General features: G+C 37.7%; 3 protein-coding genes and 1 pseudogene across 8 annotated transcripts; all 4 read right to left on the bottom strand.

Moving 5' to 3' along the window:
- Nucleotides 1–463: 463 nt before the first annotated feature.
- On the bottom strand, nt 464–22,464 carry LOC120296915 (cytochrome P450 2C5-like). Of its 3 annotated transcripts, XM_039318965.1 has the most exons (11): nt 20,990–22,464; nt 12,758–12,821; nt 11,707–11,919; nt 11,038–11,200; nt 9,722–9,871; nt 8,203–8,363; nt 6,979–7,149; nt 6,218–6,359; nt 1,886–2,073; nt 1,165–1,306; nt 464–1,057 (listed from the first exon to the last, which is right to left on the bottom strand). In XM_039318965.1, exons 3-11 carry the CDS (start codon nt 11,878–11,880, stop codon nt 855–857), a joined length of 1,494 nt encoding a protein of 497 aa, XP_039174899.1. In that variant the 5' UTR covers nt 11,881–11,919; nt 12,758–12,821; nt 20,990–22,464; the 3' UTR covers nt 464–854. The 3 variants fall into 3 exon arrangements, with proteins under 3 accessions (XP_039174899.1, XP_039174897.1, XP_039174898.1); XM_039318963.1 differs by lacking the exon at nt 12,758–12,821; XM_039318964.1 differs by lacking the exon at nt 12,758–12,821 and having other exon boundaries at nt 11,086–11,200.
- A 17,139-nt stretch (nt 22,465–39,603) lies between these two features.
- On the bottom strand, nt 39,604–61,170 carry LOC120296912 (cytochrome P450 2C5-like). 2 transcript variants are annotated; one of them, XM_039318959.1, is made up of 12 exons: nt 59,483–61,169; nt 53,640–53,707; nt 51,674–51,741; nt 50,621–50,833; nt 49,950–50,112; nt 48,637–48,786; nt 47,117–47,277; nt 45,893–46,063; nt 45,152–45,293; nt 40,810–40,997; nt 40,078–40,219; nt 39,604–39,970 (listed from the first exon to the last, which is right to left on the bottom strand). In XM_039318959.1, the coding sequence occupies exons 4-12, from the start codon at nt 50,792–50,794 to the stop codon at nt 39,768–39,770; spliced, it is 1,494 nt and encodes a 497-aa protein (XP_039174893.1). In that variant the 5' UTR covers nt 50,795–50,833; nt 51,674–51,741; nt 53,640–53,707; nt 59,483–61,169; the 3' UTR covers nt 39,604–39,767. The 2 variants fall into 2 exon arrangements, with proteins under 2 accessions (XP_039174893.1, XP_039174892.1); XM_039318958.1 differs by lacking the exons at nt 51,674–51,741; nt 53,640–53,707 and having other exon boundaries at nt 59,483–61,170.
- A 5,499-nt stretch (nt 61,171–66,669) lies between these two features.
- On the bottom strand, nt 66,670–88,364 carry LOC120296913 (cytochrome P450 2C5-like). 3 transcript variants are annotated; one of them, XM_039318960.1, is made up of 10 exons: nt 87,114–88,364; nt 78,015–78,227; nt 77,344–77,506; nt 76,009–76,158; nt 74,424–74,584; nt 73,213–73,383; nt 72,452–72,593; nt 68,123–68,310; nt 67,391–67,532; nt 66,670–67,283 (listed from the first exon to the last, which is right to left on the bottom strand). In XM_039318960.1, the coding sequence occupies exons 1-10, from the start codon at nt 87,138–87,140 to the stop codon at nt 67,081–67,083; spliced, it is 1,560 nt and encodes a 519-aa protein (XP_039174894.1). In that variant the 5' UTR covers nt 87,141–88,364; the 3' UTR covers nt 66,670–67,080. The 3 variants fall into 3 exon arrangements, with proteins under 3 accessions (XP_039174894.1, XP_039174895.1, XP_039174896.1); XM_039318961.1 differs by having other exon boundaries at nt 77,392–77,506; XM_039318962.1 differs by lacking the exon at nt 87,114–88,364 and adding an exon at nt 79,070–79,118.
- A 12,427-nt stretch (nt 88,365–100,791) lies between these two features.
- LOC120296914 lies at nt 100,792–120,959 on the bottom strand (annotated as a pseudogene).
- Between the last annotated feature and the right edge of the window lie 18,345 nt (nt 120,960–139,304).

Below are 139,304 nucleotides of genomic sequence, written 5' to 3'. Positions count from 1 at the left end.
TTCCTGTTCATGAATATTCCAACAGATTTCACCATGGCAATGGAATGAATGTGATGTTCTCCAAAACTAGTTATGTTACAACTGCCACAAGACAAAAATTAGTGTCTAGTCCCTGGTATACATTGGGTGTAGTGATTTGGGACAAGTCCATGGTTGCCATGATGGCCATAAACTCCTGGACTATCTTAGACTCATGGCTACCAGATGTGAAGTTGAAATATCCATGAACCAACAGTCTCAGGGTCTCTATTATCAACTCAACAACAGATCCAGAAGCTCAAGCAGACATGATGCCAATCAACAGGAAATATACCAGCAGCAACCAGCAGAGTCCAAATTCAAATAAAGGATCTCACATCCAGTTGGCATCACTGGCCTCCAAATCCACAATATAACTTGCAGATGACAACTGCCAATAGGAGGTTCTTCTTAATTTCCCCATAAAATGTTATCAGAAAAGAGGTAAGAGTAATTATTTTTATTTCCCATAAAAAGTGTTCTCCACAATCATTGTATTTGTATTCCACATCAGTTTCAAGATTGCCTTTAAAAGTAATAACTATTCGGTATGCTTTATTTGAGTATTTACTATCATAGGTCAGCCAATCCAATTCCTAGCCTTAAAAGGAGCAATTTGTAGGATAGAACATGTGCCATGAAGGAAGAAAAGTGGGAAGGGGGAAATGGAGGGACAGGAGGGGGGAAGGAAGGAAGGAAGGAAGGAAGGAAGGATGGAGAAAGAAAAAAGAAAGAAAAGAAAAGAAAGAAAGAAAGAAAGAAAGAAAGAAAGAAAGAAAGAAAGAAAGAAAGAGAGTTGTCACTTATCATGATCTTGACTCCTTTCCTTGTCTTAATTATTGAACACAAGTGTCCACTGAACGATTAACAGCTCGTATAAGGAGCGATTGATTCTTATTTTGGGATATCATAAACAGAGACATTATATCCATGTCTTTGGTGTCCCCATCCAGAGAGAAGGTGAAGTTCTGGAGCAAAGTGCTGAAGAACAGGAAGACCTCCATCTTAGCCAGAGCCTCTCCTGGACAGGCCCTCTTCCCTGAAATTGCAAACAAGAAAACAAAGCTTATTCAAAGCTGATTAAAGAATAACATGGATCAGGCATGCATATGAATTGGTAATACTATCTGTCCCAGAGGACTGTACCTGCTGAGAATGGCATGAAAGCATCTCTTTTCCTGAACTGGCCCTTTTCATTCAAAAAATGATCTGGGTTGAACTTCTCTGGAGTCTCCCAGTGGAGAAGATCACGGTGTACTGAGGAGAGGACTGGCACAACAGCCATGTACTAGAAGAAGGAGGTAAAGAAACAGATGACATTAATTGGTGCTACTTCATCCAGAGAATAAAGAGCCTCACTTGTGTCAAATAAAATAGGCCAGCAGGGAGCAATCTGCAAACATTCTGAAATGCAATGAAGGGAGAGAGATTTGGTTTAATTAATTAATTTATTAAATTTGTATCCAGAATGACTCTAGGCAATTCACAATGCCATAAATAATACATATTAATTCATACTTATTCAAACTGCCTTGAATATGAAGGATCTTTGACTATATAACAGTGAGTGCTTTTTTGTAAAAAACAAAAAGGTGGTGGAACTCACACAGGTCATACAACCTGCCTTGCCTATCCTACAAGGTTTACCTTTGTAGTTGAAAAAAACCCTTCAGTTTTTAGTGTATCTAAAAGACTGGGATTTTATTCAAGGTAAGTTAATAATATTAATGTTACCATGCACAAATCCGTTGAAAAAGGGTGCTGGAAATCCATTCTAGTGTGTTCTATGACCAAAAAAGCCCTCATAACAATCATCTATTTTTTTTCCTCTGCAGAATATCTTTATCAGTAATTATTATTGCCACACCTTGGGAATGTTGTAACCATGGAACTTTACATCACAAGTTGTTGCCCGTGGAAAGTTTTCAAGGCTCTCAGGCCCATAACGTTGAACCTCATGGACCACAGCATTTGTGAAAGGCATATTCAACCGGTCTTCCATGCTTGGAGTGCGATTTGTACCCACTACCTCATCAATCTCTTGTTGAACCTTAGCTGTGAGAAAAATATATTGAGATGAAATTAACAATCTTTTCCTGTATTGTACTGAGCACCTTCAGTCAGCTACCACTTGAATAGAAACATGTTTTCCAAAGCACGTTCAGAGAAGATACTTCCAGTCAGGAAAATGGCTCTTCCTCAAAGTCATTTCTCAGTGGAGACCATTTCAATTTTTCTAGTGCAAGAAGACTATGTTATGGTTGAAATTATGAAAGCTGGTGATCACAGCTTACACAAGATACTAGCAAAGCTGTACTTGAGTTAGTAATAGTAATAGTAATAGTAGTAAAGTTGGAAGGGACCTTGGAGGTCATCTAGTCCAACCCCCTGCTCAGGCAGGAAACCCTACACCATTTCGGACAAATGGCTGTCCAGTCTCTTCTTAAAAACTTCCAGTGTTGGAGCATTTACTGCTTCTGGAGGCAGGCTGTTCCACTGATTAATTGTTCTCACTGTCAGGAAGTTTCTCCTTAGTTCTAGGTTGCTTCTCTCCTTGATTAGTTTCCACCCGTTGCTTCTTGTCCTGCCTTCAGGTGCTTTGGAAAATAGCTTAATTCCCTCTTCTTTATGGCAGCCCCTGAGATATTGGAATACTGCTATCATGTCCCCCCTTGTCCTTCTCTTCGTTAAACTAGACATACCCAATTCTCGCAACCGTTCCTTATATGTTTTAGCCTCCAGTCCCCTAATCATCTTTGTTGCTCTTCTCTGTACTCTTTCTAGAGTCTCAACATCTTTTTTACATCGTGGTGACCAAAACTGGATGCAGTATTCCAAGTGTGGCCTTACCAAGGCATTGAAGAGTGGTATTAATACTTCACGTGATCTTGATTCTATCCCTCTGTTAATGCAGCCTAGCACTGTGTTGGCCTTTTTGGCAGCTGCAGCACACTGCTGGCTCATATTTAGGTGATTGTCTACTAGGACTCCGAGGTCCCTCTCACAGTTACTACTATTGAGCATGGTGCCACCTATGCTGTACTTGTGCATTTGGTTTTTCTTGCCTAAATGTAGAACCTTGCTTTTTTCACCATTGAATTTCATTTTGTTAGTTAGTGCCCAGTGTTCAAGTCTGTCCAGATCCTTCTTTATATTAAGCCTGTCTTCTGGAGTGTTGGCTATTCCTGCCACCTTGGTGTGATGAGTTCCCCATCTATCCCTTCATCCAAATCATTGATGAAGATGTTGAAGAGCACTGGGCCCAGAGCAGAGCCCTGGGGCATCCCACTACACACTTCCCTCCATATAGAGGCAGTTCCATTGAGGACGACTCGCTGAATACGGCCGGTCAGCCAGCTACGGATCCATCTGGTGGTGATTCTGTCTACCCCACATTTTTCTATCTTATCAAGTAGTAGGTTGTGATCTATTTTATCAAATGCCTTACTGAAGTCCAAGTAAATTATGTCCACAGCATTCCTCTGATCCACTAATTTTGTCACTTGGTCAAAGAATGCAATAGGATTTGTCTGGCATGATCTATTTTTGACAAACCCATGTTGGCTTTTAGTAATGACTTTGTTTGCCTCTAGGTGTTCGTTGATTCGTTGTTTGATTATCTTTTCCAGGATCTTCCCAGGTATTGAGGTCAGGCTGATAGGTCTGTAATTTCCTGGATTCATTTTTTTCCCCTGTTTTGAGGATGGGAACTACATCAGCTCTTTTCCAGTCCTCTGGTAGTTACCCTGTGTTCCAGGATCTTTGAAAAATATAGTTCAGTGGTTCCAATATCACATCTGCCAGTTCCTTGAGAACTCTGGGGTGTAATCCATCTGGTCTTGAGTTGCCTCAGAAAAGAAAAAATAACCGATGAATGGAAAAATGCTGAAGTGATTCTTATACACAGGAAAAGGGCCCAATATGATTTAAAGAACTATTGCCCAATAAGCCTCCTTTCCCACAATGACAAGGTTTTCACCAAGATAATAGCAAAAAGAATATTGAGAACATTAAATGATGCACAGCTAAAGGAGCATGCAGGGTTCAGAAGTGGTTACAGCACAATAGATCACATCCAAGTTGTTCATCAAGTCATTGAAAGGTACAACAAATACACCATGCCTCTGTGCATGGCTTTCATTGACTACAATTTCATTGACTACAACTCCAGCAAGCAATAATTAGGGCATTGCTCAACCAAGGCATAGATACTTCTTACATAAACATACTACAATCAATATATGAAAACCAATGGCAGCAATTTGCCTTAATGATCTTAAAGTGGAAATCAACATAGAACAAGGTGTACGACAAGACAATACAATATCCCTATTCTTTTCTCAGTCTGCCTTTAAGAAGTATTTTGCAAACTAGACTGGGCAAAAAATGGAATAAAAATCACTGGCGCTTATTTAAATCACTTAAGATTTGCAAATGATATTGTTCTCTTCTCCCAAGATCCAGAAGAGCTACAAATAGACATATGAGAGCTGCACAAAGCAGGAGAACCATTTGGCTTAAAAATAAACCTGAAAAAGAGCCAGGTTATGTTTAATAAATTCACCAAAGAAAGAAAAAAAATATATTTGAAGAAGAACTAGATATAGTAGACCACTGCATATACTTTGGCCAATGGATGTCAATGGAAGGTGATACAATAAAGGAAATTGATCGACACGTTAAATGTGGTTGGTAGGCACTCAGCAAGCTAAGTATAATTTTTAAGAACAACTTCCCCCTATGCCTGAAGAGAAAAAGTTTTTGATCAGTGTGTACTACCTGCTCTAACATATGCCAGTGAAACATGAACACTAACCTCACAATCGATACAAAAGCTACAAGTGGCATAAAGAGCCATAGAAAGATACATGCTCAGCATTACAAGACAAGATAGAAAGACCTGCATGTGGATTAGAGTACAAACGAAAGTATATGATATCTTCAAGAAGAGTAAAAGAACTGAAATGGAAATAGGCCAGTCACATAGCAAGAAGAACTGATGGCAGGAGGACCAAGGCAGTCATAGAATGAATCCCACTCGATAAAAAGTGTCCACGAAACAGACCTAAAACAAGATGGATCGACAACATCAGCAAGTTTTGTGGGCCCAATTGGCAGGACTGTATGGGTCTTTGACTATAATAAACTTGAACTTGAACTTCATCACGCAATGGATAGAGAATGGTAAAAATGATGATGAGAATGAATATTATGTGCCAGCAGAGTACAAACAATTTATTCCCTCAAAAACCTCAAGGTTCATTTCCAAAGAAAGAATGCTTCAGGATACAGCTGCCAGTCAATTTTGCGGGGGTATTGTAGATTAAGATTTATAATATTGTCACTGCTTATAGCAGTATGGTTCAAATGTTAAGGATGATATCTTGAGTTAAAAGGATGTGGGTTTATACTGATACAAAAATGATTCTTAAGAAAAGCTATACCATATTAAATTAATCATTCATACTAGGACTCCTTAAAGCAAGTACTCAATTAATTAATTGATCTGCCTTAAGGCTGTATGAAGGAAAAGACTGCTGCTGTTAAAGCGTTCAATCACATCTTGCCTCTTCATGATCTAATGCAGTGGTCCCCAACCTCTCTGGCTCCATGGACCGACAGCAGTAGTGGCGGCAGGAGGGAGGGTTTGGTTTTGCATGTGCAACTTAACTCCCATGCATGCTCAAATGAAGCCTCAAGAACTCGCCTCCTGCTTGCATGGCCTGATTCCCAACAATTCTGGTCCAAGGAGACAGGATTGGGGACCCTTGATCGAGTGGATATTATTTTACTAGAACTGTCTTTGTGTAATCTCAGGATTCGATGGAAGCCCTATTGTTCCAAGGGCATGTTATTTAAACTGGGAAATAAACAAAACAAAACATTCTGTAAGAAGATCTTGGCAAACACTTCCCAAAACCTGCCAGGACAACTGCAGAAATACAGCTGCAATGAGTTTACTTTACTCAACAGCATCCTTACTTTATTTTTTTCCAGGATTATTAATGGAAGTCCTAAAGCAGGGGTCTTCAAACCTGGTCCTTTTATGATTTGTGGACGTCAGCTCCCAGAATTCCTCAGCTAGAGTGCTTGGCTGAGGAATTCTGGGAGTTGAAGTCCACAAGTCACAAAAGGGCCATGTTTGAAGAGCCCTGCCCTAAAGTGTTGACACCTTTATATATTTTGGTTATTTCTGTACCTTGAATGTGTGGCAATTTAGCCATTGCTAGGAGGCTGCGTAGCAAAGTTTGGCTTGTGGTTATTGTCCCAGCAGTAAAGAGAGCAAGCACAGTAATCACAAGATCTTCAAGAGTGTAGATTCCCTCAGATGAGTTCTGCTCCTGAAAAAAAAATAGAAAGGGAAACAGAAGGATGAAAATGGGATTGATTTAAAGTAATTTATGAAACTCTTCATAGTGTTTCTTTCAGTTAAAGGAAACTTAACTGACTAACTTTAGAATATATAGGAGAATTTTTCAATTGTAAAGCATTTATGCAATCACCATTTGATGCAGAGAGGAAACAATTTGCCTGTCTGACCTACCTATCAAATATTTACCACAAGAAATTACGAGAATTAAAGGTTGTTATTTAGAGCTGGACAAAAGCAACTCTTAAGCTGTATGGTGGGAAAACTGGATTAGATCTGAGCATAGAAGCTTGAATGTTACATCTGAGAGACTAATTCTAATAGAAATTGCTCCTGCAAGATGAATTATTATCTTTATATCACCTATTAAGAGTGTAGAAGAGGTGTAAATTAGCATGTAAAGCAAATGTCTATACTTATTCATTTTTAATTATGTCGGGCATAGGAGTACATGTTAATAAATGGCAAATTGAAGTAATAAAAAGGGGGATAAATATTTTCATATTCTTTCATACAAGATGAACTAGTTTCATCTTAGATACATATTGGAGATATTTAGACAGTTATGCAGAGATGGTATCTATGCCTACCTTCTCCATTCTGTGAAGGAAGCAATCAATATAGTCACGCAGGTTCTGGGGATCCAATGTCTTCTTGTGCAATTCCACTTTCTCACGGATATAATCATAGACTTTTTCAGTCTCAGACTCGATATGTCGTCCCAAAAAGTATTCCATTGTTTTTGGAAAAGTATTGTACACCTGTTGCAGAGTTGATGTTAAACAGTATATGTTTTTAGACCATAATGGTGAAGGCTTAATGCCCCAAATATTCAGAGATTAGCTTTTAGTCTGATATTGTTAATTATCAAACCTCAGCTAGGTGCCAAAACCAAGGAGACAAGTTCCACAAGAATTTCAGTAAGCTATCTTTAATTTTAGTGTTGAGTAAATACAGTGTCTTAGGAACGACTGCATGGTAGGAATTTTTATTTATAATAAGTTGGTTAAAAAGGAATCTCTTTGACAAGCCTTTTCCCCAGATCTTTCCTCACCTAGCCTGAGTTCCCTGCAGGATATATTCTGTCAAGCCTCACCCCAGCTATCCCATGAAGGGATAATGATGAAAATGATGACAGTTCTTGAAGCAGGGAGGAAAGAGGGACATAAGAATAGGGGAAATGTCTAAAAATGCCATGAGAAGAAGAGAGGTGCCTGTGCATAATTTGATATGATGATTATCAAATTATATATAGTTAAATATGTAGCATTGTACTTTTAAAAACTATTATAATAATATACCTTTCAGTTTGATCACAATATTGATATTCCTCTTATATCACAAACCTAATAGCTCAGGGGATAATGCTATTGTCATTTCTTAGAACAACATGGAAATAAGTTTGAGAATTAAAGTTAAATTTTCAGTCAAGGGATGAAAAAATTAAGTGAAACATTACAATTAGGAGGAATCAGCCCCTCCAGTGAAATTCCATGTTTGGCTCTCCCTGACTAATTAAGAAATGGGCAAGTCCGAGAAATAAGCAGGTCAGGGCCCTCAGCAGTTACGAGAGAATGAAATGATCCCGTGGGAAATAAGCCCAGCCAGGAAAGAAGGTTTGCTGAGAACCAATTTATATTTTGATGGCTCAGTCTTGTTGCATGTCTGGATTTGACTTCTCCTGCTTATCTACAGTAATCTCTACATCTACAGCAATCTCCACATCCCTTATTTGGATATTCAAACACACAGAGAGGCCCACTAGTAAAAATGAGTGTTTATAGCAGGAAGAGCATCAGAGAGGAAAAACATACCAGTCCTAGGAAACCAGTCAGAAATCTTGCTTGAGACTCCACAATCTGCTGGTTCTCTATGAAGGTTTGATCATTGTAATCAAATCGATTGCCAAAGACAACTGCACAGATCACATTAGAAACAGCACTTGCCAAATTTCTTCTTGGGTCAAAAGGCTGCCCTGCAACAAAGGCCACAGACATTTATGGGAGGGATCAAAGAATGGGGATTTTCCCTTCCACAATTCTCGACACAGAACTTCAACAAAAAAAATAGTTTGGGTCAAAGAAGTTATTCAAAAATTTTATTGGTATTTTTAAATAAAAAATATTAAATAGAAGAACCTAGATGTAATTAAATGAAAACACAAACCTTATAATCCCTAGAGGTTTTTTTGAAAACCTTCTTGCTGTCTTCTGTCAAGAATTGTTTTCTCACTCCTTTCTCTGCCCTTTTGTGCTCATGGTGGATTTTTCCCTCCCTGTCCCTTCCCTTAGAAGTTTCTATTTCCAGTTTTCACTCTCCTGACTGTCTCTCCCTCCACCTTCTAATTTCTTTCTTCTTTCTTTTTTAAAATATAATCCTATTATTTCATTTCTTTCCCCTTCTGATTCCAGAGATTTGTGCATTCATGATTATATTCAAAAGAGGCACAAATCTTTAGAGGAATACTATTTATGACTATATGTTTTCCTTTCTAGTTTTAGATTACCTATGTCATTCATCCATAACTTCTTTTTCTGGCTCTTGAATTTGCCTGATATATAATCATGTTCAAATAAATTGTTTAAAGAGTTTTTTTGGGCTTCTTTTCCCAGTTTTAACTGAGCACTCTATTCCCTCAGCACTGTCTCCTTCTAATCTATCCAGCTCTTTTTTGAAATAATAATAATAATAATAATAATAATAATAATAATAATAATAATAATATTCCATTCACATTTTTTTTCTATTCATTTTTTTAAATCGCCTTCCAGAAAAGACTTGTCCATGGAACATGATTTTCCAAGATGCTACATCTCCTGGAAAAAAAATAAATTTATATCTGTCAAGCACCAGGCAAATCAGGCGATCCAGGCAGTTGAAATGGGTATAAAGATTTATTGTAAGCTTAAGCTCTCTACAAGAATCTGAACTAATAATGGCCAAAGGAAATTAGCTGGATGTAGATCTCTTGTGGGCATGAAGGGACTCATGACTGATGATTTGTTTGATCCCTCCCTTGGGATCAGCCTGGTCATTTCCTACAATAGCCTTAATTCAAATCCACGCCACCTCACAGATCTCCATCACTCATGCAGTTGATTCTTATCCATATTTTCCTTACCTCATTTATTTTACACGCATATATATACCTATCTAAGTTTTTCTTTATTTTGTGCACTTAAGCACAGATGATTTGAGTTTCAGTTTAGAATCTAGTTTTCCTGTAACTTCACATAAAACAACAAACCCTTTCCAGTTTCATATTTTAAAAGATAATAGTCTTCCTGATATGATTCTTCTGTGGGAGAACAGGTCTCAGTTTCTTTAGATGACCTTTTGTGGCAGCCATTTCCTCCACCAGACAAAGAGCTTCCTCCTGCACCCTCTCAGACATTCTTTTCTTCCCCATCCCAAAATCTCGCAAGGTGGACAGTGTGAACCGTCGCAGCTCCCTCCATTTCTTCTCATCATTTGTAGATATTCCTGAAACAAAAGACACCAAAAGGATCATGATGTTGGTCAATTCTCAGCTTTTGTGGAAGAGCATGTTTCGATATAATATTTCAGGCACTTTTCTTTTTCAAATCTTTGTTTCAATCATAGGTGAAAGAGGCTACTACACTGCAATAAATTATGCATCAGAGAAATGTCCTTCCTCACATTTAAAGTAAACAAGGCTTGATGTTTGAAATACCAGTGAAGCAAACGTCACAGTTGCCATCTTTCCATTCTTGACTGCTGTCATAAGTGTGTTATAGATAGAAAGAAATCCCTACACTAGACATGGAACTCTATACTGAGATGCCGTTTTCAGTAAGCAGAAGAAAATTGGAGTCATTTTGAGTTGTGGATTTTATTTTATTATTATTATTTGCTGTAGAGGCTTTATTGACAAAAATAAATCACTTCCAATTATGTATGTACTAGCTTGCTTGATTGTGTGCTAACAAGTTACTCTCAACTCTTAGCTACCTTTAGATTTCCTCCAACACAATCTATCCCTAACCTAATTCTTCAGGACTTGTAAGGGTACATTTGTCATCATTTTAACTGAGTTCATTGACGTTGCAGATGGCCCTCCTTTTCCTTTTATCTTTCTCACCATTATACCCTCCTCTAGGGAGCGAGACCTTTGAACCATACTGTATGTCTGAAGAATGATAATTTCAGTCTGGTCATTTATGCATTCAATGGAAACTCTGACCTGATTTGCTCAATGAGCTATTTGTTTCTTATTTTTGGATGTCCACAATATTCTCAGAGATTTTGTCCAACATCAAAACCATATTCTTTCAATATTCTTTCTCTCCTGTTTATTCAAAGTCCAAATTGTCAAAGTATCCTCTTTGAAGAACATTTTGTCTGCCTTCCCAAAGGACCAGTTTAAAGGTGAGATTACTTTTTTTTTTTTTTTTGAATGTAAGGAACAACCAGAACAGATTTCAGAAGTGATCAGTGGAAGCGAAAGGGTGAAAAAAAGGTGTTCCTCCCTCTTCAAAAAACATGACCAGATCAACCTCTTTACAAAACTTCATTTCAAGTGAAACTTTCATAACTATCAATAATATTAAGAGCATTAAAATAATTTAAAATTACTTATAGAAAATTAAAAAGAGCTACAACGAATAAAGAAATAAAAGCGAATCAACCTTTATTTTGGAACACTCGTCTGTGAAAGGCCGTATTAGTTCGCCTACCAAATTCTTCTGCTTGATTTATCAAAGCATCTTTTACCACCTCATATCCACAAAGAGCAACCATTGGTTTTGATCCAATCCAGATAGTAAATATAGGTCCATACTTCTCTGTAAGCTAAAGGTAAAATTAGATGAAAACCCAGTTAATTAAACGATAAAGCATTTTTTGGTGAAATTATTCTAAAGCATGCTTGAAATATTTCTTAAATTCATAACAGAAATCATGTTGAATCTAACCTTTAATAATTCTTAGTATCTACAGGGTACATTAATTTGATTGGATAAATTGCATGTACTGTATCTCCTAGCTGGTGAGATGATGGGAATGAGATAATCACAATTTTGACTGTATAATACATTTCTGCAAGTAATCTGGTACTACAAAATATATGATAGCAAGTTTTGCTTGTAACCACATATTTTAATGAACTTTGTAACCTCCATTGTGTGTTTATCAGACTGTAACTAGGTGACTTTAAATTAAAATTCCTACTGAAGATGCACAAGAGCCCCTAATAAAATTGGACTCTTATAAAAGAAAATCAAACTCCTTAAACTAGGAAAATGTGGATATAACTTTCCAAATAATCACCTGAAAAAGCAAAGAAGTACAATAGTTACCTTTTTATAGGATTTTTTTAGAGGTAGTACATCTTGCTGAAAGAGGTTCCCCAGAATAGGCCATGGAGTAGGTCCAGGGGGCAGCTGCCCTTTTTTCTTGTACATTTGGAAAGATGAGAAAAGGGTGAAAAGTATACAGAGAAGAAGCAGAACTCCTGCCCATGTCAGCTCCATCCTCTCCTCAGTTGTTTTCCTCTTCAAAAATCCAAAAAGCTGTTTAAAGGAGACAACGTTGAAAGAAGGAGACCAATTGAATCCCCAATCACATCTAAATTCTTCACTTCCTCTAACCTTTACATACCTCCTTATTTACATTCAGCTCAAATTATTCTTTCACCTCTATTAGTATAGGAGAGTTACTTATCAACATTCTTATCTTTGGACTGTGGACCACTTTGGCTAAATCCTTAAATAAACAACTCATTTTAAGCACTCTCTCTTATTTGCTGACCATACAATAACTTGTGAAAGAGTAATTAACTTTTGCTACTGAACCCTGTGAAACTTACGTTTTTCTTTTTCTTTCACTGAGTTGTCACAGCCCTGAATTCAATATTATGATCATAAGTAAGTACAATGTTGTCATGACCTTTAACTGGGCAAAATGGTGCATCATGGGGCAATATTTTTTGTGAATGAAGGTGAATATACATGTCCCGGGATAACGTCACCTGTAGTCACATTCAATGTTTGCATGAGCCCATATTGTAATTGTTATGTCCTGGGCCTGCTGAGTGACTCAGCAGGTGTAGGAAGCTGCAGAGAGGCCCGGGCAGACCACATGAATGCCTGGGACCATACAGGCTGTCTCCAGCCTATTGCGCATGCGCAAGGTGGGAGAAATATGTTACATTGATTGGTTGACACTGTCCCTGAAAAGGGTTATAAAAGGAATCTGTGCCATTTTGTTTTGGTTCTGTTGGTGATTAAATAAAGAGAAGACTGTTGATACTCCTGCCTCATCTCAATGCCTTTACGATTGAAACAGAACAGTAATGACGGCCAAAAAGACTTTGTTACCTGTAATTGATCTGGCCACAGTGGCACATACCTTGATTCAAGGTTGACTCAGCCTTCCATCCTTCCGAGGTCGGTAAAATGAGGATCCAATCAATCTGTTTATTACAGCCATAAGGCCAGACATAATCAAAATATAACAATAGTGACAATTTTACTTCCATATTTATAGAATATAAAACCATCAAACAATCAATGTAATATAATCTGAAATTCTCAAAATAAAGCATCATATTAATTTTTTTCAGACCTTGATAACGGTGCGACGTATTGTGCAAATAGTGGCACAAAATTGGCCAACCTGAATTGATATTTTCGGATCCTTATCCAAAAGTAGCAACTTTAGATAAAATTCATATCCCCTTCCTGGAAACTTCTTCAATATTGGATATATAAGAATCTGTCTAGAGTATTTATATAAAGAACAATGAAGCAGCTTATGGCTTAGGGTTTCTATGGAGCCATCACCACATGGACACAACGAAGGTGCATAGGAATGCCCTTAAACCGTCCAAAAAGGACTGCCGAGGGCAACACATACAGCCCTGGCTAAGGTGAAAGCTTTACGAAATTTCAAAATTGTAATGGAAAATAGATAAGACGCTGGGGAGAATCCTTCTGGAAGCAAGTGACAAATATTGGAATGTGCCACCTTACTTAAGTTTGTTTGGAGATCAATATCCCAGATACATTGATTCAAGGCAGTTCTAGCATTATCAAATCCTAATGAACACAGACTTTCCATAGAGAAGCCCAGCGATTTAATTTTATCTAGTGCTTTTTTTTCCCACGACAATTTAAAATGACCTATAAATACTAACGGGGCTAACCCTACAGCCATCAAAATTAACTTTAGCCAAAAGGTAATAAGAAAGAACCATGCTCTAGCTTCCAATGAAACTAAACCTATTTCCACCTGTAGGATGGCATTTTTAACACTTTTAGGTACCATCAGTATGGCTCTAATAAACTTATGTTGAATAATTTCAATAGCATTAAGCTTTGCAAATGAACATATTTGCGAGCCATAGAGGAGCTGAGGGAATGCCTTAGCTTGGAAAACCTTACAAGCTGCCGGGATGTAGTAAGCTCCTTTAGAACAGCGGTTCTCAACCTGTGGGTTGTGACCCCACTTGGGGTCAAACGACCATTTCACGGGGGTCGCCAAACAACACAGTCCGCCATTTTTCCCCCTTTTCCTTAGCTGTGCTACTCCCTTTTATTCTATTGGCTTTGGAAAGCCAATAGAATAGACTCTCTTGAATAGAGTCTAATTCTATTGGCTTTCCAAAGCCAATAGGAATTGTCCAGGCTGTCTCTGCCCTGCTGAGCCCACCAAAAGTTCCATTCTGCAAACGGTGCTGCAAGTTGTCTGCAGCAAAGGCGAGCTGTCTGGAAGTTTCCACCTCTCCCTGCTGAGCAACTACTAAAAATGTAAGTAAAAGAGGGCCAAGGGTGAGAGGTGCGTGGGGCCCGGCGGGTGTCTAACCTCCCTTGGGCTGGGCCAGCTAGTGGCCCAGCCGGTGGTCTCCCTGCGCTGTCGCTGCCCCTTGCCAGCTATGCCTCGGCCAGTGCAGGGGGCGGCACCATGCATGCGCAGCACTCCCAGGCAGGGAAAGTCCTTGACTTACGACCAGTTGGGTAGTCCTCGACTTACGACTGTTTGGGGGTCACGGCATTAAAAAGGTTGAGAACCACTGCTTTAGAATGATAAAATTTTATGATAGCTGATGAGGTGCGCTGTGCAACACTTGCCAGATAAAGAAAATGAATATGCCAGGATAGGGAGTCATGGAACTGCTCTCCAAGATATTTATAGGTACTCACCTGTTCAATTGGAGTCCCATCAGTTTGTTATTTATGGATCTTATGATGGTAAGAGGCAAATAGTAAAACTTTAGTTTTTTCAAAATTTATTAATATTTTGTATTCTATGCAAAATAAAGCTAATGCCCTAAGTGCTTTTCTCATTCCCACCTGAGAAGTGGACAAAATAAGTATATCATCGGCATACAATAGTGCTGGAATTGCACAATCAGCCAAGATAGGTGGATGATGGGCTGGAGCAGCAAGCACTTTCATTCTTGGATTTAGGTACAATTTTAAAAATTGGGGAGCTAATATGCAACCTTGCCTTACACCTCTGTAAGTTGGGACTGCTTTAGATGAATGTCCCCAGGGGGAACATCTGATTTTTAGAGAGGTATTTGAATAGAGTGACTGAATGAGAACCAACAGCCTTTTATCAATCGTGGAATGTCTTAGACTACACCACAATCTCTCCCTTGGTATTACATCAAAAGCTGATTTAAAATCAACAAAAGTTGCATAAAGAGAACCATGAGAGGGAGTAGAATATTTTTCAGCCAAAGGTGCAAAATTAGACAATGATCCAGTGTTGAACGTTCCTCCCTATTACAATGGCCTGATTCCAATCGGTGGAAAATGTCCTATGTTATTAATATGAGTGAATAGGATGGCTAAAACTGGGGCCCACCAATCTTTATTTTTCCTTATTAATTCTGGAGGGATAAAATTCCCTCCAGATGCGTTACCTGATTTCAACTGGGCAATAAACTCTTTGACCTCAGCTATGGATACTGGAGGCCAATCCAGGAAGTCATTACAAGGGGGGATCACTTCTGAAATTACAGCAGGAATCCGCTTAAAGATGTTTTTAAAATGATCCTCCCATTTGTCAGCAGATATTTGTGAAATAGGGCCAAAACTTCTATTTGTAAAAGACTGATTTATTAAATGCTAGAACAAAGTAGAATTTTTGAGCTTTGCTGCTGAAATTAGATTACTCCAATTTTCTTTTATAGCCTGTTGTTTCTTTATCTTTAAGAGATCTTTATAATTTTTTTGTGGTCTTGAGTAATTTAGAAGCATTCACCAAATTTTCCTGGCGAAAGGAAATTATTGCATTTAAGAGAGCTTTTTTTTTTGCTTTAATGCAATCACTATCATACCAAGATTTAGATCTTTTACGCACATGCACAAATAAGTTGTTGTAAATCTTGTCGGGGGGGGGGGTTGGAGATTAGTGGTAATTGATTGATACAACGAAAATGCTTGTTCATATGAATCAGATGACCAAATCTGAACATGCATATGAAGAAGGGGCTCTGAGGTCAACATTTAGCCATAGTTTTGGCCAGTTCTTGAGACCATTTAATTTTTACTTGCCCCTTTATTGTAATATCGATGGGCAATGTGCCACTTCTAATAATTCAAAATTTGTCTTAGCCTTAAATGTACAGATTAATGGAAAGTGGTCACTATCAAGGCGCGTTCCAATATAAAAGTAAACTATATGCTGTACAAAGTTCCGAGAGATCATAATATAATCCGGTATACTGGCTCCCTTAGGACCCCAGAATATGAACTCTCTGTTTAAATCACCTCTAACAGAGCCATTAAATAAAACCAAATCTAAACTATCCACAAATTGAGCCAGACGAAATCCTGCACTATTACATTTTTGATCTTTACATTGTCTGGCTGCTATGAGACCTACATCAATTTTAGAGGGCACTGGCCACTTAAAATATGTTTGTAGGGAAGCATCAGATTTGCCAATGCTTGCATTAAAATCCCCAGCTATTAATATAATTGAGTTTGGGTAATGCCATGATAGCAAATTTACATAGGGATCAAACTGATCCCACAGTTTGTTTGTTTCTCTATGCCCACGAAATGGAGGGAAATAGGCATTAACCAATAATGCAGTGCAAGATTTGAATCTAAGTAAAAGGGCTAACGCCATATTTGAGCAAGACTCAAGCATAGATACTGAAACACTGAGTTTAACAGATACCATAGACCTGATGGTCCTTTTTTATGCATTCAGAGTAAAGGGAATATAACCAAAATTGTGTCATTCTCGTTTGTTGATTAGGGCTAGTTTCCAGAGGTCTGGTAGGCGGGAGGTGTCTTCACATTTATTCATGTTGTGGGGGTGTTTTTCTATTTTGATGGCTTTCATAATTATTCTCTTGTTGTGGTGTTCAGTTTTGGAGATTAGTTTGGTTCTTTCAAAATCAATTTCATGTCCTGTAGCTTTAAGGTGATGGAAGAGGGAGGAAGTTTTTTCTTCTTTTCTGGCTGCATTCTTGTGTTCTGTGATGCATGCATTTATTCTCCTATTAGTTTGTCCAATGTATGTGGCTGGGCAGATTTTGCATGGTATTTCATAGACTCCTTGGTTTTCTAGCTGGATTATGTCTTTGGGGTTTCTTAAGATGTTGGCTATTTTTTGGTTGGTGCTGAAGGCTGTCTTGATATTGTGTTTGTGGAGAATTTTGCTGATTTTATCTGTGGTGCCTTTGATGCAGGGGAGGAGGGCGGGAGAAAACCCAAATAACCAAAGACCTACATATATAGTAGGCAAAGAATCTTTCTTCCAATATTGTCCAACCAATAACCTTGCCGCCGTAATAAGATTCAACATTAAAATAGTTTCTTTAACATCACAATCTACAATAATACCTAACAAGAATAATTGTGGTGAAAACTTTATCTTTCTATTAAAAATCTTCTGAATGTTCCACCAAATCTTAATCCAAAAGGCTTTTATGTTTTTACACGTCCACCAAATGTGGTAATAAGTTGCATCCAAGCATCCACATCTCCAACACTTAGACTGTAAATTAGGATACATAATATCCTAATTTACAGCAAAAATATCCTAAGTTTGCAAACTTTTGATTGTTGAAGTATTCTAGAATGTTGTGATTTAATGTGTGTCTCTTGGAGACAAATTATATCCATTTTTAGCTTTTGTAGTCTATGAAATATTTTACTCCTTTTTGATGGGGAGTTAAGACCATTTATATTTATTGAAAGAATTCTAATTTCCTCCATAGTTTCAGTTGTGTCAAGATCTCAATTTTCTAGAAGGGCTTATCTGCCTCTGATCTTTAGGCCTCACATCTTCCTCTGATTGAAACTTTTTAGGCGCTTCTTTCTCTGTTTGTTTCAATGTTCCTGCAGTCGTTTCCTCTGGTTTGTTAAGTTCTGCCTCACCTCTCTCCAAGATTATTAAAAAAGTCCTTTGTTGATCCTTCTGGGATCAACCATCTGAAGTTCAGTCCTTTACTGATCAATTTCCTCGTTAAGAATTGGTATTCTCTTCGAGCTTCTCTAATTCTTCTTGGGATCTGTTTGAGAACTATGAAATCTTTATCTTTGTATTTCAGAGTTTGGTCCCTCATAGTCTCAGGATCTCATCCCATACTGCTCTTTTGCTGAATCTAATATGAACTTCCCTAGGCACTCTATTTCTTCTTGCATAATTTGAATTCACTCTATAGACTTGATCAACTTCTCTTTTGATTTGATCCCTTTCCATTCTGAGCAAGTCCGCCAATAACTCAGTCATCAATAGTAACAAGTTGTCATCACTCTCTTCTACCACATTTTGGAATCTTAGAAAGTATGATGCACGTTCAAACTCCATCCTTGCCATATTTTCTTCCAGCTCCGCATTAGATTGCACCAATCTTTGATTTTCATCTTGGAGAGCCTCTAATTTCTTGTCTACTACTACTGACTTGTCTTCAATATTTTGCATTCGTTGACTTCCACTGGCAATGGCAGCTTTCTTCAGCTGTCCGCCCTGGGATGTGTCAAAGCCAGCTGAGACAGCAAGCAACAGCTGTCTCGCGGCTTGGAAACTCTCTCCCCGGGTGAAGGGGAGGAGGTGAGCTTTCCTCAGATAGTGGTAGAGCTCCCTGAGGCCCCAAGGTTTTCTTTTTTGGTGGTCAGAGGGTGAGCTCCCAAGGAGTCTGGGGTGTTCTCCACATTCCAGGATGCCTTTGCCCTGATTTTTCTAGGGCAAAGCTAGATGCTGCTTCCATATCTGCACTTAAAATGAACTTGTGAGTAAATTTTAAAGCAGACAGAGCTGACCAGGAGAGACTAAAACGGAGATTATTTCGGACTTTAATTCTGGAAAAGAACTTATCTTCTCCTTCTTTTAATTAAGAGTGGTGAAAAATGGCGCTGAGATGTTGATTCATTGAGTGAAAGGACTGGAACTTCTACTTGGAACAATGTAACAGATTTTGCATTTGTATAAATTGCAAGAATCTTCTTTTTTTCTTTTAAGGGGGCTTTTGTCTTTTTTCCCCTTCTCCTTTTTTCTTTTTTTTTGGGGGGGGGGTATTTGTTGATTTTATAAGATTTTAGCAGACTTTTTATAAGTGGTCTTAAAAATAAAATGGCTTCAAAGCGTCTTGAAGCTTCTGTTGCTTCTAAAGCCTCAATCTTCCTGGTAATGCAGACAGCTCAGCAAGCTAAGTCTAAGTTTCCACCATCTTCTCCATTGTCTCCAGCATCTATACTTAAAGATTTACAGGATGCCTTGGAAAAAAAGGCACGACAGGTTAAAGAAGAGATGGAGATTTTTATTGAAAATAAATTCATGAAATTGACAGAGGACATAGCGTTTGCGTTTCAAAAGTTTGTTGGTCACATAGATCTGCTGGATGAGCATATTGATGATGTTGTGGAAAATTTTGAAAAACTGGAAGATCGAATTGACAAAGTGGAAAATAATGTGGAAACAATACAGGATGAAGTTACTATGTTACAATACAAAAACATGGAATTTGCTTTAAGAATAAGGGGAATGAAGGAAAATATTCAAGAGGATTTGAGACAAGTCGTGGTAAAAGATATAGCTCTTATTTTGGGGGCTGAGCCTGAAGAAATACTGAGAGTGACGGAAAAAGTTTTTAGGGTTAATTCTAGCGTTGCGAGACAAAGGAATTTGCCACAAGATGTGGTTATCTATTTTTCTAGGAGAGTGGTTCTCAACCTGTGGGTCGGGACCCCATTTGGGGTCGAACGACCATTTCATGGGGGTCGCTAAAAAACGCAGTCTGCCATTTTTTCCCCCTTTTCCTTAGCTATGCTACTCCCTTTTATTCTATTGGCTTTTGAAAACCAATAAGTGCAACATATTTTTCCCGCCTTGTGCATGTGCAATAGGCTGGAGACAGCCTGTCTGGCCCAGGCAGCCTCATGGTCTGCCTGGGACTCTCTGCACCTGTTGTGTCAATCACAGCCCAGGACATAACAAAAGTGGTTTCCATTCTTTTAATCAGGAGACAGATTAGCTGTTTAAGAGACTTCAATTGATTGAGGCTATAACTGACCTGGGTGATTTGCAAACTCATAATCTGGTAAATCGCCAAGCTTGGGCCTCTGCCCTGCTACTACAGAGCCCAGGAAATCTCAGGTGGAGGAAATATATACCACAGCTTACTAGAACCTGAAGTGTTTGCCATAATTCCACACATTTCTTTTTCCCTGTTGGTAAAGTGCCTGTGAATAGTTTAATGCCAAAATTCAAAGATATATTAAAAAAGTGAATTTACAAGTGAGGGATGAAAAAGTTCCTAAATGTAATTGAATACTTTGCCACAGGTAGTTCTTTAGTGTTATTAGGATTAATTACGTAATCATGCAATGTAAGATGAAGGAGCCCTGGTGGCGCAGTGGTTAAAGTGCAGTATTGCACTATAGCCTACAGTTGAACCTGATGGGGCTCAAGGCTGAATCAATCTTTCATCCTTCCAAGGTCGGTAAAATGAGGACGCAGATTGGTGGGGCAATATACAAATAATGCTCTACATTGTAAGCCACCCAGAGAGTGTTGTAAAGCACTATGGGCCGTATAAAAGCCTAAATGCTATTGCTATGAAGCTGCCAGGCTGATTTTTACTGCCCTAAAAAGACAAATCAGGAGAGGTTTGCATAATTGTAGCCATGCATGGAACTCCCATGTGGAAAACCTTGTCCCAGAAAGTAGGTTCCTATACTGTAATTGGACTATTTGAATTCGCCTATACCCTAAGGCAGCAATGCTGGCTGTGGAATTCTGGGAGTTGAAGTCCACATGCCTTAAAATTGTCAAGGTTGAGAAACACTGCCCTAAGGCAAGACTTGGACTGTCCCTTATTTGAGCTGCAAAGACATTTAATACTTTCCCATTTCTTAATAATTTCCCAGAAGGAGATTCTGCAGAGCTGGAAGGGTATATAAGAATGTTTTTTTTTCTTGTTTCAAATAGAGTCTAACTATCCATTGAGGCTCTATTAAATATTGCTGAACCTTGTTTCCACCATCCCTTTCACCCTTATTAGAGGCCATATTAAGGACAAAGTTGAAACCCAGTAAACATGCTTTCATGACCCAGTTAGGATTTTTAAAGGTAAAACACACAGGTAAAATGTAAAAAAAAAAAAAAATCACACACCTTAAAGTTTTTCTCACTGGCCTGCATGGAGTCTACAATGCTGGAATGTTTTTTGTGCCAGGCAGATGATGGGATTACTGACAGAGCCTGAAATGCAAATTTGTCTTGGAGGCAGCACAGTGGATTAGGCAATAACAGCTGAGAAAGCAAAAATGTCCTTTTTCCTAGGGCTAAGAGAGAATGTCATCAGACTGGCTTTCATGGCTAAAGTAAGGCTTGAACCCCCATTCTTTTACTTTCTAGTCTGGTGCCTTAAGCTCTAAACCAAACTGGCCCTTTTATAAAAGCTTGCTTTTTCCTTGATTCCAAGGAAAAGGAAAACAGATTTAGTATACACATTTTAGCAATAACTTCTCACCCCTTGCAATACTAAGGATTCCAAATGCATTATTAATGATAAATCCAAGGCCTTTTTCTTTACAAAACAATATTTTCTTTCCTTTTTCTTTACAAAACAATATTTCACTATAATCCATTCAGATGTTTGTTGATCCTCATTACAAATTACTTCATTACATCTGTTGGCATAATGTGTTTCTTCCAATAACTTCTCACCCCTTGCAATACTAAGGATTCCAAATGCATTATTAATGATAAATCCAAGGCCTTTTTCTTTACAAAACAATATTTTCTTTCCTTTTTCTTTACAAAACAATATTTCACTATAATCCATTCAGATGTTTGTTGATCCTCATTACAAATTACTTCATTACATCTGTTGGCATAATGTGTTTCTTCCAATAACTTCTCACCCCTTGCAATACTAAGGATTCCAAATGCATTATTAATGATAAATCCAAGGCCTTTTTCTTTACAAAACAATATTTTCTTTCCTTTTTCTTTACAAAACAATATTTCACTATAATCCATTCAGATGTTTGTTGATCCTCATTACAAATTACTTCATTACATCTGTTGGCATAATGTGTTTCTTCCAACATAGTCCCCATACAGTTTCTGGTGCAGTTCCTCAAAGATATCTCTGAATGCCATTATAAATTGCTTGTCTTTTGTCTCCAATATCAAAAATATTTTTTTCTTTTCCACAAATTTATATTTATTTTTTAAAATAATTCCAGAGTCTTAATAATCAAAATCCAATATTCCAATGTTTTCTTACCCCTTAATCTTTTTAAAACGTTCTGTATACAAAACCTTGTCTTGCTTTTTGCTGTTTATTTTAAATTCTTAAAATTATAAAAATAGATATTAATTTTCTTTTCTTTTTTAAAAACAAGTTTTATTAGTTTTTTCTTTTTACAGACAAGTCCTTAAGAATCAACGTGGTGGCAGGGTAATCAATTGTCCAAAAGCAAAGTCATACTTATATAGTTCAAATTAAATCATTAGAAACCCCCTCTCTATTCCCTCAGATAATATATTATATTCAAATTAATGTATTTCAATACAACTAAGTCAATCAAAACAATAATAATAATAATAATAATAATAGTAAAGTTGGAAGGGACCTTGGAGGTCATCTAGTCAAACCCCTGCTCCCAATGATCAATAACATTTCATCTAAATAAGTCCAAATCCTGTGTTCACCTTTATTATTACAATTGCTATATTCCATTTTGCTACTATAAATACATAATTAACACATTTAAGATAGAAAAATATGGGGTAGACAGAATCACCACCAGATGGATCCATAGCTGGCTGACCGGCCATACTCAGCGAGTGGTCCTCAATGGAACTGCATCTATATGGAGGGAAGTGTGTAGTGGGGTGCCCCAGGGCTCTGTTCTGGGCCCAGTACTCTTCAACATCTTCATCAACGATTTGGATGAAGGGATAGATGGGGAACTCATCAAATTTGCAGACGACACCAAGCTGGCAGGAATAGCCAACACTCCAGAAGACAGGCTTAAGATACAGAAGGATCTGGACAGACTTGAAAACTGGGCACTAACTAACAAAATGAAATTCAATGGTGAAAAAAGCAAGGTTCTACATTTAGGCAAGAAAAACCAAATGCACAAGTACAGCATAGGTGGCACCATGCTCAATAGTAGTAACTGTGAGAGGGACCTCGGAATCCTAGTAGACAATCACCTAAATATGAGCCAGCAGTGTGCTGCAGCTGCCAAAACGACTAACACAGTGCTAGGCTGCATTAACAGAGGGATAGAATCAAGATCACGTGAAGTATTAATACCACTCTTCAATTCCTTGGTAAGGCCACACTTGGAATACTGCATCCAGTTTTGGTCACCACGATGTAAAAAAGATGTTGAGACTCTAGAAAGAGTACAGAAAAGAGCAACAAAGATGATTAGGGGACCGGAGGCTAAAACATATAAGGAACGGTTGCTAGAATTGGGTATGTCTAGTTTAACGAAGAGAAGGACAAGGGGGGACATGATAGCAGTATTCCAATATCTCAGGGGCTGCCATAAAGAAGATGGAATTAAGCTATTTTCCAAAGCACCTGAAGGCAGGACAAGAAGCAACGGGTTGAAACTAATCAAGGAGAGAAGCAACCTAGAACTAAGGAGAAACTTCCTGACAGTGAGAACAATTAATCAGTGGAACAGCCTGCCTCCAGAAGCAGTAAATGCTCCAACACTGGAAGTTTTTAAGAAGAGACTGGACAGCCATTTGTCCGAAATGGTGTAGGGTTTCCTGCCTGAGCAGGGGGTTGGACTAGATGACCTCCAAGCTCCCTTCCAACTTTACTACTATTACATATTACACTTCAGGTGTCTCTCCATTCCCCTTTTCCTTGACGTAATCAATAATCATTTATTAATATCATTTCTTCTTTTTTCTTATTTTTCTTCCATTACAAAATAACTATCTCTAATAATATTTCTAATAATAGTCTTGATTTATATGAAAAATGCACATAGACGTAAACAGACTCAGAAACGCAAAGAGTTGGAAGATGAGATTAAATGTAAGGAAAAGGTTTTAATATCAAACCTAATGGATAATAACTTAAAGGTTTCTATAACTCTGCTTAAGGAGCAATTTAATATGTTAATAGCAGATCAGATTGCAACTAATTTGAGGTATATGAAATATAATACATTTTGCAATGCAAATAAACCTGGTAGATGGTTGGCTTACCAATTACAAAAGAAACAGAAATCAAGGACTATAGAGAAAATAACTTATAAAGGTAAAGAAGTGTATCAATAAAATTTGATTAAAAAGACTTTTTTAGATTTTTATTCAAAGTTATATGCTAGTGAAAGTATACAAATTTTAGATATAGAAAAATATTTACAGGAAGCACACTTTTCTAGATTTACGTTTGATCAACGTGATGGGATTAATGGTTTAATTACTTCTGAAGAGATTATTTTTGCAATTAAACAATTGAAGGTTGGTAAGACTCCAGGTACTGATGGATTAACAGCAATTTATTATAAGATGCTATCTGAAGAAATGATAGAACCATTAAAGGAACTTTTTAATGATATTTGTTGGGAGCAGAGCTACCTCCATCTTGGAGAAGGGCTTTTATATCATTGATTCCAAAGGAAGACCAGGATCTGTCCCAACCTAGAAATTATAGGCCTATATCTCTTTTAAATACAGATTATAAGATTTTTGCAAAGATATTGGCAAATAGATTAATGCGGGTCTTGAAACAATTGATTCATACTGACCAATCTGGATTTATAATGGGAAGATATATGAAATATAATGTAAGACAAATTGTTAATTTAATAGAGTATTTGGATAAGAACAACCAAATTCCTGCTGCTTTTATATTTATAGATGCTGAAAAAGCTTTTGATCAATTAGATTGGAAATTTTTATTGAAAGTCGTAGAGGAAGTGAACTTTGGAGATAAATTTTTGTGTGCTCTCAAGGCCATATATCAGCAACAATCTGCACAAATTATAATTAATGGGGGACTAACGGATGTTTTTTAAAATAGAAAAGGGTATAAGACAGGATTGTCCCTTATCCCCTTTGTTATTTGTATTAACAATGGAGATTTTACTTATTAAAATTCGAGATTCATCTAAATTAAAAGGAATAAAAATAAGTAAGAATGATTATAGGCTGAGAGCTTTTGCTGATGATTTGGTTGTGATATTATCCCATCCAACAGATTCGGTCAGAGACTTGGTTGAAATTTTAACGCAATATGGACAGGTCTCTGGTTTTAAGGTGAATAAGAATAAAACTAAAATATTATTGAAAAATATGTCTATGAAGGGAAAGGATATTATAGTTAAAGCAACAGGTTTTGAAGTAGTTAACAAGGTTAAGTATTTAGGAGTATATATCACAACATCTAATGGGAAGTTGTATAAGAATAATTATGAATACTTATGGATAAAAGTACAAAAAGATTTAAATGATTGGAAAAAATTACAATTATTGTTGTTGGGGAGAATTTCAGTAGTAAAAATGAATGTTCTACCAAAGTTTCTTTTTCTGTTTCAGATGATACCTATTTTAAAAAAAGATGCTAATTTGGATGAGTGGCAGAAGGGTATCAATAAATTTATTTCGGGTGGGAAGAAACCAAGGGTAAAGTTCAAGATTTTACAAGACACTCGAGAAAGAGGTGGACTTAAAGCAACTAATTTGAAATTATATTATGATGCAGCCACTTTAACTTTGGTAAGTGATTGGCTTAATTTAACAAATAAACATATTCTTCCTCTTGAAGGTTGGGATTTATTATATGGCTGGCATGCATATTTAATTTTCGATAAGAAAGTAGATTTGGTTTTTAAGTTGCATATTTTAAGAAATGCCTTACTTCGAATCCGGAAGAAGTATTATTATAAGTTAAATTATAAAATCCCCTTTATGGATTACTGCCTTGTCGTGGCGAAGGGGCTTGTGTAACTGAATGAAGCTATAAGCTATGCCGTGCAGGGCCACCCAAGACGGATAGGTCATAGCAGAGAGTTCTGACAAAATGTGATCCACTGGAGAAGGAAATGGCAAACCACTCCAGTATCTTTGCCATGAAAACCCCATGGACAGTACTAAAAGGCAAAAAGATATGACGCTGGAAGATGAACCCCTCAGGTTGGAAGGTGTCCAATATGCTACCGGGGAAGAGCAGAGGGCTAGTACTAGTAGCGCCAGAAAGAATGAAGTGACTGGGCCAAAGCCGAAAGGACGCTCAGCTGTGGATATATCTGGTGGTGAAAGGAAAGTTCTCCATAGGAACCTGGAATGTAAGATCCAAGACTGAACATCGACATCTTAGGAATCAGTGAACTAAAATGGACAGGAATGGGTGAATTTAACTCAGATGACCATCAAGTATACTACTGTGGGCAAGAATCCCTCAGAAGAAATGGAGTAGGCTTCATAATCAATAAAAGAATAGGAAAAGCAATACTGGGATACAATCCCCAAAAATGACAAAATGATCTCAGTTCGAATCCAAGGCAAACTATTCAATATCACAATAATCCAAATCTATGCCTCAACCACTTGTGCTGAAGAGGATGAAATTGACCGGTTCTATGAAGCCCTATAGCACCTTATAGAATTAACACCAAAAAATGATGTCCTTATCATCATGGGGGATTGGAATGCTAAGGTAGGAAGCCAAAAGATAACCGGAATAACAGGCAAGTTTGGCCTTGGAGTACAAAATGAAGCAGGGCACAGGCTGATAGAATTTTGTCAAGAGAATACGATGGTCATAACAAACACTCTTTTCCAACAACCCAAGAGACTGCTCTACACATGGACATCACCAGACGGTCAACATAGAAATCAGATTGACTATGTGCTCTGCAGCCAAAGATGGAGAAGCTCTATACAGTCAGTAAAAACAAGACCAGGAGCTGACTGTGGCTCAGATCATGAGCTTCTCGTTGCAAAATTTAGGCTTAAATTGAAAAAGTAGGGAAAAGCACTGGGCCACTCAGGTATGAACTAAATCATATTCCTGATGAATATACAGTAGAGGTGACAAATAGATTTAAGGAATTAGATCTGATAGACAGCGTGCCTGAAGAACGATGGATGGAATTTCGCAACATTGTACAAGAGGTAGCAACTAAAACCATCCCAAAGAAAAAGAAAAGCAAGAAAGCAAAATGGCTGTCTGAGGAAGCGTTGCAAATAGCTGAGGAAAGAAGAGAAGCGAAAGGCAAGGGAGAAAGAGAAAGATACACCCAATTGAATGCAGAATTCCAGAGAATAGCTAGAAGAGATAAGAATGCCTTCTTAAATGAACAGTGCAAAGAAATAGAAAAAAACAACAGAATAGGGAGGACCAGAGATCTCTTCAAGAAAATTGGAGATATGAAGGGAATGTTTCATGCAAAGATGGGCATGATAAAGGACCAAAATGTTAGGGACCTAACAGAGGCAGAAGAGATGGCAAAACTACACAGAAGAACTATACAAGAATGAGCTTAACGTCCCAGATAACCACAATGAGATGGTCACTGACCTTGAACCAGACATCCTAGAATGTGAAGTGAAATGCGCCTTAGAAAATCTGAGCAACAACAAAGCTAGTGGAGGTGACAGTATTCCAGCTGAGCTATTCAAAATTTTAAAAGACGATGCAGTAAAAGTGCTGCACTCAATTTGCCAGCAAATTTGGAAAACTCAACAGTGGCCAGAGGATTGGAAAAGGTCAGTTTACATTCCAATTCCAAAGAAAGACAATGCCAAAGAATGTTCAAACTATCGCACCATTGCATTCATTTCACATACTAGTAAATTTATGCTTCAAATCCTATAAGCTAGACTCCAGCAGTATGTAGATCGAGAACTACCAGAAGTACAGGCAGGATTTCGAAGAGGCAGAGGAACTAGAGATCAAATTGCCAACATACGCTGGATCATGGAGAAAGCTAGGGAGTTCCAGAAAAACATCTACTTCTGCTTCATTGACTATGCTAAAGCCTTTGATTGTGTGGATCACAACAAATTGTGGCAAGTTCTTAAAGAGATGGGAGTACCAGACCATCTCATTTGTCTCTTGAGAAACTTATATGCGGGTCAAGAAGCAACAGTGAGAACTGGACATGGAACCACTGATTGGTTCAAAATTGGAAAAGGAGTCCGGCAAGGCTGTATACTGTCGCCCTGCCTATTTAACTTATATGCAGAGCACATCATGAGAAAGGCAGGGCTAGATGAATCAAAAGTTGGAATTAAGATTGCCGGGAGAAATATCAACAACCTAAGATATGCAGATGATACCACGCTAATGGCAGAAAGTGAAGAGGAACTAAAGAGCCTCTTGATGCGGGTGAAGAAGGAGAGTGCAAAAGTTGGCTTGAAACTCAACATTAAGAAAACCAAAATCATGGCATCCGGCCCTCTCAATTCCTGGCAAATAGATGGGGAAGAAATGGAGGTAGTGACAGATTTTATTTTTCTGGGCTCCAAGATCACCTCAGATGGGGACTGCAGCCAAGAAATTAAAAGACGCTTGCTCCTCGGGAGGAAAGCTATGGCAAATCTAGACAGCATACTAAAAAGCAGAGACATCACCCTGCCAACAAAAGTGCGTATAGTCCAGGCCATGGTTTTCCCAGTTGCAATGTATGGCTGTGAAAGTTGGACCATAAGAAAGGCTGAGCGCCAAAGAATTGAAGCCTTTGAACTATGGTGCTGGAGAAGACTCCTGCGAGTCCCTTGGACTGCAAGGCGTTCAAACCGGTCAGTCCTTGAAGAGATCAACCCCGACTGCTCTTTAGAAGGCCAGATCCTGAAGTTGAAACTCAAATACTTTGGCCACCTAATGAGAAGGAAGGACTCACTGGAGAAGGGCCTAATGCTGGGAAAGATTGAGGGCAATAGAAGAAGGGGACGACAGAGAATGAGATGGCTGGATGGAGTCACTGAAGCAGTAGGTGTGAACTTAAATGGACTCCAGAAAATGGTAGAGGACAGGAAGACCTGGAGGAACGTTGTCCATGGGGTCGCGATGGGTCGGACACGACTTCGCAATTAACAACAACAACAAAATTATAAAATACCTATTTGTGGGATTCCTGGACAAGCAATTCAGGGGTTTTCCAAGGGGGTGACTTTTGATAATATTTCGTATAAAGAATTACTTATTTGGTTGGGTACTGATTGGCAGTTAAACTCTTTAGATTTGTTAAGGCAAGAAAATATTTTACAATCATGGTTTCAGTATTTACAAATAGTGGGCAGGTGGACCTTAGATAAGAAAGTTGGAATAACTTTAGGAGATGAAAATTTGGTAATTCAGATTAAAGATCAGAAATATGCTCCTATTAAAAGAATTTATAATGAGTTAATAAAATTGGATTTGGAAACAGAGTTAGTAAAAGATTGTATGATTAAATGGGCTCAGAATATCCAGGAACCGATTTTATTGGATCTATGGGAGAAAATTTGGATTAGAAATGTTAAATTTACACAGGCCCAAAATTTGAGGGAAAACTTTTATAAAATGTTTTATGGATGGCATTTGGATCCTAAAAAGTTGTCTTGTATGTATCCGAACTTGCAGCCCAAATGTTGGAGATGTGGTAGTTTTGATGCAACTTATTTTCATGTTTGGTGGACTTGTAAAAATATTAAAGCTTTTTGGGTTATGATTTGGTGGAACATTCAAAAGGTTTTTAAAAAGAAGATTAAGTTTACTCCCCAATTATTTCTTTTGGGTATTTTTGTGGATTTTGATGCTAAAGAAACTATTTTAATGTTGAATTTAATAACAGCAGCTAGATTATTGGTTGGTCAATATTGGAAGAAGGACTCTCTGCCTTCCTTAGAAGAATGGGTATTTAAGGTTTCTAATTTAGCAGAAATGGCTAAAATTTCTGCTTATTTAAAGGATCATTCACAAGAGAGATATGTTATTGTATGGAGAAGATGGATAGAATATGTTCAGAAGAAATATGGAACTACAAAGTTTCATTTATTTTATGAGTAATGGATTTGTTTATAAAATTATGATGTTAAAGTTTGAAGGGAGTTAAGGGTTAGTATGATTTTGGTTATTGTATAATTAGTAAAGTTAAATAGATTATGTTTAATATGTTTGTATAACCCTGTACTTGGCTCTGGGAAGTCGGGGTGGAGGGGGTGGGGGGAGGGGGGTGAAGGGAGGGTGGGTTGGAGTTTAATAGGTCAGATAAGTAGAAATAGTTTTATTGTATATAATATTGATGTTGTAATTTGGAGAAAGGAATTGCTCTGGCATTTTCCCTGGACCGTATCCGGAGTGGGATGAGAATGTAGGAGGAAGGGGAGAAGTAAGTAGGAAGGTGGAGGAGAAAGAGGAGAAGAGGAGAGTGATGAGGAAGAAGAGGGAGGAAGAGGGAAGTAAGGGAGGAAGTTAGAGGGAGGATACGGTTTGGGGGGAAAAGGGTGAGCAATACCGAAAGTTGTGTGTATAAATTTATTTTATTTTTTATCTGAAGTATTTTGTAAGAGTGTAATGAAAAATGGAAAATAAAAACTTTTTACAAAAAAGAAAGAAAGAAAGAAATGTCTTCAGAATTTGCAGCCTCATAGAAACCAGGAATCATTTATAAAGTGTCTGCAGTACCACCCTCAAAAAAAAAGAATATTAATTCAAAAAAGAAAAGAAAAAAAAGCCTTTCTACTCTATTATACTTTATGATCTAACAATCCCTCAATATCTATATCAAACTCCTTTAACCCCCTCCCAAAATTACTATATCCACAACAAACATGTTAATACACAAACAAACATCTTCTTGTTAAATTCAAATCTTTAATTAATTTTTATTCAATCTAGCATCTTATTTAACTATCTTAAACCATAAATCAATCCATATCTAATAAGCCTTTTAAATCCGTTATATAGAGCCTTGAATCATACTCTTAAATCTTATTCTAGCTTTCTTTTTGTGCCAGGCAGGTTTCCATAGCAACGCCTCTATATCAATGAACAAGTCTTCCGGTTCCGGATCACGGCATTTGCAGCTGCGCAAAGAGACTACTGTCTTCACCGGCTGATTCTCCGCTGCCGGTAGACCCTTACTCGGGTTGAAAAGCCACCCTGGAGGGGCAGCCACTGTTGAGGAGGTCCTCATTGACTATGGGAGAGTGGCAGCTTCTTCCACGGCCCAAGATTTCTCCTTAGGGCCGACAGTGGAAAGACCGGCCAGTAAAATGGCCGATCACTTTGCCGCTGTAACCAGAAGTCAGAAGAACATCGAAGCGCAGGAACCACCGTGGCTGAGCTGGGTGAGACTTTTTTTTTTAATCCCTCTCTTGGTTCTCCTTTCTTTTTTGCTGCCTGTAAAAAGCATCTTTGAAATTATTTCCCTGCTCTAAGAAAGCGGCGTTTGTGAGTGTGGGAAAAAAAGATTAAATGCACTGAATTAACTTAAACTGACTTTTTATTTATTTATTTATTTATTTTATCCACTTTGGAGTCTTAGAAAAAACTTTTAATATTGAATTTATTACTGGACTTAGTCTACATGTGAAGAATTTTCTCTTTTTTTTTGCTTTTTCTGATCTTGTTAAGGTCATTCCTGGTGTCTGGGAGGAGATTTTATAGTCTACTGAGGACATCTTGTGGAGAAAGTCAAAACTGCAACTGTCTTTTTCTCTGATGGTGAGATTGACTTTGACCTTCAGATTACCATAAAAGGGGAAAGACAAAGAAACTTAACAGCTGTATTTGTGGGGGTGGATACTGACTAAATGTTTTTTTGAGCACAGCCTCTACTAAAAGATAACAGACTGTTTCTAATTATTATTGAAATGGAAAAACCCTATTCTCAACTTGACTACAAACTCATATTGGAAAAAAATTATGAAGCTACTGAGCAAATATGCTTGCAAATAAAAGAGTGTACTATAGTAATAAAAAACAGAAATTCTGCTTTGAACCTACAAACTGACCTCCAGATTCTATCTGAGCATTCTATAGACCAAAAAACAACACAAGCGAAACCAACCAATATTAAAGAAGATTCTACTTTAGTTCGTACGCAACCTAATGAGATTTCTGAGGATCAAAAAAGGACTGTAATTAAACCACTCACAATTTCAAAACCAACAGAAATGGATATACAAGCTCATCTAATTGAGAAGTATGATAGCTTGGATAAGCAACTATTAACTACAAAGTTGGACATAACCGAGTCTGCTATTCAACAGATCCAAATGTTGAGACTTAATCTTTACAACAACAAGGGACTATTTACAAAGAAGTCAGGTCTCTAAAACAGAAAAGGGGACGCTTTTGCTTGACCCTATGATACTACAAGATATTAATTTTCTAATATTAAAGAATGAAGACACTCACCCAGCATTTGCTATTTGTCACATTGAAGGTATCAAACTTCTTTGAAACAGTTAATAGGCAATTTCCGAAGTTGGTTAATAAGGACAGTATGCAAACTTAGTTTCCTTTGAAAAGGCTCTATTTGTAGCTGGAGCAATTTTGATGAATTCCTTAATCTACCCATTGCCTCTGCCACCCTCCTAAAATTTCTGTATTGCAGACTCTTTATAGACAAAATGGAAAATAGCTTGGGCAATCTCATGTCCTCTTTTTGTCTAGACAAAGTTGTAGCAGGCAAAGCAAAAACCAAACAAGTAAGGAAAAAGTGGAGTGGATGTTTGCAGAAATAATTAGTAGATCAGCTACTATCAGGACAACATAAAAATGTTTTTAAACTGCTTAATAATTGAAACTAGGTACTCCAAAGTTATTACAAATAAGTAATATTCACCTGAACAATAAACTTCAACTGTTTATTTAAAAGTACTATAGAATCGGAATCCTCCAGAACACATTTCAGTACTGACTGTCATTGAAGAATGTTAGATGCTGTTAATATATCTAGATGAAATTGTGAAACCAAAATAAATATACTGCCATTCAACAATTTATTCAACAAATCTAAAAAAATCTGATTGGCAATTTTCTGATTTAAATGACTACATGTTCTTGAATTCATATATTGATAATGCATTGATTCTTTTTCATTTCCTGATCTTTTCCACAGTCTACAGCTGGAAATGTTCTATCTGCCTGGATTTGTTTCCTATTCCATAGTTTATTTGGTTCAGATATTTGTATCTGAGAGTGTCATGTAGAAGTCTGAATTTACATTGCTTGATGAAGCTGTGGGCAATAAATGAACTATTGTCTTAACACCAATTTATTAACTTATGTCAGAATAATATTTTCCCTCTTGAATGAATGTCTTACACAGTTCAAGATTCCCAGTGATTCCAGGGCCCTTCATCACTCCAATTTTAACATTCCTATCACCATTTTTGGTGTGTGAAGCTAGATGCTTACAATGCTGTGATAGTTACAAGTGCATAAACATAAACTTGGTTTCATTACAAGTGATCAACAAAAAGGTGAGGAGAGCAAACAGAAAAAATTGTCTAGCCACATTAAATGACCCATATGTCCCCTATGTCTAACAATTTAATGAACTGAGAAAAGGAAACAAATTACTGTTCTCTGTATGTATTCAGTAATTTGTTTTTCAAGAATTTGGGGCACATGTACTCATCTACTTTATAAGTCTTGTTGTGACCTCCATATAACTAAGCATATATTAGTAATGAGAATAAAACAGACTTTTACAAAATTGTACATAAACAGGCCTATCCTTTCCCAACATCCCAATGGGATGGTGTGTTATGGAAATATAATCACAGAGATGTTCTCTTTGGGCAAGAATGGGGGGGGGGGTAGATAGGAAATGGTGTTGTGATATGGGGATATAAACTCTACTACTTTTGTACTCATGCTGTATATATTTTGCCATGTTGGCATCCTTGTGATTTGGGATAAAGATACCAATGGATATGTATCATTTGTTGGATCACATTGTCACCCTGGGAGTAAATGACATTATTTTTCTGCCAGAACCATAATGCTATTTCACTATGATTGTATTGTTATTATCTATTATGATTTTGGAGGAGGAATTAATCTTCTGTTCACCACCAAAGATCTTGCAATGCAGAAATAGTAAGTCAAAATCATGTGTAAGGGACAGAATTGAAAAACAACTATATGTATTGTTGGGAACCACTTTTTGTTTCTTTGTTTATATATTTATATGTTGATGTGTATAAGTACATAGGGATGACAGAATAAAATTGCATATAAGTGCTCATGTGCACCAGATATATCATTGGATCCCAAATGATTACTTACTTCTGTTCTATTGCCCTCAGCAAATTCTCTTGAGATGACCAATTGTGTAATGTTTACAAATGAAAAAAGAAGATATCTGCCCAAAGGGAATATTTTCTTGTTCCCCAGGCCAAGGCACTAATTAACAGTCCTATTAAATATATAAAAAGCTGTTATTGTTTTTTCCAGTGGTCGTCTAATCTTAAACCTCTGCATATTTTCTACTATTTCAATGTAGATATGAAGGCAATTCGGAAATAAATCTCCATTTGAGCATGTGCGAGAAATAAGCAGGGATAGCGACTCCTGTCCTATGGCGTTGTGCACAGTAGTTCAGTAAGGAGTGAGGAGTGGAAGGAGAAGTTTGTGTTGCAGTTGACTTGTCCGCTAGATCAATTGAAAATGAACCCTGCCATAGAAAATTGCGCCAAATATGAAATGCGTGAAGTAATACAATTCCTGTGTGCGAAAAAACTTTCGGCAGCTGTGATTCATCGCGAACTGTGTAATGTTTATGGACCAAATGTGATGAGTGAAGCTGTCGTACATCAATGGTGTCACATGTTTAAAGATGGACAAACTGATGTGCACGATGAGGCAAGAAGTGGTTGCCCATCTATAGTCAGCAATGAACTTGTGCAGAAAATTGACAAAAAGGTCCATGAAGTCCATCAGTTCATGATATTTGCACTTTCTTTACACTTTCCTCAAATTTCTCAGACTGTTTTGAACACTTGAAGCAGTTCTGTTGGGAAGTTTTTGATCATCGCTCCTATAGCCCAATTTGGCACCAAGTGACTACTACCTCTTCAGGCATATAAAACAGTGGCTTGCATCACACCGCTTTGACAATGACAAAGCGCTTCACGATGTTGTTACAGGGTGGCTTCAGTCTCAGGTGGGAGATTTTTTTGCAGAAGAAATTTTGAAGCTTGTAAGACATTATGATAAGTGCCTCAATTTGAATGGCGATTATGTCAAAAAGTAATGTAATGTCGTAGTTTTCTAATGTGTATAATAAAAGTTCTGTATCTGCGAGTGTCTGTCATTGATAACCAAATGGAGGTTTATTTCCAAATTGCCCTCGTATTTTTGGCTCATAACTGTAAATGATCATTGAATGACTGGTCATTAAATGAAGGCCACCTATACTATAGTAATAATAATAATAATAATAATAATAATAATAATAATAATAATAACAATAATAATAAATTCTTGTATTATCTAATCTACTTCTGGATATACAGTTTAACATTGGTAAGACATTGTAGATGTTTCTAGACTCCCGACTAATAAAAAAAACCTATCTGTTGTTTTTCCATACAGGTACTTAATGGTTTTAATCAATTGAGCTACTCATTAGATAAGATTTCCTTATTTAGATGCATAGATTACAAAGTATATGAATGTTGTGAAACTAATTATGATTCTCTTTGGAAAGACTTATACCAAATATGATGGGGCAAGACTGCAGCAATTACTGCAGGAATATCTCCTTTACTAAAAATTGCTATTTTTGTTTCAAACTCTTTTATTTACTTTGTAAAGGTGAAAAAGCTCAGTGATAGAAAACCGGGTTTTTTTGTTTTCGTTCAAAATTTCCTGGAATAAATAAATTTGATATATTAACTTTAGGAATGTTTTGCAGTTTTTAAATCAGACATATAATTTTGAGAGAGAAATATCAGAACCATGAAAATTTGTAGGGAAATATCTGCTCCTAGTAGCTTTCCCTCCCTCAACAGCTATGCAGACACCATTTTTAAAACATCATCTTTAAAATATAGCTAACATTTTATATATTAAAAACATTTTTCTATATAATATGATGTTATAAAATTATATAATAGTGAAAACAGCAATCCATCCTGCCTTACTTTATGTTAGATTATGGAAGCTCTAAATATAATAAAACATAATATGAATATAAGTAATATTAGAGAGCCAATCTAGTATAGTCGTTAAGATACTAGCTTAAAAACTGGAAGTCCATGGGTTTTAGTACCGCCTCCTTAGACACAAAGCCAACTGGGAGTCATTTTCTCCCAATCCTAAGGAGGCAAGGACAAGCCGCTTCCAAAAACCTTGCCTTGAAATCTGCAGAAAGTACTCCATGCAGTCATCAAAAGTAAAAAAGAAAAGCAGAGTCTAGGGGATATAATAATAATAATATGAATGCATATTGTTTTATATGATGGAGCAATGCACTAATCTGAATTCTTAATTGTTAATTGCAATTATATTTATAATTTATAATATATTTAAATATATTATATATTTAAAAAATCATTATAATAAAAAAACCTGGAAAAATCTTTTAATCTGAGGAGGCATGTGAATGTTGGGGATGGGGATGATGATGCTTTTTCTTAATCAATTAAGAAACCTAAATTAATGTCCTTAATCTAGGAAAGAAAAATTATGGCCTTGTTTCAGCAGGAACAGTAGCCATTTAATCCCAGTGATAACTGTCAGTTGGGAAGTACAGGCTGAAACTATGATGCACAGACTGAAACTCCTTCTGGCCTAGGAGACAAAAGTTGGGTGATCTGTTGACTTTGGTGAAGAACACATTATAAATACGAGAAAACTTCCCAACTAAAAATTAAGAAACTGCATAATTTCAATTTCCCTCCTATTGTGCTCCAATTGATAATTGCAATCAATTTTATATTTTATAAAGATTTTAAAATTGTTTCTTTTTTAACTTGATAGTGAAATAAAAAAGAAAAAAAGAAAAGCAATATACAAAAAAGAAGAAGATGAAGCATTTAAATACTCCCTCTCTTTCCCACCTCCTTTGTTTCCTTCTTCTCTGGATGTAAATAAGTTAGGACTTCTTTAAATTCTAATTATTAATTTAAAAATTGAAAATTTGTTATAAAGTTGACAACTATTATGGATCCTGTCTGGCCCCAAACATAATATAAAATAATTAAACATTTTTTGAAGGGAGCAAAGGCTCTGGAGTAGTACCTGCCATGACTTTCGCTGAAGATGATTGGCTACAACTGCAGGAAAGATCTACCTGCCTGGTGTCATGGGCAGCAGAACCTGCCCTCAGGCTGTTCTGCTAAACTCTGGTACTGTATTGTGGTGGCACCTCGCAACTCATACTGCTTCAATTCAGTCAAAGTGGCCAACTTGGGGAGGAGCATTTGTCAAGCCAGAATTTTATGGAACCTAAATCTTTTATTATTATCGATCATCGCACAGTCAGCCAGATATTCAGACTGGATTTGGCATTTTGTCTACCTATCGAGTCCTTACCCAGGACCTGGGATAGGCAGATGTGGATGTTTGATGGTATTACAGATATCGTCGCAGGATGGAAGCAGTTCCTAATAAGGCCGCCTTTTGCAATTGACTAATAGCAAATTTGTCAGTGCAGATGGTGTTCAAGTGGTGCTCCAGTTGTTTTGGGATTGCACCCAAGGAGCCTATGACTATTGGTACTACCCTTGCTTGCTTATTATTATTATTGTTATTGTTGTTGTTGTTGTTGTTGTTCTTCTTCTTCTTCTTCTTCTTCTTCTTCTTCTTCTTCTTCTTCTTCTTCTTCTTCTTCTTCTTCTTCTTCTTCTCCTTCTCCTCCTCCTTCTTCTTCCTATTATTATTGTTATTATTATTATTATTATCATTCATCGCACAGTCAGCCAGATGTTCAGACTGGATTTGGCATTTTGTCTACCTATCGAGTCCTTACCCAGGACCTGGGATAGGCAGATGTGGATGTTTGATGGTATTACAGGTATCGTCGCAGGATGGAAGCAGTTCCTAATAAGGCCGCCTTTTGCAATTGACTAATAGCAAATTTGTCAATGCCAATGGTGTTCAAGTGGTGCTCCAGTTGTTTTGGGATTGCGCCCAAGGAGCCTATGACTATTGGTACTACCCTTGCTTGCTTTTGCCACAGTCTTTCTATTTCTATTTGTAGGTCTTTGTATTTTGTTATCTTCTCCAGTTCTTTCTCTTCTATTCTGCTATCTCCAGGCACTGCCACGTCCACTATCCAGACTTTTTTGTCTTTCTTATCGACAATTGTTAAGTCTGGGGTGTTATGTTGCAGGTGCTTGTCTGTTTGAATTCTGAAGTCCCAGAGCAGTTTAATTTTATCATTTTCTATGACTTTCTCTATTTTATGATCCCACCAGTTTTTGCTTACAGGCAAATGATATTTTTTGCAGATCTTCCAATGCACCATTGTTGCTACTTTGTCATGCCGCTGCTTGTAATCAGTCTGTGCAATCTTCTTGCAAAAGCTTACCAAGTGGTCCACTGTTTCTTCAGCTTCTTTGCATAGGCGGCACTTACTGTCTGTTGCTGTCTTCTCAATTTTGACTTTGTATGCATTTGTCCTTAAGGCTTGGTATTATTATTATTATTATTATTATTATTATTATTTATTATTATTATTATTATTATTATCATTATTATCATTATTATTGTTGGGGTAATTTAATGTTGTGTTTGACTTTTGTTTTCTTATGCATATATTTGATAAGTAGTGTATATGAATGCAGTCACACCATAGAAGGGGCATAGCCATTGTGCATTTCAAGCTGCAACTAAGGTCTCAGCCAGATGGCCCACCAATTCCTAAATGAAGAACCCAACCTCCTCTGAACCCAACAAGATCCATCAGGAATCTTGGGTCGGTTGATCTAACAGGCCTTGCCTCCCCATGAAGTCAGGTGACACCAGCAAACCAGAAAGCATCCAGAGAATGATTTCATCATGGCAATGAACTAATAATGATGTTCTCCAAAACTAGGTATGTTGCTACTGCCAGAAAACAAAAACTAATGTGTGGTCACTGATATGCATTGGGTGTAGTGATTTGGGACAAGTCCATGGTTGCCATAAACTCCTGGACTACCTTATACTCAAGGCTACTAGAAGTGAAGTTGAAATCTCCAAGAGCCAACAGCCTCAGGTCTCTATTGTCAGCACAACAACATATTCAGTTGCTCAAGCAGGTATGATGCTGGTCAACAGATAATACACAAGCAGCAATCACAATTGTTCCTTACAGCCCAAATTTAACCAAGAGCCTCACATCCAGTTTGCACCACAGGTCTCCAAACCCTCAACAATTTGCAGATGATAATGGCCAGCATTTCTTCCCCTCCCCTAAAGTTTGAGCTAAATTCCAAGATAACTGCCCACTCTAGAGCCATTCAGAACATAGTAAGGCCAGACAGGTCTGTTGCCATACCCACAATCAAATTTTGGATGAAGAAAGATATATTGCAGACTTACTTGGCAATCAGCAGCAATAGCTGGAGTCCAGGGTCTCACAGGCATTATTTATTTATTGATATAAGTCACCCAATCTAATTTATAGGCCTTAAAAGGAGCAATTTATAGGATACAATATGTGCCAGGAAGGAAGCGGAGGGGGAAGATGAAAATGGAGGGGAGGGGAAAAGAAAGAAAAAAAATAAAAGAAGAGAGAAGAGAGAGAGAGAGAGAGAGAGAGAGAAAAGAAAGAGAAAGAAAGAAAGAAAGAAAGAAAGAAAGAAAGAAAGAAAGAAAGAAAGAAAGAAAAAAAGAAAAAAAGAAAGAAAGAAAGAAAGAAAGAAAGAAAGAAAGAAAGAAAGAAAGAAAGAAAGAAAGAAAAAAGAAAGAAAGAAAGAAAAGAAAGAAAGGAGTTGTCACTTATCATGATCTTGACTCCTTTCCTTGTCTTAATTATTGAACACAAGTGTCCACTGAACGATTAACAGCTCGTATAAGGAGGGATTGATTCTTATTTTGGAAGGTCATAAACAGAGACATTATATCCATGTCTTTGGTGTCCCCATCCAGAGAGAAGGTGAAGTTCTGGAGCAAAGTGCTGAAGAACAGAAAGAGCTCCATCTTAGCCAGAGCCTCTCCTGGGCAGGCCCTCTTCCCTGAAATTGCAAACAAGAAAACAAAGCTTATTCAAAGCTGATTAAAGAATAACATGGATCAGGCATGCATATGAATTGGTAATACTATCTGTCCCAGAGGACTGTACCTGCTGAGAATGGCATGAAAGCATCTCTTTTCCTGAACTGGCCCTTTTCATTCAAAAAATGATCTGGGTTGAACTTCTCTGGAGTCTCCCAATGGAGAAGATCACGGTGTACTGAGGAGAGGACTGGCACAACAGCCATGTACTAGAAGAAGGAGGTAAAGAAACAGATGGCATTAATTGGTGCAACTTTGTCCAGAGAATAAAGAGCCTCACTTGTGTCAAATAAAATAGGCCAGCAGGGAGCAATCTGCAAACATTCTGAAATGGAATGAAGGGAGAGAGATTTGGTTTTATTAATTAATTTATTAAATTTGTATACTTCCCATATCCAAAATGACTCTAGGCAATTCACAATGCCATACATAATACATATTAATTCATACTTATTCAAACTGCCTTGAACATGAAGGATCTTTGACTATATAACAGTGAGTGCTTTTTTGTAAAAAACAAAAAGGTGGTGGAACTCACACAGGTCATACAACCCGCCTTGCCTACCCTACAAGCTTTACCTTTGTAGTTGAAAAAAACCCTTCAGTTTTTAATGTATCTAAAAGACTGGGATTTTATTCAAGGTAAGTTAATAATATTAATGTTACCATGCACAAATCCGTTGAAAAAGGGTGCTGGAAATCCATTCTAGTGTGTTCTATGACCAAAAAAGCCCTCATAACAATCATCTATTTTTTTTCCTCTGCAGAATATCTTTATCAGTAATTATTATTGCCACACCTTGGGAATGTTGTAACCATGGAACTTTACATCACAAGTTGTTGCCCGTGGAAAGTTTTCAAGGCTCTCAGGCCCATAACGTTGAACCTCATGGACCACAGCATTTGTGAAAGGCATCTTCAAGCGGTCTTCCATGCTTGGAGTGCGATTTGTACCCACTACCTCATCAATCTCTTGTTGCACCTTAGCTGTGAGAAAAATATATTGAGATGAAATTAACAATCTTTTCCTGTATTGTACTGAGCACCTTCAGTCAGCTACCACTTGAATAGAAACATGTTTTCCAAAGCACGTTCAGAGAAGATACTTCCAGTCAGGAAAATGGCTCTTCCTCAAAGTCATTTCTCAGTGGAGACCATTTCAATTTTTCTAGTGCAAGAAGACTATGTTACGGTTGAAATTATGAAAGCTGGTGATCACAGTTTACACAAGATACTAGCAAAGCTGTACTTGAGTTAGTAATAGTAATAGTAATAGTAGTAAAGTTGGAAGGGACCTTGGAGGTCATCTAGTCCAACCCCCTGCTCAGGCAGGAAACCCTACACCATTTCGGACAAATGGCTGTCCAGTCTCTTCTTAAAAACTTCCAGTGTTGGAGCATTTACTGCTTCTGGAGGCAAGCTGTTCCACTGATTAATTGTTCTCACTGTCAGGAAGTTTCTCCTTAGTTCTAGGTTGCTTCTCTCCTTGATTAGTTTCCACCCGTTGCTTCTTGTCCTGCCTTCAGGTGCTTTGGAAAATAGCTTAATTCCCTCTTCTTTATGGCAGCCCCTGAGATATTGGAATACTGCTATCATGTCCCCCCTTGTCCTTCTCTTCGTTAAACTAGACATACCCAATTCTCGCAACCGTTCCTTATATGTTTTAGCCTCCAGTCCCCTAATCATCTTTGTTGCTCTTCTCTGTACTCTTTCTAGAGTCTCAACATCTTTTTTACATCGTGGTGACCAAAACTGGATGCAGTATTCCAAGTGAGGCCTTACCAAGGCATTGAAGAGTGGTATTAATACTTCACGTGATCTTGATTCTATCCCTCTGTTAATGCAGCCTAGCACTGTGTTGGCCTTTTTGGCAGCTGCAGCACACTGCTGGCTCATATTTAGGTGATTGTCTACTAGGACTCCGAGGTCCTTCTCACAGTTACTACTATTGAGCATGGTGCCACCTATGCTGTACTTGTGCATTTGGTTTTTCTTTCCTAAATGTAGAACCTTGCTTTTTTCACCATTGAATTTCATTTTGTTAGTTAGTGTCCAGTGTTCAAGTCTGTCCAGATCCTTCTGTATCTTAAGCCTGTCTTCTGGAATGTTGGCTATTCCTGCCAGCTTGGTGTGATGAGTTCCCCATGTATCCCTTCATCCAAATCATTGATGAAGATGTTGAAGAGCACTGGGCCCAGAGCAGAGCCCTGGGGCACCCCACTACACACTTCCCTCCATATAGATGCAGTTCCATTGAGGACCACTCGCTGAGTACGGCCGGTCAGCCAGCTACGGATCCATCTGGTGGTGATTCTGTCTACCCCACATTTTTCTATCTTATCAAGTAGTAGGTTGTGATCTACTTTATCAAATGCCTTACTGAAGTCCAAGTAAATTATGTCCACAGCATTCCTCTGATCCACTAATTTTGTCACTTGGTCAAAGAATGCAATAGGATTTGTCTGTCATGATCTATTTTTGACAAACCCATGTTGGCTTTTAGTAATCACTTTGTTTGCCTCTAGGTGTTCGTTGATTCGTTGTTTGATTATCTTTTCCAGGATCTTTCCAGGTATTGAGGCCAGGCTGATAGGTCTGTAATTTCCTGGATTCATTTTTTTTCCTTTTTTGAGGATGGGAACTACATCAGCTCTTTTCCAGTCCTCTGGTAGTTCCCCTGTGTTGCAGGATCCTTGAAAAATATAGTTCAGTGGTTCCGATATCACATCTGCCAGTTCCTTGAGAACTCTGGGGTGTAATCCATCTGGTCTTGAGTTGCCTCAGAAAAGAAAAAATAACCGATGAATGGAAAAATGCTGAAGTGATTCTTATACACAGGAAAAGGGCCCAACATGATTTAAAGAACTATTGCCCAATAAGCCTCCTTTCACACATTGACAAGGTTTTCACCAAGATAATAGCAAAAAGAATATTGAGAACATTAAATGATGCACAGCCAAAGGAGCATGCAGGGTTCAGAAGTGGTTACAGCACAATAGATCACATCCAGGTTGTTCATCAAGGCATTGAAAGGTACAACAAATACACCATGCCTCTGTGCATGGCTTTCATTGACTACAATTTCATTGACTACATCTCAGAATTCCAGCAAGCAATAATTAGGGCATTGCTCAACCAAGGCATAGATACTTCTTACATAAACATACTACAATCAATATATGAAAAACAATGGCGGCAATTTGCCTTAATGATCTTAAAGTGGAAATCAACATAGAACAAGGTGTACGACAAGACAATACAATATCCCTATTCTTTTCTCAGTCTGCCTTTAAGAAGTATTTTGCAAACTAGCCTGGGCAAAAAATGGAATAAAAATCACTGGCGCTTATTTAAATCACTTAAGATTTGCAAATGATATTGTTCTCTTCTCCCAAGATCCAGAAGAGCTACAAATAGACATATGAGAGCTGCACAAAGCAGGAGAACCATTTGGCTTAAAAATAAACCTGAAAAAGAGCCAGGTTATGTTTAATAAATTCACCAAAGAAAGAAAAGAAATATATGTGAAGAAGAATTAGATATAGTAGACCACTGCATATACCTTGGCCAATGGATGTCAATGGAAGGTGATTCAATAAAGGGAATTGATCGACATGTTAAATGTGGTTGGTAGGCACTCAGCAAGCTAAGTATCATTTTTAAGAACAACTTCCTCCTATGCCTGAAGAGAAAAGTTTTTGATCAGTGTATACTACCTGCTCTAACATATGCCAGTGAACCATGAACACTAACCTCACAATTGATACAAAAGCCACAAGTGGCACAAAGAGCCATAGAAAGATACATGCTCGGCATTACAAGACAAGATAGAAAGACCTGCAAGTGGATTAGAGTACAAACGAAAGTATATGATATCATCAAGAAGAGTAAAAGAACTGAAATGGAAATAGGCCAGTCACATAGCAAGAAGAACTGATGGCAGGAGGACCAAGGCAGTCATAGAATGAATCCCACTCGATAAAAAGTGTCCACGAAACAGACCTAAAACAAGATGGATCGACAACATCAGCAAGTTTTGTGGGCCCAATTGGCAGGACTGTATGGGTCTTTGACTGTAATAAACTTGAACTTGAACTTCATCACGCAATGGATAGAGAATGGTAAAAATGATGATGAGAATGAATATTATGTGCCAGCAGAGTACAAACAATTTATTCCCTCAAAAACCTCAAGGTTCATTTCCAAAGAAAGAATGCTTCAGGATACAGCTGCCAATCAATTTTGCGGGGGTATTGTAGATTAAGATTTATAATATTGTCACTGCTTATAGCAGTACGGTTCAAATGTTAAGGATGATATCGTGAGTTAAAAGGATGTGGGTTTATACTGATACAAAAATGATTCTTAAGAAAAGCTATACCATATTAAATTAATCATTCATACTAGGACTCCTTAAAGCAAGTACTCAATTAATTAATTGATCTGCCTTAAGGCTGTATGAAGGAAAAGACTGCTGTTGTTAAAGCGTTCAATCACATCTTGCCTCTTCATGATCTAATGCAGTGGTCCCCAACCTCTCTGGCTCCATGGACCGACAGCAGTAGTGGCGGCAGGAGGGAGAGTTTGGATTTGCATGTGCAACTTAACTCCCATGCATGCTCAAATGAAGCCTCAAGCACTCGTCTCCTGCTTGCATGGCCTGATTCCCAACAATTCTGGTCCAAGGAGACAGGATTGGGGACCCTTGATCTAGTGGATATTATTTTACTAGAACTGTCTTTGTGTAATCTCAAGATTTCATGGAAGCCCAGTTGTTCCAAGGGCATGTTAGTTAAACTGGGAAATAAACAAAACACAGCAAAACATTCTGTAAGAAGATCTTGGCAAACACTTCCCAAAACCTGCCAGGAAAACTGCAGAAATGCAGCTGCAATGAGTTTACTTTACTCAACAGCATCCTTACTTTATTTTTTCCAGGATTATTAGTGGAAGCCCTAAAGCAGGAGTCTTCAAACCTGGCCCTTTTATGATTTGTGGACTTCAGCTCCCAGAATTCCTCAGCTAGAGTGCTTGGCTGAGGAATTCTGGGAGTTGAAGTCCACAAGTCACAAAGGGGCCATGTTTGAAGAGCCCTGCCCTAAAGAGTTGACACCTTTATATATTAGTGGTTATTTCTGTACCTTGAATATGTGGCAATTTAGCCATTGTTAGGAGGCTGCGTAGCAAAGTTCGGCTTGTGGTTATTGTCCCAGCAGTAAAGAGAGTAAGCACAGTAATCACAAGATCATCAAGAGTGTAGATTCCCTCAGATGAGTTCTGCTCCTGAAAAGAAAATAGAAAGGGAAACAGAAGGATGAAAATGGGGTTGATTAAAGTAATTTATGAAACTCTTCATAGTGTTTCTTTCAGTTAAAGGAAACTTAACTGACTAACTTTAGAATATATAGGAGAATTTTTCAATTGTAAAGCATTTATGCAATCACCATTTGATGCAGAGAGGAAACAATTTGCCTGTCTGACCTATCTATCAAATATTTACCCACAAGAAATTACGAGAATTATAGGTTGTTATTTAGAGCTGGACAAAAGCAACTCTTAAGCTGTATGGTGGGAAAACTGGATTAGATCTGAGCACAGAAGCTTGAATGTTATATCTGAGAGACTAATTCTAATAGAAATTGCTCCTGCAAGATGAATTATTATCTTTATATCACCTATTAAGAGTGTAGAAGAGGTGTAAATTAGCATGTAAAGCAAATGTCTATACTTACTCATTTTTAATTATGTCAGGCATAAGAGTACATGTTAATAAATGGCAAATTAAAGTAATAAAAAGGGGGATAAATATTTTCATATTCTTTCATCTTAGATACATATTGGAGATATTTAGACAGTTATGCAGAGATGGTATCTATGCCTACCTTCTCCATTCTATGAAGGAAGCAATCAATATAGTCACACGGGTTCTGGGGATCCAGTGTCTTCTTGTGCAATTCCACTTTCTCACGGATATAATCATAGACTTTTTCTGTCTCAGACTCGATATGTCGTCCCAAAAAGTATTCCATTGTTTTTGGAAAAGTATTGTACACCTGTTGCAGAGTTGACGTTAAACAGTATATGTTTTTAGACCATAATGGTGAAGGCTTAATGCCCCAAATATTCAGAGATTAGCTTTTAGTCTGATATTGTTAATTATCAAACCTCAGCTAGGTGCCAAGACAAAGAAGACAGGTTTGGCAAGAATCTCAGTAAGCTATCTTTAATTTTAGTGTTGAGAAAATATAGTGTCTTAGGAAATACTGCATGGTAGGAATTTTTATTTATAATAAGTTGGTTAAAAAGGAATCTCTTTGACAAGCCTTTCCCCCAGATCTTTCCTCACCTAGCCTGAGTTCCCTGCAGGATATATTCTGTCAAGCCTCACCCCAGCTATCCCATGAAGGGATAATGATGAAAATGATGACAGTTCTTGAAGCAGGGAGGAAAGAGGGACATAAGAATAGGGGAAATGTCTAAAAATGCCATGAGAAGAAGAAAGGTGCCTGTGCATAATTTGATATGATGATTATCAAATTATATATAGTTAAATATGTAGCATTGTACTTTTAAAAATTATTATAATAATATACCTTTCAGTTTGATCACAATATTGATATTCCTCTTATATCACAAACCTAATAGCTCGGGGGATAGTGCTATTGTCATTTCTTAGAACAACATGGAAATAAGTTTGAGAATTAAAGTTAACTTTTCAGTCAAGGGATGAAAAAATTAAGTGAAACATTACAATTAGGAGGAATCAGCCTCTCCAGTGAAATTCCATGTTTGGCTCTCCCTGACTAATTAAGAAATGGGCAAGTCCGAGAAATAAGCAGGTCAGGGCCCACAGCAGTTACGAGAGAATGAAATGATCCCGTGGGAAATAAGCCCAGCCAGGAAAGAAGGTTTGCTGAGAACCAATTTATATTTTGATGGCTCAGTCTTGTTGGATGTCTGGATTTGACTTCTCCTGCTTATCTACAGTAATCTCTACATCTACAGCAATCTCCACATCCCTTATTTGGATATTCGAACACAAAGAGAGACCCACTAGTAAAAATGAGTGTTTATAGCAGGAAGAGCATCAGAGAGGAAAAACATACCAGTCCTAGGAAACCAGTCAGAAATCTTGTTTGAAACTCCACAATCTGCTGGTTCTCTATGAAGGTTTGATCATTGTAATCAAATCGATTGCCAAAGACGACTGTACAGATCACATTAGAAACAGCACTTGCCAAATTTCTTCTTGGGTCAAAAGGCTGCCCTGCAACAAAGGCCACAGACATTAATGGGAGGGATCAAAGAATGGGGATCTTCCTTTCCACAATTCTCACCACAGAACTTCAACAAAAAAAGTGGTTTGGGTCAAAGAAGTTATTCAAAAATTTTATTGGTATTTTTAAATAAATAATATTAAATAGAAGAACCTAGATGTAATTAAATGAAAACATAAACCTTATAACCTCTAGAGGTTTTTTTGAAAACCTTCTTGCTGTCTTCTGTCAAGAATTGTTTTCTCACTTTCTCTGCCCTTTTCTGCTCATGGTGGGTTTTTCCCTCCCTGTTCCTTCCCTTAGAAGTTTCTATTTCCAGTTTTCACTCTCCTGACTGTCTCTCCCTCCACCTTCTAATTTCTTTCTTCTTTCTTTTTTAAAATATAATCCTATTATTTCATTTCTTTCCCCTTCTGATTCCAGAGATTTGTGCATTCATGATTATATTCAAAAGAGGCACAAATCTTTAGATGAATACTATTTATGATAATATGTTTTCCTTTCTAGTTTTAGATTACCTATGTCATTCATCCATAACTTCTTTTTCTGGCTCTTGAATTTGCCTGATATATAATCATGTTCAAATAAATTGTTTAAACAGTTTTTTTTGGCTTCTTTTCCCAGTTTTAACTGAGCACTCTATTCCCTCAGCACTGTCTCCTTCTAATCTATCCAGCTCTTCTTTTTTTTAAAAAAAAAATAATAATATTCCATTCACATTTTTTTCTATTTATTTTTTTTAAATCTCCTTCCAGAAAAGACTTGTCCATGGAACATGATTTTCCAAGATGCTACATCTCCTGGAAAAAAGATAAATTTATATCTGTCAAGCACCAGGCAAATCAGGCGATCCAGGCAGTTGAAATGGGTATAAAGATTTATTGTAAGCTTAAGCTCTCTACAAGAATCTGAACTAATAATGGCCAAAGGAAATTAGCGGGAGATAAGAGTAGAAGGATTCAAGATAGGCTGGATGTAGATCTCTTGTGGGCATGAAGGGACTCATGACTGATGATTTGTTTGATCCCTCCCTTGGGATCAGCCTGGTCATTTCCTACAATAGCCTTAATTCAAATCCACGCCACCTCACAGATCTCCATCACTCATGCAGTTGATTCTTATCCATATTTTCCTTACCTCATTTATTTTACACGCATATATATACCTATCTAAGTTTTTCTTTATTTTGTGCACTTAAGCACAGATGATTTGAGTTTCAGTTTAGAATCTAGTTTTCCTGTAACTTCACATAAAACAACAAACCCTTTCCAGTTTCATATTTTAAAAGATAATAGTCTTCCTGATATGATTCTTCTGTGGGAGAACAGGTCTCAGTTTCTTTAGAGGACCTTTTGTGGCAGCCATTTCCTCCACCAGACAAAGAGCTTCCTCCTGCACCCTCTCAGACATTCTTTTCTTCCCCATCCCAAAATCTCGCAAGGTGGACAGTGTGAACCGTCGCAGCTCCCTCCATTTCTTCTCATCATTTGTAGATATTCCTGAAACAAAAGACACCAAAAGGATCATGATGTTGGTCAATTCTCAGCTTTTGTGGAAGAGCATGTTTCGATATAATATTTCAGGCACTTTTCTTTTTCAAATCTTTGTTTCAATCATAGCTGAAAGAGGCTACTACACTGCAATAAATTATGCATCAGAGAAATGTCCTTCCTCACATTTAAAGTAAACAAGGCTTGATGTTTGAAATACCAGTGAAGCAAACTTCACAGTTGCCATCTTTCCATTCTTGACTGCTGTCATAAGTGTGTTATAGATAGAAAGAAATCCCTACACTAGACATGGAACTCTATACTGAGATGCCGTTTTCAGTAAGCAGAAGAAAATTGGAGTCGTTTTGAGTTGTGGATTTTATTTTATTATTATTATTTGCTGTAGAGGCTTTATTGACAAAAATAAATCACTTCCAATTATGTATGTACTAGCTTGCTTGATTGTGTGCTAACAAGTTACTCTCAACTCTTAGCTACCTTTAGATTTCCTCCAACACAATCTATCCCTAACCTAATTCTTCAGGACTTGTAAGGGTACATTTGTCATCATTTTAACTGAGTTCATTGACGTTGCAAATGGTCCTCCTTTTCCCTTTATTTTTCTCACCATTATAGCCTCCTCTAGAGAGCAAGACTTTTGAACCATACTGTATGTCTGAAGAATGATAATTTCAGTCTGGTCATTTATGCATTCAATGGAAACTCTGACCTGATTTGCTCAATGAGCTATTTGTTTCTTATTTTTGGATGTCCACAATATTCTCAGAGATTTTGTCCAACATCAAAACCATATTCTTTCAATATTCTTTCTCTCCTGTTTATTCAAAGTCCAAATTGCCAAAGTATCCTCTTTGAAGAACGTTTTGTCTGCCTTCCCAAAGGACCAGTTTAAAGGTGAGATTACTTTTTTTTTTTTTGAATGTAAGGAACAACCAGAACAGATTTCAGAAGTGATCAGTTGAAGAGAAATGGTGAAAAAAAGGTGTTCCTCCCTCTTCAAAAAACATGACCAGATCAACCTCTTTACAAAACTTCATTTCAAGTGAAACTTTCATAACTATCAATAATATTAAGAGCATTAAAATAATTTAAAAATACGTATAGAAAATTAAAAAGAGCTACAACGAATAAAGAAATAAAAGCGAATCAACCTTTATTTTGGAACAGTCGTCTGTGAAAGTCCGTATTAGTTCGCCCACCAAATTCTTCTGCTTGATTTATCAAAGCATCTTTTACCACCTCATATCCACAAAGAGCAACCATTGGTTTTGATCCAATCCAGATAGTAAATATAGGTCCATACTTCTCTATAAGCTAAAGGTAAAATTAGATGAAAACCGAGTTAATTAAACGATAAAGCATTTTTTGGTGAAATTATTCTAAAGCATGCTTGAAATATTTCTTAAATTCATAACAGAGAAATCATGTTGAATCTAACCTTTAATAATTCTTAGTATCTACAGGGTTCATCAATTTGATTGGATAAATTGCATGTACTGTATCTCCTAGCTGGTGAGATGATGGGAATGAGATAATCACAATTTTGACTGTATAATACATTTTTGCAAGTAATCTAGTACTACAAAATATATGATAGCAAGTTTTGCTTGTAACCACATATTTTAATGAACTTTGTAACCTCCATTGTGTATTTATCAGACTGTAACTAGGTGACTTTAAATTAAAATTCCTACTGAAGATGCACAAGAGCCCCTAATAAAATTGGACTCTTATAAAAGAAAATCAAACTCCTTAAACTAGGAAAATGTGGATATAACTTTCCAAATAATCACCTGAAAAAGCAAAGAAATACAATAGTTACCTTTTTATAGGATTTTTTTAGAGGTAGTACATCTTGCTGAAAGAGGTTCCCCAGAATAGGCCATGGAGTAGGTCCAGGGGGCAGCTGCACTTTTTTCTTGTACATTTGGAAAGATGAGAAAAGGGTGAAAAGTATACAGAGAAGAAGCAAAACTCCTGCCCATGTCAGCTCCATCCTCTCCTCAGTTGTTTTCCTCTTCAAAAATCCAAAAAGCTGATTAAAGAGACAAGATTGAAAGAAGGAGACCAATTGAATCCCCAATCACATCTAAATTCTTCACTTCCTCTAACCTTTATATACCTCCTTGTTTACATTCAGCTCAAATTATTCTTTCACCTCTATTAGTATAGGAGAGTTACTTATCAACATTCTTATCTTTGGACTGTGGACACCCTGGGCTAAATCCTTAAATAAACAACTCATTTTAAGCACTCTCTCTTATTTGCTGACTATACAATGACTTGTGAAAGAGTAATTAATTAACTTTTGCTACTGAACCCTGTGAAACTTACGTTTTTCTTTTTCTTTCACTGAGTTGTCACAGCCCTGAATTCAATATTATGATCATAAGTAAGTACAATGTTGTCATGACCTTTAACTGGGCAAAATGGTGCATCATGGGGCAATATTTTTTGTGAATGAAGGTGAATATACATGTCCCGGGAGAACATCACCTGTAGTCACATTCAATGTTTGGATGAGCCATATTGTAATTGTTATGTCCTGGGCCTGCTGAGTGACTCAGCAGGTGTAGGAAGCTGCAGAGATGCCCGGGCAGACCACGTGAATGCCTGGGACCATACAGGCTGTCTCCAGCCTATTGCGCATGCGCAAGGTGGGAGAAATATGTTGCATTGATTGGTTGACACTGTCCCTGAAAAGGGTTATAAAAGGAATCCGTGCCATTTTGTTTTGGTTCTGTTGGTGATTAAATAAAAAGAAGACTGTTGTTACTCCTGCCTCGTCTCAATGCCTTTACGATTGAAACAGAACAGTAATGACAGCCAAAAAGACTTTGTTACCTGTAATTGATCTGGCCACAGTGGCACATACCTTGATTCAAGGTTGACTCAGCCTTCCATCCTTCCGAGGTCGGTAAAATGAGGACCCAATCAATCAATCTGTTTATTACAGCCATAAGGCCAGACATAATCAAAATATAACAACAGTGACAATTTTACTTCCATATTTATAGAATATAAAACCATCAAACAATCAATGTAATATAATCCGAAATTCTCAAAATAAAGCATCATATTAATTTTTTTCAGACCTTGATAACGGTGCGACATATTGTGCAAATAGTGGCACAAAATTGGCCAACCTGAATTGATATTTTCGGATCCTTATCCCAAAGTGGCAACTTTAGATAAAATTCATATCCCCTTCCTGGAAACTTCTTCAATATTGGATATATAAGAATCTGTCTAGAGTATTTATATAAGCAACAATGAAGCAGCATATGGCTTAGGGTTTCTATAGAGTCATCACCACATGGACACAACCGAAGGTGCATAGGAATGCCCTTAAACCGTCCAAAAAGGACTGCCGAGGGCAACACATCCAGCCCTGGCTAAGGTGAAAGCTTTACAAAATTTCAAAATTCTAATGGAAAATATATAAGAAGATGGGGAGAAACCTTCTGTAAGCAAGTGACAAATATTGGAATGTGCCACCTTACTTAAGTTTGTTTGGAGATCAATATCCCAGATACGTTGATTCAAGGCAGTTCTAGCATTATCAAATCCTAATGAACACAGACTTTTCATAGAGAAGCCCAGCGATTTAATTTTATCTAGTGCTTTTTTTTTCCCACGACGATTTAAAATGATCTATAAATACGAACGGGGCTAACCCTACAGCCATCAAATTAACTTTAGCCAAAAGGTAAGAAGAAAGAACCATTCTCTAGCTTCCAATGAAACTAAACCTACTTCCACCTGTAGGATGGCATTTTTAACACTTTTAGGTACCATCAGTATGGCTCTAATAAACTTATGTTGAATAATTTCAATAGCATTAAGCTTTGCAAATGAACATAATTGCGAGCCATAGAGGAGCTGAGGGAATGCCTTAGCTTGGAAAAACTTACAAGCTGCCGGGATGTAGTAAGCTCCTTTAGGACAGCGGTTCTCAACCTGTGCATCACGACCCCATTTGGGGTCAAACGACCATTTCACGGGGGTTGCCAAACAACGCAGTCCGCCATTTTTTCCCCCTTTTCCTTAGCTGTGCTACTCCCTTTTATTCTATTGGCTTTTGAAAGCCAATAGAATAGACTCTCTTGAATAGAGTCTAATTCTATTGGCTTTCAAAAGCCAATAGGAATTGTCCAGGCTGTCTCTGCCCTGCTGAGCCCACCAAAAGTTCCATTCTGCAAACGGTGCTGCAAGTTGTCTGCAGCAAAGGCGAGCTGTCTGAAAGTTTCCACCCCTCCCTGCTGAGCAATTACTAAAAATGTAAGTAAAAGAGGGCCAGGGGTGGGAGGTGGGAGGCCGGCGGGTACAGGGAGGGTTGCTGGCATGCGTGGGGCCCTTGGTGGTCTCCCTTGGTGGTCTCCCTGCGCCATCACTGCCCCTTGCCAGCTATGCCTCGACCAGTGCAGGGGGCGACACCATGCATGCACGGCGCTCCCGGGCAGGGAAAGTCCTCGACTTTTGACCGGTTGGGTAGTCCTCAACTTACGACCAGTTGGGGGTCACGGCATTAAAAAGGTTGAGAACCACTGCTTTAGAATGATAAAATTTTATGATAGCTGATGAGGTGCACTGTGCAACACTTGCCAAATAAAGAAAGTGAGTATGCCAGGATAGGGAGTCATGGAACTGCACTCCAAGATATTTATAGGTACTCACCTATTCAATTGGAGTCCCATCAGTTTGTTATTTATGGATCTTATGATGGTAAGAGGCAAATAGTAAAACTTTAGTTTTTTCAAAATTTATTAATATTTTGTTTTCTATGCAAAATAAGGCTAGTGCCCTAAGTGCTTTTCTCATTCCCCCTCCGGATGCGTTACCTGATTTCAACTGGGCAATATGGATACTGGAGGCCAATCCGGGAAGTCATTACAAGGGGCGATCACTTCTGAAATTACAGCAGGAATCCGCTTAAAGATGTTTTTAAAATGATCCTCCCATTTGTCAGCAGATATTTGTGAAATAGGGCCAAAACTTCTATTTGTAAAAGGCTGATTTATTAAATGCCAGAACAAAGTAGAATTTTTGAGCTTTGCTGCTGAAATTAGATTACTCCAATTTTCTTTTATAGCCTGTTGTTTCTTTATCTTTAAGAGATTTTTATAATTTTTTTGTGGTCTTGTGTAATTTAGAAACATTCGCCGAATTTTCCTGGCGAAAGGAAATTATTGCATTTAAGAGAGCTTTTTTTTGCTTTAATGCAATCACTATCATACCAAGATTTAGATCTTTTCTGCACATGCACACAATAAGCTGTTGTAAATCTTGTCGGGGGGGGAGGGGTTGGAGATTAGTGGTAATTGATTGATACAACGAAAATGCTTGTTCATATGAATCAGATGACCAAATTTGAACATGCATATGAAGCAGGGGCTCTGAGGTCAACATTTCAGCCATAGTTTTGGCCAGTTCTTGAGACCATTTAATTTTTACTTGCCCCTTTATTGTAATATCGATGGGGCAATGTGCCACTTCTAATAATTCAAAATTTGTCTTAGCCTTAAATGGACAGATTAATGGAAAGTGGTCACTATCAAGGCGCGTTCCAATATAAAAGTAAACTATATGTTGTACAAAGTTCCAAGAGATCATAATGTAATCAAGTACACTGGCTCCCTTAGGACCCCAGAATGTGAACTCTCTGTTTAAATCACCTCTAACAGAGCCATTAAATAAGATCAAATCTAAACTATCCACAAATTGAGCCAGACGAAATCCTGCACTATTACATTTCTGATCTTTAGATTGTCTGGCTGCTATGAGGCCTACATCAATTTTAGGGGGCACTGGCCACTTAAAATATGTTTGTAGGGAAGCATCAGATTTGCCAATGCGTGCGTTAAAATCCCCAGCTATTATTATAATTGAGTCTGGGTAATGCCATGATAGCAAATTTACATAGGGATCAAACTGATCCTACAGTTTGTTTATTTCTCTATGCCCACAAAATGGAGGGAAATAGGCATTAACCAATAATACAGTGCTAACTCCATATTTGAGCAAGACTCAAGCATAGATACTGAAACACTGAGTTTAACAGATACCATAGATCTGACGGTCTGTCCTTTTTTATGCATTCAGAGTAAAGGGAATATAACAAAAATTGTGTCATTCTCGTTTGTTGATTAGGGCTAGATTCCAGAGGGCTGGTAGGCGATAGGTGTCTTCACACTTATTCATGTTGTGGGGGTGTTTTTCTATTTTGATGGCTTTCATAATTATTCTCTTGTTGTGGTGTTCAGTTTTGGAGATTAGTTTGGTTCTTTCAAAATCAATTTCATGTCCTGTAGCTTTAAGGTGATGGAAGAGGGAGGAAGTTTTTTCTTCCTTTCTGGCTGCACTCTTGTGTTCTGTGATTCGTGCATTTATTCTCCTATTAGTTTGTCCAATGTATGTGGCTGGGCAGATTTTGCATGGTATTTCATAGACTCCTTGGTTTTCTAGCTGGATTATGTCTTTGGGGTTTCTTAAGATGTTGGCTATTTTTTGGTTGGTGCCGAAGGCTGTCTTGATATTGTGTTTGTGGAGAATTTTGCTGTTTTTATCTGTGGTGCCTTTGATGTAGGGGAGGAGGGCAGGAGAAAACCCGAATAAACAAAGACCTACATATATAGTAGGCAAAGAATCTTTCTTCCAATATTGTCCAACCAATAACCTTGCCGCCGTAATAAGATTCAACATTAAAATAGTTTCTTTAACATCACAATCTACAATAGTAACTAATAAGAATAATTGTGGTGAAAACTTTATCTTTCTATTAAAAATCTTCTGAATGTTCCACTAAATGTTAATCCAAAAGGCTTTTATGTTTTTACACGTCCATCAAATGTGGTAATAAGTTGCATCCAAGCATCCACATCTCCAACACTTAGGTTGTAAATTAGGATACATAATATCCTAATTTACAGCAAAAATATCCTAAGTTTGCAAAGTTTTGATTGTTGAAGTATTCTAGAATGTTGTGACTTAATGTGTGTCTCCTGGAGACAAATTATATCCATTTTTAGCTTTTGTAGTCTATGAAATATTTTACTCCTTTTTGATGGGGAGTTAAGACCATTTATATTTATTGAAAGAATTCCAATTTCCTCCATAGTTTCAGTTGTGTCAAGATCTCAATTTTCTAGAAGAACTTATCTGCCTCTGATCTTTAGGCCTCACATCTTCCTCTGATTGAAACTTTTTAGGCGCTTCTTTCTCTGTTTGTTTCAATGTTCCTGCAGTCGTTTCCTCTGGTTTGTTAGGTTCCGCCTCACCTCTCTCCAAGATTATTAAAAAAGTCCTCTGTTGATCCTTCTGGGATCAACCATCTGAAGTTCAGTCCTTTACTGATCAATTTCCTCGTTAAGAATTGGTATTCTCTTCGAGCTTCTCTAATTCTTCTTGGGATCTGTTTGAGAACTACCAAATCTTTATCTTTGTATTTCAGAGGTTGGTCCCTCATAGTCTCAGGATCACATCCCATACTGCTCTTTTGCTGAATCTAATATGAACTTCCCTAGGCACTCTATTTCTTCTTGCATAATTTGAATTCACTCTAAAGACTTGATCAACTTCTCTATTGATTTGATCCCTTTCCATTCTGAGCAAGTCCGCCAATAACTCAGTCATCAATAGTAACAAGTTGTCATCACTCTCTTCTACCACATTTTGGAATCTTAGAAAGTATGATGCACGTTCAAACTCCATCCTTGCCATATTTTCTTCCAGCTCCGCATTAGATTGCACCAATCTTTGATTTTCATCTTGCAGAGCCTCTAATTTCTGGTCTACTACTACTGACTTGTCTTCAATATTTTGCATTTGTTGACTTCCGGTGGTGACGGCCATGGCGATGGCGGCTTTCTTCAGCCGTCCGCCCTGGGATGTGTCAAAGCCACCTGAGACAGCGAGCAACAGCTGTCTCGCAGCTTGGAAACTCTCTCCCCGGGCGAAGGGGAGGAGGTGAGCTTTCCTCAGATAGTGGTAGAGCTCCCTGAGGCCCCAATGTTTTCTTTTTTGGTGGTCAGAGGGTGAGCTCCCACGGAGTCTGATTTTTCCAGGGCAAAGCTAGACACTGCTTCCACATCTGCGCTTAAAATGAACTTGTGAGTAAATTTTAAAGCAGAAAGAGCTGACCAGGAGAGACTAAAATGGGGATTATTTCGGACTTTAACTCTGGAAAAGAACTTATCTTCTCCTTCTTTTAAAGAAGAGTGGTGAAAAATGGTGCTGAGATGTTGATTCATTGAGTGAAAGGACCGGAACTTCTACTTGGAACAATGTAACAGATTTTGTGTTTGTATAAATTGCAAGAAACTTCTTTTTTTCTTTTAAGGGGGCTTTTGTCTTTTTTCCCCTTCTCCTTTTTTCTTTGGGGGGGGGTATTTGTTGATTTTATAAGATTTTAGCAGACTTTTTATAAGTGGTCTTAAAAATAAAATGGCTTCAAAGCGTCTCGGAGCTTCTGTTGCTTCTAAAGCCTCGATCTTCCCAGTAATGCAGACAGCTCAGCAAGCTAAGTCTAAGTTTCCACCACCTTCTCCATTGTCTCCAGCATCTATACTTAAAGATTTACAGGATGCCTTGGAAAAAAAGGCATGACAGGTTAAAGAAGAGATGGAGATTTTTATTGAAAATAAATTAATGAAATTGACAGAGGACATAGCATTTGCGTTTCAAAAGTTTGTTGGTCATATAGATCTTCTGGATGAGCATTTATTTATTTATTTATGAGACTTATATACCGCTTTAAGTGCAAGCACACTCTAAGCGGTGTACACCAGTAAGCAATGTATATATATATATATATATTTACATTGCTCCCAACAATCTGGGTCCTCGTTTTACCTACCTCGGAAGGATGGAAGGCTGAGTCAACCTTGAGCCGGTGTGATTTGAACTGCTGACCTGCTGAACACAGTCAGCTAAAGTGGCCTGCAGTACTGCACTCTAACTGCTGCGCCACCTCAGCTCAGCATATTGATGATGTTGTGGAAAATTTTGAAAAACTGGAAGATCGAATTGACAAAGTGGAAAATAATGTGGAAATAATACAGGATGAAGTTATTATGTTACAATACAAAAACATGGAATTTGCTTTAAGAATAAGGGGAATGAAGGAAAATATTCAAGAGGATTTGAGACAAGTGGTGGTAAAAGATATAGCTCTTATTTTAGGAGCTGAGCCTGAAGAAATATTGAGAGAGACGGAAAAAGTTTTTAGGGTTAATTCTAGGGTTGCGAGACAAAGGAATTTGCCACGAGATGTGGTTATCTATTTTTCTAGGACAGTGGTTCTCAACCTGTGGGTCGGGACTCCATTTGGGGTCGAACGACCATTTCACGGGGGTCGCCAAAAAAACACAGTCTGCCATTTTTTCCCCTTTTCCTTAGCTGTGCCACTCCCTTTTATTCTATTGGCTTTTGAAAACCAATAAGTGCAACATATTTTTCCCGCCTTGTGCATGTGCATTAGGCTGGAGACAGCCTGTCTGGCCGAAGCAGCCTCATGGTCTGCCTGGGACTCTCTGCACCTGTTGTGTCAATCACAGCCCAGGACATAACAAAAGTGGTTTCCATTCTTTTAATCAGGAGACAGATTCGCTGTTTAAGAGACTTCAATTGATTGAGGCTATAACTGACTTGGGTGATTTGCAAACTCATAATCTGGTAAATCGCCAAGATTGGGCCTCTGCCCTGCTACTACAGAGCCCAGGAAAAGCTCAGGTGGAGGAAATATATACCATAGCTTACTAGAATCTGAAGTGTTTGCCAAAATTCCACATATTTCTTTTTTCCTGTTGGTAAAGTGCCTGTGAATAGTTTAATGCCAAAATTCAAAGAGATACTAAAAAAGTGAATTTACAAGTAAGGGATGAAAAAATTCCTAAATGTAATTGAATAATTTAACTTAGCCACAGGTAGTTCTTTAGTGTTATTAGGATTAATTATGTAATCATGCAATGTAAGATGAAGGAGCCCTGGTGGCGCAGTGGTTAAAGTGCAGTATTGCACTATAGCCTACAGTTGATCCTGATGGGGCTCAAGGCTGAATCAATCTTTCATCCTTCCAAGGTCAGTAAAATGAGGACGCAGATTGGTGGGGCAATATATAAATAATGCTCTACATTGTAAACAACCCAGAGAGTGTTGTAAAGCACTATGGGTGCTTTACAATGCCTAAATGCTTTTGCTATTGCTATGAAGCTGCTAGGCTGATTTTTACTGCCCTAAAAAGACAAATCAGGAGAGGTTTGCATAATTGTAGCCATGCATGGAACTCCCATGTGGAGAGCCTTGTCCCATAAAGCAGGTCCCTATACTGTAATTGGACTATTTGAATTCATCTATACCCCCTAAGGCAAGACTTGGACTGTCCCTTATTTGAGCTGCAAAGGCATTTAATACTTTCCCATTTCTTAATAATTTCCCAGAATGAGATTCTGCAAAGCTGGAAGGGTATATAAGAATGTTTATTTTTTTTTCTTGTTTCAAATAGAGTCTAACTATCCATTGAGGCTCTATTAAATATTGCTGAACCTTGTTTCCACCGTCCCTTTCACCCTTATTAGAGGCCATATTAAGGACAAAGTTGAAACCCAGTAAACATGCTTTCATGACCCAGTTAGGATTTTTAAAGGTAAAACACACAGGTAAAATGTAAAAAAAAAAAATCACACACCTTAAAGTTTTTCTCACTGGCCTGCATGGAGTCTACAATGCTGGAATGTTTTTTTGTGCCAGGCAGATGATGGGATTACTGACAGAGCCTGAAATGCAAATTTGTCTTGGAGGCAGCACAGCGGATTAGGCAATAACAGCTGAGAAAGCAAAAATGTCCTTTTTCCTAGGGCTAAGAGAGAATGTCATCAGACTGGCTTTCATGGCTAAAGTAAGGCTTGAACCCCCATTCTTTTACTTTCTAGTCTGGTGCCTTAATCTCTAAACCAAACTGGCCCTTTTATAAAAGCTTGCTTTTTCCTTGATTCCAAGGAAAAGGAAAACAGATTTAGTTTACACATTTTAGCAATAACTTCTCACCCCTTGCAATACTAAGGATTCCAAATGCATTATTAATGATAAATCCAGATTAAAATGCAAAAATCACTCTAATGTTGCCATACAATATATGCTAACGTCAAATCTTCTGAACCATATCTTAAACTGACCATAAACTTTTTCTTGCTTCTTACATCCTATCTAGACCAGTCTTTTAATTCCTTCTAAAGCTGGCATTCATTTCTCAAAATCCCCTTTCTACAAACAGTTGCAAAGTATTAACTTCCCTACAAGCAAAGCATATACAATTATGAAAATCAAAGCTGTAAGCATGGCAGCTGTGCTTATCTCTACATGCCACTCATCTCTTACAATTCACTGTACAAATACAAAGATCTTGTGCCCTTCTAACTAATTCTTAATTGTGCAAGTGTCTCTGTTTTTAGCAAAAAGGTTGAAACTGCTTCTCCTTTTAACAAGGAAACCCTTATTGTTTTTAAGGAGGGGAAAAAAAGGAAGGTATAAGATTTCCCCACTCCCCTCCCCCCACTGCTTTCCTTCTTCTCTGCATGTATTTGGAACATGTTTAAACTTTAATGATTATTAATTTTAAAATGGAAATATTAAATTAATTATGTCTAGATTATCTAGCTCAAAACTCAGCATGTGTTAATTAAACTTTTTTTTTTTTTTAAAGGGAGGCACTCCTTTGTGAGCAGAAGGATTTAGGGTGATAACAGGCATGTCTCTAGCTAGAGTTGATTGCCCATAACTGCACAGCTGGGGAAGAACCACCTGCCTCCTGTCACAGGCCACAGGCTGCACCCTCAGGACCTTTTCTAAATGCACACTGTGGTGGCACCTAGCAACCCACACTACTGCAGTTCAGCCAAAGCTTGGGGAGGAGTTCTTGCAAAGTTGGAATTTTATGGAACTTTATGGAGTTTTTTTCCAAGTAAGGCCTCAGCCAGATGGCCCACCAAATCCTCAGTGAAAAACCCAAGCTTCCTCTGACACCCAAAGAGTCCATCAGGCACCTTAGATGGCTGGGTTAAAAACCCTGTCTCCCTGACCTCCGGTGATGACGGCCGTGGCGATGGCGGCTTTCTTCAGCCGTCCGCCCTGGGATGTGTCAAAGCCAGCTGAGACAGCGAGCAACAGCTGTCTCGCGGCTTGGAGCCTCTCTCCCCAGGCAAAGGGGAGGAGGTGAGCTTTCCTCAGATAGCGGTAGAGCTCCTAAGGCCCCAAGGTTTTCTTTTTTGGTGGTCAGAGGGTGAGAGCTCCCACGGAATCTGGGGTGTTCTCCACATTCCAGGATGCCTTTGCCCTGATTTTTCCAGGGCAAAGCTAGACGCTGCTTCCACATCTGCGCTTAAAATGAACTTGTGAGTAAATTTTAAAGCAGACAGAGCTGACCAGGAGAGACTAAAATGGGGATTATTTCGGATTTTAACTCTGGAAAAGAACTTATCTTCTCCTTCTTTTAATTAAGAGTGGTGAAAAATGGCACTGAGGTATTGATTCATTGAGTGAAAGGACCAGAACTTCTACTTGGAACAATGTAACAGATTTTGTATTTGTATAAATTGCAAGAATCTTCTTTTTTTCTTTTAAGGGGGCTTTTGTCTTTTTTCCCCTTCTCCTTTTTTCTTTTTTTTGGGGGGGGGGGGTTATTTGTTGATTTTATAAGATTTTAGCAGACTTTTTATAAGTGGTCTTAACCTTGGAAATTTTGCTGATCAAAATTCGTGAATCACCTAATATAAAAGGAATAGAAATCAATAAAAATGATTATAAATTAAGGGCCTTTGCAGATGATTTGGTTGTTACTTTGTCTCAACCAACTTATTCTGTAATGGAGTTGTTACAATTGATAAATCAGTTTGGACAAGTTTCAGGTTTCAAGATCAATAATAATAAGACTAAAATATTGTCAAAAAATCATGACCAACTTGGATAAGGAGATTTTAGTTAGACTGACAGGTTTCGAGGTTGTTAATAAGGTAAAATATTTGGGGGTTATCTTATCTGCTTCCAATGCAAAACTGTATAAAAATAATTATGAAAGGCTGTGGTTTAAAATACAAAAGGATTTAGAGAATTGGAAAAAGCTGCAATTGTCTCTATTGGGGAGAATAGCAGCGATTAAAATGAATGTCTTGCCAAAGTTTCTTTTTCTATTTCAAATGATACCTATTTTAAAAAAAGAAGCAAACCTAGATGAATGGCAGAAAGGTATCAATACATTTATCTGGGCAGGGAAAAAACCAAGAGTAAAACTTAAAATTATACAAGATATACGAGAGAGAGGTGGACTCAAGGTACCGAATTTGAAATTGTATTATGATGCTGTGGTTTTAACATTAATTAGTGATTGGGTTAATTTAACAAATGTAGATATACTCCTTTTGGAGGGGTGGGATTTATTATTTGGATGGCATGCCTATTTAATTTATAATAAAAAAGTTGATAGGGTTTTTAAGTATCATATTTTAAGAACTTCTTTACTTCGGGTTTGGAAGAAATATTATAGAATTGATTCAAGAATTCCATTATGGGCTATTCCATGGCATGCAATAGAAGGAATACAGAAAGGAGTTAAGATGGATAGTATTTCTTATATACAATTACTTAAGTGGGATGGTAAAAATTGGCAATTAAAATCTATAGATGAATTAGCACAAGAAAATATTAACTATTCATGGTTTCAGTATAGACAATTATTGGAAAGGTGGAAGATAGATTATAAAGTGGGTTTGCTTAGAGAGGATGAGAACTTGCTAAAACAAATTAGAGATCAAAGTCGAACCCACATAAAAAGAATTTATGGTGTATTAGTGGAATTGGATTCAGAAGCAGAATTAGTTAAAGATTGTATGGTTAGATGGGCTCAAAATTTTGATGAACCGATTTTATTAGATACATGGGAGACTATTTGGGTGAGGAATGTTAAATTTACACAAGCGCAAAATTTACGGGAAAATTTCTATAAAATGTTTTATAGATGGCACCTTGGTCCACAAAAAATGTCTCGTATGTATTCAAATTTGCAGCCTAAATGTTGGAGATGTGGTTGCTTGGATGCAACGTATTATCATATCTGGTGGTCATGTAAAAGCATAAAAGCCTTTTGGATCAAGATATGGTGGAATATTCAAAGAATTTTCAAAAGAAGGATAAAATTTACCCCAAATTGTTTTTGTTGGGTATTGTTTCTGATTGTGATGACAAAGAGATTATTTTAATGTTAAACTTAATTACAGCTGCAAGGTTGTTAATAGGGCAATATTGGAAGAAGGAATCTTTGCCTACTTTGCAGGAATGGTTTTTTAAAGTTTCTTACTTAGCTGAAATGGCAAAAATTTCGGCTTTTTTGAAAGATCAATCGCAAGAGAAGTACCTCTTGGTGTGGAAAAGATGGATAAATTTTATACAATATAAGTATGACATAAGAAAATATCATTTAGCTTTTGAATAACTTATATTTAAAGTTTAAGATATTATTTAGAAGTGTAGAATAGTTTTGTTTTTTTATTATTTTTTTATTTTTTTTCTTTTCTTCTTTTTCTCTTTCTGTTTTTTATATATAATGGAGTTAAAGTATTTAATAATTTGTTTATTGAATGTAATTATATTTGTTTGAGGTTTATTTGGGTTTAAAAGTTTTTTTCTTTTAAGTTCTAGTTAACCCTGTATTCAGCTCTGGGAAGAATGGGGGAGGGTTTTGGGGTGGGTTGGGAGGGATTGGGGAAGGGTTTTTTATTGTAAAATTGTAAAAATTTATAATAAAAAAAATAAAATAAAATGGCTTCAAAGCGTCTCAGAGCTTCTGTTGCTTCTAAAGCCTCAATCTTCCCGGTAATGCAGACAGCTCAGCAAGCTAAGTCTAAGTTTCCACCACCCTCTCCATTGTCTCCAGCATGTATACTTAAAGATTTACAGGATGCCTTGGAAAAAAAGGCACGACAGGTTAAAGAAGAGATGGAGGTTTTTATTGAAAATAAATTCATGAAATTGTCAGAGGACATAGTGTTTCCGTTTCAAAAGTTTGTTGGTCACATAGATCTTCTGGATGAGTGTATTGATGATGTTGTGGAAAATTTTGAAAAACTGGAAGATCGAATTGACAAAGTGGAAAATAATGTGGAAATAATACAGGATGAAGTTACTATGTTACAATACAAAAACATGGAATTTGCTTTAAGAATAAGGGGAATGAAGGAAAATATTCAAGAGGATTTGGGACAAGTGGTGGTAAAAGATATAGCTCTTATTTTGGGGGCTGAGCCTGAAGAAATATTGAGAGAGACGGAAAAAGTTTTTAGGGTTAATTCTAGGCTTGCGAGACAAAGGAATTTGCCACGAGACGTGGTTATCTATTTTTCTAGGAGATCACTTCATAATGAAATTTTACAGCCATTTTATAAGCAGAGATTTCAAATTGCTCAAGATGTTATAATTTTAAAAGAAATACCTTCAAAAATTCTTAGAAAAAGAAAGGATTTTGCTTTTTTGGTTGATGAGCTCAAAAAACGCCAGGTTCGATTCAAATGGGATATATCGGTTGGAATAGTCCTGAAGCATGCGGGGATATATTATAGACTTAATACAATGTCAAAGGCGAAAGATTTTTACATTTCGGTTTTGAAGGTGGGTTCTCCATTATCTTTACGACCTGAGATAATAGAAGAAAAGTTGGAAGAGCAGCTGGTTGAAAGTGCTATGCTATTGGATGTGGGAGACAAACAGGCTGAACCTTTGCAGCAGTCTCTTGATACAGAAGATTTTTTAAAGGAACCGAGAATGACTCATGCAGCCTATAGACGTAAATTAAAAGAACTGCAGAAGATGGATGTTGGAATAAAGAAAAGGAAATGATGAACTTTTGCAGTAGTTTTTTGAGATAGAAGATGTTTTAAAGGAAAAGTGAATGATTTGTATTTAGTATGTTTTAAAGGTACAGTGAATGATTTGTGTAGTAAGTACCGTAAATGCCGGCGTACAAGGCGACCCGGCATATAAGACGACCCCCGTCTTTATAGCCGGGCCGCATTCCTAGAATGTCATCTTATACGCTGGAAACTACCAGTATTCCCAGCGTATAAGACGACTCGGCGTATAAGACGACCCCCGTCTTTGGCGCCGATTTCAGCGCTCGCGGAAGTTGCCTAATACACCGGCATTTATGGTAGATGTAAAGTAAAAGAATAATAGAAGGTGTTGATTTAGTGCAGTGGTTCTCAACCTGTGGGTCGGGACCCCATTTGGGGTCAAACAACCATTTCACGGGGGTCGCCAAACCACACTGTCCGCCATTTTTTCCCTTTTCCCTAGCTGTCCTACTCCTTCTTATTGGTGGCCACACCCACTTAGGGGTCACCACAACATGGGGAACTGTATTATGGGGTCACGGCATTAGAAAGTTGAGAACCACTGATTTAGTGGAAAAGTTTAAATATTTGGGAATATATATATTATAAATTCTTAATTTAAAGTGAAAAATAATTATGAGATATTATGGGTAAATGTGTAAAAGAATTCAAAATTTTAATGATCTCTGTTGGTGAGAATTTTAGAAGATGAATGTTTTGCTGAAACTTTTTAAGTAGGAGGGTATTAATAGACTTTCTTAGGGGTAAAAAGCGAAGAGCCAATTTTATCGAACATAAGTTTGTTGGTTAGGTTATATTGGAGGGAAAATTTTGTGTTTATTATGGACGAATGGTTGTTTAAAAGAAATATACACCTCAGCGAGGTGAAGATGGATAAATTATATGTAGAGTAAATATGGGTTATGATATGGGTTTAAAATGCATTATGCAGATTATGAATTATTTATAGTTTTTAATTTGGAAATGCTTATATTGTTATTTTTTTTCCTTTTTTGTATTTGAGTTAAAGTATATTATCGATTTTATTATTTGTATAGTTGGATAAGTTTATTTAGAATTTGTTTGTTTATTTGTAACCCTGTAACCAGCTCTGGGAAGTGAGGAAGGGATGGAGGGAGGGGGTTATTTTAGGGGGGGATATTGTTTAAAACTTATATAAAACTTTTCAATTAAAAAAAAACCCTGTCTCCCTGTGAGGTGGGGTGACATCTAGCAAACCAGAAAGTATCTAGAGAATGATTTTGTTAGAGAATTTTAATTTCTCTATTGGTAAAAAATAAATCAGAAGCTCTCACAGTTGGCTGCATTTAGCTGATTCAAATAACTTTATATTTATATAAAAATATTTACAATACCATTCTTCTTTACAGCAACATAGCTTAATTGAAGACTTCTTACAGAGACAAACCAGAGACAAAACCTTGAGACTGGAAATCCAGCTCCTAACTCAATACTCTTTTGCACAGACTCAGTAGCACTTTCCTCACATTGGCTAACCGAGTTACCACATGACTCTTCCTGTTCATGAATATTCCAACAGATTTCACCATGGCAATGGAATGAATGTGATGTTCTCCAAAACTAGTTATGTTACAACTGCCACAAGACAAAAATTAGTGTCTAGTCCCTGGTATACATTGGGTGTAGTGATTTGGGACAAGTCCATGGTTGCCATGATGGCCATAAACTCCTGGACTATCTTAGACTCATGGCTACCAGATGTGAAGTTGAAATATCCATGAACCAACAGTCTCAGGGTCTCTATTATCAACTCAACAACAGATCCAGAAGCTCAAGCAGACATGATGCCAATCAACAGGAAATATACCAGCAGCAACCAGCAGAGTCCAAATTCAAATAAAGGATCTCACATCCAGTTGGCATCACTGGCCTCCAAATCCACAATATAACTTGCAGATGACAACTGCCAATAGGAGGTTCTTCTTAATTTCCCCATAAAATGTTATCAGAAAAGAGGTAAGAGTAATTATTTTTATTTCCCATAAAAAGTGTTCTCCACAATCATTGTATTTGTATTCCACATCAGTTTCAAGATTGCCTTTAAAAGTAATAACTATTCGGTATGCTTTATTTGAGTATTTACTATCATAGGTCAGCCAATCCAATTCCTAGCCTTACAAGGAGCAATTTGTAGGATAGAACATGTGCCATGAAGGAAGAAAAGTGGGAAGGGGGAAATGGAGGGACAGGAGGGGGGAAGGAAGGAAGGAAGGAAGGAAGGAAGGATGGAGAAAGAAAAAAGAAAGAAAAGAAAAGAAAGAAAAAAAGAAAGAAAGAAAGAAAGAAAGAAAGAAAGAAAGAAAGAAAGAAAGAAAGAAAGAAAGAGAGTTGTCACTTATCATGATCTTGACTCCTTTCCTTGTCTTAATTATTGAACACAAGTGTCCACTGAACGATTAACAGCTCGTATAAGGAGGGATTGATTCTTATTTTGGGATATCATAAACAGAGACATTATATCCATGTCTTTGGTGTCCCCATCCAGAGAGAAGGTGAAGTTCTGGAGCAAAGTGCTGAAGAACAGGAAGACCTCCATCTTAGCCAGAGCCTCTCCTGGACAGGCCCTCTTCCCTGAAATTGCAAACAAGAAAACAAAGCTTATTCAAAGCTGATTAAAGAATAACATGGATCAGGCATGCATATGAATTGGTAATACTATCTGTCCCAGAGGACTGTACCTGCTGAGAATGGCATGAAAGCATCTCTTTTCCTGAATTGGCCCTTTTCATTCAAAAAATGATCTGGGTTGAACTTCTCTGGAGTCTCCCAATGGAGAAGATCACGGTGTACTGAGGAGAGGACTGGCACAATAGCCATGTACTAGAAGAAGGAGGTAAAGAAACAGATGACATTAATTGGTGCTACTTCATCCAGAGAATAAAGAGCCTCACTTGTGTCAAATAAAATAGGCCAGCAGGGAGCAATCTGCAAACATTCTGAAATGCAATGAAGAAAGAGAGATTTGATTTAATTAATTAATTTATTAAATTTGTATACTTCCCATATCCAAAATGACTCTAGGCAATTCACAATGCCATAAATAATACATATTAATTCATACTTATTCAAACTGCCTTGAATATGAAGGATCTTTGACTATATAACAGTGAGTGCTTTTTTGTAAAAAACAAAAAGGTGGTGGAACTCACACAGGTCATACAACCTGCCTTGCCTATCCTACAAGGTTTACCTTTGTAGTTGAAAAAAACCCTTCAGTTTTTAGTGTATCTAAAAGACTGGGATTTTATTCAAGGTAAGTTAATAATATTAATGTTACCATGCACAAATCCGTTGAAAAAGGGTGCTGGAAATCCATTCTAGTGTGTTCTATGACCAAAAAAGCCCTCATAACAATCATCTATTTTTTTTCCTCTGCAGAATATTTTTATCAGTAATTATTATTGCCACACCTTGGGAATGTTGTAACCATGGAACTTTACATCACAAGTTGTTGCCCGTGGAAAGTTTTCAAGGCTCTCAGGCCCATAACGTTGAACCTCATGGACCACAGCATTTGTGAAAGGCATATTCAACCGGTCTTCCATGCTTGGAGTGCGATTTGTACCCACTACCTCATCAATCTCTTGTTGAACCTTAGCTGTGAGAAAAATATATTGAGATGAAATTAACAATCTTTTCCTGTATTGTACTGAGCACCTTCAGTCAGCTACCACTTGAATAGAAACATGTTTTCCAAAGCACGTTCAGAGAAGATACTTCCAGTCAGGAAAATGGCTCTTCCTCAAAGTCATTTCTCAGTGGAGACCATTTCAATTTTTCTAGTGCAAGAAGACTATGTTATGGTTGAAATTATGAAAGCTGGTGATCACAGCTTACACAAGATACTAGCAAAGCTGTACTTGAGTTAGTAATAGTAATAGTAATAGTAGTAAAGTTGGAAGGGACCTTGGAGGTCATCTAGTCCAACCCCCTGCTCAGGCAGGAAACCCTACACCATTTCGGACAAATGGCTGTCCAGTCTCTTCTTAAAAACTTCCAGTGTTGGAGCATTTACTGCTTCTGGAGGCAGGCTGTTCCACTGATTAATTGTTCTCACTGTCAGGAAGTTTCTCCTTAGTTCTAGGTTGCTTCTCTCCTTGATTAGTTTCCACCCGTTGCTTCTTGTCCTGCCTTCTGGTGCTTTGGAAAATAGCTTAATTCCCTCTTCTTTATGGCAGCCCCTGAGATATTGGAATACTGCTATCATGTCCCCCCTTGTCCTTCTCTTCGTTAAACTAGACATACCCAATTCTAGCAACCGTTCCTTATATGTTTTAGCCTCCAGTCCCCTAATCATCTTTGTTGCTCTTCTCTGTACTCTTTCTAGAGTCTCAACATCTTTTTTACATCGTGGTGACCAAAACTGGATGCAGTATTCCAAGTGTGGCCTTACCAAGGCATTGAAGAGTGGTATTAATACTTCACGTGATCTTGATTCTATCCCTCTGTTAATGCAGCCTAGCACTGTGTTGGCCTTTTTGGCAGCTGCAGCACACTGCTGGCTCATATTTAGGTGATTGTCTACTAGGACTCCGAGGTCCCTCTCACAGTTACTACTATTGAGCATGGTGCCACCTATGCTGTACTTGTGCATTTGGTTTTTCTTGCCTAAATGTAGAACCTTGCTTTTTTCACCATTGAATTTCATTTTGTTAGTTAGTGCCCAGTGTTCAAGTCTGTCCAGATCCTTCTTTATATTAAGCCTGTCTTCTGGAGTGTTGGCTATTCCTGCCACCTTGGTGTGATGAGTTCCCCATCTATCCCTTCATCCAAATCATTGATGAAGATGTTGAAGAGCACTGGGCCCAGAGCAGAGCCCTGGGGCATCCCACTACACACTTCCCTCCATATAGAGGCAGTTCCATTGAGGACGACTCGCTGAATACGGCCGGTCAGCCAGCTACGGATCCATCTGGTGGTGATTCTGTCTACCCCACATTTTTCTATCTTATCAAGTAGTAGGTTGTGATCTATTTTATCAAATGCCTTACTGAAGTCCAAGTAAATTATGTCCACAACATTCCACTGATTTTGTCACTTGGTCAAAGAATGCAATAGGATTTGTCTGGCATGATCTATTTTTGACAAACCCATGTTGGCTTTTAGTAATGACTTTGTTTGCCTCTAGGTGTTCGTTGATTCGTTGTTTGATTATCTTTTCCAGGATCTTCCCAGGTATTGAGGTCAGGCTGATAGGTCTGTAATTTCCTGGATTCATTTTTTTCCCCTGTTTTGAGGATGGGAACTACATCAGCTCTTTTCCAGTCCTCTGGTAGTTACCCTGTGTTCCAGGATCTTTGAAAAATATAGTTCAGTGGTTCCAATATCACATCTGCCAGTTCCTTGAGAACTCTGGGGTGTAATCCATCTGGTCTTGAGTTGCCTCAGAAAAGAAAAAATAACCGATGAATGGAAAAATGCTGAAGTGATTCTTATACACAGGAAAAGGGCCCAATATGATTTAAAGAACTATTGCCCAATAAGCCTCCTTTCCCACAATGACAAGGTTTTCACCAAGATAATAGCAAAAAGAATATTGAGAACATTAAATGATGCACAGCTAAAGGAGCATGCAGGGTTCAGAAGTGGTTACAGCACAATAGATCACATCCAAGTTGTTCATCAAGTCATTGAAAGGTACAACAAATACACCATGCCTCTGTGCATGGCTTTCATTGACTACAATTTCATTGACTACAACTCCAGCAAGCAATAATTAGGGCATTGCTCAACCAAGGCATAGATACTTCTTACATAAACATACTACAATCAATATATGAAAACCAATGGCAGCAATTTGCCTTAATGATCTTAAAGTGGAAATCAACATAGAACAAGGTGTACGACAAGACAATACAATATCCCTATTCTTTTCTCAGTCTGCCTTTAAGAAGTATTTTGCAAACTAGCCTGGGCAAAAAATGGAATAAAAATCACTGGCGCTTATTTAAATCACTTAAGATTTGCAAATGATATTGTTCTCTTCTCCCAAGATCCAGAAGAGCTACAAATAGACATATGAGAGCTGCACAAAGCAGGAGAACCATTTGGCTTAAAAATAAACCTGAAAAAGAGCCAGGTTATGTTTAATAAATTCACCAAAGAAAGAAAAAAAATATATTTGAAGAAGAACTAGATATAGTAGACCACTGCATATACTTTGGCCAATGGATGTCAATGGAAGGTGATACAATAAAGGAAATTGATCGACACGTTAAATGTGGTTGGTAGGCACTCAGCAAGCTAAGTATAATTTTTAAGAACAACTTCCCCCTATGCCTGAAGAGAAAAGTTTTTGATCAGTGTATACTACCTGCTCTAACATATGCCAGTGAAACATGAACATTAACCTCACAATCGATACAAAAGCCACAAGTGGCATAAAGAGCCATAGAAAGATACATGCTCAGCATTACAAGACAAGATAGAAAGACCTGCATGTGGATTAGAGTACAAACGAAAGTATATGATATCTTCAAGAAGAGTAAAAGAACTGAAATGGAAATAGGCCAGTCACATAGCAAGAAGAACTGATGGCAGGAGGACCAAGGCAGTCATAGAATGAATCCCACTCGATAAAAAGTGTCCACGAAACAGACCTAAAACAAGATGGATCGACAACATCAGCAAGTTTTGTGGGCCCAATTGGCAGGACTGTATGGGTCTTTGACTGTAATAAACTTGAACTTGAACTTCATCACGCAATGGATAGAGAATGGTAAAAATGATGATGAGAATGAATATTATGTGCCAGCAGAGTACAAACAATTTATTCCCTCAAAAACCTCAAGGTTCATTTCCAAAGAAAGAATGCTTCAGGATACAGCTGCCAGTCAATTTTGCGGGGGTATTGTAGATTAAGATTTATAATATTGTCACTGCTTATAGCAGTATGGTTCAAATGTTAAGGATGATATCTTGAGTTAAAAGGATGTGGGTTTATACTGATACAAAAATGATTCTTAAGAAAAGCTATACCATATTAAATTAATCATTCATACTAGGACTCCTTAAAGCAAGTACTCAATTAATTAATTGATCTGCCTTAAGGCTGTATGAAGGAAAAGACTGCTGCTGTTAAAGCGTTCAATCACATCTTGCCTCTTCATGATCTAATGCAGTGGTCCCCAACCTCTCTGGCTCCATGGACCGACAGCAGTAGTGGCGGCAGGAGGGAGGGTTTGGTTTTGCATGTGCAACTTAACTCCCATGCATGCTCAAATGAAGCCTCAAGCACTCGCCTCCTGCTTGCATGGCCTGATTCCCAACAATTCTGGTCCAAGGAGACAGGATTGGGGACCCTTGATCGAGTGGATATTATTTTACTAGAACTGTCTTTGTGTAATCTCAGGATTCGATGGAAGCCCTGTTGTTCCAAGGGCATGTTATTTAAACTGGGAAATAAACAAAACAAAACAAAACATTCTGTAAGAAGATCTTGGCAAACACTTCCCAAAACCTGCCAGGAAAACTGCAGAAATACAGCTGCAATGAGTTTACTTTACTCAACAGCATCCTTACTTTATTTTTTTCCAGGATTATTAATGGAAGTCCTAAAGCAGGGGTCTTCAAACCTGGTCCTTTTATGATTTGTGGACGTCAGCTCCCAGAATTCCTCAGCTAGAGTGCTTGGCTGAGGAATTCTGGGAGTTGAAGTCCACAAGTCACAAAAGGGCCATGTTTGAAGAGCCCTGCCCTAAAGAGTTGACACCTTTATATATTTGTAGTTATTTCTGTACCTTGAATGTGTGGCAATTTAGCCATTGCTAGGAGGCTGCGTAGCAAAGTTTGGCTTGTGGTTATTGTCCCAGCAGTAAAGAGAGCAAGCACAGTAATCACAAGATCTTCAAGAGTGTAGATTCCCTCAGATGAGTTCTGCTCCTGAAAAGAAAATAGAAAGGGAAACAGAAGGATGAAAATGGGATTGATTTAAAGTAATTTATGAAACTCTTCATAGTGTTTCTTTCAGTTAAAGGAAACTTAACTGACTAACTTTAGAATATATAGGAGAATTTTTCAATTGTAAAGCATTTATGCAATCACCATTTGATGCAGAGAGGAAACAATTTGCCTGTCTGACCTACCTATCAAATATTTACCACAAGAAATTACGAGAATTAAAGGTTGTTATTTAGAGCTGGACAAAAGCAACTCTTAAGCTGTATGGTGGGAAAACTGGATTAGATCTGAGCATAGAAGCTTGAATGTTACATCTGAGAGACTAATTCTAATAGAAATTGCTCCTGCAAGATGAATTATTATCTTTATATCACCTATTAAGAGTGTAGAAGAGGTGTAAATTAGCATGTAAAGCAAATGTCTATACTTATTCATTTTTAATTATGTCGGGCATAGGAGTACATGTTAATAAATGGCAAATTGAAGTAATAAAAAGGGGGATAAATATTTTCATATTCTTTCATACAAGATGAACTAGTTTCATCTTAGATACATATTGGAGATATTTAGACAGTTATGCAGAGATGGTATCTATGCCTACCTTCTCCATTCTGTGAAGGAAGCAATCAATATAGTCACACGCGTTCTGGGGATCCAATGTCTTCTTGTGCAATTCCATTTTATCACGGATATAATCATAGACTTTTTCTGTCTCAGACTCGATATGTCGTCCAAAAAAGTATTCCATTGTTTTTGGAAAAGTATTGTACACCTGTTGCAGAGTTGACGTTAAACAGTATATGTTTTTAGACCATAATGGTGAAGGCTTAATGCCCAAAATATTCAGAGATTAGTTTTTAGTCTGATATTGTTAATTATCAAACCTCAGCTAGGTGCCAAGACCAAGAAGACAGGTTTCACAAGAATTTCAGTAAGCTATCTTTAATTTTAGTGTTGAGTAAATACAGTGTCTTAGGAACTACTGCATGGTAGGAATTTTTATTCATAATAAGTTGGTTAAAAAGGAATCTCTTTGACAAGCCTTTTCCCCAGATCTTTCCTCACCTAGGCTGAGTTCCCTGCAGGATATATTCTGTCAAGGCCCACCCCAGCTATCCCATGAAGGGATAATGATGAAAATGATGACAGTTCTTGAAGCAGGGAGGAAAGAGGGACATAAGAATAGGGGAAATGTCTAAAAATGCCATGAGAAGAAGAAAGGTGCCTGTGCATAATTTGATATGATGATTATCAAATTATATATAGTTAAATATGTAGCATTGTACTTTTAAAAACTATTATATCTTTCAGTTTGATCACAATATTGATATTCCTCTTATATCACAAACCTAATAGCTTGGGGGATAATGCTATTGTCATTTCTTAGAACAACATGGAAATAGGTTTGAGAACTAAAGTTAACTTTTCAGTCAAGGGATGAAAAAATTAAGTGAAACATTACAATTAGGAGGAATCAACCCCTCCAGTGAAATTCCATGTTTGGCTCTCCCTGACTAATTAAGAAATGGGCAAGTCCTAGAAATAAGCAGGTCAGGGCCCACAGCAGTTACGAGAGAATGAAATGATCCTGTGGGAAATAAGCCCAGCCAGGAAAGAAGGTTTGCTGAGAAGCAATTTATATTTTGATGGCTCAGTCTTGCTGGACGTCTGGATTTGACTTCTCCTGCTTAGTAGCTCATCACATCTACAGTAATCTCCACATCCCTTATTTGGATATTCGAACACAAAGAGAGGCCCACTAGTAAAAATTAGTGTTTATAGCAGGAAGAGCATCAGAGAGGAAAAACATACCTGTCCTAGGAAACTAGTCAGAAATCTTATTTGATACTCCACAATCTGCTGGTTCTCTATGAAGGTTTGATCTTTGTAATCAAATCGATTGCCAAAGACGACTGCACAGATCACATTAGAAACAGCACTTGCCAAATTTCTTCTTGGGTCAAAAGGCTGCCCTGCAACAAAGGCCACAGACATTAATGGGAGGGATCAAAGAATGGGGAACTTCCCTTCCACAATTCTCATCACAGAACTTCAACAAAAAAAGTGTGTTTGGGTCAAAGAAGTTATTCAAAGATTTTATTGGTATTTTTTTAAATAAATAATATTAAATAGAAGAGCCTAGATATAATTAAATGAAAACATCTATCTTATAACCACTAGGGTTTTTTTTGAAAACTTTCTTGCTATCTTCTGTCAAGAATTGTTTTCTCACTCCTTTCTCTGCCCTTTTCTGCTCATGGTGGGTTTTTCCCTCCCTGTTCCTTCCCTTAGAAGTTTCTATTTCCAGTTTTCATTCTCCTGACTGTCTCTCCCTCCACCTTCTAATTTCTTTCTTCTTTCTTTTTAAAATATAATCCTATTATTTCATTTCTTTCCCCTTCTGATTCCAGAGATTTGTGCATTCATGATTATATTCAAAAGGGGCACAAATCTTTAGAGGAATACTATTTATGACTATATGTTTTCCTTTCTAGTTTTGGATTACCTATGTCATTCATCCATAACTTCTTTTGCTGGCTCTTGAATTTCCCTGATATATAATCATGTTCAAATGAATTGTTTAAACAGTTTTTTTGGCTTCTTGTCCCAGTTTTAACTGAGCACTCTTTTCCCTCAACACTGTCTCCTTCTAATCTATCCAACTCTTTTAATATATATATATATATATATATATATATATATATATATATATATATATATATATCCCATTCACATTTTTTTTCTATTTATTTTTTTAAATCTCCTTCCAGAAAAGACTTGTCCATGGAACATAATTTTCCAAGATGCTACATCTCCTGGAAAAAAAAAAATTATATCTGTCAAGCAGGAGGCAAATCAGGCGATCCAGGCAGTTGAAATGGGTATAAAGATTTATTGTAACCTTAAGCTCTCTACAAGAATCTGAACTAATAATGGCCAAAGGAAATTAGCGGGAGATAAGAGTAGAAAGATTCAAGATAGGCTGGATGTAGATCTCTTGTGGGCATGAAGGGACTCATGACTGATGATTTGTTTGATCCCTCCCTTGGGATCAGCCTGGTCATTTCCTACAATAGCCTTAATTCAAATCCACACCACCTCACAGATCTCCATCACTCATGCAGTTGATTCCTATCCATATTTTCCTTACCTCATTTATTTTACACACACACACACACACACACACACACACACACACACACACACATACACATATCTAAGTTTTTCTTTATTTTGTGCACTTAAGCACAGATGATTTGAGTTTCAGTTTAGAATCTAGTTTTCCTGTAACTTCACATAAAACAACAAACCCTTTCCAGTTTCATATTTTAAAAGATAATAGTCTTCCTGATATGATTCTTCTGTGGGAGAACAGGTCTCAGTTTCTTTAGACGACCTTTTGTGGCAGCCATTTCCTTCACCAGACAAAGAGCTTCCTCCTGCACCCTCTCAGACATTCTTTTCTTCCCCATCCCAAAATCTCGCAAGGTGGACAGTGTGAACCGTCGCAGCTCCCTCCATTTCTTCTCATCATTTGTAGATATTCCTGAAACAAAAGACACCAAAAGGATCATGATGTTGGTCAATTCTCAGCTTTTGTGGAAGAGCATGTTTCGATATAATATTTCAGGCACTTTTCTTTTTCAAATCTTTGTTTCAATCATAGGTGAAAGAGGCTACTACACTGCAATAAATTATGCATCAGAGAAATGTCCTTCCTCACATTTAAAGTAAACAAGGCTTGATGTTTGAAATACCAATGAAGCAAACGTCACAGTTGCCATCTTTCCATTCTTGACTGCTGTCATAAGTGTGTTATAGATAGAAAGAAATCCCTACACTAGACATGGAACTCTATACTGAGATGCCATTTTCAGTAAGCAGAAGAAAATTGGAGTCGTTTTGAGTTGTGGATTTTATTTTATTATTATTATTTGCTGTAGAGGCTTTATTGACAAAAATAAATCACTTCCAATTATGTATGTACTAGCTTGCTTGATTGTGTGCTAACAAGTTACTCTCAATTCTTAGCTACCTTTAGATTTCCTCCAACACAATCTATCCCTAACCTAATTCTTCAGGAATTGTAAGGGTACATTTGTCATCATTTTAACTGAGTTCATTGACGTTGCAAATGGCCATCCTCTTCCTTTTATCTTTCTCACCATTATACCCTCCTCTAGGGAGCTAGACTTTTGAACCATACTATATGCCCGAAGAATTATAATTTTAGTGTGGTTATTTATGCTTTGAGTGGAAATTCTGAGCTGATTTGCTCAATGAGCTATTTGTTTCTTATTTTTGGATGTCCACAATGTTCTCAGAGATTTTATCCAACATCAAAATCAATATTCTTTCTCTCCTATTTATTCAAAGTCCAAATTGCCAAAGTATCCTCTTTGAAGTCTGCCTTCCCAAAGGACCAGTTTAAAGGTGAGATTACTTTTTTTTTTTTTTGAATGTAAGGAACAACCAGAACAGATTTCAGAAGTGATCAGGGGAAGCGAAATGATGAAAAAAAGGTGTTCCTCCCTCTTCAAAAAACATGACCAGATCAACCTCTTTACAAAACTTCATTTCAAGTGAAACTTTCATAACTATCAATAATATTAAGAGCATTAAAATAATTTTGAGGTAGATGGAAAATTGCCATTAAGAGAAATTACTTATAAAATTATTTATACAAAATAAAAAAGAGCAACAACAAATAAAGAAATAAAAGCGAATCAACCTTTATTTTGGAACACTCGTGTGTGAAAGGGCGTATTAGTTCGCCCACCAAATTCTTCTGCTTGATTTATCAAAGCATCTTTTACCACCTCATATCCACAAAGAGCAACCATTGGTTTTGATCCAATCCAGATAGTAAATATAGGTCCATACTTTTCTGTAAGCTAAAGGTAAAATTAGATGAAAACCCAGTTAATTAAACAATAAAGCATTTTTGGGTGAAATTATTCTAAAGCATGCTTGAAATATTTCTTAAATTCATAATAGAGAAATCATGTTGAATCTAACCTTTAATAATTCTTAGTATCTACAGGGTTCATCAATTTGATTGGATAAATTGCAAGTACTGTATCTCCTAGCTGGAGAGATGATGGGAATGAGATAATCACAATTTTGACTGTATAATACATTTCTGCAAGTAATCTGGTACTACAAAATATATGATAGCAAGTTTTGCTTGTAACCACATATTTTAATGAACTTTGTAACCTCCATTGTGTGTTTATCAGACTGTAATTAGGTGACTTTAAATTAAAATTCCTACTGAAGATGCACAAGAGCCCCTAATAAAATTGGACTCTTATAAAAGAAAATCAAACTCCTTAAACTAGGAAAATGTGGATATAACTTTCCAAATAATCACCTGAAAAAGCAAAGAAATACAATAGTTACCTTTTTATAGGATTTTTTTAGAGGTAGTACATCTTGCTGAAAGAGGTTCCCCAGAATAGGCCATGGAGTAGGTCCAGGGGGCAGCTGCCCTTTTTTCTTGTACATTTGGAAAGATGAGAAAAGGGTGAAAAGTATACAGAGAAGAAGCAGAACTCCTGCCCATGTCAGCTCCATCCTCTCCTCAGTTGTTTTCCTCTTCAAAAATCCAAAAAGCTTTTTAAAGGAGACAATGTTGAAAGAAGGAGACCAATTGAATCCCCAATCACATCTAAATTCTTCACTTCCTCTAACCTTTACATACCTCCTTATTTACATTCAGCTCAAATTATTCTTTCACCTCTATTAGTATAGGAGAGTTACTTATCAACATTCTTATCTTTGGACTGTGGACCACTTTGGCTAAATCCTTAAATAAACAACTCATTTTAAGCACTCTCTCTTATTTGCTGACTATACAATAACTTGTGAAAGAGTAATTAATTAACTTTTGCTACTGAACCCTGTGAAACTTACGTTTTTCTTTTTCTTTCACTGAGTTGTCACAGCCCTGAATTCAATATTATGATCATAAGTAAGTACAATGTTGTCATGACCTTTAACTGGGCAAAATGGTGCATCATGGGGCAATATTTTTTGTGAATGAAGGTGAATATACATGTCCCGGGATAACGTCACCTGTAGTCACATTCAATGTTTGGATGAGCCCATATTGTAATTGTTATGTCCTGGGCCTGCTGAGTGACTCAGCAGGTGTAGGAAGCTGCAGAGACGCCCGGGCAGACCACGTGAATGCCTGGGACCATACAGGCTGTCTCCAGCCTATTGCGCATGCGCAAGGTGGGAGAAATATGTTGCATTGATTGGTTGACACTGTCCCTGAAAAGGATTATAAAAGGAATCCGTGCCATTTTGTTTTGGTTCTGTTGGTGATTAAATAAAAAGAAGACTGTTGTTACTCCTGCCTCGTCTCAATGCCTTTATGATTGAAACAGAACAGTAATGACGGCCAAAAAGACTTTGTTACCTGTAATTGATCTGGCCACAGTGGCACATACCTTGATTCAAGGTTGTCTCAGCCTTCCATCCTTCCGAGGTCGGTAAAATGAGGACCCAATCAATCAATCTGTTTATTACAGCCATAAGGCCAGACATAATCAAAATATAACAACAGTGACAATTTTACTTCCATATTTATAGAATATAAAACCATCAAACAATCAATGTAATAATAATCTGAAATTCTAAAAATAAAACATCATATTAAATTTTTTCAGACCTTGATAATGGTGCGACGTATTGTGCAAATAGTGGCACAAAATTGGCCAACCTGAATTGATATTTTCGGATCCTTATCCAAAAGTAGCAACTTTAGATAAAATTCATATCCCCTACCTGGAAACTTCTTCAATATTGGATATATAAGAATCTATTTATATAAAGAACAATGAAGCAGCATATGGCTTAGGGTTTCTATAGAGTCATCACCACATGGACACAACTGAAGGTGCATAGGAATGCCCTTAAACCGTCTAAAAAGGACTGCCGAGAGCAACACATCCAGCCCTGGCTAAGGTGAAAGCTTTACGAAATTTCAAAATTGTAATGGAAAATAGATAAGACGCTGGGGAGAATCCTTCTGGAAGCAAGTGACAAATATTGGAATGTGCCACCTTACTTAAGTTTGTTTGGAGATCAATATCCCAGATACGTTGATTCAAGGCAGTTCTAGCATTGTCAAATCCTAATGAACACAGACTTTCCATAGAGAAGCCCAGTGATTTAATTTTATCTAGTGCTTTTTTTCCCCACGATGATTTAAAATGACCTATAAATACTAACGGGGCTAACCCTACTATTTCCACCTGTAGGATGGCATTTTTAACACTTTTAGGTACCATCAGTATGGCTCTAATAAACTTATGTTGAATAATTTCAATAGCATTAAGCTTTGCAAATGAACATATTTGCGAGCCATACAGGAGCTGAGGGAATGCCTTAGCTTGGAAAACCTTACAATCTGCCGGGATGTAGTAAGCTCCTTTAGAACAGCGGTTCTCAACCTGTGGGTTGTGACCCCACTTGGGGTCAAACGACCATTTCACGGGGGTCGCCAAACAACACAGTCCGCCATTTTTCCCCCTTTTCCTTAGCTGTGCTACTCCCTTTTATTCTATTGGCTCTTGAATAGAGTCTAATTCTATTGGCTTTCCAAAGCCAATAGGAATTGTCCAGGCTGTCTCTGCCCTGCTGAGTCCACCAAAAGTTCCATTCTGCAAACGGTGCTGCAAGTTGTCTGCAGCAAAGGCGAGCTGTCTGGAAGTTTCCACCTCTCCCTGCTGAGCAACTACTAAAAATGTAAGTAAAAGAGGGCCAAGGGTGGGAGGTGCATGGGGCCCGGCGGATGTCTTACTTCCCTTGGGCTGGGCCAGCTAGTGACCCAGCCGGTGGTCTCCCTGCGCCGTCGCTGCCCCTTGCCAGCTATGCCTCGGCCAGTGCAGGGGGCGGCACCATGCATGCGTGGCGCTCCCGGGCAGGGAAAGTCCTCGACTTACGACCGGTTGGATAGTCCTCGACTTACGACTGGTTGGGGGTCACGGCATTAAAAAGGTTGAGAACCACTGCTTTAGAATGATAAAATTTTATGATAGCTGATGAGGTGCGCTGTGCAACACTTGCCAGATAAAGAAAGTGAGTATGCCAGGATAGGGAGTCATGGAACTGCACTCCAAGATATTTATAGGTACTCACCTGTTCAATTGGAGTCCCATCAGTTTGTTATTTATGGATCTTATGATGGTAAGAGGCAAATAGTAAAACTTTAGTTTTTTCAAAATTTATTAATATTTTGTATTCTATGCAAAATAAAGCTAATGCCCTAAGTGCTTTTCTCATTCCCACCTGAGAAGTGGACAAAATAACTATATCATCGGCATACAACAGTGCTGGAATTGCACAATCAGCCAAGATAGGTGGATGATGGGCTGGAGCAGCAAGCACTTTCATTCTTGGATTTAGGTACAATTTTAAAAATTGGGGAGCTAATAGGCAACCTTGCCTTACAACTCTATAAGTTGGGACTGCTTTAGATGAATGTCCCCAGGGGGAACATCTGATTTTTAGAGAGGTATTTGAATAGAGTGACTGAATGAGAACCAACAGCCTTTTATCAATCGTGGAATGTCTTAGACTACACCACAATCTCTCCCTTGGTATTAGATCAAAAGCTGACTTAAAATCAACAAAAGTTGCATAAAGAGAACCATGAGAGGGAGTAGAATATTTTTCAGCCAAAGGTGCAAAATTAGACAATGATCCAGTGTTGAACATTCCTCCCTATTACAATGGCCTGATTCCAATCGGTGGAAAATGTCCTATGTTATTAATATGAGTGAATAGGATGGCTAAAACTGGGGCCCACCAGTCTTTATTTTCCCTTATTAATTCTGGGGGGATAAAATCCCCTCCGGATGCATTACCTGATTTCAACTGGGCAATATGGATACTGGAGGCCAATCCGGGAAGTCATTATAAGGGGCGATCACTTCTGAAATTACAGCAGGAATCCGCTTAAAGATGTTTTTAAAATGATCCTCCCATTTGTCAGCAGATATTTGTGAAATAGGGCCAAAACTTCTATTTGTAAAAGACTGATTTATTAAATGCTAGAACAAAGTAGAATTTTTGAGCTTTGCTGCTGAAATTAGATTACTCCAATTTTCTTTTATAGCCTGTTGTTTCTTTATCTTTAAGAGATCTTTATAATTTTTTTGTGGTCTTGAGTAATTTAGAAGCATTCACCAAATTTTCCTGGCGAAAGGAAATTATTGCATTTAAGAGAGCTTTTTTTTTGCTTTAATGCAATCACTATCATACAAAGATTTAGATCTTTTATGCACATGCACAAATAAGCTGTTGTAAATCTTGTCGGGGGGGGTTGGAGATTAGTGGTAATTGATTGATACAACGAAAATGCTTGTTCATATGAATCAGATGACCAAATCTGAATATGCATATGAAGCAGGGGCTCTGAGGTCAACATTTCAGGCATAGTTTTGGCCAGTTCTTGAGACCATTTAATTTTTACTTGCCCCTTTATTGTAATATCGATGGACAATGTGCCACTTCTAATAATTCAAAATTTGTCTTAGCCTTAAATGGACAGATTAATGGAAAGTGGTCACTATCAAGGCGCATTCCAATATAAAAGTAAACTATATGCTGTACAAAGTTCCGAGAGATCATAATATAATCCAGTATACTGGCTCCCTTAGGACCCCAGAATATGAACTCTCTGTTTAAATCACCTCTAACAGAGCCATTAAATAAGACCAAATCTAAACTATCCACAAATTGAGCCAGACGAAATCCTGCACTATTACATTTTTGATCTTTAGATTGTCTGGCTGCTATGAGGCCTACATCAATTTTAGGGGGCACTGGCCACTTAAAATATGTTTGTAGGGAAGCATCAGATTTGCCAATGCGTGCGTTAAAATCCCCAGCTATTATTATAATTGAGTTTGGGTAATGCCATGATAGCAAATTTACATAGGGATCAAACTGATCCCACAGCTTGTTTATTTCTCTATGCCCACGAAATGGAGGGAAATAGGCATTAACCAATAATACAGTGCAAGATTTGAATCTAAGTAAAAGGGCTAATGCCATATTTGAGCAAGACTCAAGCATAGATACTGAAACACTGAGTTTAACAGATACCATAGAACTGATGGTCTGTCCTTTTTTATGCATTCAGAGTAAAGGGAATATAATCAAAATTGTGTCATTCTCGTTTGTTGATTAGGGCTAGTTTTCAGAGGTCTGGTAGGCGGGAGGTCTCGTCACATTTATTCATGTTGTGGGGGTGTTTTTCTATTTTGATGGCTTCCATAATTATTCTCTTCTTGTGGTGTTCAGTTTTGGAGATTAGTTTGGTTCCTTCAAAACCAATTTCATGTCCTGTAGCTTTAAGGTGCTGGAAGAGGGAGGAAGTTTTTTCTTCTTTTCTGGCTGCATTCTTGTGTTCTGTGATGCGTGCATTTATTCTCCTATTAGTTTGTCCAATGTATGTGGCTGGGCAGATTTTGCATGGTATTTCATAGACTCCTTGGTTTTCTAGCTGGATTATGTCTTTGGGGTTTCTTAAGATGTTGGCTATTTTTTGGTTGGTGCCGAAGGCTGTCTTGATATTGTGTTTGTGGAGAATTTTGCTGATTTTATCTGTGGTGCCTTTGATGTAGGGGAGGAGGGCGGGAGAAAACCCGAATAACCAAAGACCTACATATATAGTAGGCAAAGAATATTTCTTCCAAAATTGTCCAACCAATAACCTTGCCACCGTAATAAGATTCAACATTAAAATAGTTTCTTTAACATCACAATCTACAATAGTACCTAACAAGAATAATTGTGGTGAAAACTTTATCTTTCTATTAAAAATCTTCTGAGTGTTCCACCAAATCTTAATCCAAAAGGCTTTTATGTTTTTACACGTCCACCAAATGTGGTAATAAGTTGCATCCAAGCATCCACATCTCCAACACTTAGACTGTAAATTAGGATACATAATATCCTAATTTACAGCAAAAATATCCTAAATTTGCAAAGTTTTGATTGTTGAAGTATTCTAGAATGTTGTGATTTAATGTGTGTCTCCTGGAGACAAATTATATCCATTTTTAGCTTTTGTAGTCTATGAAATATTTTACTCCTTTTTGATGGGGAGTTAAGACCATTTATATTTATTGAAAGAATTCCAATTTCCTCCATAGTTTCAGTTGTGTCAAGATCTCAGTTTTCTAGAAGAGCTTATCTGCCTCTGATCTTTAGGCCTCACATCTTCCTCTGATTGAAACTTTTTAGGTGCTTCTTCCTCTGTTTGTTTCGATGTTCCTGCAGTCGTTTCCTCTGGTTTGTTAGGTTCCACCTCACCTCTCTCCAAGATTATTTAAAAAAGTCCTCTGTTGATCCTTCTGAGATCAACCATCTAAAGTTCAGTCCTTAACTGATCAATTTCCTCATTAAGAATTGGTATTCTCTTCGAGCTTCTCTAATTCTTCTTGGGATCTGTTTGAGAACTATCAAATATTTATCTTTGTATTTCAGAGGTTAGTCCCTCATAGTCTCAGGATCTCATCCCATACTGCTCTTTTGCTGAATCTAATATGAACTTCCCTAGGCACTCTATTTCTTCTTGCATAATTTGAATTCACTCTATAGACTTGATCAACTTCTCTTTTGATTTGATCCCTTTCCATTCCGAGCAAGTCCACCAATAACTAAGTCATCAATAGTAACAAGTTGTCATCACTCTCTTCTACCACATTTTGGAATCTTAGAAAGTATGATGCACGTTCAAACACCATCCTTGCCATATTTTCTTCCAGCTCCGCATTAGATTGCACCAATCTTTGATTTTCATCTTGGAGAGCTTCTAATTTCTGGTCTACTACTACTGACTTGTCTTCAATATTTTGCATTCGTTGACTTCCGGTGGCGATGGCGGCTTTCTTCAGCTGTCCGCCCTGGGATGTGTCAAAGCCAGCTGAGACAGCAAGCAACAGCTGTCTCGTGGCTTGGAAACTCTCTCCCCAGGCGAAGGGGAGGAGGTGAGCTTTCCTCAGATAGTGGTAGAGCTCCCTGAGGCCCCAAAGTTTTCTTTTTTGGTGGTCAGAGGGTGAGCTCCCACGGAGCAAAGCTAGACGCTGCTTCCACATCTGTGCTTAAAATGAACTTGTGAGTAAATTTTAAAGCAGAAAGAGCTGACCAGGAGAGACTAAAATGGGGATTATTTCGGACTTTAACTCTGGAAAAGAACTTATCTTCTCCTTCTTTTAAATAAGAGTGGTGAAAAATGGCGCTGAGATGTTGATTCATTGAGTGAAAGGACCGGAACTTCTACTTGGAACAATGTAACAGATTTTGCATTTGTATAAATTTCAAGAATCTTCTTTTTTTCTTTTAAGGGGGCTTTTGTCTTTTTTCCCCTTCTCCTTTTTTCTTTTTTTTGGGGGGGGGGGTATTTGTTGATTTTATAAGATTTTAGCAGACTTTTTATAAGTGGTCTTAAAAATAAAATGGCTTCAAAGCGTCTTGGAGCTTCTGTTGCTTCTAACGCCTCGATCTTCCTGGTAATGCAGACAGCTCAGCAAGCTAAGTCTAAGTTTCCACCATCTTCTCCATTGTCTCCAGCATCTATACTTAAAGATTTACAGGATGCCTTGGAAAAAAAGGCACGACAGGTTAAAGAAGAGATGGAGATTTTTATTGAAAATAAATTCATGAAATTGACAGAGGACATTTGCGTTTCAAAAGTTTGTTGGTCACATAGATCTTCTGGATGAGCGTATTGATGATGTTGTGGAAAATTTTGAAAAACTGGAAGATCGAATTGACAAAGTGGAAAATAATGTGGAAATAATACAGGATGAAGTTACTATGTTACAATACAAAAACATGGAATTTGCTTTAAGAATAAGGGGAATGAAGGAAAATATTCAAGAGGATTTGAGACAAGTGGTGGTAAAAGATATAGCTCTTATTTTGGGGGCTGAGCGTGAAGAAATATTGAGGGTTAATTCTAGGATTGCGAGACAAAGGAATTTGCCATGAGATGTGGTTATCTATTTTTCTAGGGCAGTGGTTCTCAACCTGTGGGTCAGGACCCCATTTGGGGTCGAATGACCATTTCACGGGGGCCGCCCAAAAACACAGTCTGCCATTTTTTTCCCCTTTTCCTTAGCTGTGCTACCCCCTTTTATTCTATTGGCTTTTGAAAACCAATAAGTGCAACATATTTTTCCTGCCTTGTGCATGTGCAATAGGCTGGAGACAGCCCGTCTGGCCCAGGAAGCCTCATGGTCTGCCTGGGACTCTCTGCACCTGTTGTGTCAATCACAGCCCAGGACATAACAAAAGTGGTTTCCATTCTTTTAATCAGGAGACAGATTAGCTGTTTAAGAGACTTCAATTGATTGAGGCTATAACTGACCTGGGTGATTTGCAAACTCATAATCTGGTAAATCACCAAGCTTGGGCCTCTGCCCTGCTATTACAGAGCCCAGGAAAATCTCAGGTGGAGGAAATATATACCATAGCTTACTAGAACCTGAAGTGTTTGCCATAATTCCACATATTTCTTTTTTCCTGTTGGTAAAGTGCCTGTGAATAGTTTAATGCCAAAATTCAAAGATATATTAAAAAAGTGAATTTACAAGTAAGGGATGAAAAAGTTCCTAAATGTAGTTGAATACTTTGCCACAGGTAGTTCTTTAGTGTTATTAGGATTAATTACGTAATCATGCAATGTAAGATGAAGGAGCCCTGGTGGCGCAGTGGTTAAATGCAGTATTGCACTATAGCCTACAGTTGATCCTGATGGGGCTCAAGGCTGAATCAATCTTTCATCCTTCCAAGGTCAATAAAATGAGGACGCAGATTGGTGGGGCAATATATAAATAATGCTCTACATTGTAAGCCACCCAGAGAATGTTGTAAAGCACTATGGGCCGTATAAAAGCCTAAATGCTATTGCTATTGCTATGAAGCTGCTAGGCTGATTTTTACTGCCTTAAAAAGACAAATCAGGAGAGGTTTGCATAATTGTAGCCATGCATGGAACTCCCATGTGGAAAACCTTGTCCCAGAAAGTAGGTTCCTATACTGTAATTGGACTATTTGAATTCACCTATACCCTAAGGCAGCAATGCTGGCTGTGGAATTCTGGGAGTTGAAGTCCGCATGCCTTAAAATTGTCAAGGTTGAGAAACACTGCCCTAAGGCAAGACTTGGACTGTCCCTTATTTGAGCTGCAAAGGCATTTAATACTTTCCCATTTCTTAATAATTTCCCAGAATGAGATTCTGCAGAGCTGGAAGGGTATATAAGAATGTTTTTTTTTCTTGTTTCAAATAGAGTCTAACTATCCATTGAGGCTCTATTAAATATTGCTGAACCTTGTTTCCACCGTCCCTTTCACCCTTATTAGAGGCCATATTAAGGACAAAGTTGAAACCCAGTAAACATGCTTTCATGACCCAGTTAGGATTTTTAAAGGTAAAACACACAGGTAAAATGTAAAAAAAAAAAAAAATCACACACCTTAAAGTTTTTCTCACTGGCCTGCATGGAGTCTACAATGCTGGAATGTTTTTTGTGCCAGGCAGATGATGGGATTACTGACAGAGCCTGAAATGCAAATTTGTCTTGGAGGCAGCAGAGCGGATTAGGCAATAACAGCTGAGAAAGCAAAAATGTCCTTTTTCCTAGGGCTAAGAGAGAATGTCATCAGACTGGCTTTCATGGCTAAAGTAAGGCTTGAACCCCCATTCTTTTACTTTCTAGTCTGGTGCCTTAAGCTCTAAACCAAACTGGCCCTTTTATAAAAGCTTGCTTTTTCCTTGATTCCAAGGAAAAGGAAAACAGATTTAGTATACACATTTTAGCAATAACTTCTCACCCCTTGCAATACTAAGGATTCCAAATGCATTATTAATGATAAATCCAAGGCCTTTTTCTTTACAAAACAATATTTTCTTTCCTTTTTCTTTACAAAACAATATTTCACTATAATCCATTCAGATGTTTGTTGATCCTCATTACAAATTACTTCATTACATCTGTTGGCATAATGTGTTTCTTCCAATAACTTCTCACCCCTTGCAATACTAAGGATTCCAAATGCATTATTAATGATAAATCCAAGGCCTTTTTCTTTACAAAACAATATTTTCTTTCCTTTTTCTTTACAAAACAATATTTCACTATAATCCATTCAGATGTTTGTTGATCCTCATTACAAATTACTTCATTACATCTGTTGGCATAATGTGTTTCTTCCAACATAGTCCCCATACAGTTTCTGGTGCAGTTCCTCAAAGATATCTCTGAATGCCATTATAAATTGCTTGTCTTTTGTCTCCAATATCAAAAATATTTTTTTCTTTTCCACAAATTTATATTTATTTTTTAAAATAATTCCAGAGTCTTAATAATCAAAATCCAATATTCCAATGTTTTCTTACCCCTTAATCTTTTAAAAACTTTCTGTATACAAAACCTTGTTTGCTTTTTGCTGTTTATTTTAAATTCTTAAAATTATAAAAATAGATATTAATTTTCTTTTCTTTTTTAAAAACAAGTTTTATTAGTTTTTTCTTTTTACAGACAAGTCCTTAAGAATCAACGTGGTGGCAGGGTAATCAATTGTCCAAAAGCAAAGTCATACTTATATAGTTCAAATTAAATCATTAGAAACCCCCTCTCTATTCCCTCAGATAATATATTATATTCAAATTAATGTATTTCAATACAACTAAGTCAATCAAAACAATAATAATAATAATAATAATAATAATAATAATAATAATAATAATAATAATAATAATAATAATAATAATAGTAAAGTTGGAAGGGACCTTGGAGGTCATCTAGTCAAACCCCTGCTCCCAATGATCAATAACATTTCATCTAAATAAGTCCAAATCCTGTGTTCACCTTTATTATTACAATTGCTATATTCCATTTTGCTACTATAAATACATAATTAACACATTTAAGATAGAAAAATGTGGGGTAGACAGAATCACCACCAGATGGATCCATAGCTGGCTGACCGGCCATACTCAGCGAGTGGTCCTCAATGGAACTGCATCTATATGGAGGGAAGTGTGTAGTGGGGTGCCCCAGGGCTCTGCTCTGGGCCCAGTACTCTTCAACATCTTCATCAACGATTTGGATGAAGGGATAGATGGGGAACTCATCAAATTTGCAGACGACACCAAGCTGGCAGGAATAGCCAACACTCCAGAAGACAGGCTTAAGATACAGAAGGATCTGGACAGACTTGAAAACTGGGCACTAACTAACAAAATGAAATTCAAGGGTGAAAAAAGCAAGGTTCTACATTTAGGCAAGAAAAACCAAATGCACAAGTACAGCATAGGTGGCACCATGCTCAATAGTAGTAACCGTGAGAGGGACCTCGGAATCCTAGTAGACAATCACCTAAATATGAGCCAGCAGTGTGCTGCAGCTGCCAAAACGACTAACACAGTGCTAGGCTGCATTAACAGAGGGATAGAATCAAGATCACGTGAAGTATTAATACCACTCTTCAATTCCTTGGTAAGGCCACACTTGGAATACTGCATCCATTTTTGGTCACCACGATGTTAAAAAGATGTTGAGACTCTAGAAAGAGTACAGAAAAGAGCAACAAAGATGATTAGGGGACTGGAGGCTAAAACATATAAGGAACGGTTGCTAGAATTGGGTATGTCTAGTTTAACGAAGAGAAGGACAAGGGGGGACATGATAGCAGTATTCCAATATCTCAGGGGCTGCCATAAAGAAGAGGGAATTAAACTATTTTCCAAAGCACCTGAAGGCAGGACAAGAAGCAACGGGTGGAAACTAATCAAGGAGAGAAGCAACCTAGAACTAAGGAGAAACTTCCTGACAGTGAGAACAATTAATCAGTGGAACAGCCTGCCTCCAGAAGCAGTAAATGCTCCAACACTGGAAGTTTTTAAGAAGAGACTGGACAGCCATTTGTCCGAAATGGTGTAGGGTTTCCTGCCTGAGCAGGGGGTTGGACTAGATGACCTCCAAGGTCCCTTCCAACTTTACTACTATTACATATTACACTTCAGGTGTCTCTCCATTCCCTTTTTCCTTGACATAATCAATAATCATTTATTAATATCATTTCTTCTTTTTTCTTATTCTTCTTCCATTACAAAATAACTATCTCTAATAATATTTCTAATAATAGTCTTGATTTATATGAAAAATGCGCATAGACGTAAACAGACTCAGAAACGCAAAGAGTTGGAAGATGAGATTAAATGTAAGGAAAAGGTTTTAATATCAAACCTAATGGATAATAACTTAAAGGTTTCTATAACTCTGCTTAAGGAGCAATTTAATATGTTAATAGCAGATCAGATGGCAACTAATTTGAGGTATATGAAATATAATACATTTTGCAATGGAAATAAACCTGGTAGATGGTTGGCTTACCAATTACAAAAGAAACAGAAATCAAGGACTATAGAGAAAATAACTTATAAAGGTAAAGAAGTGTATCAACAACATTTGATTAAAAAGACTTTTTTAGATTTTTCTTCAAAGTTATATGCTAGTGAAAGTATACAAATTTTAGATATAGAAAAATATTTACAGGAAGCACACTTTTCTAGATTTACGATTGATCAACGTGATGGGATTAATGGTTTAATTACTTCTGAAGAGATTATTTTTGCAATTAAACAATTGAAGGTTGGTAAGACTCCAGGTACTGATGGATTAACAGCAATTTATTATAAGATGCTATCTGAAGAAATGATAGAACCATTAAAGGAACTTTTTAATGATATTTGTTGGGAGCAGAGCTACCTCCATCTTGGAGAAGGGCTTTTATATCATTGATTCCAAAGGAAGACCAGGATCTGTCCCAACCTAGAAATTATAGGCCTATATCTCTTTTAAATACAGATTATAAGATTTTTGCAAAGATATTGGCAAATAGATTAATGCGGGTCTTGAAACAATTGATTCATACTGACCAATCTGGATTTATAATGGGAAGATATATGAAATATAATGTAAGACAAATTGTTAATTTAATAGAGTATTTGGATAAGAACAACCAAATTCCTGCTGCTTTTATATTTATAGATGCTGAAAAAGCTTTTGATCAATTAGATTGGAAATTTTTATTGAAAGTCGTAGAGGAAATGAACTTTGGAGATAAATTTTTGTGTGCTCTCAAGGCCATATATCAGAAACAATCTGTACAAATTATAATTAATGGGGGACTAACGGATGTTTTTAAAATAGAAAACGGTATAAGACAGGGTTGTCCCTTATCCCCTTTGTTATTTGTATTAACAATGGAGATTTTACTTATTAAAATTCGAGATTCATCTAAATTAAAAGGAATAAAAATAAATAAGAATGATTATAGGCTGAGAGCTTTTGCTGATGATTTCTCTTCAAGAAAATTGGAGATATGAAGGGAATGTTTCATGCAAAGATGGGCATGATAAAGGACCAAAATGGTAGGGACCTAACAGAGGCAGAAGAGATTAAGAAGAGATGGCAAAACTACACAGAAGAACTATACAAGAATGAGCTTAACGTCCCAGATAACCACAATGAGATGGTCACTGACCTCGAACCAGACATCCTAGAATGTGAAGTGAAATGTGCCTTAGAAAATTCCAGCTGAGCAAAATCAAAATCAGTAAAATGCTACACTCAATTTGCCAGCAAATTTGGAAAACTCAACAGTGGCCACAGGATTGGAAAAGGTCAGTTTACATTCCAATTCCAAAGAAAGGCAATGCCAAAGAATGTTCAAACTATCGCACCATTGCACTCATTTCACATGCTAGTAAAGTTATGCTTAAAATCCTACAAGCTAGACTCCAGCAGTATGTGGATCGAGAACTACCAGAAGTACAGGCAGGATTTCGAAGAGGCAGAGGAACTAGAGATCAAATTGCCAACATACGCTGGATCATGGAGAAAGCTAGGGAGTTCCAGAAAAACATCTACTTCTGCTTCATTGACTATGCAAAAGCCTTTGATTGTGTGGATCACAACAAATTGTGGCAAGTTCTTAAAGAGATGGGAGTACCAGACCATCTCATTTGTCTCTTGAGAAACCTATATGTGGGTCAAGAAGCAACAGTGAGAACCGAACACGGAACCACTGATTGGTTCAAAATTGGAAAAGGAGTCCGGCAAGGCTGTATACTGTCGCCCTGCCTATTTAACTTATATGCAGAGCACATCATGAGAAAGGCAGGGCTAGATGAATCAAAAGTTGGAATTAAGATTGCCGGGAGAAATATCAACAACCTAAGATATGCAGATGATACTACTCTAATGGCAGAAAGTGAAGAGGAACTAAAGAGCCTCTTGATGCGGGTGAAGAAGGAAGAGGGAAGTAAGGGAGGAAGTTAGAGGGAGGATACGGTTTGGGGGGAAATGGGTGAGCAATACTGAAAGTTGTATGTATAAATTTATTTTATTTTTTATCTGAAGTATTTTGTAAGAGTGTAATGAAAAATGGAAAATAAAAACTTTTTACAAAAAAAAAAAAAGAAAGAAAGAAATGTCTTCAGAATTTGCAGCCTGATAGAAACCAGGAATCATTTATCAAGTGCCTGCAGTACCACCCTCAAAAAAAAAAAAGAATATTAGTTCAAAAAAGAAAAGAAAAAAACAAAAACAAAAATTACCTTTCTACTCTATTATACTTTATGATCTATCAATCCCTCAATATCTATATCAAACTCCTTTAACCCCCTCCCAAATTACTATATCCACAACAAACATGTTAATACACAAACAAATATCTTCTTGTTAAATTCAAATCTTTAATTAATTTTTATTCAATCTAGCATCTTATTTAACTATCTTAAACCATAAATCAATCCATATCTAATAAGCCTTTTAAATCCGTTATATAGAGCCTTGAATCATACTCTTAAATCTTATTCTAGCTTTCTTTTTGTGCCAGGCAGGTTTCCATAGCAACGCCTCTATATCAATGAACAAGTCTTCCGGTTCCGGATCACGGCATTTGCAGCTGTGCAAAGAGACTACTCTCTTCACCGGCTGATTGTCCGCTGCCAATAGACCCTTAATCGGGTCGAAAAGCCACCCTGGAGGGGCGGCTATCATTGAGGAGGTCCTCATTGGCTATGGGAGAGTGGCAGCTTCTTCCATGGCCCAAGATTGCTCCTTAGGGCCGATGGTGGAAAGACCGGCCAGTAAAATGGCCGATCACTTTGCCGCTATAATCAGAAATCAGAAGAACATCTAAGCGCAGGAACCACCGTGGCTGAGCCAGGTGAGACTTTTTTTTTTTTTAATCCCTCTCTTGGTTCTCCTTTCTTTTTTGCTGCCTGTAAAAAGCATCTTTGAAATTATTTCCCTGCTCCAAGAAAGCGGCATTTGTGAGTGTGGGAAAAAAAGATTAAATGGACTGAATTAACTTAAACTGACTTTTTATTTATTTATTTATTTATTTTATCCACTTTGGAGTCTTAGAAAAAACTTTTAATATTGAATTTACTACTGAACTTAGTCTACACGTGAAGAATTTTCTCTTTTTTTTTCTTCTGATCTTGTTAAGGTCATTCCTGGTGTCTGGGAGGAGATTTTATAGTTTACTGAGGACATCTTGTGGAGAAAGTCAAAATTGCAACTGTCTTTTTCTCTGATGGTGAGATTGACTTTGACCTTCAGATTACCATAAAAGGGGAAAGACAAAGAAACTTAACAGCTGTATTTGTGGGGGTGGATACTGACTAAATGTTTTTTTGAGCACAGCCTCTACTAAAAGATAACAGACTGTTTCTAATTATTATTGAAATGGAAAAACCCTATTCTCAACTTGACTACAAACTCATATTGGAAAAAAATTATGAAGCTACTGAGCAAATATGCTTGCAAATAAAAGAGTGTACTATAGTAATAAAAAACAGAAATTCTGCTTTGAACCTACAAACTGACCTCCAGATTCTATCTGAGCATTCTATAGACCAAAAAAAAAACACAAGCGAAACCAACCAATATTAAAGAAGATTCTACTTTAGTTCGTACGCAACCTAATGAGATTTCTGAGGATCAAAAAAGGACTCTAATTAAACCACTCACAATTTCAAAACCAACAGAAATGGATATACAAGCTCATCTAATTGAGAAGTATGATAGCTTGGATAAGCAACTATTAACTACAAAGTTGGACATAACCGAGTCTGCTATTCAACAGATCCAAATGTTGAGACTTAATCTTTACAACAACAAGGGACTATTTACAAAGAAGTCAGGTCTCTAAAACAGAAAAGGGGATGCTTTTGCTTGACCCAAATGATACTACAAGATATTAATTTTCTAATATTAAAGAATGAAGACACTCACCCAGCATTTGCCATTTGTCACATTGAAGGTATCAAACTTCTTTGAAACAGTTAATAGGCAATTTCTGAAGTTGGTTAATAAGGACAGTATGTAAACTTAGTTTCCTTTGAAAAGGCTCTATTTGTAGCTGGAGCAATTTTGGTGAATTCCTTAATCTACCCATTGCCTCTGCCACCCTCCTAAAATTTCTGTATTGCAGACTCTTTATACACAAAAGGGGAAATAGCTTGGGCAACCTCGTGTCCTCTTTTTGTCTAGACAAAGTTGTAGCAGGCAAAGCAAAAACCAAACAAGTAAGGAAAAAGTGGAGTGGATGTTTGCAGAAATAATTAGTAGATCAGCTACTATCAGGACAACATAAAAATGTTTTTAAACCACTTAATAATTGAAACTAGGTACTCCAAAGTTATTACAAATAAGTAATATTCACCTGAACAATAAACTTCAACTGTTTATTTAAAAGTACTATAGAATCGGAATCCTCCAGAACACATTTCAGTACTGACTGTCATTGAAGAATGTTAGATGCTGTTAATATATCTAGATGAAATTGTGAAACCAAAATAAATATACTGCCATTCAACAATTTATTCAACAAATCTAAAAAAATCTGATTGGCAATTTTCTGATTTAAATGACTACATGTTCTTGAATTCATATATTGATAATGCATTGATTCTTTTTCATTTCCTGATCTTTTCCACAATCTACAGCTGGAAATGTTCTATCTGTCTGGATTTGTTTCCTATTCCATAGTTTATTTGGTTCAGATATTTGTATCTGAGAGTGTCATGTAGAAGTCTGAATTTACATTGCTTGATGAAGCTGTGGGCAATAAATGAACTATTGTCTTAACACCAATTTATTAACTTATGTCAGAATAATATTTTCCCTCTTGAATGAATGTCTTACACAGTTCAAGATTCCCAGTGATTCCAGGGCCCTTCATCACTCCAATTTTAATATTCCTATCACCATTTTTGGTGTGTGAAGCTAGATGCTTACAATGCTGTGATAGTTACAAGTGCATAAACATAAACTTGGTTTCATTACAAGTGATCAACAAAAAGGTGAGGAGAGCAAACAGAAAAAATTGTCTAGCCACATTAAATGACCCATATGTCCCCTATGTCTAAAAATTTAATGAACTGAGAAAAATAAACAAATTACTGTTCTCTGTATGTATTCATTAATTTGTTTTTCAAGAATTTGGGGCACATGTATTCATCTACTTTATAAGTCTTGTTGTGACCTCCATATAACTAAGCATATATTAGTAATGAGAATAAAACAGACTTTTACAAAATTGTACGTAAACAGGCCTATCCTTTCCCAACATCCCAATGGGATGGTGTGTTATGGAAATATAATCACAGAGATGTTCTCTTTGGGCACGAATGGGGGGGGGGTAGATAGGAAATGGTGTTTATTTATTTATTTATTTTCAAATATTTATATGCCGCCCAATCCCAAAGGACTCAGGGCGGTGTACAAAGTTAAAACAATGATAAAACAATAAAATAAAACAGTCATACCGCGAGTCCGATCATATCCCGCCCCCCCGGGGACATCAGCCCCAGGCCTGCCGGAACAGGAGAGTTTTAACGGCCTTCTTAAAGGCCGGCAGGGTGGGAGTAGTTCGAACCTCGGGGGGAAGTTGATTCCACCAGGTCGGAGCCACCACAGAAAAGGCCCTTCCCCGAGGGCCCGCCAGCCGACATTGTCTGGCCGACGGGACCTGAAGGAGGCCCAATCTATGGGACCTCACCGGTCTCTGGGAGCTGTGCGGCAGAATGCGGTCCTGTAAGTAACCTGGCCCTATGCCATGAAGGGCTTTAAACGTGATAACCAACACCTTGAATTGCGTCCGGAGACCCACAGGAAGCCAGTGTTGTGATATGGGGATACAAACTCTACACTTTTGTACTCATGCTGTATATATTTTGCCATGTTGGCATCCTTGTGATTTGGGATAAAGATACCAATGGATATGTATCATTTGTTGGATCACATTGTCAGCCTGGGAGTAAATGACATTATTTTTCTGCCAGAACATAATGCTATTTCACTATGATTGTATTGTTATTATCTATTATGATTTTGGAGGAGGAATTAATCTTCTGTTCACCACCAAAGATCTTGCAATGCAGAAATAGTAAGTCAAAATCATGTGTAAGGGACAGAGATTGAAAAACAACTATATGTATTGTTGGGAACCACTTTTTGTTTCTTTGTTTATATATTTATATGTTGATGTGTATAAGTACATAGGGATGACAGAATAAAATTGCATATAAGTGCTCATGTGCACCAGATATATCATTGGATCCCAAATGATTACTTACTTCTGTTCTATTGCCCTCAGCAAATTCTCTTGAGATGACCAATTGTGTAATGTTTACAAATGAAAAAAGAAGATATCTGCCCAAAGGGAATATTTTCTTGTTCCCCAGGTCTAGGCACTAATTAACAGTCCTATTAAATATATAAAAAGCTGTTATTGTTTTTTCCAGTGGTCCTCTAATCTTAAACCTCTGCATATTTTCTACTATTTCAATGTAGATATGAAGGCAATTCGGAAATAAATCTCCATTTGAGCATGTGCGAGAAATAAGCAGGGATAGCGACTCCTGTCCTATGGCGTTGTGCACAGTAGTTCAGTAAGGAGTGAGGAGTGGAAGGAGAAGTTTGTGTTGCAGTTGACTTGTCCGCTAGATCAATTGAAAATGAACCCTGCCATAGAAAATTGCGCCAAATATGAAATGCGTGAAGTAATACAATTCCTGTGTGCGAAAAAACTTTCGGCAGCTGTGATTCATCGTGAACTGTGTAATGTTTATGGACCAAATGTGATGAGTGAAGCTGTCGTACATCAACGGTGTCGCATGTTTAAAGATGGACAAACTGATGTGCACGATGAGGCAAGAAGTGGTTGCCCATCTATAGTCAACAATGAACTTGTGCAGAAAATTGACAAAAAGGTCCATGAAGTCCATCGGTTCATGATATTTGCATTTTCTTTACACTTTCCTCAAATTTCTCAGACTGCTTTGAACACTTGAAGCAGTTCTGTTGGGAAGTTTTTGATCATCGCTCCTATAGCCCAATTTGGTACCGAGTGACTACTACCTCTTCAGGCATATAAAACAGTGGCTTGCATCACACCGCTTTGACAATGACAAAGCACTTCACGATGTTGTTACAGGGTGGCTTCAGTCTCAGGTGGGAGATTTTTTTGCAGAAGAAATTTCGAAGCTTGTAAGACATTATGATAAGTGCCTCAATTTGAATGGCGATTATGTCAAAAAGTAATGTAATGTCGTAGTTTTCTAATGTGTATAATAAAAGTTCTGTATCTGCGAGTGTCTATCATTGATAACCAAATGGAGGTTTATTTCCAAATTGCCCTCGTATTTTTGGCTCATAACTGTAAATGATCATTGAATGACTGGTCATTAAATGAAGGCCACCATAATAATAATAATAATAATAATAATAATAATAATAATAATAATAATAATAATAATAAATTCTTGTATTATCTAATCTACTTCTGGATATACAGTTTAACATTGGTAAGACATTGTAGATGTTTCTAGACTCCCGACTAATAAAAAAAACCTATCTGTTGTTTTTCCATACAGGTACTTAATGGTTTTAATCAATTGAATTACTCATTAGATAAGATTTCCTTATTTAGATGCATAGATTACAAAGTATATGAATGTTGTGAAACTAATTATGATTCTCTTTGGAAAGACTTATACCAAATATGATGGGGCAAGACTGCAGCAATTACTGCAGGAATATCTCCTTTACTAAAAATTGCTATTTTTGTTTCAAACTCTTTTATTTACTTTGTAAAGGTGAAAAAGTTCAGTGATAGAAAACCGGGGTTTTCTGTTTTTGTTCAAAATTGCCTGGAATAAATAAATTTGATATATTAACTTTAGGAATGTTTTGCAGTTTTTAAATCAGACATATAATTTTGAGAGAGAAATATCAGAACCACGAAAATTTGTAGGGAAATATCTGCTCCTAGTAGCTTTCCCTCCCTCAACAGCTATGCAGACACCATTTTTAAAATATCATCTTTAAAATATAGCTAACATTTTATATATTAAAAACATTTATCTATATGACGTTATAAAATTATATAATAGTGAAAACAGCAATCAATCCTGCCTTACTTTATGTCAGATTATGGAAGCTCTAAATATAATAAAACATAATATGAATATAAGTAATATTAGAGAGCCAATCTAGTATAGTCGTTAAGATACTAGCTTAAAAACTGGAAGTCCATGGGTTTTAGTACCGCCTCCTTAGACACAAAGCCAACTGGGAGTCATTTTCTCCCAATCCTAAGGAGGCAAGGACAAGCCGCTTCCAAAAACCTTGCCATGAAATCTGCAGAAAGTACTCCATGCAGTCATCAAAAGTAAAAAAGAAAAGCAGAGTCTAGGGAATATAATAATAATAATATGAATGCATATTGTTTTATATGATGGAGCAATGCACTAATCTGAATTCTTAATTGTTAATTGCAATTATATTTATAATTTATAATATATTTAAATATATTATATATTTAAAAAGCCATTATAATAAAAAAAACATGGAAAAATCTTTTAATCTGAGGAGGCATGTGAATGTTGGGGATGGGGATGATGATGCTTTTTCTTAATCAATTAAGAAACCTAAATTAATGTCCTTAATCTAGGAAAGAAAAATTATGGCCTTGTTTCAGCAGAAACAGTAGCCATTTAATCCCAGTGATAACTGTCAGTTGGGAAGCACAGGCTGAAACTATGATGCACAGACTGAAACTCCTTCTGGCCTAGGAGACAAAAGTTGGGTGATCTGTTGACTTTGGTGAAGAACACATTATAAATACGAGAAAACTTCCCAACTAAAAATTAAGAAACTGCATAATTTCAATTTCCCTCCTATTGTGCTCCAATTGATAATTGCAATCAATTTTATATTTTATAAAGATTTTAAAATTGTTTCTTTTTTAACTTGATAGTGAAATAAAAAAGAAAAAGAAAAGAAAAGCAATATACAAAAAAAAAAGAAGAAAAAGAAGATGAAGCGTTTAAATATTCCCTCTCTTTCCCACCTCCTTTGTTTCCTTCTTCTCCAGATGTAAATAAGTTAGGACTTCTTTAAATTCTAATTATTAATTTAAAAATTGAAAATTTGTTATAAAGTTGACAACTATTATGGATCCTGTCTGGCCCCAAACATAAAATAAAATAATTAAACATTTTTTGAAGGGAGCAAAGGCTCTGGAGTAGTACCTGCCATGACTTTCGCTGAAGATGATTGGCTACAACTGCAGGAAAGATCTACCTGCCTGGTGTCATGGGCAGCAGAACCTGCCCTCAGGCTGTTCTGCTACACTCTGGTACTCTATTGTGGTGGCACCTGGCAACTCATACTGCTTCAATTCAGTCAAAGTGGCCAACTTGGGGAGGAGCTTTTGTCAAGCCAGAATTTTATGGAACCTAAATCTTTTATTATTATTATTATTATTATTATTATTATTATTATTATTATTATTGTTGTTGTTGTTGTTGTTGTTGTTGTTGTTGTTCTTCTTCTTCTTCTTCTTCTTCTTCTTCTTCTTCTTCTTCTTCTTCTTCTTCTTCTTCTTCTTCTTCTTCTTCTCCTTCTCCTTCTCCTCCTCCTTCTTCTTCTTCCTATTATTATTGTTATTATTATTATTATCATTATTATCATTATTATTATTGGGGTAATTTAATGTTGTGTTTTACTTTTGTTTTCTTATGCATATATTTGATAAGTAGTGTATATGAATGCAGTCACACCATAGAAGGGGCATAGCCATTGTGCATTCCAAGCTGCAACTAAGGTCTCAGCCAGATGGCCCACCAATTCCTAAATGAAAAACCCAACCTCCTCTGAACCCAACAAGATCCATCAGGAATCTTGGGTCGGTTGATCTAACAGGCCTTGCCTCCCCATGAAGTCAGGTGACACCAGCAAACCAGAAAGCATCCAGAGAATGATTTCATCATGGCAATGAACTAATAATGATGTTCTCCAAAACTAGGTATGTTGCTACTGCCACAAAACAAAAACTAATGTGTGGTCCTGATATGCATTGGGTGTAGTGATTTGGGACAAGTCCATGGTTGCCATAAACTCCTGGACTACCTTATACTCAAGGCTACTAGAAGTGAAGTTGAAATCTCCAAGAACCAACAGCCTCAGGTCTCTATTGTCAGCACAACAACATATTCAGTTGCTCAAGCAGGTATGATGCTGGTCAACAGATAATACACAAGCAGCAATCACAATTGTTCCTTACAGCCCAAATTTAACCAAGAGCCTCACATCCAGTTTGCACCACAGGTCTCCAAACCCTCAACAATTTGCAGATGATAATGGCCAGCGTTTCTTCCCCTCCCCTAAAGTTTGAGCTAAATTCCAAGATAACTGCCCACTCTAGAGCCATTCAGAACATAGTAAGGCCAGACAGGTCTGTTGCCATACCCACAATCAAATTTTGGATGAAGAAAGATATATTGCAGACTTACTTGGCAATCAGCAGCAATAGCTGGAGTCCAGGGTCTCACAGGCATTATTTATTTATTGATATAAGTCACCCAATCTAATTTATAGGCCTTAAAAGGAGCAATTTATAGGATACAATATGTGCCAGGAAGGAAGCGGAGGGGGAAGATGAAAATGGAGGGGAGGGGAAAAGAAAGAAAAAAAATAAAAGAAGAGAAAGAGAGAGAGAGAGAGAGAGAGAGAAAAGAAAGAAAGAAAGAAAGAAAGAAAGAAAGAAAGAAAGAAAGAAAGAAAGAAAGAAAGAAAAAAAGAAAAAAAGAAAGAAAGAAAGAAAGAAAGAAAGAAAGAAAGAAAGAAAGAAAGAAAGAAAGAAAGAAAGAAAGAAAGAAAAAAGAAAGAAAGAAAGAAAAGAAAGAAAGGAGTTGTCACTTATCATGATCTTGACTCCTTTCCTTGTCTTAATTATTGAACACAAGTGTCCACTGAACGATTAACAGCTCGTATAAGGAGGGATTGATTCTTATTTTGGAAGGTCATAAACAGAGACATTATATCCATGTCTTTGGTGTCCCCATCCAGAGAGAAGGTGAAGTTCTGGAGCAAAGTGCTGAAGAACAGAAAGAGCTCCATCTTAGCCAGAGCCTCTCCTGGGCAGGCCCTCTTCCCTGAAATTGCAAACAAGAAAACAAAGCTTATTCAAAGCTGATTAAAGAATAACATGGATCAGGCATGCATATGAATTGGTAATACTATCTGTCCCAGAGGACTGTACCTGCTGAGAATGGCATGAAAGCATCTCTTTTCCTGAACTGGCCCTTTTCATTCAAAAAATGATCTGGGTTGAACTTCTCTGGAGTCTCCCAATGGAGAAGATCACGGTGTACTGAGGAGAGGACTGGCACAACAGCCATGTACTAGAAGAAGGAGGTAAAGAAACAAATGACATTAATTGGTGCTACTTCATCCAGAGAATAAAGAGCCTCACTTGTGTCAAATAAAATAGGCCAGCAGGGAGCAATCTGCAAACATTCTGAAATGGAATGAAGGGAGAGAGATTTGGTTTTATTAATTAATTTATTAAATTTGTATACTTCCCATATCCAAAATGACTCTAGGCAATTCACAATGCCATAAATAATACATATTAATTCATACTTATTCAAACTGCCTTGAATATGAAGGATCTTTGACTATATAACAGTGAGTGCTTTTTTGTAAAAAACAAAAAGGTGGTGGAACTCACACAGGTCATACAACCTGCCTTGCCTACCCTACAAGGTTTACCTTTGTAGTTGAAAAAAACCCTTCAGTTTTTAGTGTATCTAAAAGACTAGGATTTTGTTCAAGTTAAGTTAATAATATTAATGTTACCATGCACAAATCCGTTGAAAAAGGGTGCTGGAAATCCATTCTAGTGTGTTCTATGACCAAAAAAGCCCTGATAACAATCATCTATTTTTTTTCCTCTGCAGAATATCTTTATCAGTAATTATTATTGCCACACCTTGGGAATGTTGTAACCATGGAACTTTACATCACAAGTTGTTGCCTGTGGAAAGTTTTCAAGGCTCTCAGGCCCATAACGTTGAACCTCATGGACCACAGCATTTGTGAAAGGCATCTTCAACCGGTCTTCCATGCTTGGAGTGCGATTTGTACCCACTACCTCATCAATCTCTTGTTGCACCTTAGCTGTGAGAAAAATATATTGAGATGAAATTAACAATCTTTTACTGTATTGTACTGAGCACCCTCAGTCAGCTACCATTTGAATAGAAACATGGTTTTCCAAAGCACGTTCAGAGAAGACACTTCCAGTCAGGAAAATGGCTCTTCCTCAAAGTCATTTCTCAGTGGAGACCATTTCAATTTTTCTAGTGTAAGAAGACTATGTTACGGTTGAAATTATGAAAGCTGGTGATCACAGTTTAAACAAGATACTAGCAAAGCTGTACTTGGGTTAGCAATAGTAATAGTAGTAAAGTTGGAAGGGACCTTGGAGGTCATCTAGTCCAACCCCCTGCTCAGGCAGGAAACCCTACACCATTTCGGACAAATGGCTGTCCAGTCTCTTCTTAAAAACTTCCAGTGTTGGAACATTTACTGCTTCTGGAGGCAGGCTGTTCCACTGATTAATTGTTCTCACTGTCAGGAAGTTTCTCCTTAGTTCTAGGTTGCTTCTCTCCTTGATTAGTTTCCACCCGTTGCTTCTTGTCCTGCCTTCAGGTGCTTTGGAAAATAGCTTGATTCCCTCTTCTTTATGGCAGCCCCTGAGATATTGGAATACTGCTATCATGTCCCCCCTTGTCCTTCTCTTCGTTAAACTAGACATACCCAATTCTAGCAACCGTTCCTTATATGTTTTAGCCTCCAGTCCCCTAATCATCTTTGTTGCTCTTTTCTGTACTCTTTCTAGAGTCTCAACATCTTTTTAACATCGTGGTGACCAAAAATGGATGCAGTATTCCAAGTGTGGCCTTACCAAGGAATTGAAGAGTGGTATTAATACTTCACATGATCTTGATTCTATCCCTCTGTTAATGCAGCCTAGCACTATGTTGGCCTTTTTGGCAGCTGCAGCACATATTTAGGTGATTGTCTACTAGGACTCCAAGGTCCCACTCACAGTTACTACTATTGAGCATGGTGCCACCTATGCTGTACTTGTGCATTTGGTTTTTCTTGCCTAAATGTAGAACCTTACTTTTTTCACCATTGAATTTCATTTTGTTAGTTAGTGCCCAGTGTTCAAGTCTGTCCAGATCCTTCTGTATCTTAAGCCTGTCTTCTGGAGTGTTGGCTATTCCTGCCAGCTTGGTGTCATGAGTTCCCCATCTATCCCTTCATCCAAATCATTGATGAAGATGTTGAAGAGCATTGGGCCCAGAGCAGAGCCCTGGGGCATCCCACTACACACTTCCCTCCATATAGATGCAGTTCCATTGAGGACCACTCGCTGAGTATGGCCGGTCAGCCAGCTACGGATCCATCTGGTGGTGATTCTGTCTACCCCACATTTTTCTATCTTATCAAGTAGTAGGTTGTGATCTACTTTATCAAAGGCCTTACTGAAGTCCAAGTAAATTATGTCCACAGCATTCCTCTGATCCACTAATTTTGTCACTTGGTCAAAGAATGCAATAAGATTTGTCTGGCATGATCTATTTTTGACAAACCCATGTTGGCTTTTAGTAATGACTTTGTTTGCCTCTAGGTGTTCGTTGATTCGTTGTTTGATTATCTTTTCCAGGATCTTCCCAGGTATTGAGGTCAGGCTGATAGGTCTGTAATTTCCTGGATTCATTTTTTTTTCCTTTTTTGAGGATGGGAACTACATCAGCTCTTTTCCAGTCCTCTGGTAGTTCCCCTGTGTTCCAGGATCTTTGAAAAATATAGTTCAGTGGTTCCGATATCACATCTGCCAGTTCCTTGAGAAATCTGGGCTGCAATCCATCTGGCCTTGAGTTGCCTCAGAAAAGAAAAAATAACCGATGAATGGAAAAATGCTGAAGTGATTCTTATACACAGGAAAAGGGCCCAACATGATTTAAAGAACTATTGCCCAATAAGCCTCCTTTCACACATTGACAAGGTTTTCACCAAGATAATAGCAAAAAGAATATTGAGAACATTAAATGATGCACAGCCAAAGGAGCATGCAGGGTTCAGAAGTGGTTACAGCACAATAGATCACATCCAGGTTGTTCATCAAGTCATTGAAAGGTACAACAAATATACCATGCCTCTGTGCATGGCTTTCATTGACTACAATTTCATTGACTACAACTCCAGCAAGCAATAATTAGGGCATTGCTCAACCAAGGCATAGATACTTCTTACATAAACATACTACAATCAATATATGAAAACCAATGGCAGCAATTTGCCTTAATGATCTTAAAGTGGAAATCAACATAGAACAAGGTGTACGACAAGACAATACAATATCCCTATTCTTTTCTCAGTCTGCCTTTAAGAAGTATTTTGCAAACTAGACTGGGCAAAAAATGAAATAAAAATCACTGGCGCTTATTTAAATCACTTAAGATTTGCAAGGTTATGTTTAATAAATTCACCAAAGAAAGAAAAGAAATATATGTGAAGAAGAATCAGATATAGTAGACCACTGCATATACCTTGGCCAATGGATGTCAATGGAAGGTGATACAATAAAGGAAATTGATCGACATGTTAAATGTGGTTGGTAGGCATTCAGCAAGCTAAGTATCATTTTTAAGAACAACTTCCCCCTATGCCTGAAGAGAAAAGTTTTTGATCAGTGTATACTACCTGCTCTAACATATGCCAGTGAACCATGAACACTAACCTCACAATCGATACAAAAGCCACAAGTGGCACAAAGAGCCATAGAAAGATACATGCTCGGCATTACAAGACAAGATAGAAAGACCTGCATGTGGATTAGAGTACAAACGAAAGTATATGATATCTTCAAGAAGAGTAAAAGAACTGAAATGGAAATAGGCCAGTCACATAGCAAGAAGAACTGATGGCAGGAGGACCAAGGCAGTCATAGAATGAATCCCACTCGATAAAAAGTGTCCACGAAACAGACCTAAAACACGATGGATCGACAACATCAGCAAGTTTTGTGGGCCCAATTGGCAGGACTGTATGGGTCTTTGACTGTAATAAACTTGAACTTGAACTTCATCACGCAATGGATAGAGAATGGTAAAAATGATGATGAGAATGAATATTATGTGCCAGCAGAGTACAAACAATTTATTCCCTCAAAAACCTCAAGGTTCATTTCCAAAGAAAGAATGCTTCAGGATACAGCTGCCAATCAATTTTGCGGGGGTATTGTAGATTAAGATTTATAATATTGTCACTGCTTATAGCAGTATGGTTCAAATGTTAAGGATGATATCGTGAGTTAAAAGGATGTGGGTTTATACTGATACAAAAATGATTCTTAAGAAAAGCTATACCATATTAAATTAATCATTCATACTAGGACTCCTTAAAGCAAGTACTCAATTAATTAATTGATCTGCCTTAAGGCTGTATGAAGGAAAAGACTGCTGTTGTTAAAGCGTTCAATCACATCTTGCCTCTTCATGATCTAATGCAGTGGTCCCCAACCTCTCTGGCTCCATGGACCGACAGCAGTAGTGGCGGCAGGAGGGAGGGTTTGGTTTTGCATGTGCAACTTAACTCCCATGCATGCTCAAATGAAGCCTCAAGCACCCGCCTCCTGCTTGCATGGCCTGATTCCCAACAATTCTGGTCCAAGGAGACAGGATTGGGGACCCTTGATCGAGTGGATATTATTTTACTAGAACTGTCTTTGTGTAATCTCAAGATTTCATGGAAGCCTAGTTGTTCCAAGGGCATGTTAGTTAAACTGGGAAATAAACAAAACACAGCAAAACATTCTGTAAGAAGATCTTGGCAAACACTTCCCAAAACCTGCCAGGAAAACTGCAGAAATGCAGCTGCAATGAGTTTACTTTACTCAACAGCATCCTTACTTTATTTTTTCCAGGATTATTAGTGGAAGCCCTAAAGCAGGAGTCTTCAGACCTGGACCTGTTATGATTTGTGGACTTCAGCTCCCAGAATTCCTCAGCTAGAGTGCCTGGCTGAGGAATTCTGGGAGTTGAAGTCCACAAGTCACAAAAGGGCCATGTTTGAAGAGCCCTGCCCTAAAGTGTTGACACCTTTATATATTTGTGGTTATTTCTGTACCTTGAATATGTGGCAATTTAGCCATTGTTAGGAGGCTGCGTAGCAAAGTTTGGCTTGTGGTTATTGTCCCAGCAGTAAAGAGAGTAAGCACAGTAATCACAAGATCATCAAGAGTGTAGATTCCCTCAGATGAGTTCTGCTCCTGAAAAGAAAATAGAAAGGGAAACAGAAGGATGAAAATGGGGTTGATTTAAAGTAATTTATGAAACTCTTCATAGTGTTTCTTTCAGTTAAAGGAAACTTAACTGACTAACTTTAGAATATATAGGAGAATTTTTCAATTGTAAAGCATTTATGCAATCACCATTTGATGCAGAGAGGAAACAATTTGCCTGTCTGACCTATCTATCAAATATTTACCACAAGAAATTACGAGAATTAAAGGTTGTTATTTAGAGCTGGACAAAAGCAACTCTTAAGCTGTATGGTGGGAAAACTGGATTAGATCTGAGCATAGAAGCTTGAATGTTACATCTGAGAGACTAATTCTAATAGAAATTGCTCCTGCAAGATGAATTATTATCTTTATATCACCTATTAAGAGTGTAGAAGAGGTGTAAATTAGCATGTAAAGCAAATGTCTATACTTACTCATTTTTAATTATGTTGGGCATAGGAGTACATGTTAATAAATGGCAAATTAAAGTAATAAAAAGGGGGATAAATATTTTCATATTCTTTCATCTTAGATACATATTGGAGATATTTAGACAGTTATGCAGAGATGGTATCTATGCCTACTTTCTCCATTCTATGAAGGAAGCAATCAATATAGTCACGCGGGTTCTGGGGATCCAATGTCTTCTTGTGCAATTCCACTTTCTCACGGATATAATCATAGACTTTTTCTGTCTCAGACTCGATATGTCGTCCAAAAAAGTATTCCATTGTTTTTGGAAAAGTATTGTACACCTGTTGCAGAGTTGATGTTAAACAGTATATGTTTTTAGACCATAATGGTGAAGGCTTAATGCCCCAAATATTCAGAGATTAGCTTTTAGTCTGATATTGTTAATTATCAAACCTCAGCTAGGTGCCAAGACCAAGGAGACAAGTTCCACAAGAATTTCAGTAAGCTATCTTTAATTTTAGTGTTGAGCAAATACAGTGTCTTAGGAACGACTGCATGGTAGGAATTTTTATTTATAATAAGTTGGTTAAAAAGGAATCTCTTTGACAAGCCTTTTCCCCAGATCTTTCCTCACCTAGCCTGAGTTCCCTGCAGGATATATTCTGTCAAGCCTCACCCCAGCTATCCCATGAAGGGATAATGATGAAAATGATGACAGTTCTTGAAGCAGGGAGGAAAGAGGGACATAAGAATAGGGGAAATGTCTAAAAATACCATGAGAAGAAGAGAGGCGCCTGTGCATAATTTGATATGATGATTATCAAATTATATATAGTTAAATATGTAGCATTGTACTTTTAAAAACTATTATAATAATATACCTTTCAGTTTGATCACAATATTGATATTCCTCTTATATCACAAACCTAATAGCTCGGGAGATAATGCTATTGTCATTTCTTAGAACAACATGGAAATAAGTTTGAGAATTAAAGTTAAATTTTCAGTCAAGGGATGAAAAAATTAAGTGAAACATTACAATAAGGAGGAATCAGCCCCTCCAGTGAAATTCCATGTTTGGCTCTCCCTGACTAATTAAGAAATGGGCAAGTCCTAGAAATAAGCAGGTCAGGGCCCACAGCAGTTACGAGAGAATGAAATGATCCTGTGGGAAATAAGCCCAGCCAGGAAAGAAGATTTGCTGAGAACCAATTTATATTTTGATGGCTCAGTCTTGCTGGACGTCTGGATTTGACTTCTCCTGCTTATCTACAGTATCTTATCTCTACATCTACAGTAATCTCCACATCCCTTATTTGGATATTCGAACACGCAGAGAGGCCCACTAGTAAAAATGAGTGTTTATAGCAGGAAGAGCATCAGAGAGGAAAAACATACCTGTCCTAGGAAACTAGTCAGAAATCTTATTTGATACTCTACAATCTGCTGGTTCTCTATGAAGGTTTGATCTTTGTAATCAAATCGATTGCCAAAGACGACTGCACAGATCACATTAGAAACAGCACTTGTCAAATTTCTTCTTGGATCAAAAGGCTGCCCTGCAACAAAGGCCACAGACATTTATGGGAGGGATCAAAGAATGGGGAACTTCCCTTCCACAATTCTCACCACAGAACTGCAACCAAAAAAGTGTGTTTGGGTCAAAGAAGTGATTCAGAGATTTTATTGGTATTTTTTTAATAAATAATATTAAATAGAAGAACCTAGATGTAATTAAATGAAAACATAAACCTTATAACCCCTAGAGGTTTTTTTCAAAACCTTCTTGCTGTCTTATGTCAAGAATTGTTTTCTCACTTTCTCTGCCCTTTTCTGCTCATGGTGGGTTTTTCCCTCCCTGTTCCTTCCCTTAGAAGTTTCTATTTCCAGTTTTCACTCTCCTGACTGTCTCTCCCTCCACCTTCTATTTTCTTTCTTCTTTCTTTTTAAAATATAATCCTATTATTTCATTTCTTTCCCCTTCTGATTCCAGAGATTTGTGCATTCATGATTATATTCAAAAGAGGCACAAATCTTTAGAGGAATACTATTTATGACTATATGTTTTCCTTTCTAGTTTTGGATTACCTATGTCATTCATCCATAACTTCTTTTTCTGGCTCTTGAATTTGCCTGATATATAATCATGTTCAAATAAATTGTTTAAAGAGGTTTTTTTGGCTTCTTTTCCCAGTTTTAACTGAGCACTGTCTCCTTCTAATCTATCCAGCTCTTTTTTTAAATAATAATAATAATATTCCATTCACATTTTTTTTCTATTTATTTATTTAAATCTCCTTCCAGAAAAGACTTGTGCACGGAACATGATTTTCCAAGATGCTACATCTCCTGGAAAAAAAATAAATTTATATCTGTCAAGCACCAGGCAAATCAGGCGATCCAGGCAGTTGAAATGGGTATAAAGATTTATTGTAACCTTAAGCTCTCTACAAGAATCTGAACTAATACTGGCCAAAGGAAATTAGCGGGAGATAAGAGTAGAAGGATTCAAGATAGGCTGGATGTAGATCTCTTGTAGGCATGAAGGGACTCACGACTGATGATTTGTTTGATCCCTCCCTTGGGATCAGCCTGGTCATTTCCTACAATAGCCTTAATTCAAATCCATGCCACCTCACAGATCTACATCATTCATGCAGTTGATTCTTATCCATATTTTCCTTACCTCATTTATTTTACACACACATATATACCTATCTAAGTTTTTCTTTATTTTGTGCACTTAAGCACAGAGATGATTTGAGTTTCAGTTTAGAATCTAGTTTTCCTGTAACTTCACATAAAACAACAAACCCTTTCCAGTTTCATATTTTAAAAGATAATAGTCTTCCTGATATGATTCTTCTGTGGGAGAACAGGTCTCAGTTTCTTTAGACGACCTTTTGTGGCAGCCGTTTCCTCCACCAGACAAAGGGCTTCCTCCTGCACCCTCTCAAACATTCTTTTCTTCCCCATCCCAAAATCTCACAAGGTGGACAGTGTGAACCGTCGCAGCTCCCTCCATTTCTTCTCATCATTTGTAGATATTCCTGAAACAAAAGACACCAAAAGGATCATGATGTTGGTCAATTCTCAGCTTTTGTGGAAGAGCATGTTTCGATATAATATTTCAGGCACTTTTCTTTTTCAAATCTTTGTTTCAATCATAGGTGAAAGAGGCTACTACACTGCAATAAATTATACATCAGAGAAATGTCCTTCCTCACATTTAAAGTAAACAAGGCTTGATGTTTGAAATACCAATGAAGCAAACGTCACAGTTGCCATCTTTCCATTCTTGACTGCTGTCATAAGTGTGTTATAGATAGAAAGAAATCCCTACACTAGACATGGAACTCTATACTGAGATGCCATTTTCAGTAAGCAGAAGAAAATTGGAGTCGTTTTGAGTTGTGGATTTTATTTTATTATTATTATTTGCTGTAGAGGCTTTATTGACAAAAATAAGTACTTCCAATTACTTATGCTTATAGCTTGCATGATTGTGTGCTAACAAGTTACTCTCAACTCTTAGCTACCTTTAGATTTCCTCCAACACAATCTATCCCTAACCTAATTCTTCAGGACTTGTAAGGGTACATTTGTCATCATTTTAATTGAGTTCATTGACGTTGCAGATTGCCCTCCTTTTCCCTTTATCTTTCTCACCATTATACCCTCCTCTAGGGAGTGAGACCTTTGAACCATACTGTATGTCTGAAGAATGATAATTTCAGTCTGGTCATTTATGCATTCAGTGGAAACTCTGAGCTGATTTGCTCAATGAACTATTTGTTTCTTATTCTTGGATGTCCACAATATTCTCAGAGATTTTGTCCAACATCAAAACCATATTCTTTCAATATTCTTTCTCTCCTGTTTATTCAAAGTCCAAATTGCCAAAGTATCCTCTTTGAAGAACATTTTGTCTGCCTTCCCAAAGGACCAGTTTAAAGGTGAGATTACTTTTTTTTTTTTTGAATGTAAGGAACAACCAGAACAGATTTCAGAAGTGATCAGTTGAAGAGAAATGGTGAAAAAAAGGTGTTCCTCCCTCTTCAAAAAACATGACCAGATCAACCTCTTTACAAAACTTCATTTCAAGTGAAACTTTCATAACTATCAATAATATTAAGAGCATTAAAATAATTTAAAATTACTTATAGAAAATTAAAAAGAGCAACAACAAATAAAGAAATAAAAGTGAATCAACCTTTATTTTGGAACACTCGTCTGTGAAAGGGCGTATTAGTTCGCCCACCAAATTCTTCTGCTTGATTTATCAAAGCATCTTTTACCACCTCATATCCACAAAGAGCAACCATTGGTTTTGATCCAATCCAGATAGTAAATATAGGTCCATACTTCTCTGTAAGCTAAAGGTAAAATTAGATGAAAACCCAGTTAATTAAATGATAAAGCATTTTTTGGTGAAATTATTCTAAAGCATGCTTGAAATATTTCTTAAATTCATAACAGAGAAATCATGTTGAATCTAACCTTTAATAATTCTTAGTATCTACAGGGTTCATCAATTAGATTGGATAAATTGCATGTACTGTATCTCCTAGCTGGTGAGATGATGGGAATGAGATAATCACAATTTTGACTGTATAATACATTTTTGCTAGTAATCTGGTACTACAAAATATATGATAGCAAGTTTTGCTTGTAACCACATATTTTAACGAACTTTGTAACCTCCATTGTGTGTTTATCAGACTGTAACTAGGTGACTTTAAATTAAAATTCCTACTGAAGATGCACAAGAGCCCCTAATAAAAATTTTCTTATAAAAGAAAATCAAACTCCTTAAACTAGGGAAATGTGCATATAACTTTCAAAATAATCACCTGAAAAAGCAAAGAAGTACAATAGTTACCTTTTTATAGGATTTTTTTAGAGGTAGTACATCTTGCTGAAAGAGGTTCCCCAGAATAGGCCATGGAGTAGGTCCAGGGGGCAGCTGCCCTTTTTTCTTGTACATTTGGAAAGATGAGAAAAGGGTGAAAAGTATACAGAGAAGAAGCAGAACTCCTGCCCATGTCAGCTCCATCCTCTCCTCAGTTGTTTTCCTCTTCAAAAATCCAAAAAGCTGTTTAAAGGAGACAACGTTGAAAGAAGGAGACCAATTGAATCCCCAATCACATCTAAATTCTTCACTTCCTCTAACCTTTACAAACCTCTTGTTTACATTCAGCTCAAATTATTCTTTCACCTCTATTTGTATAGGAAAGTTACTTATCAACATTTTTGTCTTTGGACTGTGGACAACCTTGGCTAAATCCTTAAATAAACAACTCATTTTAAGCACTCTCTCTTATTTGCTGACTATACAATAACTTGTGAAAGAGTAATTAATTAACTTTTGCTACTGAACCCTGTTTTTCTTTTTCTTTCATTGAGTTGTCACAGCCCTGAATTCAATATTATGATCATAAGTAAGTACAATGTTGTCATGACCTTTAACTGGGCAAAATGGTGCATCATGGGGCAATATTTTTTGTGAATGAAGGTGAATATACATGTCCCGGGATAACGTCACCTGTAGTCACATTCAATGTTTGGATGAGCCCATATTGTAATTGTTATGTCCTGGGCCTGCTGAGTGACTCAGCAGGTGTAGGAAGGTGCAGAGATGCCCGGGCAGACCACGTGAATGCCTGGGACCATACAGGCTGTCTCCAGCCTATTGCGCATGCGCAAGGTGGGAGAAATATGTTGCATTGATTGGTTGACACTGTCCCTGAAAAGGGTTATAAAAGGAATCTGTGCCATTTTGTTTTGGTTCTGTTGGTGATTAAATAAAGAGAAGACTGTTGTTACTCCTGCCTCGTCTCAATGCCTTTACGATTGAAACAGAACAGTAATGATGGTCAAAAGACTTTGTTACCTGTAATTGATCTGGCCACAGTGGCACATACCTTGATTCAAGGTTGACTCAGCCTTCCATCCTTCCGAGGTCGGTAAAATGAGGACCCAATCAATCAATCAATCTGTTTATTACAGCCATAAGGCCAGACATAATCAAAATATAACAACAGTGACAATTTTACTTCCATATTTATAGAATATAAAACCATCAAACAATCAATGTAATATAATCTGAAATTCTAAAAATAAAACATCATATTAAATTTTTTCAGACCTTGATAATGGTGCGACGTATTGTGCAAATAGTGGCACAAAATTGGCCAACCTGAATTGATATTTTCGGATCCTTATCCAAAAGTAGCAACTTTAGATAAAATTCATATCTCCTTCCTGGAAACTTCTTTAATATTGGATATATAAGAATCTATTTATATAAAGAACAATGAAGCAGCATATGGCTTAAGGTTTCTATAGAGCCATCACCACATGGACACAACCGATGGTGCATAGGAATGCCCTTAAACTGTCCAAAAAGGACTGCCGAGAGCAACACATCCAGCCCTGGCTAAGGTGAAAGTTTACGAAATTTCAAAATTGTAATGGAAAATAGATAAGAAGCTGGGGAGAAACCTTCTGGAAGCAAGTGACAAATATTGGAATGTGCCACCTTACTTAAGTTTGTTTGGAGATCAATATCCCAGATACGTTGATTCAAGGCAGTTCTAGCATTATCAAATCCTAATGAACACAGACTTTTCATAGAGAAGCCCAGCGATTTAATTTTATCTAGTGCTTTTTTCCCATGACGATTTAAAATGACCTATAAATATTAACGGGGCTAACCCTACAGCCATCAAATTAACTTTAGCCAAAAGGTAAGAAGAAAGAACCATTCTCTAGCTTCCAATGAAACTAAACCTATTTCCACCTGTAGGATGGCATTTTTAACACTTTTAGGTACCATCAGTATGGCTCTAATAAACTTATGTTGAATAATTTCAATAGCATTAAGCTTTGCAAATGAACATATTTGCGAGCCATAGAGGAGCTGAGAGAATGCCTTAGCTTGGAAAACCTTACAAGCTGCCGGGATGTAGTAAGCTCCTTTAGAACAGCAGTTCTCAACCTATGGGTCGCGACCCCATTTGGGGTCAAACGACCATTTCACGGGGGTGGCCAAACAACGAGTCCGCCATTTTTCCCCCTTTTCCTTAGCTGTGCTACTCCCTTTTATTCTATTGGCTTTTGAAAGCCAATAGAATAGACTCTCTTGAATAGAGTCTAATTCTATTGGCGTTCAAAAGCCAATAGGAATTGTCCAGGCTGTCTCTGCCCCGCTGAGCCCACCAAAAGTCTCATTCTGCAAACGGTGCTGCAAGTTGTCTGCAGCGAAAACGAGCTGTCTGAAAGTTTCCACCCCTCCCTGCTGAGCAATTACTAAAAACGTAAGTAATAGAGGGCCAGGGGTGGGAGGTGGGAGGCCAGCAGGTACAGGGAGGGTTGCTGCCATGCGTGGGGCCCGGCGGGTGCCTTATCTCCCTTGGTGGTCTCCCTGCGCCGTTACTGCCCCTTGCCAGCTATGCCTCGGCCAGTGCAGGGGGCGACACCATGCATGCGCAACGCTCCCGGGCAGGGAAAGTCCTCAACTTTTTGGCGACCCCCGTGAAATGGTCGTTCGACCCCATTTCTATTACATTTCTGATCTTTAGATTGTCTGGCTGCTATGAGGCCTACATCAATTTTAGGGGGCACTGGCCACTTAAAATATGTTTGTAGGGAAGCATCAGATTTGCCAATGCATGCGTTAAAATCCCCAGCTATTATTATAATTGAGTCTGGGTAATGCCATGATAGCAAATTTACATAGGGATCAAACTGATCCTACAGTTTGTTTATTTCTCTATGCTCACAAAATGGAGGGAAATAGGCATTAACCAATAATACAGTGCTAACTCCATATTTGAGCAAGACTCAAGCATAGATACTGAAACACTGAGTTTAACAGATACTATAGACCTGATGGTCTGTCCTTTTTTATGCATTCAGAGTAAAAGGAATATAACCAAAATTGTGTCATTCTCGTTTGTTGATTAGGGCTAGATTCCAGATGTCTGGTACGTGGGAGGTGTCGTCACCTTTATTCATGTTGTGGGGGTGTTTTTTTATTTTGATGGCTTCCATAATTATTCTCTTGTTGTGGTGTTCAGTTTTGGAGATTAGTTTGGTTCCTTCAAAATCAATTTCATGTCCTGTAGCTTTAAGGTGCTGGAAGAGGGAGGAAGTTTTTTCTTCTTTTCTGGCTGCATTCTTGTGTTCTGTGATGCGTGCATTTATTCTCCTATTAATTTGTCCAATGTATGTGGCTGGGCAGATTTTGCATGGTATTTCATAGACTCCTTGGTTTTCTAGCTGGATTATGTCTTTGGGGTTTCTTAAGATGTTGGCTATTTTTTGGTTGGTGCCGAAGGCTGTCTTGATATTGTGTTTGTGGAGAATTTTGCTGATTTTATCTGTGGTGCCTTTGATGTAGGGGAGGAGGGCGGGAGAAAACCCGAATAACCAAAGACCTACATATATAGTAGGCAAAGAATATTTCTTCCAATATTGTCCAAACAATAACCTTGCCGCCGTAATAAGATTCAACATTAAAATAGTTTCTTTAACATCACAATCTACAATAATACCTAACAAGAATAATTTTGGTGAAAACTTTATCTTTCTATTAAAAATCTTCTGAATGTTCCACCAAATCTTAATCCAAAAGGCTTTTATGTTTTTACACGTCCACCAAATATGGTAATAAGTTGCATCCAAGCATCCACATCTCCAACACTTAGGTTGCAAATTAGGATACATAATATCCTAATTTACAGCAAAAATATCCTAAGTTTGCAAAGTTTTGATTGTTGAAGTATTCTAGAATGTTGTGACTTAATGTGTGTCTCCTGGAGACAAATTATATCCATTTTTAGCTTTTGTAGTCTATGAAATATTTTACTCCTTTTTGATGGGGAGTTAAGACCATTTATATTTATTGAAAGAATTCCAATTTCCTCCATAGTTTCAGTTGTGTCGAGATCTCAATTTTCTAGAAGGGCTTATCTGCCTCTGATCTTTAGGCCTCACATCTTCCTCTGATTGAAACTTTTTAGGCTCTTCTTCCTCTCTTTGTTTCGATGTTCCTGCAGTCGTTTCCTCTGGTTTGTTAGGTTCCACCTCACCTCTCTCCAAGATTATTAAAAAAAGTCCTCTGTTGATCCTTCTGAGATCAACCATCTAAAGTTCAGTCCTTAACTGATCAATTTCCTCATTAAGAATTGGTATTCTCTTCGAGCTTCTCTAATTCTTCTTGGGATCTGTTTGAGAACTATCAAACCTTTATCTTTGTATTTCAGAAGTTGGTCCCTCATAGTCTCAGGATCTCATCCCATACTGCTCTTTTGCTGAATCTAATATGAACTTCCCTAGGCACTCTATTTCTTCTTGCATAATTTGAATTCACTCTATAGACTTGATCAACTTCTCTTTTGATTTGATCCCTTTCCATTCCGAGCAAGTCCACCAATAACTCAGTCATCAATAGTAACAAGTTGTCATCACTCTCTTCTACCACATTTTGGAATCTTAGAAAGTATGATGCACGTTCAAACTCCATCCTTGCCATATTTTTTTCCAGCTCCACATTAGATTGCACCAATCTTTGATTTTCATCTTGCAGAGCCTCTAATTTCTGGTCTACTACTACTGACTTGTCTTCAATATTTTGCATTTGTTGACTTCCGGTGGTGACGGCCATGGCGATGGTGGCTTTCTTCAGCCGTCAGCCCTGGGATGTGTCAAAGCCAGCTGAGACAGCGAGCAACAGCTGTCTCGCAGCTTGGAAACTCTCTCCCCGGGAGAAGGTGAGGAGGTGAGCTTTCCTCAGATAGTGGTAGAGCTCCCTGATGCCCCCATGTTTTCTTTTTTGGTGGTCAGAGGGTGAACTCCCACGGAGTCTGATTTTTCCAGGGCAAAGCTAGACGCTGCTTCCATATCTGCGCTTAAAATGAACTTGTGAGTAAATTTTAAAGCAGACATAGCTGACCAGGAGAGACTAAAATGGGGATTATTTCGGACTTTAACTCTGGAAAAGAACTTATCTTCTCCTTCTTTTAAATAAGAGTGGTGAAAAATGGCACTGAGATGTTGATTCATTGAGTGAAAGGACCGGAACTTCTACTTGGAACAATGTAACAGATTTTGCGTTTGTATAAATTGCAAGAATCTTCTTTTTTTCTTTTAAGGGGGCTTTTGTCTTTTTTCCCCTTCTCCTTTTTTCTTTTTTTTGGGGGGATGTATTTGTTGATTTTATAAGATTTTAGCAGACTTTTTATAAGTGGTCTTAAAAATAAAATGGCTTCAAAGCGTCTCGGAGCTTCTGTTGCTTCTAAAGCCTCAATCTTCCTGGTAATGCAGACAGCTCAGCAAGCTAAGTCTAAGTTTCCACCACCTTCTCCATTGTCTCCAGCATCTATACTTAAAGATTTACAGGATGCCTTGGAAAAAAAGGCACAACAGGTTAAAGAAGAGATGGAGATTTTTATTGAAAATAAATTCATGAAATTGACAGAGGACATAGCATTTGCATTTCAAAAGTTTGTTGGTCAAATAGATCTTCTGGATGAGCATTTATTTATTTATTTATTTATGAGACTTATATACCGCTTTAAGTTCAAGCACTCTCTAAGCGGTGTACACCAGTTAGCAATGTATATATATATTTACATTGCCCCCAACAATCTGGGTCCTCAGTTTACCTACCTCGGAAGGATGGAAGGCTGAGTCAACCTTGAACCAGTGAGATTTGAACCGCTGACCTGCTGAACATAGTCAGCTAAAGTGGCCTGCAGTACTTCACTCTAACTGCTGTGCCACCTTGGCTCAGCATATTGATGATGTTGTGGAAAATTTTGAAAAACTGGAAGATCGAATTGACAAAGTAGAAAATAATGTGGAAATAATACAGGATGAAGTTACTATGTTACAATACAAAAACATGGAATTTGCTTTAAGAATAAGGGGAATGAAGGAAAATATTCAAGAGGATTTGAGACAAGTGGTGGTAAAAGATATAGCTCTTATTTTGGGAGCTGAGCCTAAAGAAATATTGAGAGAGACGGAAAAAGTTTTTAGGGTTAATTCTAGGGTTGCGAGACAAAGGAATTTGCCACGAGATGTGGTTATCTATTTTTCTAGGACAGTGGTTCTCAACCTGTGGGTCAGGACCCCATTTGGGGTCGAATGACCATTTCACGGGGGTCGCCGAAAAACACAGTCTGCCATTTTTTCCCCTTTTCCTTAGCTGTGCTACTCCCTTTTATTCTATTGGCTTTTGAAAACCAATAAGTGCAACATATTTTTCCCGCCTTGTGCATGTGCAATAGGCTGGAGACAGCCTGTCTGGCCCAGGCAGCCTCAAGGTCTGCCTGGGACTCTCTGCACCTGTTGTGTCAATCACAGCCCAGGACATAACAAAAGTGGTTTCCATTCTTTTAATCAGGAGACAGATTAGCTGTTGAAGAGACTTCAATTGATTGAGGCTATAACTGACTTGGGTGATTTGCAAACTCATAATCTGGTAAATCGCCAAGCTTGGGCCTCTGCCCTGCTGCTACAGAGCCCAGGAAAATCTCAGGTGGAGGAAATATATACCATAGCTTACTAGAATCTGAAGTGTTTGCCAAAATTCCACATATTTCTTTTTCCCTGTTGGTAAAGTGCCTGTGAATAGTTTAATGCCAAAATTCAAAGAGATACTAAAAAAGTGAATTTACAAGTAAGGGATGAAAAAGTTCCTAAATGTAATTGAATAATTTAACTTAGCCACAGGTAGTTCTTTAGTGTTATTAGGATTAATTACGTAATCATGCAATGTAAGATGAAAGAGCCCTGGTGGTGCAGTGGTTAAAGTGCAGTATTGCACTATAACCTACAGTTGATCCTGATGGGGCTCAAGGCTGAATCAATCTTTCATCCTTCCAAGGTCAGTAAAATGAGGACCCAGATTGGTGAGGCAATATATAAATAATGCTCTACATTGTAAACCACCCAGAGAGTGTTGTAAAGCACTATGGGTGCTTTAAAACGCCTAAATGCTTTTGCTATTGCTATGAAGCTGCTAGGCTGATTTTTACTGCCCTAAAAAGACAAATCAGGAGAGGTTTGCATAATTGTAGCCATGCATGGAACTCCCATGTGGAAAACCTTGTCCCAGAAAGCAGGTCCCTATACTGTAATTGGACTATTTGAATTCACCTATACCCCTAAGGCAAGACTTGGACTGTCCCTTATTTGAGCTGCAAGGGCATTTAATACTTTCCCATTTCTTAATAATTTCCCAGAATGAGATTCTGCAAAGCTGGAAGGGTATATAAGAATGTTTATTTTTTTTTCTTGTTTCAAATAGAGTCTAACTATCCATTGAGGCTCTATTAAATATTGCTGAACCTTGTTCCCACCATCCCCTTTCACCCTTATTAGAGGCCATATTAAGGACAAAGTTGAAACCCAGTAAACATGCTTTCATGACCCAGTTAGGATTTTTAAAGGTAAAACACACAGGTAAAATGTAAAAAAAAAAAATCACACACCTTAAAGTTTTTCTCACTGGCCTGCATGGAGTCTACAACGCTGGAATGTTTTTTGTGCCAGGCAGATGATGGGATTACTGACAGAGCCTGAAATGCAAATTTGTCTTGGAGGCAGCACAGCGGATTAGGCAATAACAGCTAAGAAAGCAAAAATGTCCTTTTTCCTAGGGCTAAGAGAGACTGTCATCGGACTGGCTTTCATGGCTAAAGTAAGGCTTGAACCCCTATTCTTTTCTTTCTAGTCTGGTGCCTTAATCTCTAAACCAAACTGGCCCTTTTATAAAAGCTTGCTTTTTCCTTGATTCCAAGGAAAAGGAAAACAGATTTAGTATACACATTTTAGCAATAACTTCTCACCCCTTGCAATACTAAGGATTCCAAATGCATTATTAATGATAAATCCAGATTAAAATGCAAAAATCACTCTAATGTTGCCATACAATATATGCTAACGTCAAATCTTCTGAACCATATCTTAAACTGACCATAAACTTTTTCTTGCTTCTTACATCCTATCTAGACCAGTCTTTTAATTCCTTCTAAAGCTGGCATTCATTTCTCAAAATCCCCTTTCTACAAACAGTTGCAAAGTATTAACTTCCCTACAAGCAAAGCATATACAATTATGAAAATCAAAGCTGTAAGCATGGCAGCTGTGCTTATCTCTACATGCCACTCATCCCTTACAATGCACTGTACAAATACAAAGATCTTGTGCCCTTCTAACTAATTCTTAATTGTGCAAGTGTCTCTATTTTTAGCAAAAAGGTTGAATCTGCTTCTCCTTTTGACAAGGAAACCCTTATTGTTTTTAAGGAGGAAAAAAAGGAAGGTATAAGATTTCCCCATTCCCCTCCCACTGCTTTCCTTCTTCTCTGCATGTATTTGGAACATGTTTAAACGTTCACGATTATTAATTTTAAAATGGAAATATTAAATTAATTATATCTAGTTTGTCTAGCTCAAAACTCAGCATGTGTTAATTAAACTTTTTTTTTTAAAGGGAGGCACTCCTTTGTGAGCAGAAGGATTTAGAGTGATAACTGGCATGTCTCTAGCTAGAGTTGATTGCCCATAACTGCACAGCTGGGGAAGAACCACCTGCCTCCTGTCATAGGCCACAGGCCGCACCCTCAGGACCTTTTCTAAATGCACACTGTGGTGGCACCTAGCAACCCACCCTACTGCAGTTCAGCCAAAGCTTGGGGAGGAGTTCTTGCAAAGTTGGAATTTTATGGAACTTTATGGAGTTTTTTTCCAAGTAAGGCCTCAGCCAGATGGCCCACCAAATCCTCAGTGAAAAACCCAAGCTTCCTCTGACACCCAAAGAGTCCATCAGGCACCTTAGATGGCTGAGTTAAAAACCCTGTCTCCCTGACCTCCGGTGATGACGGCCGTGGCGATGGCGGCTTTCTTCAGCCGTCCGCCCTGGGATGTGTCAAAGCCAGCTGAGACAGCGAGCAACAGCTGTCTCGCAGCTTGGAGCCTCTCTCCCCGGGCAAAGGGGAGGAGGTGAGCTTTCCTCAGATAGCGGTAGAGCTCCTAAGGCCCCAAGGTTTTCTTTTTTGGTGGTCAGAGGGTGAGAGCTCCCACGGAATCTGGGGTGTTCTCCACATTCCAGGATGCCTTTGCCCTGATTTTTCCAGGGCAAAGCTAGACGCTGCTTCCACATCTGCGCTTAAAATGAACTTGTGAGTAAATTTTAAAGCAGACAGAGCTGACCAGGAGAGACTAAAATGGGGATTATTTCGGACTTTAACTCTGGAAAAGAACTTATCTTCTCCTTCTTTTAATTAAGAGTGGTGAAAAATGGTGCTGAGGTGTTGATTCATTGAGTGAAAGGACCAGAACTTCTACCTGGAACAATGTAACAGATTTTGTACTTGTATAAATTGCAAGAATCTTCTTTTTTTCTTTTAAGGGGGCTTTTGTCTTTTTTCCCCTTCTCCTTTTTTCTTTTTTTTGGGGTGGGGGGTATTTGTTGATTTTATAAGATTTTAGCAGACTTTTTATAAGTGGTCTTAACCTTGGAAATTTTGCTGATCAAAATTCGTGAATCACCTAATATAAAAGGAATAGAAATCAATAAAAATGATTATAAATTAAGGGCCTTCACAGATGATTTGGTTGTTACTTTGTCTCAACCAACTTATTCTGTAATGGAGTTGTTACAATTGATAAATCAGTTTGGACAAGTTTCAGATTTCAAGATCAATAATAATAAGACTAAAATATTGTCAAAAAACATGACCAACTTGGATAAGGAGATTTTAGTTAGACTGACAGGTTTCGAGGTTGTTAATAAGGTAAAATATTTGGGGGTTATCTTATCTGCTTCCAATGCAAAACTGTATAAAAATAATTATGAAAGGCTGTGGTTTAAAATACAAAAGGATTTAGAGAATTGGAAAAAGCTGCAATTGTCTCTATTGGGGAGAATAGCAGCGATTAAAATGAATGTCTTGCCAAAGTTTCTTTTTCTATTTCAAATGATACCTATTTTAAAAAAAGAAGCAAACCTAGATGAATGGCAGAAAGGTATCAATACATTTATCTGGGCAGGGAAAAAACCAAGAGTAAAACTTAAAATTATACAAGATATACGAGAGAGAGGTGGACTCAAGGTACCGAATTTGAAATTGTATTATGATGCTGTGGTTTTAACATTAATTAGTGATTGGGTTAATTTAACAAATGTAGATATACTCCTTTTGGAGGGGTGGGATTTATTATATGGATGGCATGCCTATTTAATTTATAATAAAAAAGTTGATAGGGTTTTTAAGTATCATATTTTAAGAACTTCTTTACTTCGGGTTTGGAAGAAATATTATAGAATTGATTCAAGAATTCCATTATGGGCTATTCCATGGCATGCAATAGAAGGAATACAGAAAGGAGTTAAGATGGATAGTATTTCTTATATACTATTACTTAAGTGGGATGGTAAAAATTGGCAATTAAAATCTATAGATGAATTAGCACAAGAAAATATTAACTATTCATGGTTTCAGTATAGACAATTATTGGAAAGGTGGAAGATAGATTATAAAGTGGGTTTGCTTAGAGAGGATGAGAACTTGCTAAAACAAATTAGAGATCAAAGTCGAACACACATAAAAAGAATTTATGGTGTATTAGGATTCAGAAGCAGAATTAGTTAAAGATTGTATGGTTAGATGGGCTCAAAATTTTGATGAACCGATTTTATTAGGTACATGGGAGACTATTTGGCTGAGGAATGTTAAATTTACACAAGCGCAAAATTTACGGGAAAATTTCTATGAAATGTTTTATAGATGGCACCTTGATCCACAAAAAATGTCTCGTATGTATTCAAATTTGCAGCCTAAATGTTGGAGATGTGGTTGCTTGGATGCAACGTATTATCATATCTGGTAGTCATGTAAAAGCATAAAAGCCTTTTGGATCAAGATATGGTGGAATATTCAAAGAATTTTCAAAAGAAGGATCAAATTTACCCCACAATTGTTTTTGTTGGGTATTGTTTCTGATTGTGATGACAAAGAGATTATTTTAATGTTAAACTTAATTACAGCGGCAAGGTTGTTAATAGGGCAATATTGGAAGAAGGAATCTTTGCCTACTTTGCAGGAATGATTTTTTAAAGTTTCTTACTTAGCTAAAATGGCAAAAATTTCGGCTTTTTTGAAAGATCAATCGCAAGAGAAGTACCTCTTGGTGTGGAAAAGATGGATAAATTTTATACAATATAAGTATGATATAAGAAAATATCATTTAGCTTTTGAATAATTTATATTTAAAGTTTAAGATATTATTTAGAAGTGTAGAATAGTTTTGGTTTTTTTATTATTTTTTTATTTTTTTTTCTTTTCTTCTTTTTCTCTTTCTGTTTTTTATATATAATGGAGTTAAAGTATTTAATAATTTGTTTACTGAATGTAATTATATTTGTTTGAGGTTTATTTGGGTTTAAAAGTTTTTTCTTTTAAGCTCTAGTTAACCCTGTATTCAGCTCTGTGAAGAATGGGGGAGGGTTTTGGGGTGGGTTGGGAGGGATTGGGGAAGGGGTTTTTATTGTAAAATTGTAAAAATTTATAATAAAAAAAATAAAATAAAAAAAATAAAATAAAATGGCTTCAAAGCGTCTCAGAGCTTCTGTTGCTTCTAAAGCCTCGATCTTCCCGGTAATGCAGACAGCTCAGCAAGCTAAGTCTAAGTTTCCACCACCTTCTCCATTGTCTCCAGCATGTATACTTAAAGATTTACAGGATGCCTTGGAAAAAAAGGCACAACAGGTTAAAGAAGAGATGGAGATTTTTATTGGAAATAAATTCATGAAATTGTCAGAGGACATAGTGTTTGCGTTTCAAAAGTTTGTTGGTCACATAGATCTTCTGGATGAGCGTATTGATGATGTTGTGGAAAATTTTGAAAAAGTGGAAGATCGAATTGACAAAGTGGAAAATAATGTGGAAATAATACAGGATGAAGTTACTATGTTACAATACAAAAACATGGAATTTGTTTTAAGAATAAGGGGAATGAAGGAAAATATTCAAGAGGATTTGGGACAACTGGTGGTAAAAGATATAGCTCTTATTTTGGGGGCTGAGCCTGAAGAAATATTGAGAGAGACGGAAAAAGTTTTTACGGTTAATTCTAGGGTTGCGAGACAAAGGAATTTGCCACAAGACGTGGTTATCTATTTTTCTAGGAGATCACTTCATAATGAAATTTTACAGGCTTTTTATAAGCAGAGATTTCAAATTGCAGCTCAAGATGTTATAATTTTAAAAGAAATACCTTCAAAAATTCTTAGAAAAAGAAAGGATTTTGCTTTTTTGGTTGATGAGCTCAAAAAACGCCAGGTTCGATTCAAATGGGATATATCGGTTGGAATAGTCTTGAATTATGCGGGGATATATTATAGACTTAATACAATGTCAAAGGCGAAAGATTTTTACATTTCGGTTTTGAAGGTGGGTTCTCCATTATCTTTACGACCTGAGATAATAGAAGAAAAGTTGGAAGAGCAGCTGGTTGAAAGTGCTATGCTATTGGATGTGGGAGACAAACAGGCTGAACCTTTGCAGCAGTCTCTTGATACAGAAGATTTTTCAAAGGAACCGAGAATGACTCCTGCAGCCTATAGACGTAAATTAAAAGAACTGCAGAAGATGGATGTTGGAATAAAGAAAAGGAAATGATGAACTTTTGTAGTAGTTTTTTGAGATAGAAGATGTTTTAAAAGAAAAGTGAATGATTTGTATTTAGTATGTTTTAAAGGTACAGTGAATGATTTGTGTAGTAAGTAGATGTAAAGTAAAAGAATAATAGAAGGTGTTGATTTAGTGGAAAAGTTTAAATATTTGGGAATATATATATTATAAATTCTTAATTTAAAGTGAAAAATAATTATGAGATATTATGGGTAAATGTGTAAAAGAATTCAAAATTTTAATGATCTCTGTTGGTGAGAATTTTAGAAGATGAATGGTTTGCTGAAACTTTTTAAGTAGGAGGGTATTAATAGACTTTCTTAGGGGTAAAAAGCAAACAGCCAATTTTATCGAATGTAAGTTTGTTGGTTAGGTTATATTGGAGGGAAAATTTTGTGTTTATTATGGACGAATGGTTGTTTAAAAGAAATATACACCTCAGCGAGGTGAAGATGGATAAATTATACATAGAGTAAATATGGGTTATGATATGGGTTTAAAATGCATTATGCAGATTATGAATTATTTATACTTTTTAATTTGGAAATGCTTATATTATTATTTTTTATTCCTTTTTTGTATTTGAGTTAAAGTATATTATCGATTTTATTATTTGTATAGTTGGATAAGTTTATTTAGAATTTGTTTATTTGTAACCCTGTAACCAGCTCTGGGAAGTGAGGAGGGGATGGAGGGAGGGGGTTATTTTAGGGGGGGATATTGTTTAAAACTTGTATAAAACTTTTCAATTAAAAAAAAACCCTGTCTCCCTGTGAGGTGGGGTGACACCTAGCAAACCAGAAAGTATCTAGAGAATGATTTTGTTAGAGAATTTTAATTTCTCTATTGGTAAAAAATAAATCAGAAGCTCTCACAGTTGACTGCATTTAGCTGATTCAAATAACTTTATATTTATATAAAAATATTTACAATACCATTCTTCTTTACAGCAACATAGCTTAATTGAAGACTTCTTACAGAGACAAACCAGAGACAAAACCTTGAGACTGGAAATCCAGCTCCTAACTCAATACTCTTTTGCACAGACTCAGTAGCACTTTTCCACATTGGTTGACTGAGTTACCACATGACTCTTCCTGTTCATGAATATTCCAACACTCCTCCCTTCATGACAGGAAGAGACATCAGACCTATTAACTTAATACATTCTTTAATCGTGAAAAACCTTGAGCCACTAACCTGACTTTATACTGTACATCATTATTTGGCAATACCTTTTTCTTATATACCCACTTACAACCTACAGCTTTGGTTCCCTGTGGCAAAGTCACTGATTTAAATACTTCATGGTCTCCCATGGATTTCATCTCTTTATCCACGGCCTCCTTCCATCTTTCTTGTTCAGCTTTTGGTAATGCCGACACCTCTTTATAACTTCTTGGCTCATACCACACATTGCAACTCTTTACCTTGCTGGCAGAATACCTGTCAGGCGGAATTCCTTTATTACATCGCTCTGACCTACGTGGTATTAACTGCTCCTGTGTCTCAAGTCTTTCTGGCTTCATGTCTTGTTCAGCCTCTCCTCCCTGAACATTGACATCTTCTATAATCACTTTTTTTATCATTAGATGAGTTATTGTCACTACACAGATCACCGTCATTAAGTGAGACATACCCAGAATTTGCATTAATTCTGTCCCAATTTTGTTCTGCAAAATTAGCAGACCTTGAAATTATAATTCTTTTACTTCCATCGCTAAAGCGATATCCTTTTGATCCTGGCTCATAGCCCACAAACCTGAGCTTTCTTGCCTTTTGCTGTCCCTTTCTCCTGATTGCTTTTGGAATATGTACCCATGCAGTACTTCCAAAAATTCTCAAATGTGCCAGTGATGGCTTTCTCCCATATAGAATGGCATATGGAGTATTATTAATGGAGGAACTCCACAGCCTGTTAACTATATAATTGGCAGTCAATATGGCTTCTCCCCAATATGACCTGCTCAAACCAGAATCCTCCAATAATGAATCTTTCATTGTTTGCAAAACACCATTCCTTCTTTCAGCTACACCGTTCTCTGCTGCTGAGTAAGGATTTGTATGTCTGTGTCTTATCCCCAACTGCCCCAACCATTGTTGGAATTTAGTTGACATAAATTCAGTACCTCTGTCAGTTTGCAACTGACACACTTGTTGTCTGTACCTTCTCTCTACAAAACTTACCCACTATTTGAATTGTTGTAGCACCTCTGTCTTTGCTCTAAGCAAATAGCAAAATGAATACCTGCTATAATCATCAACAATGACCAGTGCATATTTTGCTCCTCCCAAACTGGCTTGCATAGGTCCCACCAGATCTGCATGAACCAGCTCTAGAACTCTTTTTGTTTGTCTTGTGCTACATTTACTAACTGGGAATGCCTTTGACTTTGATGCTTTGCATACTGCACAGTCCAAATTTGTTTTGCATCCCTTTAAATTTAGCCCTTCTGCAAAATCTTGCATTTGCTGCAAAACTTTAAAGCTTGCATGGCCAAGTCTTCTATGTAGAAGATGAACACATGAATCATGCTCTGCAACATTCTTAAATATATGGGAACATTGAACCTTTTGTCTCTGCAATACATATAGATTATCTTCCTTTATGCCTTCTGCACAAATATTCCCATTCCTTTTGATGAAACATTTCCCATTTACAAAAATGACCTCAAAACCTTGTTTGTCTAAATTAGACACACTTAACAAATTATGTTCCATCTCAGGTACACAAAGCACATTGGTAAACTTGGATTCCAAATATGGAATTTTTACATCGCCTCTTCCAATGACTTTTGCTTTCTGGCCATTTGCCAAAGCCACAGCTTCTTTTGCTACTGGAACAAACCTGCAAAATAATTCAGAGTCATTAACAATTGTTTGACTTGCCCCACTATCAATTAGCCACTTGTCTCTGTTGTTGCTACTGCAAACTTTTGCAACACCAAAATGTTCCTTTTGCAAAGCAGTCCTTTTTGCATGCACAAATGTCCTTTGCTGCAAATTGTTCCTTTGCAAACAGTTCCTTTGCAAATGTGTCTTTTTTCCACAAATGTAGCAAGTCTTTTCCCGCTCTCTGCTTGCTCTCTGCTTGCAAAATCTCTCCTTTGTTGCAATTTGGTCCGGGTCTGATCTGCTTGTTTCTTCTCTGGAGACGTGCAGTCTGGACCCCCTCCTCAGGAATTTCTCCTCCTCGTGGCTGCTTCTAAAATGGCGTTTTTCCTCTTCATTAAGCAAACATGCCATCAAAGCCTCAAACTTTAAGTCTTGTTCTTCTTTGCATTCAAATATTGCAGAAACTGTGTCCCAGGTTTTATCTAAACTGTTCAACACCAATAAAACCTTCTGGGGCTCAGGGAATTTAATCCCACGTTGTTCTAAGTCCAAAAATAAACTTTGCATTTTATTTAAATGCTGTTCCATAGATTCACCTGGTTCCAAACAGGCCCTGTAAAGTTTTCTTGACAATTGCACTTTGTTGCAAGCAGAAACATTCATGTGCACAGCTCTCAACTTCAACCATATCCCCTTTGTAGTCTTTAAATTTGCAACATTTAGAAATTATGCATCATCTAAATTCAAGATAAGATAAGCCATTGCTCTATCATGGCTTTTCTGATCTGCAGCTGCAAATACTTGTGGTGGATTTTCAACAATATACCACAGCTCTTTAGCTTTCACTCATTGACAAGGTTTTCACCAAGATAATAGCAAAAAGAATATTGAGAACGTTAAATGATGCACAGCCAAAGGAGCATACAGGGTTCAGAAGTGATTACAGCACAATAGATCACATCCAAGTTGTTCAACAAGTCATTGAAAGGTACAACAAATACACCATGCCTTTCAGCAAGTAATAATTAGGGCATTGCTCAACCAAGGCATAGATACTTCTTACATAAACTTACATAAACTTACAATATATGAAAAACAATGGCAACAATTTGCCCTAATGATCTTAAAGTAGAAATCAACATAGAACAAGGTGTATAACAAGTCGATACAATATCCCTATTCTATTCTCAGCTTGCCTTTAAGAAGTATTTTGCAAACTAGACTGGGCAAAAAATGGAATAAAAATCAGTGGCGCTTATTTAAATCACTTAAGATTTGCAAATGATATTGTTCTCTTCTCCCAAGATCCAGAAGGGCTATAAAGAGACATATGAGAGCTGCACAAAGCAGGAGAACCATTTGGCTTAAAAATAAACCGGAAAAAGAGCCAGGTTATGTTTAATAAATTTACTAAAGAAAAAAAAAAATGTGAAGAAGAACTAGATATAGTAGACCACTGCATATACCTTGGATGTCAATGGAAGGTGATACAATAAAGGAAATTGATCGACACATTAAATGTGGTTGGTAGGCATTCAGCAAGCTAAGTATAATTTTCAAGAACAACTTCCCCCTATGCCTGAAGAAAAAAGTTTTTGATCAGTGTATACTACCTCCTTTAACATATGCCAGTGAAACATGAACACTAACCTCACAATCGATACAAAAGCTACAAGTGGCACAAAGAGCCATTGAAAGATACATTCTCAGCATTACAAGACAAGATAGAAAGACCTGCATGTGGATTAGAGTACAAACGAAAGTGTTATGTCCTGAGCCTGTGAAAGCAGTCTCGGGGCATTGCAACCATCCCGGGCATTTGCAAGCTGCCCGGGACCAGACTGGCTGTCACCAGCACTCGTGCGCATGCGCGAGTGCAAGTGCGCCAAATGTTGCAGTTTGGCCTCGGAATCGCCTATAAAAAGGGCAGGGAGATTTGGGCGTTGTCGGCGTCTTGTAACCAGTGTGCTGAACAGAAATAAAGAGGTTCCTGAGAACAACAACTGCTTCTCGTGTCATTGCCATTTCACAAAGGACTTAACACTGGCGACGAAGGTGGGATTGCCTTACATCGACTGAAGCCAGGTGTAAGCTTACCCTAGAGTCCTGAGCAGTAGGAACGGTGTTAACTCAGCAGCTGCCCGCCAATCCAGCGAACATCAGAGGTAAGCTGGCTGATAGACCCTTCCTTTTCTACAAAAATGGCAAAATTGGAAGACTTTCAGAATTCGACGTCTCGCATCCGGAAAGATGGGAGTCCTACATAGCCAGGGTGGAAAACTATCTTAAAGTCAATCAAGTAAGAGAAGATAGTTTAAAAGCCGCCACCCTGCTGTGCGTTTGTGGTCAAGATGCATTCGAAATCACTGAAAACATAGCAGCACCTGTACCTCTAGAATTTGTTAACTACACAGATCTCAAAAAACTACTAAAGGAACACTTCCAGCCCAAGTTGTCCGTCATCGCTTGGCGCCACACCTTCGAACAGAGGGATCAGCGACCCGGAGAATCAGCCAAAGAATACATTGCTGCGCTGAGAAAAGCCGCTAAACACTGCGAGTTCAAGGATCTAGAAGAACGGCTGAGAGACAGATTTGTATGCGGACTGAGGCATAGAGAATTTCAGCAGAGACTTTTCGCTAAAGAAGACTTATCATTCCAAGATGCCTTGAGAGAAGTTATTGCAGAAGAGGCAGCGGGCGGCGCCATCAAGAACATGAGGCCGATCAGAAGCACTCCAGAAGCTGTGTCCGTGCACCAGGAAGGAGTCCAAAGGAACCCAGAGGAGGATCCTGACAATGAAGTAGACCGTCTCTACCCCACGAAAGAAGGGAAACAGAAGGAAAGCTCTTCAGCTCTCCCCAAGTGCCTCGGTTGTGGAGGTCGCCACAAGAGGACCGACTATAGATTCCGCTCTGCTATCTGTAGGGCATGCGGAAAACAGGGACACATTGCAGCTGTGTGTCTGGGCCATCAGAAAGTACAACCTCGGGAAGAATTGCGCCTGAAAGGTACCAGGGTCCCCAGCCAAAACAGGGTGGGTTTCTGTGCTTCGCGAAAAAGCATTTATAGGACAGGCACACACAAGCCCATCAAGAAAAAGCTGTCACTAGCTACAAGGGGTTCCATTGGCTATGGAACTGGATACGGGGTCTGCACTTTCAATCATTCCATGCACACGTTTAGGAAGATTTGTTCTGGCAGCGGATTTCAGGCCAAGCTGAGGCCTTCTGACATTGTGTTAACAGACTTTCAAAACTCCAGAGTGTGTGTTAAGGGGGAGGCCACCCTTAATGTACAGTATAAGGATTTTGAAGGTCCACTAGATGTAATAGTAGTAGGGGGTGAACGAACGAGTCTCATAGGACTTGATTGGTTTGAGGCCTTGGGAATACATGTCAAAGGACTCAATAGCTTGCAAATAGTAAACCTACAAGAAGTCTGCAAAGAATTTGCAGATGTTTTCAGCCCACAGCTGGGCACGTACAAAGGACCCCCTGTGTCACTGAAATTAGACCCCACTGTCACCCCTATTAGAATTAAAGCAAGAAGGGTTCCTTTTGCCTTGAAAGGTAAAATTGACACTGAATTGGACAAATTGATTCAGCAAGGAGTTTTAGAACCTGTCGACTCCAGTCCTTGGGAGACCCCCATTGTCACGCCTCTTAAGGCAAATGGGGACATTCGCATCTGTGCAGATTACAAATGCACTCTGAATAAGGCATTGCAGCAACATGCCTATCCTGTTCCCGTGGTCAGTCATATTCTGGCCTCCCTCAAGGGGGGCGTGTTTTGCAAAGCTTGACCTAGCTCAGGCGTATCAACAGCTGCCTGTTGATGATGCTGCTGCTGTAGCTCAAACCATTGTGACCCACAGGGGGGCATTCAAGGTAAAGAGGTTACAATTTGGAGTAAATGTTGCTCCTGGAATTTTCCAAAGCATAATGGAAAACACACTACGGGGTATACCAGGGATTTGCCCCTATTTTGATGATGTCTTAATTGCTGCAGACTCTACACACAACTTAGCTGAGAGATTAAGAGCTGTCCTGCTGAGGTTCAGGAAAACGGGCCACAAACTTAAGAAGGACAAATGTAAAATTGGGGTGCCTTCTACAGATTTTCTGGGATTCAAAATTGATGCTACCGGGATTCACCCTGTTGAATCCAAATTGAAAGCTATTATGCATGTTCCTAAGCCAAAGTCCAAGGCCGAACTACAGGCCTTCCTGGGCCTTCTGAACTTTTACAACTCCTTCCTTCCAAACAAGGCTAGTGTAGCCGAGCCTCTTCATAGGCTCCTGGACAAACAGGCAGTGTGGCAGTGGTCACAAAAACACGAAGCAAGTTTCAATGAGGTTAAGGCCTTACTCACTTCTAACAGTGTGCTTGCACATTTCAATGAATCCCTTCCTGTGTGCATCGCTTGTGATGCTTCTCCTTATGGGGTGGGAGCCGTACTAAACCACCTCAGACCAGATGGAACTCAGGTTCCTGTTGCATATTACTCCAGAACCTTGTCTTCTGCAGAGTGAAATTATGCTCAAATTGACAGGGAGGCTTTAGCTGTTGTTGCTGGAATTAAAAAGTTCCATGATTTCCTATATGGCAGGCATTTCACGGTCTTCACTGACCAGAAGCCTTTGTTGGGGCTGTTTACCACACATAAACAAACTCCCCAAATCATCTCCCCCAGAATGCTGAGATGGTCTATCTTTCTGTCTGCCTATGATTTTTCCTTATTTCACAAACTTGGGAAAGAAATGGGCCATGCTGACGGTCTCAGTAGATTACCCCTGCCAGTAATAGAGGCTGACCCTGCACCAACAATCAATATCATCTCCATTCAGGCCTTGCCTGAGTCCCCTTTAGATGCCAGGGATGTGGCTGCTGAATCAGCCACAGATCTCACACTTTCTCGTGTCCTATCTTGGGTTTTATCTGGATGGTTAGAGAGCTGTCCAGGCACTGAGTTTCAGAGTTTCTGGTCCAAAAGGAATGAGTTATCCACTTTCCAGGGTTGTCTGCTTTGAGGGAGCAGAGTTGTCATTCCTGCCTCAATGAGGACTAGGGTCTTAGATTCCCTCCACGAGGGTCATCCTGGCATTGTACGTATGAAGGCGCTTATGCGCAGCCATTTGTGGTGGCCTGGGTTAGACAGAGACATTGAAGCAAAGATACATGCATGCCACCTTTGTCAATGCTCACACCCTGAAATGCCCCAAGCTCCTGTACATAGATGGGAGGAAACACAGTCTCCATGTTCTAGGGTGCACATTGACTATGCTGGGCCCTTTCAGGGTCAATTCTTCTTGGTCTTTGTTGATAGCCATTCAAAATGGCTTGAGGTTGTACCTGTCTCTTCCACCACCACTGCAAAGACTATTCAAGTACTGAGGGGGATTTTTGCTGCACACGGGCTTCCTGTTGTCCTCGTATCTGACAATGGCCCTCAATTCACTTCTTCCGAATTCCAAGCTTTCTTACAGGCCAACATGATTTGTCATGCCACCTCTGCACCTTTCCACCCATCCACCAACGGTATGGCTGAACGCTTGGTTCGCATCACTAAGGACGCTTGAAGAAAATTACCTATGGAGACTGGCATCACAGGTTGGCTGACTTCCTCCTTTCTTATCGCACTACACCTTCCACATCTACCGGGAGGAGCCCAGCTGAACTTCGTTGGGGGCACAAACTGACTACCAAGCTTGACCAGTTGCATCCGGACAGACTACCTTCCACAATCACACACCCCAGGGCACCTAGACAACTGCTTGTGGGTGCCCCGATTTGGACTCGTAACTACGGGCCTGGTCATTCATGGGTCCTTGCCACTGTGTCCAGGGTCACAGGTCCTTTGTCCTACGAGGTTTCCCTGGACGACGGTCGTGTCCTGCGACGACACATCGACCAGCTCCGCACTAGACGGGACCTTCCAACTGAGACTCCTGGTTCTTTTCCAGGAGGGGAGGGGGAACCCTTTGGGCAAAGGGAAGAGTGCGGGCTGCCGCCTATCATTAACAGGCGGCAACAGGAATTCATGGAGTCCAACTAGAACTCAGGCACCAGTGCCTACTCCATCCAGCGGGGGCATAATCACTACTCACCCACATCACTCGGTACTCCAGTCAGGGAGGATATCCGGGAGCGTCCAAACAACCCACACCCTGCAAGAGAGCTGGCACACATTCCGTCTAGTTGGCCCAACACTGCCCCTGTCCCTAGAAGGGGGCAAGCACACAGGGAGGTGGTCGAGGAACCGAATCCTGACTACAACACCTCTGGCATCACTCAGGGGACAACTGAGTTTTGGGACAGTACTGAAACCCCAGCAAGCCCGGGTACAGAACGGGAACACGGGGAAAGACAACCTCTTGACAGGTCTAGGACAGACTTGGGAGGTTCTACAGAGTTGCCCAACAGTGACAGTCACTTAAGAGACTGCAGCCAGGAAGGACAACCAGGTCAAACAGAGAAAGAAGCCCTGGCCTGACGAGCCCGGTGGGCAAGCAAGCAGGCCAGGCATTGGAGCACAGTCCTTGGGGATCACCAGGGCCTAGCAAGGGGGACAAGCATACATCACCCCTCAGTCAAGGGGTACTTGGAAGGTACCCAGAAGCCAGGAGGTCACAGAGAGCTAAAAGATCTCCTAAGTATTTAGAAGATTTTGTAACCCTACTGGCAAAACAGAGTTAACAGAGAGTATTCCTGTACACATAGGAAAATAGAACACTGGGGAACAATAGAAGCAAAAGGAATAACTGGTACAAAGCTAGTATGGGTACCACACTCGTATTGGGTTGTATATTATTATTTGTATGATCATAGTCTTAGCCGGGGGGGAAGGGGTGTTATGTCCTGAGCCTGTGAAAGCAGGCTTGGGGCATTGCAACGGTCCCGGGCAGGTGCAAGCTGCCCAGGACCAGACTGGCTGTTGCCAGCACTCGCGCGCATGCGCGAGTGCAAGCGCGCCAAATGTTGCAGTTTGGCCCAGGAATCACCTATAAAAAGGGCAGGGAGATTTGGGCGTTGTCAGCATCTTGTAACCAGTGTGCTGAACAGAAATAAAGAGGTTCCTGAGAACTACAACTGCTTCTCGTGTCACTGCAATTTCGCGAAGGACTTAACAGAAAGTATATGATATCATCAAGAAGAGTAAAAGAACTGAAATGGAAATAGGCTGGTCACATAGTAAGAAGAACTGATGGCAGGAAGACCAAGGCAGTCATAGAATGAATCCCACTCGATAAAAAGTGTCCACTAAAGAGTCCTAAAACAAGATGGATCGACAACATCAGCAAGTTTTGTGGGCCCAATTGGCAGGACTGTATGGGTCCTTGACTGTAATATACTTGAACTTAATCCTGCAGTGGATAGAGAATCGTGGTGGTTCCAGCGATGACGAATGGCGGCGTTTTACAAAGCCGCCCGTTCCTGGTGCGTGTAAAAGCCGCGGGACTTTGACAATCAGCTGTCCCGCGGCTTGAATCTCCTCCCTGGGAAAAAGGGAGGAGGAGAGCTCTCAGGTAGAGGTAAGAGCTCCCCTGGATTCCTGTTATTTTGGGGATCGGAGGGTAGAGCTCCCTCGGAGCCTGAGCAACTCCGCGTTCCAGGGAGACTTCATTCCGAAGTTTTTGGGATGAAGCAAGTTGCCGCTTCCACATCTGCTTTTTTTTCCAGCTGCTTGTGAGTATTTGAAAGCAGACGGAGCAGACCAGGAGAGACTGTGCTCAAGTTTGATGGTGCCTTTAACTTCAGCAAGTTTCCTCTTCCTTTTCTTTTGTTCACTTTCCCTTTAGAAGAAAGGGAAAGTGAAAAGTAAAATGGCGATCGTCTTTCTTGCCTGATTTGCATTACAGAGTAAAACCTGGATACAGATTAACTCTTTAAATACAGAAGTAAGAATTTGGCTTTTATTCTTTCCTCTTTTTTTCTCTATTTTTTTTCTCTTTTTTTAAAGAATACTTAAAAGAACTGTGCCCCCCCCTTTTTTTAATAAGAATCTTTCTTCTTGGAACTTAAGAAAATGGCTTCAAAACGTCTGCCTCCCGCCCCTAAGGTTCCTATTTCTTCTCCAATGCCTCAGTCTGCATCTCAGAAACCAAAATCACCTCCACCTTCTCCTCCTCCTCCTGCAATTTCTCTTAATGATTTACAAGATGCTTTAAAACAGCATGCCTTGGATATTAAGGAGGAGGTAAAAGATCTTATAATTTCAGAGAGGGCTAATACAGAAGAATTATTGGAGAAAAAGAATAAACAAGTAAGAGACCATATCCTTCTGGCCTTTCAGGGCTTAGCCCTGCACATAGAAAGGATTGATGACCAGATGGAAAAGATTACTGAAAATGCATCAAGGATGGAATTTAGAATGCAGGAGGTAGAGAACAAGATAGAAATTACACAGGATGAACAAATCATTTCACAATATAGGGAGATGGAACACGCATTGCGTATCAGAGGCCTGAGGGAGAACCCTCAGGAAGACTTAAAGATGCTTATTGTGAAAGATATTGCTCCTAATATTGGCTGGCGGCCTGAAATAATTGAGAATGAGATAGAAAAAAATTTTAGAGTTAATTCACGGGTTGCTAGACAGAGAAATCTACCAAGAGATGTGGTTATTTATTTTTCTAGATCTATCCGTAATGAAATTATACAGGCCTTTTATAAACAAAAGTTTCAAATTGCTGATCAAGACGTGATAATTTTAAAAGAGATACCTCCAAAAATTTTAAGAGCCAAAAAAGATTTTACTTTCTTGTCTGATGAGTTGAAACATCGTCAAATTCAGTTCAGATGGGAGATTCCAAGAGGAATAATAGTAAATTATGAAGGGATACGTCACAGATTAACTACTGTTTCTAAAGCAAGAGATTTTTATCAGTCTATCTTAAAAGCAAGATTGTCACCACCTCCACAAATAAGGATGACGGAAGAGTCTCTTATGGCAGGAGCCTCATCAATGATGGTTATGGAACAAGCTGCACCGAATTCTGACATAAAAGAGCAAAGGATGACACGAGCTGCCCATAAACGTAAAGAAAAAGAGCAGTTGCAGAAGAGTGGTGAAAGTTTGGTTGTTACAGAGCCTGTGGGAGGGGCAAGACCAAAAAGATCTTCGACAGCAGATCTGCAGGCCATGCTCCAGAGGCTCCAGGCCGGTGGAGATGGTCAGGTTCCTGACCTGGAATGTTAATGGCTTAAACGTGCCCCAGAAACGAAGAAAGATTTTCCATTATTTGAAACAACATAATAATGATTTGATATGTTTGCAGGAAACTCATATAACTTTAAAGGATTCTAAATTCTTGATGAATTCCCGTCTGGGCACACATTTTACTGCTCCAGCCCCTGGGAAAAAAGGGGGAGTGGTAATTTATGTGAAGAAAACTTTTTCAGCTAAACTAATTGAGGCTGATTCTGAAGGAAGATATCTTTTTGTGGAATTATTATTACAAGGCCGAAAGGTTCTTATTGTTGGACTATATGCTCCCAATCAACAACAGAAACAATTTTATAAGTTGCTGCATGGCAAGATATCTCAGTTGGATTATAAATCGGTAATTTTGATGGGTGACTGGAATGGGGTTTTAGACCCAACTATAGACAAAAGAAGTTCCTCTAGAACTTTTATTCAAACTAAATTACCTATGACTTTCTTTGATTTGAAGGAAGAATTGGAGCTTATTGATATTTGGCGAGAAAGGAATACAAGTGATAGAGACTTTACCTTTTATTCTGATAGACACCAGTCATTTTCAAGGATTGATTTTTTTTTGATTACTAGTGACTTCCTCCCTAGAGTGAGGAAGGTGAAAATTTTTCCTAGAACATTGTCAGATCATAGTCCCGTGTGGATGGAGTTATATTCGGAAGACGGGAATAGAAGATCCTGGAGATTGAATGAGAACTTATTTAATCGGGAGGAGTTTGTACAAAAGTGTAAAGAACATTTAAAGGACTTTTTTACTATAAATATGAATAAGAGAACATCGATGTCTATGGTGTGGGACGCTAGTAAAGCGTATATGAGGGGAATTTTGATTCAATTGAATAAAGTTTTTAGGGAAAAAGGGTTACAAAGACGTAGAGAAATAGAAGAAGAGATCAAATCAAAAGAACAAGAGTTGGTTCTTAATCCTACTGATAATAATTTAAAGGTATCTATAAAGATGCTTAAGGAACAATTTAACATGTTGATGGCAGATCAGGTGGCTACCAATCTGTCGTACATGAGACATAATACTTTTTGCAATGCGAATAAGCCTGGGAGGTGGTTGGTTTATCAGTTACGAAAGAAACAGAAAGCTAGAATTATAGAGAAAGTAAAATATAAAGGTACTGAGGTTTTTCAGCAAGATTTGATTAGAAAAAGCTTTTTGGACTTTTACACAAAATTATATTCAAGTGATAATATAAGGGGTTTGGATATAGATAAATATTTACAATCAGTACATTTTCCTAGACTTTCAGAGGAACAACAAAATGGGATGAATAGTTCAATTACTGTGGAGGAAATTGGTCTAGCTATTAAGCAGTTAAAGGTTGGAAAGTCTCCTGGAACAGATGGACTGACTTCTAGGTATTATAAGATCTTATTTGAAGAGATGATAGAGCCATTAAAGGAACTCTTTAATGGTATTTTGTTGGGTATGCAAGTTCCTCCTTCTTGGAAAAGAGCTTTTATATCACTGATTCCGAAGGAAGATCAGGATCTTACAGAGCCTAAGAATTATAGGCCAATTTCATTATTGAATGTTGATTATAAGATCTTTACAAAAATTTTGGCCAATAGATTAATGCAGGTTATGAAAGACTTGATTCATAGTGATCAAGCAGGATTTATAACAGGGAGATATATGAAACATAATGTTAGACAAATTATTAACTTAATTGAGTACTTGGATAAGAATAATCAGATTCCTGTGGCTTTTATCTTTTTGGACGCTGAAAAAGCTTTTGATCAATTGGACTGGCAATTTTTATTTTCTTTGGTAGAGAAAATGAATTTGGGGGATAATTTTTTACATGCACTTAAAGCTATATATCAGCAGCAATCTGCACAAATTGTTGTAAATGGGGGATTGCCTGAGAATTTTAATATTCAAAAAGGGACAAGACAAGGATGTCCATTATCCCCATTGTTATTTGTTTTAACATTGGAAATTTTATTGATTCAGATTCGGGAATCAAAGTTAATTAAGGGTGTAAAGATAAGGAAGAATGAGTATAAATTGCGGGCATTTGCGGATGATTTGGTTTTAATTTTGGAACAGCCGAATCAGGCGATTGATGGTTTATTATAACTTATAACACAGTATGGGAATGTTTCTGGTTTTAAAGTTAATAATTATAAGACTAAGATATTATCTAAGAATATGTCAGTTAAAGAAAGGGAAAGTTTGATTAAAGCCACAGGTTTTCAGATGGTAAAAAAGGTTAAATACTTGGGAGTATATCTAACTGCTTCAAATGGAAAATTGTATAAGAACAATTACGAACCACTATGGGCAAAAGTCCAAAAGGATTTAAGAGATTGGAAAAAATTGCAATTGTCATTGTTGGGGAGAATTTCAGCTAAAAAAGATAAAGTTTACTCCTCAACTATTTTTACTTGATATTTTTGTTGACTTAAATGAAAAAGAAACTACTTTGATGTTGAATTTATTAACTGCAGCAAGGTTACTAGTAGGTTTATATTGGAAGAAAGATTCTTTGCCTACTTTAGAATAATGGATATTTAAAGTATCTAGTTTTGCAGAAATGGCAAAAATTTCTGCTTATTTAAAGGATCATACACAAGAAAGATATATTACTGTATGGGTAAGGTGGATAGATTATATTCAGAAAAAATATGGAATTAAAAAGTTTTATTTATTTTATGAATGAATATCAAATATTATAGAGAATTGTTTTATAAGTTATGGAGTTAAAGGTTAATTATGATATTTTTTTCTTTCTCTTTTTTTTTCTTTTT

The sequence above is a fragment of the Crotalus tigris genome, unplaced genomic scaffold (genome assembly GCF_016545835.1).
Source record: "Crotalus tigris isolate CLP2741 ecotype Arizona unplaced genomic scaffold, ASM1654583v1 scf7180000021763.139304, whole genome shotgun sequence".
In the NCBI taxonomy this organism is placed as follows: Eukaryota; Metazoa; Chordata; class Lepidosauria; order Squamata; family Viperidae; genus Crotalus; species Crotalus tigris.
The sequence above is the reverse complement of the archived record's forward strand: the minus strand, read 5'-3'. Positions and strand labels throughout refer to the sequence as shown.

Coding starts and splice junctions, on each gene's coding strand:
- LOC120296915 (XM_039318963.1), bottom strand. CDS start 21,016: ATGCAGGCCAGTGAGAAAAACTTTAAG. Junction 11,201..11,706: donor TAAAAAAATCCTATAAAAAG/GTAACTATTGTA, acceptor TTTTACCTTTAG/CTTACAGAGAAGTATGGACC. Junction 9,872..11,037: donor ACGAGTGTTCCAAAATAAAG/GTTGATTCGCTT, acceptor CTTTTGTTTCAG/GAATATCTACAAATGATGAG.
- LOC120296912 (XM_039318958.1), bottom strand. CDS start 59,509: ATGCAGGCCAGTGAGAAAAACTTTAAG. Junction 50,834..59,482: donor CCAGTGAGAAAAACTTTAAG/GTGTGTGATTTT, acceptor CTCTTTAATCAG/CTTTTTGGATTTTTGAAGAG. Junction 46,064..47,116: donor TGACTGGTTTCCTAGGACTG/GTATGTTTTTCC, acceptor ACTCTGCAACAG/GTGTACAATACTTTTCCAAA.
- LOC120296913 (XM_039318960.1), bottom strand. CDS start 87,140: ATGCAGGCCAGTGAGAAAAACTTTAAG. Junction 77,507..78,014: donor TAAAAAAATCCTATAAAAAG/GTAACTATTGTA, acceptor TTTTACCTTTAG/CTTACAGAAAAGTATGGACC. Junction 67,533..68,122: donor ATGGTTACAACATTCCCAAG/GTGTGGCAATAA, acceptor TCCTTCTTCTAG/TACATGGCTATTGTGCCAGT.